This window comes from Dermacentor andersoni, chromosome 1, assembly GCF_023375885.2.
Source record: "Dermacentor andersoni chromosome 1, qqDerAnde1_hic_scaffold, whole genome shotgun sequence".
Classification (NCBI taxonomy): Eukaryota; Metazoa; Arthropoda; class Arachnida; order Ixodida; family Ixodidae; genus Dermacentor; species Dermacentor andersoni.
In genome coordinates, this window is record NC_092814.1 from 355,690,790 (window position 1) to 355,834,968 (window position 144,179).

Below are 144,179 nucleotides of genomic sequence, written 5' to 3' on the forward strand. Positions count from 1 at the left end.
AGTGAAGCTCGCACGCAGCTCAGTTGGCGTCGAGAGGCTTATCACGTCTGCACAGACTTCTCTCCCACACAAGTCGTCGCTCTTGATCTCTTGGAGCTTGAAAAAGCGATACCTTGCGGCCTTCGTCCGTGCGAGCGTACCCAGTCTTGCACCCAGGCGCATAGCAGTGATTTAAACGCAGCTTTTTTCCCCTTTGAGTAATAAAATTGCAGGACGCTTAAGCTTCGCCTTCAAGAATGGAACGCGACAGCGTTCCCGTCGACCCGCCAAGGGGTGTAAGACAATGCGCTACGGCGCAGCGATCACTTATGAGGCGCCCCGCATCGGACTTTGCACCCACCAATCACGCGGTGAGCGCCGAGCAACGCAGCGTTCGGCGCGGCAACGAAACGTTCGCCTGAGCAAGCGGAACGAACCAAAGAACTCGGTATCTCGGAGGGAGAAACGATCTACGCGAGCCAAACGTCGTGATCGGCACGGACAGCCGGGCCGCGACGCGCCATGAAGGCCGACGCGATCATGGGGCTGACGCCTCGATGGGATCATCGTCTATCTCGCTTGGGAGCACCACGCATACGCATGACTCCTCGGAAGCAGCTCGGCACACATCGCAGGGGATGCTTTCCCACCAGACGCGCTAAGGCGCAGCGATCACGTCAGAGGCGTGATCGCATCGACTGCATCGACTGCATCGACTGTACACGCTTCTATTTGCCTTTAAGAAGATCGGTACGCTTGACGATTATTTTTATGGCTGCAATGCGGCGAAAGGGCAGCGTCTGCTTAGCCATGTAAGTGACGCTTAGCAGGTAATTGGAAACGACATCGTATGTGCCGCCGGAAAAATCGTCAGCACATACATACGGCACATACGAGCTAAAGTCATTTTTGCAATTTCTCGCAATAGGTTTGCTACAAATGCGTGTTGTCTCTGATGGCGACAACGGACTTCCATCGACACTGTGCGGAAATAAACAAAATATATCGCTGCATAGCACAAGTACGACATGCGCACACAACTTAGTACGTCCCCTACATTATGGAATAGAGGCAACAATGTAGACAGCTTGGCCATATTTTAACTGTGCTCAAGAGCCGGAAGTTGAAAGTATTAGTAATCATTCCTGCTTCAGCAATGCCGGCGCGACCAAGACGCGGGCGTGTATCGTCCAGTAACTCGATCGATCGGTGCAGTGGTGATGCGGGAATGAACTCCGCTCATGTTCAATGCATCGTGCACATATTCAACTTCTCGGCACGCGTGAACTTCGGCCACTGCTAGCGCATACAACAGAAGTGGTTTCCATTCTTGGGCAGCGCACACACAAACGAAACACGAGAAAGAAGACAAGACAAGCGGTCGTCGAACAATTGAAAGTTTTTATATGAATAAAAGGATTATGTACCGAGTAATTATTAAAATCATGTGGGTTACATATAAAAACCGTCATACACTCACGAGTTAGCAATGAACGAGCTCGCTTCGTTTGCCAGTTGTTAACTTCGCTCGGCGCACCGCAGTAATCCATGTCTGTCGTCTGCTTTTTTCGTACCATTTTTTTGTGAATCGGCAGAATTTCACTGATGGCATCAACCCTTTCGTGTTTACATTGCTGTCGTGAGAGTTAACAACACAATAATAATTTCCGGTCATCCAAAGAGGCGCCGTCGCAAACAAGAGACGTTTCGCGCGCAGCGCGAACTGAACGCGGGCGCGATCGTGAAGGGAAGCGGCGGCGGAAACCTACACCCGTTGGAGACGAAATCGTTCCGCCAGGGGAGAAACGAGCGCTGGCGTCTAGGATGAAACTTGGCGTGCGGTCGTCCATACACCGCAGTATAACTGTCTACGGCACGTTTCTAAGGCAACACCACATTCACAAGAGGCGCTTTTGTAACGCTGTGAGTAATCGAACTCGTGGCTGAGTGTGGTGTGATAAGAACCATGTAGGCTAGTCACTTTGTCCAAAGTACTTAGCCAATCAGGAGGATCACTCTGTGCACAGAAAAATTCGCGTATATATAACACACTAGTTGTTTTTTATGGCCATGTAATATTCACATTGTATTTTCTTTTGCCAAGCCGGTAATAAAAAAATAAAAACTCGTGGCTGAGTGGTAGCGCATCCGTCTCACACTCCGGAGACCATGGTTCCGATCTTGGTTCCGGAGACCACGGTTCGGAGATCACTCCGGAGACCATATTAGTGCGTCCGGCATTCCGGCAAGGGCGGGCGGTTTGCCGGATGAGCAGGGGCCTAAACATGAGCGTCCAGGTTGGTGGCGCCAGCTGGTGGTGCAAAGTTCAACCACTTAAACACAGAACCAATTACTATATTCTTCTTAGCTGCTGGTGTAAATTTTCGACAGTGGCGTAATCGCGTTCATTAAGACGCCGCTGCCGAAAATGTGCACCAGCAGCGAAGCAGAATATAGTATTTAGCTCTGTGTTTGTCTGGTTGGGCTCTACGCCATCAGGCGGCTGCACCGCTCCGGCCGCTCACGTTTACATCCCCCGACTATGTCGCAATACGCCCAAACCACCCCCGTTTGCCGGAATAGCGGACACGCTAAAAGGTTCTGTGGGCTTGCCCACAGGTCACGCGCACTCAGAAACACGGCACCCACCCTACACTCACCGTTACCGCTGCTGACCATTGGGAGGATATGCCGCTCAGCAGCGACCCGGAAGATCAGCTCTGGGTCGTCCGGAGGATGGCCGCGGATGCCGCTAGACTACAAAAGGCTGGCCGCCGACTAAGGAAGGGGGCGAGAGGGGCTGTCTGCCGCCTCTCTGACCGCCTTTGACCCCATCAAGCACTCAATAAAAGTTGTTCCTACCTCTCAAATTATTGACAATGGTCGACACTGAAGAGAGTGTATGCATATTTGTGGAACATGACGCCTGAAGAGCAGTTTAATCGGCTCGATCTCATGTCCCTTCACCAGGCACCAGCCATCGTCGACGAAGTTGTCTCCGTGTTTACGGGGAAGCCCCGGCGAATGAAAATCGCGGTGTGCATGAAATATCCGAACCTGAGATAAAACGACAGAAAAGGAGCTGTAATAGATCCGTGCCGTTATCACGGTCATGCTGTTAAAAGCACGTAGGTTGGAGACGGCTTGGCGTAGTAGAGTCATCACACCATCTTCTCACTGAATAATCTTAGGTCTCGTAAACCTGCAAGCGTATGCGTATATGTTTGCAGATTTAGAAGGTATAAGCGATGCGGCAACATGCGTTCCGCATCGCTTAATAAAGGATGTATAGCTGAGTTTGGACCCTCATCAATGGCTCTCATTGCATCCTGTTGCTGCATCTTTGGCCAACCTGTATGGTGCGTTAAAAACGAATCTCTAAACAGAAAGACGGACCACAGCTGTATATGATTATCTATTCCATGCTTGATGCTCCTTCACAATTTGCTTACCTATATGCAGGGTGTTCCTTTTTTTTTTTTTAGAAAATGCAGATCTTCTATAAAAACGCTACGACCGTGAGACGCCGGCCTGCCGTCTTCGCACACGAGCTCAATCCGCCGAGGCGGAAGTACCTTGCCGCTGCTTAAGTTACTCTGAAAAATCTAATTATCAAAAATTCGTTATCTACCTTTTTATGAGCTGAGGTTGCAGAACATGATTTTTTTTAAATTCTAGTAGGGCACTTCAGGAGGGTGGCGATGCGGGGTTCAGAAGGAGGGTATTGGCTGCCCTCCCTCACCGCCCTTTTACGGCCTTCCTTGCATACACGTACTGACACGTACTACTGGCAACTCCAGAATCCGTTACTTGTGCTCACAACAGTGCCCAAATAAACAAATATGGCTACGATGTCTAGGCTCACGGCGGCTCTTTCGCTTGGTGCTGCGCTCGCGTGTTTCTCGTTCGTGTCGTCGAATCGAGGTGTTTCGTCGTAGCCGAAAGGGTCCTTGCTGCCGACCACCTTGTGGTGATCGATCTCAAGGATTTCAGCGACGAAACCGCGGAAATAGTTGCGCTGTGCGTGCAAACGTCCGGCCTGCCCAGTGAGCCGCACCAGACTTTCCTTTTAAAGAGCGTTCAAGCCTTTTAAAGCCTTCCAAGCTAGCCTGAGGTCAACGGGCAGAGCCATTTTTGCCTATCAGGGAGGGCTAATCACCGATTTCGAATAAAAACAGATTGGAATAGTTTTTCGTTACACCGGCCATGCATTGCTGACTTTCTCCCACAATGACACGCATATTGATGTGCAGCAAAAGTATTCCAACATGCCTGTTTTTTTCATATTCGGGCTTGTGCGCGGCGGGATCACGACTGTTTGCAAAGTACGAAGCATTAAGCGCGTGGCCGTGATAGGAGGTCCTCTTTCGCTTCAAGCTTGAACCTGGATCGGCTGTTTCTCGGCGCGGATGGCACTGGTGGCGAGCGTTTACTCGGGGTCGCGAATATCAGCGTTCCCTGAGCCTTTTAGAGGCTAGAGCGTACTTCAATTAGAGCGCGTCCACACATTGACAAAGTTTGGGTGCCGCTGCCGGAAGTGTGGTTTGCGGGAGCCCATACCTGGATATACCTGCACGCTATTTCCATTCACGGATGACACGATTAGCGAGACCTTGAGCCAATCACCGCACATCGTTCGCTTTGTTGTAGCCGCATTCCACTTCGATTATGCATCTCACTGCGTAGATGATGCGCATCGGTGTTGCAAGAAACGAGTTCTCCGGCAAACGCGTACAGGCGTATCGATTCCCTTGTAGGTGTGAGCTCTAGTCGTGCGAATAGGATGTGTCCTCATCGCACGCTCTGTTTGCAGCAATATGGTAGTGCGACTGCTTGCTACGCCACTCACGAAGCATCTAGCTGATGGGCTTTCACTAGGGTGAAAACAGTAACACAAGCGACTGTGCAGTTTTTTACCGTGAACCTCTCGCATGCTGGCTCATTAAAAGGTCAGCGTTTTTCACTCAGTCTGGCTGTTTTATTTTCTAAAGAAGTAAGCTCATGGGGTTCGGTGCCCTATAGCTGCACTGAGTTTATACGACGGACACTCTAGTGGGATGCTCGGAATTAAATTCAACCACCTGCATCTCTCTACAACACGCACGTTAAAAAAGAATAAAAAATACGCCGACCTCTTTGTGTCCCCTGAGAGATGGTATTAGTAGTAATCCAAGAATAATCGCTTGAAAGAGATTATAATTAGTGACTTCTCGTACTTCACCTTTACATGCTGCCTTCCTGCTTGTACGGACATGTAACAAAATGCTATCGAAAGCCACTGCATTCAGGGTTGTTGCATACAACATTAACACAGCGACCAGCTTAGCCAATTACTGCATTGCGTAATTATACACTATACAGGTTAAACTTGGCCCGCCATGGGTTTAAAAGCCATGGTTACGGGTTTGAACAATGCAGCGGAAGCCACGTTGCGAAGCTTTCGGTGAACAAGGACCACTCGTAGTCAAAATTAATCCGGGGTCTTCCACAGTACAGCGCCCCGTAATGGAGCGAGAATTAAACCCAATTGCATTACTTGTGGTGGCATATGAGGCGAATATTATAGTATTTGTTATGTTTCTTAATTCTTAATGAAATGAATTTGTAGTGTTATTAAACAAAACCGATCCAACTATTTACCTGTCTCGAATGAAGTGTACCGCCGCGTGCTTGGCGTCATCGCATTTCGTTCCCCTGAGGCAGCATTTAAAGTATAATGAGATAATTTTCGTTTGCGTAAAGTCTACTGCTGTATTGGATAGCCGTCTACGCGGTAAGCTATGGAGCCTCAATTGCCCTTAATTTGCTAAGTTCAAAAATGTCCGCCAAGTGCAGCGCGGCTTCGGACACGAAGGAGACTCACACCACACGACATCAAGACCCGCTGTGGTGGTCTCGCAGCATCAGATACCACTGTCGTCTACACACACTGCGGTCATGCTGCCAAAAGCCGAGTCCATTAAACACTCAACCGGGCCAGAGGGGACGCGCTTGAGTGCGCGTTTTGAACGGGTTGTTCAAAACGGGTGTTCAATGTGCTGCAATTAATTCTTTGTGGCACATTCGATAAATTGAGGCTTCTTACCGTAACTATGGCGTCAACAGCTACCTAAATAAAGCGCACACCCACACAAAAAGAATAAATAAAAGCGGCACGCAAGCTTTTCGTGTCAGTTCTCCTTTATAGTAGCTCGAAAGTGAGTCTGTTGTGTGCGTATACGTGTGCTTTCCGTTACGTCATTGAAGCCAGTTCGCATCCTCGTCCTCAGCTTCACCAACCTCTTATGACAAAGTTTGCCCACCTCTGCAGGTTTTCTTATTCTCATTGTGCTACACGTGACCTTGTGCTGTGATCCCGTGCAGGGATCACATGGCCGGCTGTGACCATTTGTCTATGCTTTCTCTTTATCTCTTATCTTTCTACGTCACCGTCATCCTTCCCCCAGAGTAGGGTAGCAAACCTGATTTTCTGTTCTGGTTAACTTCCCTAGCACTTTCTTTTGTCTTTCTCTCAGCCAACTCTGCCATTGGGAATCGAACTGAACTAACGCGAAACCGTGGCCTCCGTGATCGCAAAGACGCGCTGGTGCACTCTCGGAGGCCACGCCACGAGCGTAACATGCGCGCCTGGCAGTTCGCGCGTGGTTTTGCGCACCGCGCAGGTTCGTGAGAGTAGTGGCAACGGCGCATATGCACTTCCTATAGGCCACAACAGTCAGCATCCCATTGCGGGCGAATACGAAGTCGTGCGCATTGTGAAGATGGCGGTGCCCGCTATGAGAGACTCCTGCTGTCACACGCTGTAAGTTGATAGCAGAAGGGATCGCTGAATTCTGCCGATTCGTTCTTTTTTTTTTTCTTTTTGCATACATTCACTCATAGGAAGCATCTTAATATGGATTCGGGCCTAATACAACTACCATGTTTATTCGGTTTGCCCACCTTTCATGGGATACGGTGCCCAATCATTAGTGCAAAGACTGCTCAAATCTAGCGGTCTTCGAATAGTGAAATTTCTCAATCGAATAGAATACAATTGTTCGAGAAAAAAAAAACAACCGCCGAATATCTTATCAAATATAGAATGTTTTCTCATTTATAAACAAAGTGAAACGTAACCTTCGCGAGGAGTCTGGTTGAAAAGAAAAGAGAAAAAAATTATGCTGACTTAGGTTATTTCATACATTCAATGCCGTTCGCAACTCGACAAATGGTCAACTGATGAGCTTGTAAGTGATAAACAACTGCTTTCAGTTACGTGGTGCGCCATGAGAACGAGAGTAATGAAACAAGGGAATCGCATGCCATCAGATGCACGTAGAGTGTTGTGTTTGGGGAGGCAAAGGAGTGGGATGTACAGCACCAAAAGTTGTGTTAAAGGGTGCAAACTTGGTGAGGCTGGCCAAAGAATAGATTGATTTGACTAAATTGAGACAGAAGATTCGTATATGGGCTGCCTAAAAAAAAGAAATCATTATTGCATGACTAACATTATTGAGCATCCTGCCCCGGGCGTTCGCTCAGAAACTGGCGTCACCAGCTGTGCAACAACCGCGGCTCTCCTTGGTAAAATAATTCGAGATAGTCCTCACTCACACGAGTTACTCCCTATGTATGGACCCACAGGCAGCTCAACAATTGCTCAGTGTGGCCGGCGGTGCATCGTCTGCTACAGCGCGGCGAATCATGGAAAGCAAATCTTCCTGTTGAGGATACGTATCCAATAAGGCATTACTACGCTGTTCTGAAAGAAAACTTGGCATCAGTTGTTTTGTTAGATTTTCTAGAGTTCAGCCGACAATGCCCACTCTCAAGTGTGTGCGTGTGTATCTATCTGTCTGCCTCTCTCTCCCTGTGTGTGTGTGTGCGCGCGCACACACACACACACACACACACACACACAACAAAACTTGGAGTCAGGTATTAGATTTTCGAGAGCTCAGCAGACAGTGCCCGCTCTCAAGAGTGTGTGTGTGTGTGTGCGCGCGTGTGTGCGAGGGGAGGGGGCAAATGACATACTTTTCCCCCTGCACTTATGAGAGGGGCGGAGCAAATGCTCCCCTTACCCCGCCTGCACCGGCAAATACGCCTGGTCCGCCCCTATTCGGACATGAAGAAACATATCCGCAGAGACTGAAGTCGGCACACGGGATACCTTTTGCACAAAAATATGCGTAGGTTACCCAAATTGGACCTTCAGAAGCTGTAGGGGCCAAGCACGCGTACCCCACGAAAAATAAAAATAAAGCCCTCCGTGAGACTGAATGTTCAACGGGAGAGCTGTTTGCTAAAAATTGACATTTCACATTCAAACTACACATCACAAATGAACGTTGCTTAAAAAACGAAATCGGTGTTCTTCCTAATCTTCACGAGCGTATGTGTTGTTCAAATACATCTGTAACGCAGGATCTTTTCCTAAATCATATTCTACACAGGGCGCCCGTTGGTCGTGTTGTTTTTCGCACCGCTGCCACACGGCTGCCCTGCAATGGTCCTTGTCACTACAGCGTGACAATATTGAAACGAAAAAGGAGAAACGAACGAAGAGAAAAATTGGTCCGGAAGCAGTTTCTTTCGCATACTTTCGCTTTATTTGAGTGCTTTACGCACGTGTGCCTATATTAATAGCTGCTTGCACTAGGAGATGATGCAGGTGCTTGCATAGATGAGCAACAAGAACAACAAGAACAACAATGGATGAATCATGAGCTATGGCGTCAAGCTACAAGCATTCACGGTGATGAAAAGCATAGCTGGAAGTTCTCAACAAAATAAGTTCCAAATGTAGTTGGCAAAGTAAAAACAAAAACAGACAACTCCTACGTTTATACAGGAACAACACTCGCAAAAAATTGTGTGTGTGTGTGATCTTGCCTCAAAGATACTCCGTATGATAATATTCTTGATGCGAAAGCATCAAATGGCCCTTTGAGCGAGACCTCTAGCAGCGAAACGGCACCTAAATTCGCATTGGCTGAGCCGCCACGTCACGTACACGCCTCGACAGAGCAGAGCGGAAGAAAGGGGACACCTGCTGATGCGCTGGCGCGACGGGAGAGGGCATCGACGCGACGCCACGTCACCCTCGCTCTCGGAAGCATGTGTTATCCGCGCACTCCTCATACGCGCAAGCTCTCGCCTGCGTTCTAACTTCGTCTCGGTAACCACAGTAAAAATTATTGCATAAAAAAGCTGAACAAATTTGAAACGAGTGAGTGGCGGTAGTGAGTTTCGAACCCACGACCCCACGCTCAGAAGCCGAGTGTCTCACTCAATAGGCTAAACAAGCGCCACCTAACTAGCAGGCCTGCGCAGTCTGATTCATGACGTCTTGCTCCGTGGCCTGTCATTTCCATTGCCAAGCCCGGCGTGAGGAAAGCGGTAACGTCAAAATCACCGTGGCTTGCACTCTTAAGAAAGTTCATACCTTTTGGGGCTTATCTTGTTCCACAAAAACAATCGTCATCTGCCTTGCTTGCGTTTCCTTTCTTGAAAACTCAGCACTCGCTACTTTCCTGTCTAGAGTGCAATGTCACGCTGATAACGCGCATGCCGTTCATGGCTCGGAAGTGCTGGGCTCGCAGCATTAAAGAAAGAAATGCAGGCAACGCAGATAACGATTATTGTTGCGGGACAAGATAAGCCCCAAAGGGTGCAAACATTTTTAGGAGTGTACTCGGGACCACGCATTCGATTCTATGGCAGTCGGGGAAGGTACCAAAGCGCCACGGATCGAAGTGCGTGGGCCTTGTGCTATCTAGGAGGCGTTGACCAAACGTCTCAACACGCTCGCTTGCCCGCGAGGAGTTCGTAACTCGAAGGACCGTTCAGCGGCGTTCAAATGGACATAAATGCTTTAGCATTTACAACATGTCAGAAGTGCTTAGGTGTCCTCGGATTTTTGTTTTGTTTTTACCGCGGACGCAGTACCTTTCCCCATGCAAGTAGAACATTTCCGTAAGCGACATGATATGTAAAAAAAAAAACTTAAGTACATCAGGTCATTTAAGATTACACAGGCAATAAGCATCGAAATGGGAGCAACCGCTCAATATATTTAAATATATTTGTGAAACGTAACTTTGTACTACACTTTGAACACTCAGTAAGGTCGCGACAAGACTCGCACTTTCTCATATACAATGGCTCTTCATTCAGGAGGTAACTTGCTTTAAAGGTAAGCTGTCACTACACCTTTCTGAGAGACGCAGTGCCTTGACATTTGTCGCACCGTTCAATTAGACGGTATATTTGTTTTGATTTTACTCCAGTGACATTATTAAGACCTACAATCGTGTTTGCTGCACACAGGTGTATTCACTCACGTGCTCGGTCTTTGCAGAGCGTTTAGTAACAGTTACCTCGTTTGGTGAGGTTTTATCATTCCGTACGTCTTTAAAGGAAACCTCAGAGAGAATCGCGAACACACAAACACACTCAATGCCCATTCGAAACAAAAATGAAACAACTCTTGCGTCATGTAAAATGACAGCGTCAATACGTCCATTGTGTGGAACAACTTTTTCCACGACCTAAAACGACTGTTGATGAGCTCAAGTCTCAGCTGCTTGACGAACGCACACACCATGGCGAGGCGAAGGTAGAGCTTCGCCGTGCATCTTCGTGTTACTCTCGGGAGGATGACAATTTTCCTTTTTCTGACAAGGCGAAGGTGCCACAATAACACTTGAAGGCTGGACGAGGCCCAGGGTCCGACACTTGACACAGAGATGCGTTACCATAGACAAACGAAATAAATCCTGGAGCAGTTGGCCCTTGCACCAGACAAAATCATGCTACAGCGACAGTTAACAAAGCCGCGGTAGATCAAGTTGAAGCAATGTTCTCTGCCAAAGAAAACCATGTATAAGTAACCAGAAGTCCTCTTGCCTGGATGCGACATCACTAAATGGAGGGCCACGTACTCCTTTGAAACACCACCATTTTGATTTGCGTTGGAATCAAGCGCTCGCTTGTGGCTGTCTCCGCACATAAACACACTAGCGTTCCGCCCACAAGCATTCATTTGGTTGAGGCAGCAGCTGTCACAGTGGTCGTTTCCGTGTAACGCAGCCGCTAGGCCAAGCTCCATTATGGTCCACACGCGAATAACGCAGACTGCAGCGCCGCTCGTGTCGACAGCGTTCACGAGAATTGCACAGCGTGGCGCTAGCCAGAATGTTCACCTGTCGATCACGGGGCCTACGATGCGCGTATCACAGTGAATGGCCCCGGTGCGTGCTCCAGTGCTTGCGCTGGCGCCATACGTCGGTGTCGAGGCGCTGGTTTGTGTGACCGGAGACCCGTCTCATTTCCTGTTCAGCAGCACTCTCTCCAGCCCGATGATGGGCGCCTCGAAGACGAGGCTCAAGACTAGGGAAGCCATGTACGTTAGGACGATGTTTCCTATGGCGAAGTAGATCTGCAAAGGTAAAAAGCAAAGGCAAAACGTTATTGGTGTGCATAGGCCTCATGTTCAACGATCAATGAAATTGAGCCGACTTTAAAGGGACACTAAAGTGAAAAAGGATTTCTTCTGCATCAGTGAATTACCTTTCTACAACACTAAAAACACCACTGTTACAACGATAAGACGTATGGTAAGCCAGAAAAAGTGCAAGAACGAAATACGGGTGGCGACGCCTACTTAAGTTCCCGCACCTGGTGGCTGTGACGTCATGGATTTTTATGGCATCTTCTAGGGCCTACTATTATATATAGCGGTACAGAATGACTACATTGTGTTCTAAAGGAACCAAATATTAAACATGGCAAGTTCCGGGAACCTTTACTCAGCCAACGCGGCCCAAATGCGAAAACATAATTTGGAATCCCTGACGTCACGCTGACGTACCGGCGCTGGGGTTTCGGCGCGAAATTCACATACTGATACTTGGACCTTCACTTTCTCATCTATTTTCACTTATTTCTCATTTATTTTTCTTATTTCTCATCTATTTTCATCTATTTTCACTTTCCCAACTATTTTCTTGAAACGACTGCCTGCAGGGTTCTGAAACAATGCTTCGTTAGTCTAAACTGATTTATTGTTTCGCTTTAGTGTCCCTTTAATAAAAGAGTTCGAGATGAATAGAGAAAGCGAAGCTGTTCCTTTTTTTTTTTTCTTGCATTTTAGCCTAGGACTAGAAGTTAGGGACGTCAACAATTAGCGCCCTCCATAGCAACGGCGAGTGGAAACAGACGGAGTTTCTATGAGAAAGCGTCGCTTCTCGCGAATGGGCCTCGTGCGCTGACAACGAGGGCGTTACCGATGATAATGAGTTATTGGCATCCCCTTTGAAACGGGGCAGTGACAAACAGTCACCTGGCCTGCTTGAGTTAATTCAGGTATGCTATACATGCTTTTCATTCTCACACTTTTGTATATATCTCCTTAATCTCTTTTATCTTGCCTAAACTTCTCTACCTACCCTCTACCTCCATCCATCTTTTTCTACCTTGCCCTGTCGTTCTATATTTACCTGCTCTACCTTCCGCCCCTTGTCGACAAGCGCCACCTGTCAGGCAAGGTGTGGCCATTGCGGATCTTCTGTGCACAGCATTTTTTAACACAGCGTATTCGTATTACTATCGCGGTGCCAACTTTATGCGGCGCTAGCTGATTTGCACGGCGTTTATTTAAATGTCCTGCGCGGATTCGCTAGCAGACGAAAGGGTGCAGGCTGGCAGTGGCTCGTTTGGCCCCACTAATATTGCCCTGCTACGTTGAAATCGCCTGGTAAACGTTTCATACGTACAGGGCACGCTTGTGCGGATTAGTTGGTAATCTGCACGCTGATGACCGCGTTCGCAACTCGTGAAAACCAACACATTTTGCTATTCGTCGCTCTCACACATGTTGCGAAACTGCGCGAGGCGCATCAGCAGTATAGGCTGCCCGTACATGCCCCTGCAATGCTAGATGTGCCCGTAGCACCATCTTCCTCCTCTTTCTAAGGCTTGGCGATTAGTCGATAAGCATTTGGTGCAGTCTATTTGTTCCCTATTTGGAACTACTATATTGGTACTAGAAAACAGCAGTCCCTGTTATCGCTTAGAACGACAGAAAGTTGAGCTAGTTTGTAAGGATTAATTATGCAAAAAAGAGGTGAGGCGTGCAGACAGGACGCAAAAGTAAAAAAGTGGACAACACGAACGCCGGCGTTCGTGTTGTCCACTTCTCTACTCTTGTGTCCTGTCTGCACGCCTCACCTCTTTCTTGCATAATGAATCCTGTTATCGCTTTAGAAAAATGAGGCAAGTGAATCTAAAAACCTTTTCTGCACGAAATTACGTCGTGTACGTTTCATCGCAAAAGTGCATTGCGTACCATAAACATGTTTGTTTGCCGGCAGCCTCACGAAATAATGGTGAAAATAGCGTGTTCCAAGTGGCAGCAAAACACAAGCACAAAAAGGAAACATCTCTTCTTATTTTTTGTTAGCACCACCTTCTTCCCAGTGCCAATATAATTTCCAATGTGACGCACTAAATGTGTCAGGTACCGTGCATAACTTATCAAACGCGTAGACGCTGTCCATGAAGATTGCGAGAGAAAAAAAAAAGGAATGTTAGAAAAGCACCCAGAAAGTTTAGATGGGATAATGGACGTCACCATCACAAAAGAGGCAATAAATTGTAGAGACGCTTGCATGACTGGCGCCCATCAATGGAAATGTATAAGCCGGAAAGCTCGTATCCAGCGTTATATACCGTACAACTTCTGCATTTAGTATTCTTACGGCTGTTTTCGTGCGTTCTTTGCGACACCCGTAGCCGCAACAGCACAGAGAAGTCCTTTTCTTGATCGCGCACTAGACTTTTCACTTCCAGGCGCCAGCTAAATAAACACTTCGTGACTGGGCGCCTGGAACATACGCTTTGTGCAGCACATGGCGCAATATGTCGAGCTCGAAACAACAGTGCACGAGACCCTTAGCTTGTCATAGAGGCCATCATTCAAAGATGTCCACAGGCAGTAGAACAAACGTGCATAGCCCCTCCCCTCCCCCCCCACCCCCAGACCCACACACATTTCAAGAGAGCAGCACTGTTTCCCGTTGCTGAAAACACGTTCCGAAAGGCGTGCCATGTTTGAAGTACGGGAGTCTGTGGAAACAGTGGGGGGGAGGGGGGGTTCGGAGGCAATCTTGTGCAGCCACAAAAATGAATCGCGATGATACTATGATATCGATTAGACTGTTCTAGTGGCTTTGTACCAACTTCAAGGGCGCCGCTTTCAGCTCGCCGTAATCTCGAATCTCGAAATGACCAAAAATGTCCCAGAATTGATATTTCTATTTTCATACCAAAGTCACGAAATTAAGTGCAATATAATATATATAAGGCTGCCAGTGAGCCAATGGGTTCGGTTTGGATCGACCATGGGTCCCAGCAGTGCCGGGGGGTCACAGTAGTAAACCGATCAAATGCCCTTAATTTCTGGGCATCAGCTTACTTCGACGCTCGAATGAATTCATTGTTTTTTTTTTTTTTTTTGTCAAGTCGAATGCAATTCCAATGGGAACGGCAGTTACTGAAATAGACGTTAATGGATCATTTGTGTTATTTTTTCCTTTTACTACAAGCGATTTAAGGAATACTAAAATGTAACACTAAATCAGCTTAAGTCGCTAAAGTATTACTTCAAAACCATTTATTGACATGAGGTTAATTAGTACCGAATAAAAAATGAAAGCCAAGCCTCTCTTTATTGAATTTATGATGAAACCGCAGCGCCAGCAAACCAGTGTTACGTCATCGATTTTAAAATACGTTCTCGGATTTGGACCTTTCTGATCCATAAAAAGTTGTCGAAATCCTTTAATTTGGGCCTATGGTTTCTTTCAAATTTTGTACAGCCTTTCTTTACCGGTAAAAAAAAACTACACCTGGATGTAGACGCTGTGAAAACGCATTACATCACAGCAAACTGGTTTCTGTGTTTTCAGAGCTGCCGCCACCCGTTTTTCGGTTTGGCATCTTTTTACGGCTTACCACGCTTACTCTCCTGGGTAAGAGCGACCATTCTGCTATTGCATAAACGCAATTCACTAATAACAGGCCAAGTTAATATGCCTTTTTATTATTCCTTCAAGTTCAACAGTGGCACCAGTCTTTAATGCCCTGTACTTGGACGCACAAAACCGAGAGCCTTTTGATACACTGTATCACTCAAGTTTACCAGTGGTGCAAGACGTTTCTTATCTCACCATTGAGCGGCAATGCGTAAATAATTTCTTTTTCTGTTGGTGCAGAGTTTAACAAGGCTGTTTTTTATTATTTATGTTGCGAATGGTTCCCGTCGATATAGACAGTGTTTCGTACTACTGGCAACAAGTATCGTCGCGATTACAATAAGGGAACAGCGTTTTGTTCCGCCGAAAGACAATGACGAAATGATACCCAGTGGGCTTTCTTGCTTTGATATTAGCGAGGCCACTCACGCAACAAGTCACTTGGACGGCGCACTGGGCAGCAAGAAGTATTTAGAGAGAAGCTGATCAAGCAATGTTTTGGGGGCGCATCTCCCGTAATCATGCGTGCTTTCATTTTGGGATATTTATCTTCACCATCTCTCTCAGTCATGTCGAGAGCTAGTTTGGCGACGGTACAAAAAAGCGAACGGATGACAAAGAAGTACAGGAAGAAGTGAGACGTTGAACTTTATAAATTAGGTGCATCGAACCGTAGCCGCGTTGCCGTCGTTGGTGACGTAGTGGTGACGCAGTTCGTCGTGAAAGCGGCCTGTTGAGCTACGGCGGCTACTGCCCCTCCGTCATCTTTTATGTATATTTACGTTTACGTGCGCTTGAACCTGGCAGTCTTGGCCACAGTCGCTCGCGTACAAGGAGGCGGATGTGAAGCCTCCATTAAATCGCAGGCACCACGTAGTACGTAGCCTTAGGTGTGAGAAATTTGTCAGTGTGCTACAGAATACACTGGCGTCCCTGTTAGCAATGTGTCGAAAGCGTCCCGAAGGATCTTGTCCGGAACACCAATGCATTTTTTTTCTCAAAATTTGTGGACGGGATATCTCGAATGCCGTGCTAGTAGTATTTCGAGTTCTGCTAAGCAGATCTGGCTCCCACAGACGGCTTCAATTTCGCTATTTTAACCTGTGCCCGAAAGTGATTAAGCAATAAGTAACAGATTAACAGGGCGATTTGTCGTGCAAGTTACGTCCACCACCTCAGTTAATTTAACCGTCGTTAAAAATTCCGATAAAGTTTTCGATAAACCTCACATTCTTAAATAAGAAAAAAATTCGGGAACTTGTTACCCCTGTGGCTTGTTCATTGGCCAGTTTTGGTCAACTTATTACGCGGTTAAACTCTACCCCCATGCTTGCCCTGGCCTCGATCGTTCACTGTCACCTTCCTAAAGTTCTTACTAAATTTGACTCCTCTAGGTTCCTGTCATTATTGTAGCGCACAACATGTGAGGACGCCGACGCCTTGATGCACAACATACGAGGGCTTATATGCGAGTTACCTGCTCCTATAATCACGTACAAGTAATGCCGGCGGTTTAATGGGTGTTCTATCTCCGCCGGCACGACCATGAGTCACGAGTGGTGACTCATGGCCGTGCGCTAGGTTCATTAATACATATATATGTAAATGCCCACGAAAGTGGGCTGGGAATAGACATCGCAGTAGCTCAATTGGCAGAGCATAACGTACGCGTCATGCAGATGTTGTGGGTTCGGCTTCCACCGATCGCCAAGTGTAACCCGCCTAATTAGTAAAAAAGAAATACTGCTTACACGAAATCTGCGACCCTCACGATTGTGGAAAACACTTGATTTAAAACCTTCCCATGAAGCACTAGGTAATCCTCTGTGTAATCTCTTCTTCAGAGACCGAGCTTTCTTTGCAAGTATCCACGTTTACAGGAAAAAGACTTATAACCCTTAGGCGCGATGAATTGGGCTGATGATATACTACTCACCAGCAGGTACGAAGAGTAGTCGAAGCTCTCTTCCCTCGAGCCGTAAAAGATGACCATCAGCACCGGGTGAATGATGTACGCGCAGAAGGTTAACCGGCTCAGGGGCACCAGGGCTTTCCACGAGAGAATTTTGCTCACCACACCTGCGCAAAACACGGCAGCGACGTTTCGCTCTAATCACTAAAAAATTAGGAACGCCTTGTTATGCTAGTGGTGAGCGATCTGCTTGCCCTGAAACAGTTTTCATCGAAGTTGAGAAATGCATTTGAAGTAAAATAAACAGTTTCAGAAATACATTTCAGCAAAAAAAGTAATTCAATGCGTTCGCTAAAAGCGGGGCTATCGGCAATCAAAAATCACTTTTGATCCCCTTCGCGGTGATACCGTTCCTCCTTGAATGCCTTGTAACGCGAAGGCTACGGCAGAACGGGGCGTGGCCACAACGCTCCGCCTACTGAACGACACCGTGGCACGCAGTCCGAATTTCATTTTTGGAAGTTCGCGTAGACGCCCCTGCTTCCGATTTCGGCGCCTGCAACGGGTCCCACTCGGAGGCTCACGGTTTGAGTTCACTGCGTCTCGTCCCTTTGCTTTTTTTCTGCAGTGTATATCGACGCGCGGCTCCGTTTTTTTTTCGCACCGAGTGGCAAGTCGCCCATTTCATTTCGCAGTTATTTCGACGGCAATCGCACACTATCCGAGGGTCGAACATCGCCTTTATGTTTGCTCCTGCGGCAGCGCCCGCATCGAGCAAGCAATGGATGCCGCTCTCCGGACTCGCGTTGGAAGGAGTCCTAGCGCAACGAGCTTTGATCATTATGGCGACACACCTCCAAGGTGGGCCATTCGGGAAGCACGCGACCTGTTCCACTCGGATGTTGGCATTCGGGCCAGCTCACCACGATAGCAGCCACATCTAAGGTGCGACTTTTTCTCTCGACAGAGCCGCATCTCTCCGTCCTCAACCACCGAAGCGGAGAGATGTGGGTCTTAAATTTCTAAAATATTAATTGTTTTAGAGGTATGCCGCTGAAAACTTGTACATATATGTAATGTTATGTCCTTATTTTGAATATGAGAGGCATTTCTGTTTATCTCTCTTGGATCTAATTTTCTGAAAGCTCCCTTTTGTTATTTTATGCACAGATTTCCAAAATATCTATTCCATAGATTTTCCTAAAGAGATTTTCCTAGAACAGTTGCGAGACCTCAAAGTTAAGCACCATAAAAACACTCTTTGGTGTTTCTACTTCAAAACCTTGCAACTCATGTTCCAGGTAAGGCAGAACAATGAAGTTCGTCTTACGGCCTTCCTTGAATCATTCAGAAGCTATTGAAACCCTATTTAATAAAATTGCAGAAACTGATATTTTTTTCAAATTCTTGCAAAAAATTACTTAATGTAAACTCCCATAAAATTAGAACCAGAGGAGATGAACAAAAATGGACTGCGTATTCAAAATAAGCACATGACATTACACATTTGAACAAATTTTCAGTATCATATCTCAAAGAATAAAATATTTTTTGCGTATACACCCACTTCCCCGCTTAAAGAATTAATGCTTTGTCTACGCTTTTATTTTTTTCATAGCCGCATTGCGCCAGTACCCTCGTTAGCGCATAAACTGTCCAGGTTTGTGACACTTGACTGGAAATGAGCGTCAATCGTTGGCTCGAAATCCGCGTGGGTACCTGACAAAGAGTGCATCGCGGATTATTGTAGCCATTCCTGGCAGGCGGTACGCAGTAACTGTTCAACGCACGAGCTCTTATAATTTAGGATTAGTGCTGAGCACTCACCATGAAAAACAGGGCTATCACTTGGCGAAGTAGCTACGGCCTCACACTGTGAAAAAAGACAGCTGAAGTGCCGAGTCGAGTCTGCAGGTTAGATAGTACTCGAGTATATATATAGTTTGAGGCTAACTGCAAACAATGGCCTGACTCCTAAGGGATATTCCTGCAAATGTTATTATCGGCATGGTTGAAAATATGATACGCAAGAAAAGGACGTCATCAAAACGCCGAAAATTTAACAGGCTACCCAGAGATGCTGCTTCCGCGTAATCCCGAAAACCACATTCGCAAAGTATTTTTGTTAGTAGCGTATTCTTTGCCACTGAAGCAGTCGGAGAGACTTGTATTCCTATGAGCCACCCTGATGTAGCAGGGTTCAGTTGCTACAGCTCAGAGCCCGCCGCTGTGAAGCGTCTTACCTCCATAGCCGGCGACGGAGGCAAAGATGATCCACGCGAGGCCGAGAGCCCAGATGGAGCGAGCGAAGCCTCCGTAGACGGCCGCCCAAGCGACGGAGGGCTTCGACTCGCCGGTGTTGGCGGGCCACATGGCGTACAGCACGCCCAGCATCATGAACGCGCAGGCCGTCCACCCCAGCCACACGTAGCGCTGCGAACACCGGACGTTCCTTCAGTTGACTCTACAGGTACGCATCGGGTGTGTTCCAATTTGTTCCAGCAAGCAAAGCTGTCTAACCTGACGCCTTAGAAGAGAGCTTCTTCTCTGCACCAGTCTACGTATTGGAACACGAACACGCCTAGACATCGTCGGCCACCTGGCGTCCGATTTCTGACGCAAAGGTAAACCGTAAAAGTTATGTAATTTTTTTTTTCAGAAGACTCAATAAAACTGCAAAAAAAAAGTTATTTCACTCACTTTTCATTTGATACTATGGTGCTCCCCAATCTGCGCCATTGAAGACGACATAACAGTTAGGCAGTTTGACGACTCGCGCCCATATCACTTTCCTAAACACGCACTTTCCCTCTAGCCTAAACAGCACTCCCACTTACAGTTGCACACGCCAGTGACGTTTACGGGCATTCAATACAATGGTTAGTCTTGGCTTATGCTAAAAGCACGCTGCTTTCCGCACGCCTTCCGCACGTCTGCGGATGTGCGGAAAACAGCATGTGTCGCACACAGGTGCACCTCTGTGCGACATGTGCAGTTTTTCGCACACCTTCAGACGTGCTTAAGGCGGGCGAAAGGCGCGCGAATCGCCGTGCGGATTGAGCGTGTCACCCCTAACCGAGCGCGCTAGGCCCGACTCCCATTCAGCTGCTCCCCATAACAGCACTCGTCTGTGTCATCTGCTCGCTGGACAGCAAGGTAGCCTACACCGTTGCCGACTTGATGCTGTTAGCTCGTAGCTGCCGACTTTGTCGCTTAGGTCAGGATTGGAACAGAACAGTCCGGCGAAGACGGCAAAATAGTGGTCTAAGCAGAGATTTGGAACACACCCAAAGAAGAAGCACGAGAGATTTGGTACAGGGTGGTACACTTATGACGGTGCTGCTTCGGTACAGGTGGTAACTTCAGCTCATTGACTTCTCTCTCTCTCTCAGTCTTTTTTTTTCTTTGTCGGTATAATAAAACATCTTTTCACAGAACTCGGCCAGAATATGGAGCAATTTGACACCGTGAATGTAGTACGTGATCACCCCGCCCGGTTAGTCAATGCGGCTTGTGATGCAGTGTAATTCAATGGTAATAATTGTTTTACTATACCCGGACCTCGGACTATACATAGCTCGGTTGTTGAGTACAAGTGAACATCCCCGACACATCCCCGAAAATAAGAAAAAATTCTTATTGACGAAAGGAATAACGTAGTGTACAAGAACAAAAAAGTGGTATAGTGACGAAATATGAGAAGCAGGGCCTGTCATAGCCAAACTACAAATAGGCCAGACGACGATGAGAAAGAAAACGAATTACACAAGTGACACAGACGTAAATTATTCAACAGTGGTCGAACACGGTATGTCCCTGGAGCCAACATTTCAACAAGTCCACTAGTCGAACCGTTTGCTCCGGAGACATCCCCTGTTAGACGAATAGCTATTGGTTACTTCAAGTCTCCATCTTCCCGTGAACCTCTGCCTTGAACAGGTATACATTAATTGCGTCACCACGCGATGGGTGACAAAAAAGAAAAAGAAAAAAGGCAGCAATGGCAGGGGCAAGTATAGTCATCTCGACAGAAAATGCGAATTAGACGCAAGCAGCCACTTCATAGTAGCATGTTGGCGTGGGCTACGCGGTTAAATTCTAAAACCAGCGCAAAAGGCACGGACGAGCAAGAAGACGACACCAGCGTCTTCTTCTTCCTTGTCTGTTTTCTGCGCTGTTTTCGGTAGGGAGCATCTTGTGCCTCCATCGGTAATGCTAGCTTGCGTTAACTACCTCAAAATGACGAACAGCGAACAGTGTGTATGTGTACGTGTGTGATGCGTGTGTGAAAGGTTCTTTATCAAATTTGCAAAAACTGTTTTCGTTGACAAGTCTCGTAGTCGTCACTACATATACCCACCTTTCGGATGATGCTTGACCCCTGCGTGCGGTGAAGAGCGTAACCGGTTGCCATGCCGACAAGGAATGGACCAATACGGCAGTACGGCTTGACGTACACGTAGCCCATAAAGTCGTTCATCTTATCCAGGGGCCTAAAAAGACAACAACGCCGCCATCTGTAGATTTTACGTGCCTGCGTCTACTCTGTAAATATGCGAAAATATTTCAAAGCAGCTACATAACTAGATGCTGGCTTCGATGTAGATAAAATACTTCGGGGTGATGCCGACCACGTGGAATGAAAACAAAAAGATATCGTACGATAAACAAAAGAAATGATTGCAGTGTGTAAAATGAGATGCCACTACTTGCCGTCAAACAATGATTCTGAACGGAAGCAATAACCACAATGTTGCTCAGCTCATTTTACATATAAGTGGTCATTAAACTGCGCTAGGAATAGGAAGAAATGAAATTACTGCTAGCCGCACTGTACGTAGTTGCCTAGCTCAAGCGGCTGACACTTAACGCCGGCCAGCAAAGAAGGAGGGGGTTATGCTACTAAAAGGACCGGCAGAGACAGCTGAAAGGGTAGAGGAGGAGATGAGAAAAGTTATTTACATTCTCATACAAAGCTCATGGTCAGCTATGAATGTTCAGAATAGTTCACATTTATGTTTCGGCTGAGAAGTTCAACCGATCGTTTCACATAAGAATATACACCTGCTCCAGTTTCCATAGAAGTGTGCTGTGTGCGTCTATAAAACAAAATTTGAACGTGGAATTTCACCCCTGACGGCATTGTGTCCAAAGAAAGAATACATTATCGAAACTGTTTCTTCTAAAAGACATTGTCCTTCAAATATTGTCGCCGCAAAAGCATACGTACGTTATGTCCGACATGTACGGGGCTGCTGGATAGTCGTAGATGGCAGTGTAGACAGCTGTGAAGCTCGTCGTTCCCAGCAGCAGCACAGCGATCAGCAACAGACCCAGTCTTGGCTTCCTACAACATGAAAGGCGTATAGCTTTGTATAACATCGGCCCGTGCAATAAGCAACAGCACAGCAGACTACCGAGCTATAGCCGGAGCAAGTCCCAAAACTTCGCGATGTGCTGCGCACACCTGACCCACTTCTGCGTCATGACATCGCGACTCCTGGGAAGCGAGGCCGAAACTAGTTCGCCGAAAAGATGTTATAAAAAATTGTTTTGGTCACTCTGAGGCTTGCCAGTGTATTTGTGCAGGTACAGGACCTTTATTTAACGCAAGAAATGAGTCGAAAACGTCACGTCGGTACTCCTTGTTGTGAAGTCGAGGGTCCGAGCGGCCAAGAAGGTTCCATGGCTGGTGCCGTGACAGGTGCCATGGTTCACGGAGCACACTCTACGTCAAAGTCGTTATATGTCCGAGCACTACCTTCAACACTCCAGCTCCACTTTTTAAGCAGTTCATTTCCCCATTTCGCTTGTCGAGGGAATTCAATGTCCACCTTGTCGGCCAATTCAAACTGTCGCATATATATATAGGCTGCAAAATCTCCCCCCCCCCCCCCCATGGTGTCGCACCAACCCACCGAACTCCGCCTCTGGTGCTCAACCTTCGACCCACCCTCGATGCCATGAAGATGTAATTTCATGTGAAACGGGGTCGACGCTGTTCCCACGAAGTCGACAGCGTAGGCACTTCGCAGAAATTAGTAGGCTCTCTGTAACGGCCCGCTGGTAGCGATTTTCGCCTTGACTGTCACTACACCGCTTCCAAAGAATGCGGCGGTTGTGGTCGCGTTGAAGGGAGGCTATGTCTTCCCGCCAACAGTCGGCGCCGGGCCCCGTCGTAGTCAAGGCGGGTGCTCGCACGGGAAACACACAAAGAACGACGTTGCCGTTTAGAGACGCATATGGCCGATGACCCACTGCAGTTTGGGGCCCCAGAACTCGTCTCGTTTGTCAGCTCTGGGTCATCGAACAGACGAAGATGTGACACATAATCACTTGTCAATTAACGGCAGGTGGCGCTGGTTTCCTCGCCAGCTTCATGGCGTCAAGAAGACGATGAAACGAGGATGGCATTCCATAGCTGCACGCTCGCCGGTGAAGCGCATTTTGTCCAGAAGGACCGCCAGGCGCAACAATCTTTAAAAAAATTAAGCGAACAGACACGCAAGAGAACCTGTGGCGGACTGAAAATGTTGCGAATAGATTGTGATGTTCTGAGAAGGTCACCATCTTAGTGTGTTGATTGGCTGAAAAAATACTCGTAAGTAGCGTCACAGGTAAGGTGTTTTCGTCATAGACATTGTGACGCTGTATGACGTTTCCATAAGCCGGCATACGCTAAGATTTGCTGCCATAATTCGGGGCGGGTGCGATGAGACAGGCGCATAAACAATGAGCAGTCATACAATATAGAGGCCGAGAGGCTAATGCATCGGTCGCAATTCCGATGTTGTTTCGTGCCGCAAATTTCTTTTGTCCAGAACTCATGCTCACAGCGTTTGAATCGCTCTTGGGAGGTGTCGCCCATTTGTGTTTTAAGCAATTATATTCATTAAAAAAAACGCGTTTCCAAAATAATAATGGTTCAGCGTTGAAATCGTATTGCGACTTTTTACACTCGCAACATTATAGAAGCTAAGGCTGCCAGTGACATATTATTTACAATAAAAAGTGCCATGAGGCGGCGCCTTGGAAGTTTCATTATGCCAGGCGCGACTAAGCAGCGGAATGAACAAGTGGCGACGATACCGGCAATTTCATCGTGGAAGCGGCCGCTTGCGGCGTACTCATCGCTATCAATTATGTTCGGCCACTTCTCATCAGGGTGAGTCCATGGCAAGCCATTCTCGTGGGGTAACCATAAAGGCCAAACTACACGTACATTTGCCGGCGCGCGAAAGCTCTCGCCCGCGCGCCTTGCCTTTGCCGCGCCTCAAGAGGAATGGTGGTTTGAACCTGCAAGCCGCGTTCAGCGTGCGCCCACTTGGCTCGCTATTTTCGCCTTGGTTGAGATCGCTTCGTATTTTATTGCGGTCGCAGTCACATGGACACTCCAGGCGCATTTCTGCCGTCGCCGTCGAAGTTGCCGTGATGCTCCGTATAAAATCCAAGCACGATAACAGCGCCGCGCGCCGTATGCTTCATATGCGAGTGAAACTTGCGAGGGTCAACCGACGGTCGCGGCTGAATATCGCGCGCGCAAGAGAGGAAAGTAGGGAAGAAGCGCGCCGGTCTTCCGGGAGGGGAGGGACGGGGCGGGGGCATTATAAACTCCGCCGGCCGGCTGTTGCGTACGGCGCGGACGCGCGGGCGCCTTATTTTCACAGCGATCGGCGATGTGGACAAAGTGCGCCAGTGCTGGTAGCTTCCTATGTGGTGTGCTTTCGACGCTTGGTTCGCTTTGAAGCGAGAGGCAGCACGAAGGTCGATTCGCTCGCTGCTGCTGCCACGCTTCATCACACCAGCGTTTTGACAGCGAGTTTCCGAGGCCATCGAGTAAAATGTGTTCATGTTTACATGTGCGCGCGTGACACTGTGCTCGTTAATTTAGTTAGTAAGAGAATGTATACAAGTTTATACGGCCGATAAAACTACCATCCATACTTCGTATAAGTGTTTACTAATTGTATAAGTGTAACTAATTTGCCATCGCAATCGATGCTTCGCCTTCCGGGCGAAACTGCGGCTTTTTTCTGAGGCAGCCAAACACCGATATTTGTCTGGAGAAGATATCTGTGCTCGTGCCGCGCTTCGACGCGTATACGATCTGCCTCGCACCATCTGTGCACGCGTAGGCGCGCGGGCGCGAGCTTTCGCGCGTCAGCAAGCTTATACGTGTAGTTTGCCTTACCGCGAACGTTGAACGCGCGCTTTCTCCGTCTGGTCGGCCGCTTGTATAGTGCCTCAAGACTGTGCATGATGACAATTATGATGTTGACTTATTGGCATCCTCTTTGAAACGAGGGGATGACAAACAGTTACCTAGCCTGCTTGATTTAATCAGCTATACTGCACTTTTTTTTTTCATTATAGCATTTTTGCACAAATCTCCATAGTTTTTTTTTCTATCTCAACATTCTGTCTACCTTGTACCGCTACCTATGACTGTAACGGATCCGGTCGCATCAGTCTCTTCCCTGCTTTTTTTTTCACCAATACGTTAAATGTATCTCGCTTATCTCGACTGCTGACCGGTTGATGCTTCCGTCCACTTTAAATCCAAGCGCTTCTGGAAGGCGTACGTTACCTACGGGTCTCACTGGGTGAATCTCTTCACATTCTATTATAGATGCGCTGAATGGTCTCCAGATTTTTGCTGCAGTATACGCATGCCTCATCTTGTTGCGAATATTTGCTACATCAGCGCAATTGGGCTGGCGCCTTGCTATGGCGACTCATTCCGCTTTTAGGATTGACGAATCCTTTTTCGTGTGGCCACTGACTAGTACGCAGCAGACGAAGCATTTTCATTTCTTGCATTTTAAGCTAATGGCTTAATATATTAATGAAGAGTAAAGCTCTTGCTTGGTCAACAGCGTGAGGGTCGCTGCTTCAGTGGCAGTTTAAGACAAAACGATAAGATTGCGTCACGTTAAGCAAGCGACTTGCGACTCATGAGCTCATGTTCACCCATGGTGCCATGATGGTCGCATCATATCCAGAGAAAAATATCGGAATGCACTGAATAGAGCCCGCCGGGTAGACAGCCGCACGAAGACTGCTTTATTGACGTCCGTGTCCTATCCTACATTTCCGTGGCTGCCACCTTTCCTATACCGGGTTGTTTGGCAGCGCATGCGCAGAAGCAAGTTAGTCTAAAACCAGCTGCACCTATGGTTTAAGGCATTCACGCACGCCAAAGCACACCGCTCCCGCGTTATAGACAAGTATACTGCGACTTGTACTACTTCAATTATGTGCAATTTCGTTGTCTGTCAAAAAAAAAAAAAAAAAATCGAACAATGGAATGCACATAAACCAGAGCAAAGTAATTGCGTTTTCCAGACATAGTAACGACCTGCGGGGCATTTGGAAGTACGAAATTAACGTTAATTTTTTTTTGTCAGTCTATACTAACCGCCGGGGAAAGGCAGCTTTTGCACGTAACTCCGTTGTCCGTTTTGTTTTCTTTCTTTACTTTGCTTCATAAGATAAATGTAGACGTACTGCGGAGCAAAGCATGAGCGTGGATGCGACCCTGGCCTAACTGCAACTGATAGACCATGGTAATGTTAGATCCTACAAGCAAGATCGGTAGCGTATCTTGGGCCAAGTGTTGGATTAACATCTTTTCCTAAGACTATAGGTATATTTTGCATCGAAAATAACTTCTGTAGCTTTCAATCTCTGTGGTGACACGCTTCTAACTTTGCCTTGAATGCTTCAGTGCAAGTTCTGAAGCGCTCGACCCGGCACTTGTGCACAGGAAGCGTCACGCGAAGCGCTGCATGGTATTTCCACGACTTGCATAAGCGATGCGCGATTCACGTGGAGTGTAATATTCTTCCACGGGTCATTTACGTAAACGAAAGCCGTGCAGTGGTGTAGTCATGTCTTACCTGTAGAGAGCGACGATTATGGCCGGCGATATGAAGTAAAATTGGAAGTCCACAGCCGAGTACCAGGTGTGGTTGAGGCACTGAAAGAATTGACACGAACGAAGAAATGTAGTTAGTGTAAATTGGAATGCCTGATGGGCTGGCGATTGCAGCAAGGGTCACCTAAATAAGTACGAGAAATTCATTTGATTTTCTTCACGTGTGCGCACATTTCTCAGAGAATACGCGTTCATGACGACTACGATAAACAACAAGTGATTTCGAACAGCCACAGCATGATTGGATCTAAGAAGCCTCTTGCGAGCTTATGGAAATGTTAACAGAACGCAACGAACTTCGCTCAGGTATACGGTACCTATTGATCTATATATGTTTATATTGAAGTATGTAGGAACGTCTAGCGCAGACTTGGCAGCACAGAGTACCGCGAAGACACTCGAAGACATGGAAAAACCCGCGGCGCTGCGCATTGCCATTCCGCCGCGCCTCCGAGCAGTGGATAGCGCCGCCTGAGAAAATTGCAGTAGAAACCTGCACGCTACACGCACCGTGAATCCTCTGCGTCCTTTCCCATATCCTGAACGGCAACGCCCAGTAATAGGAACGTGTGCCTCAGTGGGATACACACATTGCTGTTGTCCTTAGTTCACTCCGTCAAACTTGTCCGTATACTCAAAGAGAAATGTGATTTGTTCAGGTGTCTGGCCAGTCTCAAGCAGAGGGTGTGAGCGCTCAGAAAAGCTGTTGATGAGGTGCAGACATCGTGCAAGCCATTAGTCGTTCTTCCAGCGTGCTCACAGCCATCGGTGCGCTGTACTGACATTTTTTGTCCAAGTGCCGGTGTTACGCGTCCTCTCTTGTTCCTTGCGAATAATGAAGTCTGTCCTCTGCCTGCTTTCGCTTAGCAGGAGTCCTATCAATGTTTCCTCAGCGCCAACCGATTGTGACAAACACTGTCACTGCAATTTCTTCCCCGAGGCTTAGCGTTCCTGGAGCATTTTTTCAGTCTTGATCACGAAGATATATTCTTTCTTTGCAAAGAGTCCGAGGGTTTTCTTCTAATGACTCGCGCTCTGTCCGCGGCAACATTTCTTGCACCCTGAGTATGCGCACACTATAGTGTTTCGGGAGAAATATTCGGCGTCTTTCTTTCCTGGGCTGCCTTCGTTCATATGCTGGTCCCACAGAAGAACAACCAAGGTGCTTTACGCGGGCAGCAGACAAGGATAACAACGCAATGGAGGTGGATGGTTGCCTTTCGTGTTGAGGAACTGCGCTTAGGAAAAATCCTGAACCTAGTCACAGGATACAAAGAAGATAAAACACGACGAGCACATACAATCAAATCTCTGAGTGCAACTATATGTATATATAGGGAGACGGGAGACAGAGCAGACTAGAAAATCCCTGACAACTTGTTTCTTGGCGTCTTCGCTTGGCTTCGTATTTTTAACACATAGCTGAACAAACTCACTCTTGTCGATTTCTTGCCGTTTTTGCCTCAAAACATCCCTGTCGTCCACGGTTGAGCCGGTTTCACTTGGTTGTTGTTGTGGTTGCCTATCGAACATGTGGCTACTACCCACTATGTGGGATTGGTTTCGTTTCCCACTGATATAGACATTTCGCAGCTTCTTTATCTGCCTCAGTAGTGACCATCTGCATAGTGACCATAGTGACCATCTGCAGGCATAGGAATGAATTTGTCAGGTTTGACCTTTCTACCAGTACAAGAAACTCTCAGTAACTACTACGGACAGCCCATTATTCGTACAATGGAACTTATCCCGGAATGGACCACACTTCTCGCGGGACTGTTCAAAGCCTCACCAACAACATGACTTTCATCAACGTTCCTGCGCATTTTGCCAAGGTGACGGGCCTGACACGAAAGCTCCATCAAAAAGGGACTTACCATATCCGCCACGATACGACTGCTTTTCACCTTCAAGCTCAATAAAAAAGGCCCCACGATGCACACCAAACTCATACAAAATGTTCTTACCCGCCTCTAATCCAAGAAAGAAGCACGACGTATTAAACGTGATGACTTGCTCCCAATGAGAGCTGTTAAAGGGACGCGGTTTTGTGACCTTCAACAGCGTATGCTTGGAGCTCGAACTAGGTTGACCATCGGAGAGGGTTCGTCAGGGAAGACGAGGTGATGTAAAAACAAATAACAGAAGTTTAATACATCGTTACGGGTAATCGGTTTCCTCGAAGAAAAAAAAATACAAAAACGTTCAGCGTACATGCACCTGCACGCAAGGGCAGAGAATATGTGTCCACACGTGGCGGCTCGCTGGCTTTTCTATACCCTCCACCATCCGGGCAACCTCATTCTCTCTTGCTCCCGGGTAGAGGGCCTTGTCAGGACACGTCAGGTCAACCTACACAGAGGGTCATGCGAGGGACACCACTCCTTCGCGTAGAGGGGGTGAACGTAGGACAGAGGGGGAGTAAGATTTGCACATTCTGCGCATAATGCCGTCGCACACACCTGACGGGCAAGTATTTTCATGTTGACGAGCGTGACGATTAGGCACGCCGTGTCCCAAGCATTTGGCATCTGTTCCACTCATTGCCGCACAAAGTGAACAGTAACATAGCCTAGAGGTATCAATGTAGCCTAAAGTTCTTGCAGCATCAATGTGCCAGTGAGGCCGATCTCTGCCGTTGGCGATGCGCATGTCGCATTAAGGTGAAAGCGTTGCTGCGACCACACTGAGGCAGGCCTCTGCAACTTCCACTTTGCGCCCGAGCCAGGACGTTGTGGGAAGCTTTCCTTGCGGAGTTGATAACGGGTTGTGTAAGGCCCAACCGATTCTCCAAAGCGGCTCATGAGGATCGAGGCAAGCACGACATCCACACCAAGAGTTTCTGCGTCTTCAAGTGACGACGCATATGCAACTGGGTCCAACGACACCGGATAGATTTCATGCGCAGTTTCCTCTTCCCGTAAACTTTCTCTGCGCGGAGACAAATAGCGAGTAGATTATATTCTGTGTCATCGGTGGTTCAGATTGAATTATGAAATAGATTACCGCATTTTTTTTTCGTCTTCAATCCAACCGAACTTCATACATCTTAATTGAACACGAACGTGATGAACACTTCGACTAATTCCACGTTGGTTCCACGATTAGTTTCATCATAGTAACTTGACGTGGTAGACACGAAATCTCAGATTTTTTCGGAAACCAAGGCACGCCGTCTGAAAGTGCCGAGCCCACTCTGGTGTTGCCATAGGGCAATGCATGGTACAATTCTCAAATCCAAACTGTATGTCTAGACCGCCAAGTTATTTCTGTCTTTATTTTTCATTAACATTTTAACTCATTTTTCTTCCAACTCCATAATCTGTATATTTAGTCCACGAGTGTTCGTTCCCTACAAATATCTCAAATTGTGGAAACAATTGGTCACTTGGTAAACGACAATCGGGTCGTATTCGGTTACATAGGAATGCACCCACACAAGGCTCTACGCTCAACAATTGTTTGAATTAAATACTGGTGGCGAGCTTCTTTTATTTTTCATTCCATTATTGCGACACCGTGATGAATGCAACTATTAAGCAAGCACTTTTAAAGAGTCCCTCTGAATTCAGTTGCAGGAAGTTTTCATAGTGAGAAGACCAATTTTACCAGCCATTCGTATTATGCATGAAATATAGAGCAGTTTGCGCAATTCGCTATGCCAACAGCCGCAATTTTTCTACGCTTCCAAAGCAATTATAGAAGACAATGCTGTCAAAGTGCATCTGGCGCTTGTTTTTGTGCCGCGTACCATGTTCGTCCGGTGAATGAAGTTTTGCAGGTACATGGCGTTGACCCACCAGTTGGCCTTGCAGGTCAGGTCGTAGGTGGCGATGGACTCCTTCCAGCGCGGTCCATCGCCGCAGTACGGCAAAAGCACGGCGCAGAAGGCGATCACCGTCATCATCAGTGGCGTCATCCTGCAAAGACGCGTGCACGCTACGGTACACTCACTCATGTCCTGGACAGCATCCTGCACACAGCCAGTACTTCTTTCGTTTTAGCAGAAAACGCCCCATATAGGCGGCCCTCAAAAGCGTCGTTAACCGTCACCGATCCTTGAAGGGCCCTTCACCAGGTCTGGCCATATTGAGCTGACAAGCGCAGTGCATAGAATGCGCGCTAACGACCGTGTCTGCTAAGTATGACGTCGCTACGCGCCGCGGAAAGAGCTAAACTTGCAAACCAAACGCCGTTTGCCCTTCTCCTCGCTGACGCCGCTCTCCCTGCTGGACAGGTCACGTGTATACGCGCAAGTGCGCCCACGTACATGTATGTGCTGTGACGTCGCTCACAGTGACACGTCACTTCCAGAATTATTCACGGCAGCATCTCTTATTTGTATAATCTGTTGCCTCAATGGACGAACTAAAGCTTAGTGAAATAATAAAACACACAAACCTAATGTCTGCGTGTTTTTCTTTTACTTCGTACTGTAGCAAGAGAGATGTGCCTCCGTTTCGTCTGCTTGTTCCCACGTCGTTCAGTCGCGCACACGGACACCGAAATTATGTCATTTTCTACAGTGTTCCAGCGCGCGATCATGCTCTATGATCCGCTTGTATGCCTCAGTGTTCGTGTAGCACTGACTTATACCGTTAATCAGGTGTCCTCGTGCACAGCGCGCGAAATCGTGCGCTGTGCACGATTTATGTTATGTTGCTATGTTATGTTATGTTGGCTGGTGACGCTCGCTTCCTGAAATCATGGGTTCGCGGCACTGAACTATATCTATCTCGGCTATTAATGAACCAATTTGAAATATTCTTGCTGTAGAACGCCCCCTAGAGGGCACGCAACAACTTCCAGCGTATACCCGAAAGTTTCTATGTGGCCTGGTGAGAGGCCCTTTATGTGACCCGCTAGGCCGTACACAAAAGACTCATGTCTGAAAAACCGCTTATATGTGCACTGCCAGCGTCAGTATAGTAAGCGTCATCAGTAATTGACGATAGTAAGCGTCATTACTTTAGAACTTTTCTCGTGGATAGACGGCGCTCTAATGAGCGGGATTTGACTGATTGTAGCATCCATATAACGCGCAAGCGAGCTTACCGTGTCTCATGAACTCAGCAGCCATGCAGTGTGAAGTGTAGTACGCCGACGTCAAGCACCAATAATGTGGTGCTGCTCCAATAATTTCATCGTACTACTTTGCCGTGGACAAAATGAATGCTCCTATAGCTTACACCTCGTGTTCGTTGTATGCTTCATTCAATAGCCAGAGTGCATGAAAAAAAAAAGTCGGCTCATTGCCTGAGCGAGCACACTCTTGTTTCGCTAGAAACGAAAGCGAATGACACGTCTCCCGCAGCGCACGTTACCCCTTACTCTAAGCTCTGTCTCTCTTTCCACGCCTTCGTTGTGCCATTTGGGCACAGGGCGCAGTTGGCGGGATTATATTTACTGTTTAGAATGTGGGATTCTCATACCTAAACTGAGTTCAGCCACTTCCGCGAAAGTGTATTCTCCTGGCCAGGGCCCGTATTCACAAAAAGCACCTAGGCTAAAATTGTTTGTCAGAGAAAATTCCAGCCAATCCCGATTTTAGATGTAGTATTAGCGAAGCCGGCCAGCCAATGTGTGGCAAAGAACACTTACGAACAGCGAGCTTTGTAAATTCAGCCGCTTTGTCTGCGGTAACAACGAGAGAGAGAGAGAGAGAGAGAGAGAGAGAGAGATGAAGAAGAAAGGCAAGGAGGTTAACCATTTACTAGTCTCTGGTTTGCTACCCTACACTGGGGTTTGGAGATAGGGGTTAGAAAGAGGACAGAGAAGAAAGGGATAAAAAAAATGCACACACAGAGATACACAGACGAAGGGCGTTCTAGTTAGAGACGTTCACAAAGGTTGGTAGATCAGAAGAAGCGCAGTAGGCGGTAAAAACAAAGCCGATCACCTTCTACGTGATGTAAAAGGACCATGTGCAGTCATTCAATCAATAGGCCGGACTCGTTGAGTGAGTATTGATAAATGCACGAAGAGGTGAAAGAACATATAAACGGAGCGCCGAGGAACGTAACCATTATGACTTGTATCAGGAAATGATCAGAGGTCACGTTCACAAAGATCTTTTTTCGTAAGTGCTGTTTGCCATTGGCCCACTGGCAGCCCTAATATCTCTAACAGCCCGATCGGCTGGTATACGTAGGTGTTGTGTCATTCAGATGCGCTTAAAATATTTACATGACACTCAGATCAGCAAACACTTTGCGAAATGTTACACTAAGGTGAGAAAAGGTGACTAGAGAACTGCGCATTGTTTCGGAGAGTGACAAGAGATGACAATAGATATGGCTAAGGCTGTCTGATGGTCCTTGCCCATGTCCATGCATTTCGAGGGATGATTTTTCTTTTTGCTCGCATTATTCATGGATTGGCCCATGTTTGTCTATAGTGTAAAATTTATGAGTTTGTCATAGTTCAACTTACCTCCAGTACCTGTGGAGGTAGAAGAAATACCAGCGATTAGTTCCACCATTTGACGCCAACTGCTTTAATGTCACGTAGACAACCAGAAGGCCGCTGTAAATTGCAAATAAAGAAGAAAACACTTCGTTAAAAAAATACCAATTAAGCCTAAATGGCTTGATAATACAATATTTTCATTTGAAGTATGGACACGCCCTAACTACCTAATCGAAAGAAATAGCTCAACCCGCACAAAGCACGCAACATTAGGTAAGCATGGGTGACAAGAAAAAAAAAAGAAAAGAAAAGAAAGCAACAACGAATAACCTCGCTCTCGAGCACTGTCACGAGGTCACAGCTTATAACAGCGATCGCTAGGATAACTCCATGATTACCGCTTCAACGGCCAGTCACGCACTGCATTAATATAAAACAAGCTTTGTGAATATAGGCCGCGAATAAATACACCGCGAAACCCTGTTTAAAGTATTCTTTTCACGGGTGGATCACTATGTCAGCGACCATTTATTTTTGACGTTGTAGAATTAGCCACATACTTATTTAAACCTCATCAAGCAACAAACAAATGCGTGCAATCTGCTTCCCCATAAACTCTGTGAACTTTTTCATAGCCAGTTGCACATGGCATCAGAAAGTTTTAGCTTGCCTATTCCTGCTTATGGAAGACTGAAACACGGGATGGCAGCAGCACTGGTAGCCGTAACGAGTATAGGAACGTTCTTTTTTTGTGTGTGTGCTACATGGAGCGTGGTGACTCAAAGAGAGAAAAAAAAATTATTTGTGTTATTGTTGCTACAGGAGCCTATGCATCATCAGTTAAGTATGACACTGTAATTGCAATTGTATGTACGTTCGACTAGTTCTATACCATGCTCCAACTCGGTCTGCAGCGATACGGAGCCCTTTTAAAGATTGCAGCCAGTTAAATACTGACCCAGCCGAACGTTCCAGCTACTGCCAGAGCAATGAGCGTAGCCACGTGATCTAAACGTGATCGTGTTTCTGTCGGATCTCGGTCGCGCTCGCAGCTCGAGTGTGAGAGAGAGCCTTCGCGCGCTCTGACGAATGAACCAGCCAAATGTAAACCGCACCCCAAGAGAACCCTACGGAGCGCTCGAAAGCGACCAGTCGAATGTACCTTTAGCTTTGTGCCCTCCGCTTGAACTGAAGAGTCACAAGATGGCGCTTCTAGTGCCAAACATCTTCGACATTCCGTGAACGCTAATAGCTCATGGACACGCTGAAACTCTCTACGGCCACAGACAAACAAGCTGCCGAGTCCGCGGGACGCAAGCTTGCTTCCCGGCAGTCGCATTACGATAGGCGCGAAATGCAAAACGCCCTTGCGGTTGGATTTAGGTGCGCGCTAAAGAACCACGGGTGGTCGTAGTTCATCTGGAGCCCTCCACTAAATACTTCGGTGTTTCTCATAGCTCCCGTGAATGTGCCGCTTTGAGACATCGAACCACAAACAATACACTCTACAGTGCACGGAAAGTTGTCGCTTTGAAAATTTTTCTATTTCAAACGTTAGGCGAAATTATGGTTTCGATTTTTTATGCTTTGCTTCGCTAAGAGGTTGTGAAAGGAGCAAATCTTGAGCTAGAGATTTTGAGCGCGTTCCATTTCGCCGCGAAATATTCCGAGTCTTCTCTACGACGTGCGGTGTTTTTTCTTCACGCGATTATCTTCGTGACGAGCTCAGTTAAGTCGTTTTATTCTGTCTGCTTCATGCAGTGAATGCTCCTCGAAACTCTTATCGCCAGAAAAAAAAAATGTTTCGCGCTTGCCCATGGCTTACCTTATGAAGAAAAACGTATCCACAGTCACGGTGCCATTGGCAAGGCCTTGAGTTATGATGTCCTTGTGGATGACTAGCAGGTCGTCCATATTCCCTGAAGAGAAATAACCACAAGCTCCGTGTCAAGTGTGGCTAGTGCACCACTTTGACCGCGCAATGCACATTTCCCGAGCCCTCACTGAAAGTGGTCAACGTTAAGTTTGGACATACCAGAGAGAACTAAATGATAACTAAACCAGAGAGAGTTTGGGAGTATGTGCGGAGGTGATAGAAAAAGGTGGCGTGCGCTTACGATAGGTGACCCACTGCTTGGAAAAGGAGAACGAGTGACCCAAGATGATCCAGGCCATGCTGAAGAAACGGAGCCCGTGGATAACCTGGATGAACTCCTTCGTTCCGCTCGTGTTGAAGATCTTGGCCCCATTCTCGAGCACGGAGAACGCGAGAACTACGCGGCTGAAGGTGGTGCCTGTAAGCGAGGGAGGCAAAACATGCAAATATATTAGGAGGCAAAAAAAAACAAACAAAAAAAACAAGGAGATTTTTTTGTCGTTTGTTTGTTCGATCCATCGATCGATATACATGTCGATGATTCACTGATTGAATGAATGCAGGCTTTTGAAAACGGCAAGAAGTGCAACGTTTGCTTGTTTGTTGTTGCCAAAAAGGAAAAGGTGAGGATATATGACGCGGAGTTTGTAACCGTCTCATTTGTCGGTGGACACCTGTACTGTCCCGTGGCCAAGGAAAGATGACAGCGGAGGAGAGAAAAGAGAGAAACACGACAGTAAAATATAGATACAAATGTTAAATAGGACTAATAAAGGAACTAACGTATGAAAGCTACATACATATCATACAGGGTGCCCCAACTATCATGCACCAAGATGTACAAATGTGCAAACACAGCTTAATGTTGTTTGCCGTGGCTTGGAGATACTCAGATTATTTTTCACATTCCACCTAATTACACAATTAGTCTTAATTATTTACTCAACTTCTCAAATATTATAACTGTATTAAAAGCGTCAATGAGAAAATTGCAGAGCAACATGAAAAACGCCCGATACAGCTTTCTGTTGCTCAATACGTGGTTTCTTCGAGCGCGTAAGAAGTCCGCGAATACGCACAGAGTGCCTCGAGCGGCCAGTCGCGCGGAAATTTTGCGTATATCAATATTGCAATATATATGAAGCGACGCAATTAATAAAAACGACGTTTCTGAGACGTTTAGTATTACGCGCAATATTGGCCTATGCAGCGCTATTCCTTGACATTTACAGCGCCTCTAAGTTGTACGCATCAACAGAACAGCCATCGAAGGAACCGCTGTACGCAGAGGTATGGTGTTATGTGATGCTCGCGTATGCGGACGGTTTTACGAGCTAGATCCGGCTATTGAACAATTTGCATTTGTTGCTATAATATGCCCCAACAATTCATAACGAGAATGTCGGTATGCGTGCTGGCCGTGACTGTTGATCGTAACTTTTGATTGTGAGTGAGATCTTGACTGTTGCGATATGTGACGTACCGCGAGATCGGTGCTCTCAACTCAGCCTACTAATGCGCAATTGCTTGTGTGAAATTTCGGAAACGCGCTTCCTCGACCGCACACCTCGGAAACCTCAGTCAGTAGCCAATGTCTTCAATAGACAAGTCCCCTTTTCAAAACTTTGGCTCCGGGCTGAAGCTTGCATTGTTCACCCAGTATTATTACACCAGAAGGGCACCTGAATAGTGACGCATTCAACGCACTTCTGAGAACCAATTTTCTGCATCAGAACTACTGCTTTTATCAAGTCTACTAGTAGTGAAGCGAAAAATGCACAAAAATAGCTAATTCTTTTTTTTTCTTTTTCACGTTACATGTACTGCTCCAAAAAGCAAAATGCTAAGAACATTTTTAAGTCAAAAAGAAAAGAAAAGCTGGCAGAACATGTTTAAGCTATAGCCTTGCTTCTAACGCGAGTGCTACTTTTTTTACAGAGGCTGAAAACCACGACCACGCCGCTGCACTTTGCACGGGATGTGGGTCACGTGACACGATCTACGTACAACTCCCAGCAGGCGACAGAAGTGCCAAATTCCTCGACGTAAAGCGTTTCCTACCGCCGTCCCCCATGGATCCTCCGCTGACGAGGCCTTCATTGGAAGCCATTGTGGTGTCCACGCTTCGAGAGGACGAAGGCTTCTTGTGGGACGAGCGAAAGGACCGCGCCACGTCATAAGCCGTGCCCACGAACGCCATGGCAACGAACAGCAGGAGGACACACCTGCAACACAGGCGGACATGCACAATCGAATGAGTCTCTGCTGAGAAGAGCGCCTGTACATGGGCCACGCGCCACGCCAGCATCTGCGAGATTTCGCTTAAGCTCGAACCGAATCTCGTAGCACCTTCGAGTGCTTGCTTAATCATGTAATAATGTTCAAACACAACTCCACATCAAAAAAACGTTCCAGGACACCTAAGCACTTCTTACGGGTTGTGAATGCGAAAGCATTAATGCCCAATTGAACGCCGCTAAGCGGCCCTTCGTGCCTTGCGCTGCGAGTAGTGTACCACAGAGGTATGTGGTGCTCGAGCCAGCAAGCAGCAGCAGCCTGCGGTGCTCACGCCGCATGCCGCCGAAGGAGATACCGAGGAAGCAGCCTCGTTGGGGGTGATAGGTGCCGAACGCGCGCCGGCTTCCGAGAGCGAGGGTGACGTGGCGTCGTGGCAATGCCCTCTCCCCTCAGGCAACGCCTGGCATCCTAGCGAATCAGCAGGTGTTCCCTTTCGCCTGCTCTGCTAATAATAATATGTTTATTGTTTAATGTACAGACACATTTTAGGGCCTGCGAAAGCCAGTCGGGCCAATGACGCCGGAATTTGGCAGGGTCAGTTGAAAGCGGCAGAAAGCTGGGGGCTCGCGAGTCGAGAAATGAATGTCTACGCGACAGAGAAACATCCCCTGATTGTACCTGCTCGCAAATACGTCAACTAGATGCGAAGCCAAGATGAAATCTTAAGAGCCCTTCATTGGGCACTTCTAACGAGTTCGTAAATCGTACATTTGTGTCTTATAATACTTCGCAGCTCATGCTGCGAGGCATGATAACGAATGAAAACATATACGGGGTGTTTAAGCGACGAATGTCTCACACTATATATACACAAATACGTAAATGATAGTGGATAGAAAATGTCAATTCTAGCTGGTCAAGAACACTGGTGAACATCGAAATTTGTTCGATTGCCCGCCGTGATGGCGTAGTGGCTGTGGCGTAGCGCTGCGAGGTCCAGGGGCGCGGGATCGAATCCTGGGCTGCGGCGGCCGCATTTCGATAGGGGCGAAATGCAAAAATGCCCGTGTACCGTGCATTGGGTGCACGTACGCAGAACCCATGGTGGTCAAAATTGATCCCGAGTCCCACACCTACAGCGTGCCTCGTAATCGTATCTTGGTTTTGTCACGTAACACCCCAGAATATAATTTCTTCAAATTTATTCGACATTCACTGGCAATTTCACTAAAGTGAGCAAAGTGAAGAAGCAACAGGTTTATTAAAAATTAAATTCGTGTAAAAAAATGATCTGATTATGAGGTGCGCGGCAGTGGGTGGGGAACTCGCGATTACTTTTGACAACCTGCAGGGGGATTCTTTATGCGTGCATCTAAATATAAGTGCACGAGCGCTTTTGCATTACGCCCCTACTGAAATGCGGCTGGGATCGAACCCGCAGCCTCGTGCTCAGCAGCACAAATCCATGGCCACTGGGTATTCTCGGCGGTTTCTTCCGTCCGAATCACCTCGGAACACGTAAAAAAAAAATCCCTAACGTCTCGACATTTTAAACACGGTTAAAGACAGGGGCGGGCGATTGATATTCCAGGAAAACATTTAACTTCGAGATATGGGGTTATTCGATCATGCGCGCTCTGCTCGGTACTTCGCTGCATTTGTTCACAGTGAGCGTCAGAAGCCCCAAAAATAACGGGTATAAAACGGGAGTCACCTTTCATTGGTTTGTTCCTACTTTCGTAAGTTTCTTTTTTTTTTATGAATTCTTACCGTCCGTACATACAGAGGTTCGTTCGTTCGTTCGTTCAAATGTGCATATCGTACAAGGAGCGCAGCCAGAAAGCAAACCGCAGGAGCTAACAATCGAGTGCCTCTTACCAAATACTGAAACATCTGAAGCAGCGCATGCGGTTGATATCGGGCAACCCCGTAGACAAAAGCCGTTGCGTGAACCAAAAACTTCATAGTAATGACAATTACTCAGATGTGCAGCTGCAGAAAGTTTCCTTACGTGACTGAAAGAGCTGGAACGTTGGAAACGTAGGGCTCCTGGCTAGGCGAGCAGGCTGTAGAGGTCGCGTTTACGCCTCGGTCAAATGCCTGAACGACTGAAAAAAAAAGGAAGGAGAGTTACAGCCCACTATCTCTTTCGAGATTTTACGATTCATCAATAGATTGCGCTACACATTGAGGACATCGTTTCTCTGTCCATCTGAACTTCTGCTGAGCTAAAGAGTGTGTACCGGCTAAGAAATGGCCCTGCAGAACATTTAGCCGCAACGGAATGCATTCACAAAGTGTGTGTTCTGCATCGACGGCTATCATGAAACAAGCTATACTCGCGGCAAGCGAAAGTTAAACACATGCATTGTTTTATTTATCATTTACCGTCCCCAGAGACCCGTTTAGGGCGATTCCAGGTCGCTGCCAGGGTAGCGTCCAGTGAACGCGTCCAATGACCAATGACCTTCACGTGACCTTGTGGAAGCCTCGTGACCCATCCGACAGCTGGACAAGCTTCACAAATTGTGGTGAGCCCCTAATTCTTATATTAATCAATTAATTAAGTAATAAATAAATAAATAAATATATAAATAAAAGCTATACTTTCGGCTACCTTTCGAGAATGAAGTGATCGAGTGCTGATAAGCGTTAACCTTTACATAAATACATATCGTCACAGGTTTTGAGAACGTGTATTTCTCGAAACTGGTGTTAAGCAAGTTATTTCTGCTAAATGCCTGTGACTTCATCACTGGTCGGCTGCAGTTCCGAATTTCAGACACGCACTTTAGATTGTTCAATTACAAAGCTAACTAGTAAATTTTGTAAATTAGCGAATATCAATATGCCGTTCCCCTTGCAAGTACTATTTGCTCATTCAAATAATGCAGTTGGTGTGACAGAAATGTAATTTCCCTCACAGGATATATTTATTAAGTCAGTTTCCATATCAACCCGGAACAGTTAGTTTGCTGTGGCCTCTTCCATAGCGCCGCTGTAGCAGTTTCGGTCGTAAGGGTCCCCACATATTACGTATGTATTGCTATCATGGTGCTCATTATCCAGGAGGTGACACTTACACTCGGCGGCCAGCTCTGTGATCTCCTTCTCTCCGCAGGTGGACGGTACGCAGAGTCCGAACCGCATGCTATTGCCGTGAAGCTCATTCCACAGGTACTCTGGAAATCCCTGCGCGCGAAAGAAAATATCCCACTTTTGTGACGATGGCGACGGAAAGGCATAAACATGAAAAGAAGTGAAGGCGCCCAGGCACGAACCGCTTCTGTCTGCGCGGAGCTCACTTACGCTTCAATTCGGGCACAATATTGGTGTCCGGCATTAAGTTTTGTAGCAAAATTGACAATTGCAATGGACGGCATTCTTCTTATTTTTTTTTTTTTTTTTTGGGGGGGGGGGGGTTCTTCGTTTGTACGACTTCAGGGCGGCGCGATTGCGGCCGTCAGAAGCCGTCAGTGAACCTAGTTGTTGACAGGGATTATGTCAAGAAAGGCTGGAACAAATAAAAGCTCGAAATATGAGGCTTTTAGAGCATAAGTCATCACAATATCGGCACCTACTCGTCACAGCTGTTTCGCTTCGACCAGGGCCCGCAATATAGGTTCACGCTGACCCGAGCAAAAACCCTGGATGCATTTTTGGGGGGCATTTAAGGGCCGACTTACGCTCAATACGCACGGCCTTCCGCGCACCTTCCGCACGCGTGCGCAGGTGCGGAAAACTGCACATGTCGCACACAGATGCACAAATTTCGGCTTACACTGCGTCGCCAAAAGCAGTGCAAACCGAAACTTCTGCACCTGTGTGCAATATGTGCCACTTTCCGCACTACCGCACGCGTGCGGAGGCCGTGCAGATTAAGTGCAAGTCGGCCTTAACGCTGCATTGCTAACGTCGGGTTCCTCGCTTTAATGACAGCCTTCACCGCGCACAATGCGATCGTGTGGAATGGGCACCGAAATAGGGTTCTTGGCAGCTGTCGAAACGCCATCAGTGAACGCGGGTAACTACTGAAGCTGCAAGCTACTAAACAACCGCTACTTTCACGTGCAACTATGCCAGTCTTAATAAGCCTATTGATGGATTAACTAGAAAACGCCACGTGAAACAGACGCTTCAAGGTGTGTTGGCTCTGTGCCTTCTCATACAGCAAAGCTATCGTTTTCAAGAATAATGAAAGTATAGAGCGGGAGTGAATTCTTCAAATATGGTCACATGCTGTCAGATACCTTTCCCGTCACAAGTTACGCAAATTTCATGCATAATAAAAAAAAAATCTTCGTGAGGCCGAAATGTTTATTATAGTGCTTCTTAGCGAGATCCTGCTTCTCGTGCCTCATAAGTTAACATTACCTGCGTGTAAACATTCCAGCGTCATAAAACGTGCAGAAATACGTTACATTTGCCTAGATGCTCCTGTATTTTTTTATTTTTTTTTGCGCTACCGAGGTACTCATTCTGACCTTCTCACTGCTCACAACTACTGAATGGAATTTTTTTAGTGTAGCATTAAATTTATTACAGCCACACGTCGTATGCCGATCACAAGCTACTGCATAGGCGTATCAGGATGTTTCTACTGTTCGTTTCTCCCTTAGATGCATAAAAAAATTACGAACCATTCTACTCTGCGGATCGAGGTGGATGACCAGCGAAGCGGTTTAGCACACGACGAAGAGGTGACACAGGATTTTGAACAAAGGTACGAACTTGTTTACCGTGGCTTTTATATGCATTCGCGTGGACGACGGGTCTGCCACCCCGAGAAGCAGGGAGAAACTAGACGCGCGTGACGTTTCGACGGGACCGCCCCCACTGGCAAGCGGAAGGAAAGGAAAGTAGGTACGCAAGCGCTTGGAACGCCGACAACGAGAGGGTATGGATGACGTGGGTGAAAGTGTAGTACATGTTCTTACCATCTTAATATCTGATACGGGTTCTATTTGGACCCAAGATATTAAACTTATTTTTGCAAGCTGGCGGAGTGCTTGAAACCTGCTTCACCTCCACCACGGGTGGGTATTGCACTATCTCAGGGATCGACCCACGGTTTTTTTCACACGCAGAAAAAACATGCACGGAACCCTAGCCATAACCAGCTTCTTTGTATAATGTTTTGTCACATAAAGAGTTGTCCAGAGGGAAGCTTCATGTTCGAGATGGTACAGAAACCACCCTTAAAGCAAGCTGCACCTAAAGCGCCCAGCTATTAGAAGAAGCCGAACCTCGTTGAAGAAGAAGATGGAAAGATTGCGCTGCCAGCTCTCGCTGGCACACAGACCAAGTCTCCTTGAAAGAAGGCGGAAAGTCAAAGGCAGCAAACTTGAAAAAGGACAGAAAAATGGCAGTAGAAGAGGGTGAAGGAGACAAGGAGTAGGAAAGGGATTGTGCGGAGATACTGCTATAAATGTGGGTAATAAAGGAAGCCTGAGGCCAGTCTAGACGAGAAAAGAAGTACAAGAGGGCAGAAGGAAAAGCCCCACTAATGCCATCTAACAGCAGCAACCAAGAAACGCCGAACGAATGTTACTGCGGTTTCTTACGCCATCCTTAAGGAAACTTTCGTATGCGCAGGCTGGTCAATGAACTTCTTGGGAAAGAATTGACACACGTAACTCTTTTAGTTATTTATGTATTCGAAAGGCTCACGCAATAGTAAGCGCCGATTGCGTGCAGATGTTTATTGCAGATAGAAGAACACTCGGATGTGGCAATTCTGAGACGAATTCGGTAGCCTAAACCTTCCAAATTTTAAGCTCTGTTTTCATGCTGGGTATGAACAGTCATGTCATTAAATTTATTTGTCATCATCATACACGTGTTGACTTCACGACGCTGACAACGAACTGTCGCGGACGTTGACCCGCCTCTGACTGCTTCCCTCTGTTCCAGCTACCAAGTGCCTGTCAGTACAGCAGTTAGTAGCCGGAACGCTCGTTCAGGGCTTGTTCTATGGTATTTGTGTATCTGTGTGTCCCTGTATCAGTCGCGCTGTTTGAGTACAGTTCTGAAGATGAACCAACTAGCATTCACCGAGATGTTGCCAAGACAAGCTGTTTATAGAGAAAAAGATGAAATAATAATTACGGCGTATAAGCGCCAAAGCTTCAGGAGTAAAAAAAAAATTGTAAGTTGGCTCTTGATAGATCGATACATGCTTTCTTTTATTTTTATTTATGCAGATAACGGTGTATTTCGTGGATATACGTAGATTGTGCTGTTCGGCAGCAAGGCCATGCGGTTCAACGTGAGGTACTACAGTTCGCCAAGTAGTAGCTACTGGTAAGATCTCGACCGGGTGGGTGGGTCTTCACTGCAAGAATCAGGAGACTGCGACAAAGGCGGGCACTGTGATGATGAAAAACAGAATAATGTATTAGCTTTAGTGGTATAAGGTTGACTCTATCGAGTCTCGAACGGCTCTGCCTAACACGGTGGTCAGGACGGCCTTAAATAAACCCCTCGCGTGCAGTCGTTACAATCGGTGGAGAGGTCGGTTCCGAAAGGGTCATTCACTTCTCGTGGTCTTGTAATAGTCGAAGCCTGTTTGGGGTTGCGCCCATGGAGGTGTCAGTGCCTGCGTGTTCAGCGCAGTCTTGTGTCCGCTCGTGAAGTTGTGAAGTCGACGGCCTCCGCCCATTCATGTCCTGCTGGTTACCCGTGTCAGCTCAGGGCGTGGCAGGGGCCACAGGGGCGACGCTTTCTCGGGGATGAGGGCAATTACGTCGACAGGGGGAAAGCGAGCTGGAACGTGTCCCACATTTGAGAGGTCGAATTCCAAGACGATGACAATACTACGTTTACATGAACCCGGTAACGTCGCGCCGAGTTGGCCTGCAGGGTTGGAAACCGGTCGTCGGGTTCGTGTAAGCGCAAGCGGGTAGGGGCCAGGGGAGCGTCGAGGCGAGTTCAGTCATCCGGCCTTCAAGGGGCGAGGTGACTCGCCCAACCCGTTCGGGTGACTGGCCCAAGATGTGTGTTAAACACGGTCGGGTTAGGGTCGGTCAGCTCGTCTTTTGACCCGACCTGTGCTCGCGTCGAGTTCGTGTATAAACGAAGCGTATCCCCGAGGAAACTAATCGCGCCCTGGGCCAGTTACCGAAGCTCAAAGCTAGCGAACGACGTAGCGTATACACAAACAGAGAGAAGAGGGACTTCGTATTATTTTATTGTGTTGGTCGTGCATTTAGCTGGTTTTATGCAGTTACTTGGACTAAGACGCACCTTGGGCGGCCACCGCTGGGCGTTTGCGAAGCTGACGGTGGCCAGGCAGTAGGTGCTGGTGAAGGGCGGCACTTGTGACTCGTTGGAGGTAGCCGTGCGGCGTCCTGGCTGCAGCGCCGCGATGCACTCCGAGTAGTAGCCCAGGAAGGTCAGGCCTCCGGTCAGCACACCACTCTCGGGTTTGGCCGTACTGTCGAACACTGCAAGTGCGCAGAACAAGTGCTTAGAGCTCGAACAGCCCACTCTTCACTAGCTTTCTTTCCTTTTTTCTACACGAGTCTTTGGAAAGGCGGGACAGTCTCATAAAACACCACCGTACTTAGTAAGATGCAAACGAGCGCTTCGTTGTTGCCAAGGCGATATAGCCAGGCAAATGAAGTATACCATAACGCATTCAGACAGATGGGCTTTCAAAAAGGGCGTTTCTGACCATACCCGACTCATTTATGTTTCAACACTGAATTATTTCTTGTTTGCTTTTCTTCGGGTAAAACAAAACCCACATTTGGATGAGCGGGCGTGGCTTTGTCTTGATTAACACAGCGCAGACACACGGATTAAAAAGAAAGAAGCCTGTCCCATTTGTTATATCTTTCTAATGCGTGTTTATCTTTGCGTTGTGTTAAGTTTCTTTAGGTAGTTTGGCAAACCAACACATGGCGGTCACTTCAAAACCCCTAAAAAGCCCTAATGGCGTCAAAAATGAAAACTAAAGAGGCCGCCATCAGCGACATCCTAGATTGAGAGAAAGAAATTTGGTTGGAGGCGTTAGCTCACAGCTAGACACCTGGCTTGTTGCTCCAGACGTAAAGAAAGAAAAATAAAACGAAAAAAAGCAAATAATAATGATGATGATAATAATAATAATAATAATAATAATAATAATAATAATAACAGTAATAATGTAAATATAAATATGGAAAATGCAAGATGCCGCCACTATAGCCTTCGCATCTTCGAAGCGCCGTCATATCCAAGAATGAAAATATTCAGCGGCCAACAGTTAGTTTAAAGTAAGGTTTTAAAATAGTTCGGGATGCGAGTACGACTTCTAAATGTGTCAAGGCCGTCACATTGCGTACACTAAGGAAGCATGATTCGTCTGGCCTTATGGTAAGCACCTAAATGGTCTCGTGGCTAGAAGCAAAAGGAAGGAAAAGTGGGGGCAAGCAGCGAAGCGTTCTAGAATACTAAAAAGGCCGCTCTTCACCTTAGACGGACTGCGCGACGTTAACCCGCTTATCCCAGACAACTGTAATGTCGGTGCACATTGTCCATGGAAAATCGGAGCGGCTCAGTAGTACAAGGTTCAATATCCGACTGCGCCAAATTCAGAACAGAACAAGTGACCAGGGCGACAAGGCGACCATTACTCTTTATTTCTGTTCCCAAAAGCCTCACACTTCTTCGTCTTCAGGAGCACGTTCTTCGCTTCTTCTTCTTCGACTAGGCTACAAGTAATACAGAAGGCAAAACAAAGACATGGCTAACAATGCACAAACGCACACACACGCGCACAAGAAGGACGCACAAAGAGACACACACTGAGAGTAAGTGAGAAAGAAAACAAGGAAAGGTGGAGAAGTTAACCAGACGGTTGGCTACCCTGTGCGAGGGACGGGGGATGAGGGACTGAAAGAAAGAAAGTAAGTTCACACCCACAATAGCAGATACAGGCTGTCTGTAAGCGTCTTCGCCCTTCTCTTCGACCGTTTGTACACTCGGTGCGTACCTTACAGTCTGCGCTCCTGCAGTGCTCTCTCTATCTCCCTTTCTTTATCCCTCTTTTTGTTTCTCTCTCACTGCAGGGTAACAAACCAGACATCCGTCTGGCTAACCTCTCTGCTGTTTCTTGCTTCACTTTCATACAGCGCCCCTAAGCCAGTGCTTGCGCATCATCATCAGCCTATTTTATGTCCGCTGCAGGACGAAGGCCTCTCCCTGCGACCACCAATCACCTTTTCGTGCGCCAAGCGATTCCAACTTGAGCTTGCAAATTTCCTAGTTTCATCGCCCCACCTTGTTTTATGCCTTCCTCGACTGTGCTTCCCTTCTTTTGGCACCCATTCTGTAACTCTAACCGTCCACCAGCCATCTAACCTACGCATTACATGGCCTTTCCAGCTAGATTTTTTGTTCTCCTAATGTCAATTAGAATATTGCTATCCCATTTGCTCTCTGATCCACACCGCCCTCCTAACGTTACGCCTAACCTTCTTCGTTCCATCGCCTCCTTAGGCGGTCCTTAACTTGTTCTCGAGATTCTTTGTCAACTTCCAAGCTTCTGTCCCATATGTTAGCACCGGTAAAATGCATTGATCGCACACTTTTCTTTTCATTGATAGTGGTAAGCTCCCAGCCAGGATCTGGCAATGTATGCCGTATGCACACCAACCCATTTTTATTGTTCTGTAAGTTTCCTTCTCATGAACAGGGTCGCCGTGAGTAATTGACCAAGATAAACGTACTCCTTCACAGACTCTAGAGGCTGACTGGAAATTCCGAACGCTTGTTCCCTTGCCAGGCTATCGAGCATTATCTTTGTCTTCTGCATATTAATCATCAACCCCACTCTTATACTCTCTCTGTTAAGGTCCTCAATCATTTGTTGTAACTCGTCCCCAATGTTGCTGAACAGGAGAATGTATTCTGCAAACCGATGGTTGCTGAGATATTCGCCCTTGATCCTCACTCCTAAGCCTTCCCAGTTTAATAGCTTGAATACTTCTCCCAAGCATGCAGTGAATAGAATTGGAGAGATTGTGTCTCCTTGCCTGACCTCTTTATAGCTATTTAAGTATAAGTGGAGAATCAAGGTAGCCGTGGAATGTTTGTAGATATTTTCCAAGGTATTCACGTATGCCCCATGTACTCCTTCATTACGCAATGCCTCTTTGACTTCCGGTTTCTCTACTCAATCAAATGCCTTTTCATATTCTGCGAAAGCCATATAGAGAGGTTGATTGTACTCTGCAGATTTCTCGATTACTTGATTGATGACATGGATGTAATTCATTGTAGAGTACCCCGCTTACGCAAAGCGACACCAAAGTGAAAATACTAGAATTAACATGACGCGTGCATTCGCGCGAGGTCACCGGTTCTCACGTTTTATAATGCGGCCCCATAGGGCACCGTCATGAGGTGTGGTCGCGGCGCCCGCTACAGTTCTATATACGCGCTGTCTTTCTTTTCGCCCTTCTCGCTTTCTTTTTCTCGCGTCTCACAAACTGCTCCACTGCGCGCAACGCTCGGTAGAGCGCGCGTAAGTCAGGAATGCGCGGTTACAATGAAAGAAGCGACGCTTCTTGCCGGTGCACATTGCCTGTCAGCAGGACAGACCGGCGGCCGAGGAACGGGCCATCCATTTGTAGTGACCCCCACGAAGCTTTCATTTTCTCCTCTTTTGCCTTTCACCGCGCATTCTTTTTTTTTTCTTTCTTTTTTTTTTACGTGCATTCCGGGTGGGCTCTTCCCACAGGAGCTCCTGCTGAACCCCAGTAGTGGCCACACCAAACACCGCGCGAGCTCCTCAATGGTTCTCAAACTCGGGTCACCCGGAGGTCTTCGACCGGTGTGGTTTGTACGTCGGCTCGCTTCCCGGTATTCCCGCATCGAAGCGTCCATGCGAGCCTCCCGCAGACGCTGTCATCCCCTGCGATTCATGCAGCGGGGGAGGAATGCCGAGACGGTTAGGGAAAAAATGAAAAGGAACAAAGCGGCCGAGACCGACGAGCGGAGTGCGGAACGAAACTGTTCTGGATCGAAAAAAGAAATGAAATGGCGAGACGAATGAAAAAGAAGGAAAAGAAACAAGATCAAATCAATTTTTGCATGGGTTGTTTACGTTGTCTACGAACCTGCGGGACACGTTTTCCCCAACCTTAACGCTTTTTCTCTTTTATTTATTTTTTCTCTATGTCAAAAAGGCGCCACGTCGCCAGGGCGTACTGTGCAGTAAACGAGAAGAGAAAAAAAAAAGTAGAGGGGAGGGGGAAAGAAAGGGAGGCGTCCTCCATCGGGGGAAGAATGAAGGAAGGTGAAAGAAGCCGCAACGTCCCTTCTGAATGGCGCTGCACCCCCGCGGCCCAGGCTGCTCACCACAAACCCACGCTATGCGTGCGTGCGCGTAAACAGGGTATCCCGCACTACTCCTTGTGCGCCTCCCCCTTGTGCGCCTCGTTGGTAACGCTCGCATGCCGACTGCGAGCGGCAGCGCTCTTTCAGGGGATGACGCTCGGCCGTTCGAGTGACCGAGAGAGCACTGAAAAGCAGGGATCTGTGTTGACGCTGTTTGGTCGCCGGCCAGCCACTTGCGTGTTCCCGTGTCCCTCCCTCGCTTCGAAAACACGCACGCACACACGCACAAACACGCAGGCACGCACACACAGTACTTGCCTTTATGTACATTATAGGCAGTGGCGTAGCCAGAAATTTCGTTCGGGGGGGGGGGGGGGGGGGGTCACTTTGCAGCTCGGCCTTCTCCTTATAGAAATAGTCGAGGGATCAAATACGTCAAACAATAATAAGAACTGCGTTGCCATTTCCAAAGGTGCTGCGAACGAATTCAAGACAAGTATGCATTTTTTCGTAAAAGAATATACTCGTATGTCTCAAAATTGTGCCCGAAATAACTGATATCAATGCTTCCATGTTTTCTGTTATTTAATAACTGAAGCAAATGTCACACGAATTTCAGAACTATATCAGTCTGAAACCAGCAAAGCAGTGCATGCCGCTGATATGAAAAATGTAAAGGCCATGAAATGTACTAGTTGAGGATAAATTTTTTAATGAACATTTGTTAGCCTCCCGGCCTTTCTCTCACTTGCATCTCTCTCTCTCTCTTTCTCTGTCTCTCTCTCTCAAGAGCTTTGTTTACATTTTTGTACATATGCAACGACCAGGGCAAAATCTCAATGACGCTGTCCTTTGTTAGAATGTATTGCGCAGGAGCAGCTGTCACCGCTTGTGTATTGCGAGTAATTGCTCCGAAATTATAGTCGCAACAGAAAGCAAATATAAAAAGCAGTAGTTGTGAAAAATATACGAGGGCGAGTCAAATGAAAGTGATCCAATACGAATATATGACAAACGGGGTACTTTATTTAAAAGTAGTCTCTGAGCATTTAGACATTTGTCCCACTGACTAAGGAGTCGCGTAATTCCCGTTTCATAAAACTCCTTGGGTTGCTGCTTCAAAAATCTGTCACTGACTCTACTGATCGTCCGACACGAATCTGGTTCCCTTGAGCTGTTTTTTCAAATGCTCCCAAATGTGGAAGTCGCGAGGCGACAGGTCTAGGCTGTATGGCGGATGTTTCAGCGTTCCCCACTTGAACTTTGCCAGTTTTGTATCAACCACATCAGCGACGTGGGAACGGGCAATGTTGTGGAGCAGGATGATCCCATTGCTCAATTTCCCACGTCGTTTGTTCTTGATTGCGACACGCAGCCGATCCGACGTTTCACAATATCGGAAACGATTGATAGTCTCTCCAGGTTTAGCAAATTTGATCAATAATGGCCCCTGACGATCGAAAGAAAAGTCAACAACACCTTCCCGGCAGAAACGATGGTCTTTGCTTTCCTTCGGAATGGTGTATTCAAATGTTTCCACTGTAAGCTTTGCCGTAGTGTTTCAGGCAGCAGCGGCACCATGATTCGTCCTCGGTCACAATTGCAGACAAAAAGTCGTCACCCTCATCGTGATACCGGATTAGATGAGTCAAGGCAGCGCCGAACTTCTCCGCCTTCTGGCGGTGGTTCAGAATCTTGGGCATTCATTGCGCACACAAGAGCCGATAACAGAGATGTTAATGAATTAAGGTGTGAACTGAACCGTGCCTTATGTTCACACGCTCTGCCAGTACATCGATGCTTATCCTCCGTTCTTGTCTAATCAGCTTTTGCAACTGTGTTGGGGGTGTTTGCACGGTGGCTTTGGCCCGGCCATGGATCGTCTTTGCAACTTTCACGACCTTCTTTGAACCGTTTGCTCCAACGCTTCACAGTGGCCAATGAAATGAAATGTTCATGGCACACGGCAGCCATACGGTAACTGACCCTAAAGCGGGAGACACATGGTGCGATTTTGGGTGCGATCGGTCGTACGACCATTCGCATCGGCAGCCGCACTCAACGACTTCACAAGGCTTCAACGGCCCTTTCAACATACCTAAGAAGGCAAGGCCTGCAGAGCTTTCCCCTGAGAAATGTGCACTCGTTGCCTTTACTCGCAAAGTCATGGCCCCGTATGCTTTGCGGATTAATGACCAAACTGTACGACACAGACGAACGCACTGCTTTCTTGGCGTCATCATTGATAGGGACTTGTCTTGGAGCCCTCACGTCTCGTAGATGACAAAGCGTTTGGCCGCCATCGTGGACCCTCTTGCATTTCTCGGCGGGAAGTCCTGAGGCGCAACAGTACCATCAACGTTGCAACTATATAAAGCGCTGTTTCTGCGCTTCCTGCGGTGCAGTTTACCTGTACTAGGAAATACTTGCACTACAAAAAATATCCGCAAACTTCAGAGTGTGAAAACACAAGCATTCAGAACTTGTCTCGGTCTCCCCAAAACTACCTCATCGATTGCGACAGTGCCCATTGCTGGGAACACTCCTTTTACAGTCTATATAAATACAGATGTCCTGAGAGTACACATCCGACACCTGACTCCGATTCCCTCACACCATCTTGCTTGCTTGCCAGCAAAGAGGCCACATTCTACTTTTGCCAAAAGCGTTGTAAGACATCAGTCCTACTTGCCATCAAAATTTACGCCCGCTGAACAACTAGTGTCAGATGAACAACGATGAACAACTAGCCTCAGAATTTCGACATATGTATCATCGCAGCCATGACAAGGGACACAACATAATCTTTCAATGGCTTCCAGGACATTGCAGCATCAGCGGGAATGACCACGTCGACGAAGCCGCCCAATCTGCACATGAAAGTGGTCAACGTGTCTTGATTCCGCTTTCGCGAACAGACGCTGTGGCTGGGCTGTGACTGATGTCCCGTGAATGTACTTTGCCTCTGTGGGACCCGAACGCTTTCACCATGTGTCGTTTGCGTTCGTTGTCTTCGGAAATGCGAATGCACCTACCGCCTGGGTTACCACGACGTGAACAGACCATGCTGTACCGTCTGTGGCTATAGCGTTGCATTTACGAACTCGTATGCTTTCCTAATTGGAATGGCCAACAGCCCCACGTGCGCCACATGCAACATCGATGAGACGCTCGCTCATATTATCTGCGTCTGCCCGCGATATAGTGCTCAGAGACAAGTGCATGCTGTGCAGAGTACTGGACCAGTTGGACAATCGTCCACTATCAGAACTGAAAGCTTTAGGTCAGTACTCCCACAGAACATCCACACTAAAGGCCTTACTCGCGTTATTAAAGTTCCTGCGGTCTGCGGGGCTTCACGATAGACTGTAAGAACGCCGCCCCCTACCGCTCTGTAGTGTACGCCGTTTCGTCGTGCTCGTCTCTGTTTCGTTCTATCTTCCTCTTCCGCTCTCTTTCTCTTTTTATCCCCCCTTCACCCTTCCCCCCGTGCAGGGTAGCCAACCGGAACTGCCTCTGGTTAACCTCCCTGCCTTTCTGTGCATCATTTTCTCTCTCTCTCTAGTTGTATGCTCCGATATACGACTTTAAGAAAGTCAATGCACCTTTGGAGTCAAATGTTTATAACAACATTAAATCCACAAAGTTCCGGAATTGAAAATCGAAAGCACGACTTGGGAGATGTCAATGCACCTTTTGCATCAAAATGTTACGAGAACTTTATACCCATAAAGTTTCAGAATTGAAATCCAAGCGCTCCGTAGATTCCGCGGCCTCCGCGAGATGCCGAGACGAGCCCGCTCGCCAACAAAACGCCCTTGAAACTTTGTGCTCGGTGGGGCGCTTTGCGTTACGATATGTGACTCCCGATGCATGGGCGTTGCCGCGAAATACAGCCCGATTTCGCAATGTTCGCGCTGAGAGGTCTTCTCGAGCATGAAAAGCACATTCTAGACAAACTCCAGCATGATTTCTGGCGCGGGGGTTGTTTTGGTCGGTGGTGCATGACAGCATGAAAACATTTCGGGGGGGGGGGGGGGGGGCTGAAGCCCCATAAGTTCCCCCCCCCCACCTAGCTGCGCCCCTGATTATAGGCAAGTCAACACGTCAACCGTTCGAGTCCCCATGCAGGAGGAATCCGGGACAAGTTTTATCTAGGCAACCCCTACAGTAGCACCGACGAACGAACAGCAGGACCCCGGGCGAGAAGTGAGGGCACGAATTTCGGATGGCCAAATTTAACCAGTTGAAGCTTAAGCGAAACGTCATGCTGAGTTTTAGCGGAACTATGCGACGTAGCATCGCAAAAAAGCAGCAGGTTTCTGCCGGCATGATAACTGAATTTAAATATGTCCCTAGAATTTTAGAGAATTAGAAAATTAGCGAAAAATTAGAGAATTTTAGTGCGTCCGGCATTGCGGGCGGTTTGCCGGATGAGCGGGGGCATAAACGTGAGCGGCAAGATTGGTGGCGCCAGCTGGTGGTGCAGTGCTCAACCACATAAACACAGAGCCAATTACTATATTCTCCTTAGCTGCTGGTGTAAATTTTCGACGGCAGCGTAATCGTGTTCATAATTACACCGCTGCCGAAAATTTGCACCAGCAGCTAAGAAGAATATAGTAATTGGCTCCGTGTTTAGGTGGTTGAGCTTTGCACCACCAGCTGGCGCCACCAATCTGGACGATCGCGTTTACGCCCCGGTTCATCCGGCAAACCGCCCGCGCTTGCCGGAATACCGGAAGCACTAAAGTTTTCTATTGACCTATACTGCTCAAGTTGAGCATCGGATTATTTAAAACATCAAATACCGGCATGCTAAGAATCAGGATATAGTACCACGGATGCAATGGACACCAAGCTGTCAGCATAACTGCCTTAAGAACGGTTGAAAAGTAGACACAGCATAGCTCGTAGAGTAATTGTTTTTTTTTTTTTAATAATTGGAAGGAAATGAAAGCAAGGAAAATTACTGCCGACCGCACTGCAACTGTCTAGCTGCATCTGCTGGCACTTGAACGGTGGTCAGCACTGGACGTGGGATAGAGGGGGAGGGGAAAGGGAGACAGGACAGACTAGGATAAAGGAAACTATTTACATAATGTGCAGCGACTCTATAAATAAATAAATAAATAAATCCGGAAATTATGTTCTTGAAACTACACCGCCTAGCTAGTGAAGGCGCAACGTTAAAACTCGTCTACCTTAGCACAGGCGGGAGGGGTGGAGGGGGGGGGGGATAAGAAAAATTGCGTCACACGCCGATCGTGCCTTTCGGCAGCGGGAAGGTGTCGGCGCTTTGTATAGTCTCACTCCATTCTGCCCAATGTACGCAACGTTTTTTCTCCGAAGACTTTCGTGAATACGTCTCATCAGTTACCGCGTGGGGCAGCAAAGCGGCCGCAATCGTGGTTAACCTCCGTGACCTACCCTCACTTTCACATGTTGCGCGCTTCCAATATTTCTTTACCCACCGCCCGTTGCCGGGTTAACTGATTCTGCATGCAACACAACCACTGCAGAAACCACGGACCAGACGAGCGTCGAATATGTGGTTATGAATTGGTTAAGGCCGCATGCCAGGTAAGTAGACAAAAAAAAAACTGCGTAGAAATGTGGACAAAGTGCTGTGCTCGCGGGCTGTAGGGAACAGCGGCCGTGGAATCGTTCGTGCTATCGACGAAAAAAAAAGTGATAAATGAGGGAAACAAAGATATGGCCAAAGTGAGAATAAGGCAGTGGCGCAGCTATACGGCCTGCCTTTGGAGTCAGAAGCAGAGTGCAGCTGACGCGCGCACGTCTTCGCGTTCGCAGTGACGTAGGCGATTTCGATGCAGAAGGCAAATTATGCCTGAGGGGCTCTTGGCAAGTTTTACGTCAAGCTCCGAAAAAAAAAAAGGAGACCTTTAAAGCGTTTATCCGGCTGTATTACTTCAAAGAAACAATCAGTCCTCGAAGGTCTGCCAACTGCAAGGTAATGGAAATTTGACCAAGTTGGTGACTATTTCTGATAGACCAGGGCAGATACGCGAGGGTAAAAGAGGGAGATATGCACGCAACTACGACTTCCGAACTGCATGAAGTTCACACTCCAATACTTCTTTTTTTACGAATAAGCGAGGTCACGGAACGACGCACTGCGTCAATGCATTCGTGAGAATGTGCAGTCGCTCTTTCTCTTTATTTAGAATTTTACTTCGCACCAAAGCCTCAGAACAACCAAAAGCCTCGAAAGAGAAAGAGAGAAAAGGAAGGCAGGGATGTTAACCAGTCAAGAGTCCGGTTGGCTACTCTGCGCTGGGGGAAGGGATGAAGGGTAATAGAAAGAAGGGAGATAAATAGAGAAGCGAGCAAACAATCTCATCTACCATTCCCACTGCAGCTTAAGAGCAATGAAAGCGTAATGTGTCGAGGTACATTTATCCGGGGTGAATGCGTCAAGTACTTCTGAGGCCAGCGTCCGTTTTGAAGCGCCGCCCTTTCAAAATTACCCGCGAAATACGGTGAATTTCAGAGCGGTTGATAGGCTTGTACAATACATGACCTGACGGAAATATTTTGAAGCGTAGAAGAAGAGAGATATATACGAAAAGGAAGGAAAGACAGGGGGCTTAGCCAGTGTAAGCGGCATAAGACAGGCAGGAGTATAACCTTCACAATCAGAAGCGAAAAGGAATGCAAGCTGCGGTGCCGACTTGCATACGAGCAGATGCTGATTTTAAAAGAGCTGCTCGATATGTCAGTTTGGCTAATATTCTGGCATGCACGTTACTCGAAATTTTAAGCGACAGTTATGCTCCACGCGGTGATGACACAAACAGCCCATGTACCCTCAGACACGCACAGACATACACAGTGACAGCTATTCACAAATTCTCGTCAATGCCCGCAGAGCCCATAGAAAAACCAGTGGCCGAACTCCCGAAGCTTTCTATTCGTAAGTGCCTTTTGGCATTATATAGCTAGTCACATTTTCTAATAATCTGTCCAACGTCTCGACGGTTGGGTGGCAACTTCGGTAAATAGCAGCACTTTCGCAGCGTGCCACACGCGGGTGGTACTTCCCCACGGGCCGAGAATGCCCTCCAGCTTTAAATGGAAGACGCGGCGCAAGAGTTGTGCGGTCTTCTGACAAGTAACAGCAGTCAGCCACAAAACGCATATTGCCGGTCGCGCGCAAACGCTGCCCAAAGCCATATGCTCCCACACAACTCCATACTTTTGTTCTAGCATTTTAAATGATCCATCAACGGTTGGGCAGCACCACCAAATGCAGCATAACAACACTGTCGTGCCTATTCGGCTTCCAGAGTGGCATTCTTTCTAAGAAGTTGCGCCAATGCCGTGGCACAGGGGGCAGGCGGCAAATTAAGCGAGCAAACGCGTGGAAATGCTCGTCCTTTCGGAGGAAGCGCAAATTCACCAGCATTCAAAGCCCGTAAAAAAAAAAAACAATGCAAGAGGCCGATAAGAATCTGACAATTCGTTCATGTCCCCCCGAGGTCAGACACTATAGATTTAAAGCCTTCGCCGTTTGTCAGCTGCTCTTTTTTTTTTTTTTTCGAAATCCGGCGCTTGGTATTCCCGACGCATACGTGGGAGTCAATCGCGTCTTTTCGACGAAAAAAAGAAATACAGCGCGATCGAGGATCGTGACTTATAACACAAGTGAAAAGCGAGAAAGCTCTGCCATGACGTGTCGGATAGTTGAGGAATGCTGAAAATGTCGAACGATGGCGGAACAAAAAAAGAAAAGAAAAGAAAACAGTGGGACCTTGAGGAATCAAGAGAGAAGGGGTGAAGGGCCGCCTTCGCACGAGTTTGGAAAGATCAGGCACACCCAATTTATGCCCTGGTGGCTCCGAGTGTGAGTTTGCGTGGCAGACATTTCGGGCTATTTACGACGCGAAAACAAGCGTTTGTATTGAAGGAGAAGGTTAAACAACGAGCCATAAACAAGCGAGGAACAAACACCTTTCCACCGCATACTGCGATGGCGCTTTGCTCTTCGTGAGGACAGCAGTGTAACCTCGCCAGACTAAGGCCGTATATTGCGATGCACAGAAGCTCTTCGTCAAGAACGGTGAACCGCTATATAGGTGAAAATCACCTGTGACGACGGCTGCACGCACACAGGCACAGAGTGCGTAAGTTTGACGCACTCTCCGAGCCAGCCATGCCTGTGAATATTCTACGGAATGCTTACGCGTTATTTTTACTGCTTCGAGGATGTTTATACGAAGTAAATGTACGACAGAGAGTGCTTGTAAATAAACATTCGTGAGATTTATGTTCTTGTCGTCCTTTTCCAACTTTCTTTTTTGCATTTATCAGAGACAGCGGATCGCGAACACACAAACGTCTGCAATTCGCCTGTTCCCAGCTTAGGCCGGTACGAATTCTTCCAAACTTTGAGAGAGAGAGAGAGAGAGAGAGAGAGAGAGAGGGGGGGGCAGGGAGCTTAACCAGACGCACGTCCGGTTCGCTACCCTACACTGGGGGAGAGGGGATATATGCACGAAACTTGAGATAGGGGAGGTAGATAAAGAACTCTATAGTTTTGTGCACACTTGCGCGTGCGCGCCAAGTCCATGAATGGTCGCAGAGGCCTGTCGAATTCAAGTATGCTGCAGTAATGCTGTCGCGACTTTCGGCTCCAACGACGCGCACGTCTAAAGATCGCCGAACGCCGTCTCGAATCCAAGCGGTTTAACCCTGTCTGGAGATGCACGTGCTGGACGTCTTACCGGGAACAAAGGCGCCCTTAGAGCCGCACATAGGCGTGCCACCCAGCGAGGAACGATCGAGTAAGTACTTAAAGGCCACGAAAATCTTGAAAATTTTCTCGATTTCCAACGCGCATCGAGTGTACTTAATTTTGGGCCGGTGCAAAAAAATAAAAATAAATATTAATCATAATAATAATAATAATAACACAGGAGGGCGTAATGTGGCTTGCTTTAATTTTCGCAGCTTCTTTTGCATAATGTGCAGAATAGACCTTAGAGGAATTTTTTTTAAAATCACCTGCGCCAGATAGCATATTTCTAGCCCTTGAGCTGAATCATTCAAACAAGCGGACATCACTTGCACAAGAAATCGAAACACATAATTGACTAATGAATAAAAATGCACTAATTACCGTCTGAATTCATTCCTGTACGCTACATACTTCAATGTACGAATTGTAGCTGATTAGCTTGCATTGCATAACCACTTGGAATAAATTTTAATGACTGCGCGGGTTGCGAGATATGCGCTATCCAACTTGCAGTAAAAATGTACTGTTGCACTTACTTTTCTAGCAAAATGGTTCTTTTTATGCATTAAAAACAAAAGTTACTGGAACGCCCATTTATTCCGTCGCACACATTGGGAATGAATATATCGAAATTGGTACGTCATCATGAAAATTCATTCTAAGTGGATAGGCCTTGCAAGCTCACCGGCTACAATTGGTAAATTGCAATATGTACCGCAAAGTAAATAATTAATAAGTTAATTTATGAATTTTCATTGTTTAGTTGAACATGTGTTTCAATTTCTCATGCAAGTAACGTGCGCCTCCATGAATAGTCCAGCTCAAGGACTAGAAATGTGCTGTCTACCGTTGGCGACTTTGAGAAATTTTGTAAAGCCTAAAAATGAGAACCATTCCACTCTGTGAAGATGGAATGGCGGCGAAAGCTGACGACAGTCAAAGTTATCAAACGAAAGGCAAAGCCCTTTCGCTGCCGTTACCATCTTCACAGAGCGGAATCGTTGTCTTTTTTTTTATTGTGCCAATCTGTGGTCGTTGTGGCGATATAGGTGCGCACACCCACACTGGCATATCACCTCTCTTATTAAATGTATCCGTCACGTAAGACAATGAATGGCTCACGCCCCCCTTAATCAATGGCTCATACCCCCGTAGACGCGGACTCCCAATTACGACGACAGAAGTGAATTCTGCGCTGGAATGATGAGCGGCAACGGAGCCAGCTGTGGAAGAAGACGGCGACGACGAATGCGCGAGCAGTGGCACGCGCAAACGCGATAGTACTAGCGCGTTTGCGCGGTTGGCGTAGAAAGTTTGCAAGTCCTTTCTGAAAAATTTGTACGAAACATGTTTTTTTTTCTTCAAAACCATCTGTTCTTACCCGTGTGCCAGGGACCTCTTTGCGTCCCACGTGTGACAAGAATAGTTCATGGGCGCGTTACAGGTTCCCGAGCCCTAAGGGGTATGTGCCGTTGAGCTTGGACCCTTTCTGCACCATCACCAGGATCTTCCGGACGCCGAAAAAAACTAGGGAAGATTAGTCTTATGGAGCTTCCGCTGTAAAATTATCACATCGCATGTACACTCTGCTAGAAACGCTTACACGCAGCGCGATTTGCGAAAAAGCTGAACTTATGGGAAGCCTGGGCGCATATAGCCTCGTATGTAAAGTTTCGATATGCAGTAGTTCCGATAGAGGTATAAATAAATAAGAAGCGGAAGTCCACATTTGTCGTGGAACACCTGTCCCGTAAACTTTAGTGCTCTATATACCGTGCAATGCAGGCATCCGCGTATAAGGTTGTTCGGGGATTGTGCACGTTCAGCGCGCTGAACGTAAGTAGAATTTAAACTCCATGTCTTTCTGGCTGGCCGGGCGCTGAACTCGACAGTTCAGGTCATCGTCACGAGACTCTTCGCGGGCTCACTCGCAGCCACGCAACGCGATCAATCGCTTTGACATAGCGTCCGTTATCGAGCGGGCACTTCGCGAGGTCCTCACCTCGCTGCTCACGTCGCCGTGACGGACGGAGAGAGAGAGAGAGAGAGAGTAATATAGGAAGGCAGGGATGTTAACCAGTCAATAGTCTGGTTGGCTACCCTACGCTGGGGGAAGGGGAAGCGAGAGAAGGGAGAGAGAAGGTGTAGATACGTGTACGGGCAGCACTACAGTTAAAGACGCTCGCGCAAACCAGAAGTTCTGAGATAGCATAAAAGTGCCTTCACTGCCTTCTGATCCGATGATCGGTCGGGACAGTGCTCTAGTAACGTCTGTTCACTCGGAGGACGATCATCTAATTTCCTCAATGTGTTCGACAAAGATTGTCTTTGTGCTTGAAATTGAGGACAATGGCACAATAAGTGTTCGATGTTCTCCTCGCATCCGCAAACATCACATGCAGGACTATCAGCCATTCCAATAAGTGCTGAGTAGGCATTCGTGAAGGCAACTGCAAGCCATAACCGACACAAAAGAGACGCTTCACGTCGGTGTAGACCGGCTGGAGGTCCGAGTTGAAGTGACGGGTTTAGTCTGTGCAGTCTTGTGCACTTTGTATGCGTGGTGTTCCACTCTGCTAAGCAGATCGTGCGTACTAAAATGCCAAGTTGTCTCGCGGCGTCGGTCCTTGAGAGAGGAATGGGGACGCAGCGGTCTTCTTGGTTTGATGTCCGAGCCGCCTTATCGGCGTCATCATTTCCTATGATACCGCAATGACCTGGTATCCACTGGAAATAGATATCATGGCCTTTTTCTCTTAAGTGATGGATAAGTTCCACGATTTCGCACGTGAGCTGATCGTGAGCTGCATGTCGGAGAAATGACTGCACACATTGCAAGGCCGGCCTTGCAGACAGAGTGCACAAAGTACGACAGTAAGCTGATCAATGAAAAACACCGCTGAAGAGTCCCTTGACATCGCAACGACGCAATTGTCGCAATGAATGCGCGTGCTCGCCACACAGTTGTCAGACTGCGCAGCTGCGTGCGCTACGCTAGAATCGGTCAGGAAAACCGTATGCGCGCGTTCGGCGCCATTTTCGCTCAGGCAAATTCGCAACGAGAGTGGTTCCGTTAAACCTAAAGTGCGCAATAATTGAACCCACGGTCGTCCTGTACCTGAGCGGATGTACACGTTCCGTTGAACTGGAAGTTCCGTTTAGGCGAGTTTCGCTGAACTGCAGTTCAGTGTATATGTATACGCATAATATGAAAAGAGGAGGGAGCATCCTTAAAACATAAAACCGTCCGCCGAAGCGCACAGGTGCGCGACACTGTTGTTTCTATCTGCGAGTGTATACCAGTGCATACCGGCAAAAAGTATGGACCCTTTTTATGCTTACAAACAGGCTTCCCAGAAGACTTCCGGTTAACCCCTCTGGAACAACACAAGTTACAATTGCCTATTAGTTTACAGAACCCTGCAGCTGGCATCAGTATTGCTTTAAAGTTGGAATGTTCGACAAGTGAATTTTATTGTTCAGTGCAACAAAAGAAGCCCATACATGAGATCGACGCATGGCGCACTTTCTTTATACGTATATCTGAACACATGAAGAGTATGTGCCGACAGTAAAAGTATGCGACAAAATACGTCCATTTTCTTGGCTAACTTGACCGTCAGCAGTGCATGACCGGAAGTTTTCTGGGGTCATGAATGCCCTGCTGCCACAGCGTGGACAAAAAGGATCTATAACAGCGCCCTCACTATTCATGGCGGTGAAACCGTCATACCGCGCTGTCACAGTGGTAGCTTGCCGTATGTGTCGGGCGAGGGTAAAAGTAACAGTGACCGCATTTTGAACTGTTCGCGCGACTGAAGAGGCGTGCACCGGCTGAATGCGATGCCAAGCCGGATGCTCAACAAGCTTGCTCGACAGCGAGTGACGCGATGAGGCCACGAGAATTACCGTCCGTGCTATTTTCATGTGGACACGGTTGCGGCGAGTCCAATGATTCGCTATATTTGTTGAAACACTCGGCACTCTCAGCCTAAAGTGCCTGTACATTTTTTTTTTCTTCTGTATTTTTTTACGCCAGAATGTCAGGCGGCGAACGCAAATCAGCTGCGCGAATGTCGTCACCAGAGCGTTTTAGCATATCGCTATTCGCACTGGCAATGTTCCACCTGCGCAAGCATAGTTTTATCGCGCATGCGCACTTGGCTCGTATCGGCGGGCGCACGCATGGCGGTAGCAGATCGCGCCTACGGTAAAACTTGTCTTGGCGTGCGTACGTAACTCGTGCGCTATTCGCCACGTGCCGTTTGCAGCGCGCGCGTGTCAGGTGCCACGCAGAGTGAGCGACTGGTCTGTGTATGCCTCGCTTGGGCCGCGCTTGGCGTCCCCCGCGTACCTCTGTGTGGGCGTGGCTGGCCTCTCTTTGTCTTTGCGCGCGGCGCGGCGCAGAAGGCGCTCCATCAGGACGCTGGCACGTCGCCCGCCATTGTGGCCTGCCGCACGCGCCAGGAGGCTGGCCAAGGCGCACGCGTGGCGTGAGGATCCACGCGACGCACTGCACACGGCACCGGAGAGGTCTTCGGCGCGCTGTGCTCTTGTTTACACCGCTGCGGCTATTTGGACTCGGCTCAAACAAAAGTGTTGGGCCGCTCGTTTCTCGCTGTTCTGTGTCGAGAGCTTTTCTGCGAGCTAATTCCGCGGCTCTTCGCTCGTCGTTTAATTTCCTAGAACGATTTTCTTTCTTTCTTTTTCTTTTGCGCATACTAGTGAACGGCGTCACTCTCAGCGGTTAATACCGGCTCTTTTAGTGAGTCGCTTCATCATTCTTGTAGAAAGAGTGAAGCAGAGAAAAGGAGGCTATTTCTGCGGCGACGCATCATTCACGTCCCGGAATTCGTCCGAAAATGCGCGAGAATCACTAAATGATTATTTTGCCATTTACTAAGATCGCCTAAACAGCCCTTCCTTCCTAGTTAGATTCGAACACATATTGTAGAGAAACGATTATATAAGCAAGCGAAAGACGCGGAGTGAGACCTGAGGATGTATCTCTGGTTGGCTACCCCGTCACGTGTTTCAAGGTGCTGCATTCAATTAAGCTACTCGGTACTAAAGGCATGCGTACCTTAGTAAGCATTCTTTGGGAGACGGTCGCCAGTTTCAAATATCAGCCCCTAAAACTTGCTTCGAAGGTCATTGGTATACTCCGAGTACAGGTAGCGTGCCGACCGAAGAAATATTCGGCGCACGAAAGTCGCGACAAATTTCAACTTCCTCCCGACTTCATCAGTCGACCTGAAAGATACGCGAGCGCTGGGGACGTCGCAGCGCACCTTGACTCGAGAGCGCGGGCGCATCGGCTGTGAAAAGTCAGTTGCGCTTACTTGCCCGCGGCACCGAAATCCGTTGCGGTTACTTTTGTACCACAGCGCGCAAGAAAGTATCTCGGGGAAAATAATAAATTTAGCGCCAATGCACCTCGCCCTAAGTTTGGGGAGCTGATATTGCCACGCGTTCTATAGGAGGAGGAAAAGAAGAAAGGGAAGGTGGGGAGGTGTACCAGACGCAGGTCCGGTGTGCTACCCTACGCAGGGGGAAGGGCGTTAAGGAATGAAACGTGCGCTATGTGAGAACAACCCCCACCGGGGTGGCTCAGTGGCAATGGCGTTCCGCTGGCGATGTCTCGGGTTCGATTCCCGGCCACAGCGATCGCATTTAGATGGGCTTGAAATGCATGCAGAAACGCTGGTATTACGCGTATATTTCGGGCGCACATTCGAAGGACCTCCCACTAATACGGCATTCCGCCACACTGTACCAGTTTGAGGACGTTAAACCCCCCAATCCCTCAAGACAGCACGAAGGGCGCCCATCAAGAAGACGCATGTGCAGGCTGTGCGTTCGAGCAGCGGCATCAGACGTCGCGTCACGCGCGGGCCTCAGACAGGCACCGAGCCTCGACCGAGTTTCGCCGAAACGCGCGTGTTTTCGTGGCTGCTTGGCGCTTTTTTTTTTTTCACCGCCGGGCCGGGTTCGAAGCTCGCAAACACTGGCGAGCTGCTGCGCGACGAGATGTATGGCCTCGGCAGCGCTTTGAAACAATCGGCCGCCCGCTATGTTCCAGGGAAAAGAAGAGGACGCCGGCAGAGGTGAGCGAGTCGATCAACCGCGTGACGGGTGCATAGGCGCACGCACGCCTGCTGCCAAGAAGAAAAAAAATTAAGGCCCTGCACGTGGACGAGAATAACGCCGGGAAAATAGCGCCACTTTTGCGCTACTGTCACACATTCGGCAAGTGAAACGTTCGGCCGAGTGAACGCATTGTTACTTACTACTGATCGCTTTTTTTTTTATCGCGACAACAGCTATATACGGACACCCCAAGTTAATATTAGCCGTCGGCGTCGCCGTGAGCTTCCGCATATACTAGGTGTATGTATGTTATGCGTGATGCCGGGCCATATCACATGCGGGTTATACTGCGACACCATTCTATCACTAAAGTTGCTCATACCAGGTCCCAAATTCTTGACAAAATTATTCATCAGAATTTTGAGAATGGTAACCCACAAACAAATGTCATGAAACAAAACAGTCACAGCACGTGCCTTTTATCTTAAATCTCAGAATTAAACAGAGCTCAAACATGAAAATGATATAATTTTATTGCTGTGGCTGTGTCCTACCTCCGGTATCGGACCAGGAAAGAGGCTTATAACATACCCGATACGACACAGTGGTGGTAAACTCGCCAAGAAAGACCTTGGTTTTCATTAACAAACATAAATGAAATTGTCCGATGGCCGGATCCAAATCGACGACCCTTATCACAATAGCTCGTTTTTACTTAGCTTACGTTTACTTCAATTCATACTGCCGCTACAGCTACGAGTCTTACACTTAGTGTAGTATTCTACCATGTTGCTGTCGCATTCATTGCTTCCTCCTAATGGCGAAAGTGTGATATTTTTTAATCATCCTTTGCTTATACCCCTACCCGCAATGCTGAACCTGGGTTGGTCTCAACGTTTGTGCCTTGTCATCCAAGGCCTTCCCTGCGTCTCATTAAATGCTAAAAGAAAAAAGAAAAAACGCCACGTCAGGGCCTTTTAGATGGCGCCGCAATGCGGTCTGATGTAAATGCTTTAGTCACGTATGCACACGCACTTTGCGTGACGGGGCAACGCGACATCGCAAAATGCTGCTTGTGTGTGATACCGATGATGATGATGACCCTGATGAAGCTATGATCGTCATGGCAATGCTCAAAATTAATGGCATAGACGAGCCTTTATTGAAGTGCTTTCGCACTGGCATTGAGAGTCATTGATAGATGGATGCTAGTGATAATTTCTAGTTAGTTAGTTAGTTAGTTAGTTAGTTAGTTAGTTAGTTAGTTAGTTAGTTAGTTAGTTAGTTAGTTAGTTAGTTAGTTAGTTAGTTAGTTAGTTAGTTAGTTAGTTAGTTAGTTAGTCAGTCAACGTTGGCGGTGTCCCCGGCGTACTTGTGAGATGGTATCGACACATTGAAGACTCCATTCGCAGCTCCGGCCGCGTGTGGCCTGGCATGCGTGTGACTTTCTGGCAGACTTTTTGGTAGGTGTATGCAAGGTTAAATGGGGTCCAACTTGAGAGATTGGATGTTCTACACCTCCGGCTACCCTATTTCGTTTACACGGAAAATGTGAACATGCTCCTTTGACTTAGCCTCTGGCGCTGGCTGGACCCTTCTCGCGGAGCAGTTTGCTCTGGCGTCGCGCCGTGAACTGCCTGAGCGAAAGCGCACGAATACGAAACCACCACCGCTTCTGCGCTGCTGCAGAGCGATCCGCTGTTGGAAATGCAATTGGGTGTCTGCAAACGCACTGTTCGCCATTCATGCTGTGAAATGTGGAATGACAAGGGGGAAGACGTACGCAGTATTTGGCTGCAACAAATAGCGACTGGCATGAAATGAATTTGTGTGACCAAGTCAACGGACCTCTGCTACATAACGACTGGGCTGCATGTGCTGTCAGCCATTACGGCTTCCCTCACGGCTTTCCTCGATGATGAAAAAGGTCACTCATCCGCCATCGTTGTATCGCTAGCTTTCAAAGAAGCTACATCAACCGCGAAACACCAGCAAGAGTTAGTACAGCTCGTTACACAGTGGCAAAGGGAGTAGCGCCGCTTCCTGGCATATAATAAGTTTGTCGCACGTTCCTACACACATCCGCACCAACTCACACGCCAAACTTATGCCAATTCTATCCCCAACGTATCACAAATAAGTAAATGGGCGGACTCTTGAATCAATGCGCCGAAGCATGGGTGACGGCCACAAGGACAGCGCACGAATGTTCGAAGCTGAACTATTCGTGACAGTCCATAAAGCAAGTCAGTCATTAGCGTTATTACATCTTTGTTTCGAGCTACTACAAAGTACAGAAGAGCCTACGTTCCAAGTCTTGTGCGCAGCAAGAATACATCTATCGCAACTGAGTACAGCTGCGAGCGATTAGGCAGAAAATAAACAATCCGTAGTGACCGAACCAAGGAACTTTACCGAGTCAAAAACATGACAGCCGCTGCTTCCAGTTGTTTGCCAAGTAATCAACGAAGATCAAAACACACCGATCTTGACCTAATTCATAAGCGGAAAAGTTTGGACAGCTTGGAATACATTTCTAGCCCCGCTTCTAGTACAAGCACCATATACGCGTAGTGCGCGCCGATGGACGCGCCACTGGTGGCGGCCTTGCGCAGAACACACGGGAGAGGAGCCAGCCGCGTGCCGCAGTTTGTTGTGTTGTTGACGGTGCTTCTCTGTCTTATTCACGTGTTCAGAGCAAAATGGGCCACGCCCTTCGCATGTCAGGGGTGGCCAAAGCTTCAAGGAATGTCGAAGAAGAATTTTTGCCGGGTGGGGGGCTCAAATACCGGCGAAAACGTGCCGGCGATACGGTTTTGATCATTCCCCGCAAAGCCTCACCAGTGGGAGCAACGGTAGCAATGGATCGTCGCTTCGGTGGGAAATTTCTTGTTCTCATCCTTTCCTTTGTAGCGCCGGTGTTTTTTTTTCACTCGATCATAGCTAGACACGTAAGCGACGAAGTTCGTCTGCAGTGCAACATGCGGTTTAAAGGCATTTCGCTAAAGGTCGGAATGCCGTTTGCCGCTTATACTGTTTTCCGCTTCTTTACCGCGTTGGGCTAGCTAGGCAGCACGACTGCACGAGAGCATTGTGTTGTATGTTAAAGCTACTGAAATTTGCAAGAACTGAAATTGTTGGTTTTATGTGGCCCGGTAAATCCTCGCACCAGCTGTCGCGCACTTCATGTTCTCACATCTATTTTATGCGTAGCTTCGCACATGTTTAACTGTTGCTCGTTGCTTCATGCATAACTCTTGTTGATTCTTTTGAGTTGCCAGGTTTTCACCCTGCCTCGTTTGTAAAGGGTACAAATCACGCTGTGTCTTATCGGATGAACCAAGCAAGTGGTTCTTTAACAGCTTTATTCTTTTCGCCCGAGGGCATCTTAGATATTGTGATTTTTTGGGAAATGTGTTTAGAAAATAGGTAGTTCAGGGGGGGGGGGGGGAATTGCTAATAGTTGCTGCATATGTTATTTTTGTTCCATTTTTCGCTGAAAGGTTTGCGTCACGTTTGGGAAGTCGTCACACCTCCGATGCTGTCTGAGGAGACTTAACACGCTGACTGAATTGTTTATTTCACAACGTAGTCCCTTCTTGCATGTGGATTTTGTACTCAACCGAATTCTTTCTTATTATGCTTACGCCGCAGAGGACTAAACCCGGCCTTGCCACCAGCGCTCGTCTACTTTGACTGGCGCTGCCCTGCCTTTAAGTATATCATGTGGCACCTCTCTCTAGTAACGTTAAAAAAAAGTACTGAAACGTTAGTCAGACATTAGCTATGTACGTTTCGAACCAGCTCCCTTGGGGAATTTAAAATTGCAAAGACTGTAGCGGGAACGGCAGTTCATCGGCGTATGCAGCAGAATTGCATCGGCGGTACAGCGCTAACACGCGCTTCTATTTAGCCGTGGGTTTGGCGATTTCGTTGACTAGTGTACGCGTCTCCATCAATAAATTCGTAATTACTCTTCTTGACGCGACTTTGACTGCACTTATTCGGCGATGTCACACGTATTCATCGGCAGAAAAATCACAACGGGATATGCATACATCGCACCGTGCGGATTTGTTTGATATAAGTCTGCACTAACGACGGGTGCTTATTATTGAGGTATAGAAGCGGCATTACGGCAAGGGTATAATCTAAGAACGATCGAGACATCGCATTACTCAACAAAATTTATCGGCTAGTTAATATGACCTCCGCTTCATGCAAATGGGGTTCATGGCGTTTGTCTACGGGACGCACCATGTTGTCTGCGGTATGTGCACCATGTTGTCCCAAACACCGGTAACATCGTGTTCATACCCGTTCCCACAGAGGTCAGCTTCTTCCCTACAGCTGTCACCACAGAAGCAGCAGCCTGGCACCCGAACAAATGAGAAATCGCAGCCGCGAACTTCCGCCATCCTTGATACAAAGGGTTGTCGTCTGCTACTGCTCCCGCGCATACTGTTGGAAGCGCCCGCTAGGTGGCTATCAGTGGCGCCTCTATAGGCGGTGCACGAGGCGTATACGCTGCTCGCGCCGTTTAGACAAGGCGTAATAAGCTCAGAAAATACATCATACCCTCCGAAGCTGTGGCCAAAGTTTTGTGTTGTCCACACCATCACTGTCTACGATACCCGCCGAAACAGAGGTTTGCTGAGCCGCGCCGGGGTGTCATGCACATTCATTGTAAACACGGACGCCACGGAGGCAAGCAATGGACGCGTCACCACGTGATCAAACATGGCGGCGCCCATAGGATCGCAACTTCTGCTGTTCGGCAGTGCACCCGGCATCGCGTGTATACTTTCGAAATTCCGCAGAACGGCGTCACAGTCCTTTTCCCGCGTCAAGTTTAGCCCTTTTGTTGCATCTAATGTCCTCTAAGATATCACGAACGTGAGTACCGTTTCGAAGGTATAAGTACTTTTTCGTTACAGTGAAAATAAAAAAAGATTTAGATAACTATACTTATTTTCAAATAATAATAATAATAATAATATTAATAATAATAATAATAATAATAATAATAAGACGAAGAAGAAGAAGCAAAAGAAGACGACGACGAAAAGAATAGACTGTAAAAAATGAAGAGGCGTCATAGGTTCTAATAATATAGAGCCGAATGAGCTAAATAGAGTAAATGAGCACCACTTAGCGTCAAGTATACATTGCAACACACAGAGACAGAAGGTGAGGACAAGTTGTGCCACAAGCTCTACTATGCATCGACGTCGTACACTGCAGTTCTGAGCACGTACACCGGAGGCACTAAACGTCATTCAGAGCGGCGAGTGCGTGTAACTTGGTCGACGCTTTGCCGAATGCTGGCTGGCGTCTCAACTAACAGAAAGGCAGTGTCCTCCATTATCGCTTCTGCGTAATGCGAAAGCGACAGCTGTATGTATCTATGAATTCGCCGATGCCAGGAATTGAGACGACGCACCAGGAAATTGTCTTCGACTTTCACACCGGTTGCTTCACGGTAAGTGCATCACCAGTGTGCTATATGACTTTGGTGTGCCAAATTACTATCATCATGTTCTATTACGCGGAGATACGACGCGCGACCCAGCGCTGCACTGGCCCCGAAGGTGTGGCCTAGGAGATGAGAAGAGGCATCCTTCACCTGTCTTGCCGGCGCCGCTCTGTCTCGGTGACACGTTTCGATTTGTCATTCTCAACCGTCCTCGACGTCGAGCTCGGGACCTTATGCTATAGGGAGAGCCAACGCAAACGCCGCTCAGTGTAGCAACCAATCTCCCCACGCTCAAGCGGATCGTCTAATGTCATTTACGAAGGTTACAAACCATGTCATTTAATAACCCAGTCAAGCTACATGCTGTTGAGCCACAATCTTTTTCGGCCGAGTGTAAATTCTGCGGGCAGAAAGCAGATTTGTACCATATGGTATGGGCCTGCCAGGCTAATTGTGCCTTAGAAACTATAAATGAGCCAACGTGGGAAGGATGGGAGGCAGCCCTGTCCAGCTCAACCCTCAAGGACCAGCGAGCCCTCGTGGAAAGAGCTAGGGCGGCGGCCTTAGCCAACGGAATTCCGGAATAAGAATCCGACCACCCTTCTCCTAACTCCCCTCTCCTTTTTTTTTCTTGAAATACAACGTTTTCATCATCATCTTCTCGGTCGATCACTTTCGGAGACATTTTCACTACTACGTGGCGTGTTGTCCCGGCGTGATGCCTTGTTGGAGCGACGGGCATTCTGCCCACTGGCCTAGCCAATAAACTATCACTGAAAGTAACTATCTTCGAGCGATATCTCGATCTGAGCGAGTTTGTCTATCAACGACAACAACGCAACACAAATGATCGCACCTTGCAGTTTCCAGGAATACGATCTTACTATGCCAAATGATTGCTGTTCCAGCAAACGGTTTTCCCAGCTGCGTTTTTCACATTGCTCGGATTTTTCATGGGAAATGCAATGCCATTTCGCCGCAGGGGGTTGAATTATAAAGCCTTTTCATTCGTGCGTGCTCTTTGCCATTGGCCGGACGCCTTTCAGAACGTGCAATTGAAGCAGCTCTGGGGAAAGATCCCTTGCCCTGTATTATAAAACAACCTTGTCCCGGATAGTCACTTCCTTCTCATCTTCATCGTCGCGCGCTGGCACATGGACCTGAATGCCCGCTAATTGTGCATTCTGTATAGTGTCAATATTTCAGTCATAAGCAAAGCTCTGTGTGGTATGATGCCTAGCTCGTTGCAAACGACAAGGGCATGCTTAACAAACCTCGATTCAACACTCCACTTGTCACCGCGACACATGACAAAAAAAGCAAAATTTTAGCAGAATATTATTAGGGCCATACAGTGGTGATCTGCCAAAAATTTCCACAGTACCCGTTAATACTTGTTATACGTGTTATATCCTGCGTTCAGCTAAGGGCACTGACTTCTGCAAAGCTATATATACGCAACTGTTCAGCGACACAGGTGTTGTCGTTACAACCCGTGACAACGTCAATCACGCTGCCGCAACCAAGCGCTGCCCAACGGCCCAATTCATTCGCATGGCGCTATTTTACTTGGGTCTATTGCCAGAAGATTCAGTGGTCCCTGACGCCACCACGAGGGACAGTGACCGACCTCGCCTAGGTGAACAGGTGGTGCCGAGACCGGGCAAGTGCCTACAACTCGGAATCATTCAAAAAACGAAGAGAGTTACGACTCCGCACGCCGCCAGCGAGGTCACGGGCCGGCGACTGTCTTTCACACCGCCAAAGAGATTACGCGAGGTGGGACGCAGACGCCAACAGCGAGAAGCAAAGCACCCAAGTGTTTGGCCTCCCGGCCAATAAAAGAAAAGAAAACAGTCTGATCGGCGCACCCTCGCGGCTGTTACGCGCCGACCCGCAGGTGACAATTAGCAAAACAAACAATAAGTGAACCGGCGCGGGGCGAGGAGGAAGCACGTGCGGAAGCCCCACGATCTTGCACGTAAGAAGGTCCATTAAACGCTGCAGCAGCCGGGAGGCCATCGGCGGTCTGTTTACGCGACCGTTGACGCCCGCCCGTGGTCGTCTGGCTCCCGGCGGCGGCGAGCACGGCAGAACAGATGCTCTCGCGGCGGCGCCCTGGAGGGGGAAGTGGGGGGAGGGCACGGACGGGCTTCATTTCCGCGTCACCTAGTTTCGGCGGATTCCTGGGGCGAGTCTGCCGGGAGCGCGGTGGCATCTCTGATCGCACCTGCGCGAGCGGACGGGCGCCGCCGCCGGCAGGATGCGACAGCAGGACGCGCGGATCGGCTGTCAGTGCGCGCGAGCGAGGTCATCGCTCCTCCTCTTCGCCGAGAGTTGTTGCGCGCACACCTTCTTGATGGTGTCCCTCAAAAGTTGAATAACCTTGCCGCCTCCCTGCGGGGTATCTCCCCCCCTCCCGGCCAATTCCGTCGCTTGTGGCGATCATGGCCCGTCTGCGTGTCCCTCACTTCTGTTGCTTTCATATCACCGCAGAGAGTCGGTCACGCGCTGTTGATATCGCCGCTGCCCTTTCTGCATGGCACGTGTGAGTGCGTTCCTAGAGGTGCCCCAAATGCCAGCTGGCACGCGCCGGATGCCCTGGGTGAAACACGGGGCCCCTCCTGAGCACAAGTACACTTGTCCACCTGCTCCATCGACCGCCGAGGACGGGACTGCAAAACTCAGGCCGACGCCCTCTTATATTCGCCGGCGACTGACCTACATGTTAATGGTTTATGTTAGTGATTGCGCGGTGCCTACGATCCACCCGCTTATCTTCAGTCTGCGTCGCTCCATTTTGTCTTTGCTCCTAGTTTTTTTTTTTTTTCGGCAAAGGAGAGGGGCGGAGTTTGTATCCCTAGAGCTCACCAATAAATTAGGCGGTGCGAACAAGCGACGTGTTTCCGGCCCTGCGTCGGCGCCCACCATTTCACGCCGCTCGATAACCACGCCACCTGTACCGCGGCCTCGTGTTTTCCCATTCACTCTGCAGCTACATCGCGGACGCATTCATGCCGAGCAAAACGACGCTGCGACTTTGGGAGATGTCGAGTCCGAAAACAAGTCGGAAATTCTCCTTCCGTCGTTGGCGTTCTCGGCTCCACGCCCTTCTGCCGGGATATCCACCTTGAATCTTGTGCAGAAACATATAATTAAATAGACCGACGGAAGGCTAATTAAAAGCCACCGGTTTAAGCTGACGACGGCGCGCAAATGGAAAGTTCGCTCATCAAACGAACACCGCCCATTCCTACCACGCGAGGACTGCGCGTCGGAGGACGAAGTTATCGAAATGCCAGAAGCACGGTTCTCCGCCAGTGTCCACCTCGCTACACATTGCTACCTGCTGCTCCGACAGTGACCCACAGCCGCATCGGGGCAATGCCGGTGCGTGAACAGCCAGCGCACATTGCGGGGAAGCCAGCTTGCGGACGAACTGCTCCGGCGGAACCCTGTCGTCCACATGCCGAGGAATCGCGCGTGGCCGATAAGAGGCAGCGCGGGCACCGGCGGCGCACGCCGGCGGCTACAGCAGCCACGCCAGGGCCGTTGCATTTATCGTCACGTTCTCGGAACACACTGGCCTGCTACGAGGCGCGCCACGGAGGCGCTGTACGTTGTTCCAGATCGAGGTCGGCCGTTGAACTTTCGTCCAAGCGCGGCTGATACAGGCGGCCCGGGCGCGTGCTGCGAAGTCGGTTGGCGCCCCGTCGGTCAGAACGGCGGCGACCCTTTCCCCGGAGTAGCGGTCGCAGCTGCGGCGGCGCGCCGACAATGGCCGGCTTCCCGACACCCGCGGGTCAGCGACAGCGGGCGCAGTAGGGACAAGGCCGCGCGTACGACCATGACGAGACCGGTGACACGTAGGCCGCGCACCTCGGCGACACTTCCTAGCCGCGCTCGCCCGCCGATGCACTGCGGAAGCTCCTTTTCTTGCGGTACAATTCGGCGCGCTTGCGATGACAAAGCGGCGCCAAGGGACTCAGAAGTGCACTCGAACGAGAGTGAAGTGAGAAAGAGAGAGAGAGAGACATCGTGCGCGCACAAAGACAGCCGACGTGTCGCTTCGGGTGCACTTTTGCGGTGCAAATGGAGAGTTTTAGAATAGGGGCCCCAAAAGTTTGGGGCCCAAAAGAGCTTTGCGGGTGTTAGCGTTGGGGCGCACGGAAGTTTTAGAATAGGGCTTTGCGCTTGCGGCGTCACTGCGGCGTCAAAGAAAGGCTATCATAAATAACTAAATAAAATGTACCATTTTATGATGAGAAGAGTAATTTTGACTTTCGTGTTTTCGCGTTTAATTACAATTTAGAGGTTATTCTATTAGCAGCAAGCAATTAGTTCCACTTAATTTTGAGTAACCGACTTTACGTGCCTTCACCAGCCAAGCTAAGCCGTGTCATGCCTACGAGCCATGAAATCGAATCAGGAATCAGCGGCGTCTAATGAATCAATCTTCATAATACGCGCTAGTTGAGAGTAGGCGATAACCGTAGTCACCTCTCCTAGCTTGCGAACTCGATTCGCGTTACCATAAATCGAGCCCAGTTTGGTGCTTGGTTAGGGCCGTCGCTTCGATGGGTGCCGCCATGTCTGATGACGCAAAGCTTTTGATGCAGCTTTCGGGGCACCCGCTAAATCAGTGAAATAGCGTTCCCGACGCAAAACCCAAACGCAGTTTGCGTCTCGCGCATGCGTAGTGGCTTCGACGATATTTCTTTGGAACAACAAACGTTTGGGGCCCCTATTCTAAAACTCTCTATTATGCGTTCGGAGCGTTTTTGCGACGCTTGGAAGGCGAAATGCCTTCGGTGAATGCCCAACAAGCGACGAGAAGGGCCAGGACTTTGAGAAATTGGAAGGTCCGAGCTGAGGCGGACTCCTCCACAAATCTGTCTGATGATGATGAACATGATGTCTCGTACTTTCCCGCTCTCTATCTCTCTCCTGCTCGCAGTATTCCAGACACAAGCCCCTACATTTGCAACCACTAGGTTTTTTTTTACCTCATTGTGCTCATTGTTCTCCTTCGCTCCACCTGCGCTCATTATCTCAATCCCAACACAAACGCCCATTGATAACGCAGAGCAGTTGAGCAAGTCAGGTATAGCGCGTATACCCTTTCTCTTCTTAATTAAGTTGTCGCGTTGTCACTTACAACACGTAGGAAAAGTTTTAATTGAGCTTGTATTTCCTCATTCTGTTTCTTTCTGAGAACAGACCTTAGAGTTTGCCTTAAGGCCAGAGCCACTTTACATGTGTGTTCTTTATTCCAAGGGAACACCCCCGTGTATCCCGGAAGTGCGATCGAAGATAACGGTGCGCGAGTGCAAGGAAGAAAGAGCAAGAAGAGACCATGCAGATGTCGTCGCCAGGCTAGCAACAAGATTTCTCAGCAAAAAAATCAAGCGCATAAAAAACAACGACGGGTTACAACTACAAGAAGATTCAATCAAGCCCTTGTATGCCTCCTTGTCGCGGTAGCCGCCATTGTTTTTTATGCACTTGATTTTTTTTTTTCACCAAAGTGGGCTATACGTTGTGCGTGGCGGAATCGCGCGACATTATAAAGGCCGCCACGGTGGCGCCGCGCGGTGGCTTCCATTGTCGCTTTGGTCTGTATCGAACAATCGCGCTGACACAGCTGCGAACAATCACTTTATCTCCGCGCTGGCTGCGTACCGATAGCGTGACGCCCCTCCAGAGAGTATGGCCGCGACAGAACTTCCCACGCTTATCCAAAAAAAAAAGAACACGACGAGGAACTTGCGTCGGCCGCCAGTATGTCATAAGGTGATTATTCGAGAGTCCTGAGGGACGCAATGGCCACCGTCATGCGAAGCTTAGCGCGGGCGGGGTTTCGTTTACGCGATTAACCCTCAACTCAATTCAGAACGCTAAAAGGACACTAAAGGAGGCAACACCAAAACAGTTTAGAGTGCTAAAATGCTCTTTGAAAACCATCCTTGCATTCATGCGGCGTGAAAAAGCTGATGACTGCGGGACAAAATGCAGGCGAAACTTCCCTTTCGAATTTCCCGCTAGAACATCAGCGCCGTTTAATCAGCTTGACATCGCGGATACCGAATGTGGTTTCTTGCATTGGGGCCGTTTTGGACGAAGGAAGAGCACTCGAAATTGGCTAGACGTAGCACTTCTTGCCTTTCGAATGTAATATAGCGTTTCTTTAGCGATAAGCGATTCCGAGTGGATGCTACCAAATTTATGACGTCATGTCGAGCTGGTGCAGAAGCCTTCAGAGCGAGGGGGTGGGAATGACGGGTTTTGCTGGGTGCAGAAAGAGTTATGTATGGACTAGGATCTCAAGAAAATTTACGGTTTATGAAGGAATAAAGGAACTTCAGGCGTATTAGTTTTCGCCTCGTTTGAAGGGTGTAAAAACCATTTGTCCGCAGTAATTCAGTTATAGACTCTTCTCGGCCGTATTTGGAAAAAAATAAAACGTATGGCTCTTCTCTGTATCCTTTCAAGGACGTTAATGTTGATTTTGGCAAACGGGTCCCAAATAACGCACGAATATTCCAATTTGGGCCGAATAAAAGTGGTGTATATAGGCTAATGATTTTACTTCATGGGATGCATGCTTAAGGTTATGGCGAAGTAGACATAGCTTTCTGAAAGCAGAAGAGGCGGCAGCAGCAATGTGGCTTTTGCAATCTAGGTTGTTAGTAATTGTAATCCCAAGATACTTGTACTCGCTCTCTACGGCCAAGGGGTCTTGGCCAATAAAGTAAGAAAACTTCAGGGGTAGTTCTTTGTTTGTTATACGTAGAAGCACAGATTTATCACAGTTAAGTTTCATTCCCCACTTGTTGCTCCACTCAAGAATGTTGTTTAAGGCTGAAGAGATAGTTTATCATTAATTGTATTAATATCATTAAAAATGATACAATCGTCTGCAAACAGACGAATATTGACAGGGGCCTCTATTACATCAACTATGTTGTTACAATAAATAAAAAATAGTAATGGGCCAAGCACGCTGCCTTGAGGCACGCCAGAGATTACTGAAAGAGAGTCGGACTGCTGCCCATCAATCACTACGTACTGTTTTCGACGCGTTATGTAAGCAGAAACCCAGGACAGGATGAAACCAAAATATCTCATCTAGTTGGCCAGCCTTGTCAAGGACAGAAGCAGACGAGTAAATGACTGTGCTTCATTGGTTGACTCTCGAGAGCCCCTTCTTGAAGCCATGTTGGAAAGGAGATAAAATGTTACGCTCGTTTAAGAGATCACTCATGTAGTCAGCAACAATGTGCTCATTTAATTTAAACACACACACACACATGTATGTACGTATATATATATATATATATATATATATATATATATATATATATATATATATATATATATATATATATATATATATATATATATATATATATACACGCAACATTGCCGCGCGACTGGGTGCTCGAGAACCCGCCGTGGTTGCTCAGTGACCATGGTGTTGGGCTGCTGAGCACGAGGACTCGGGATCGAATCCCGGCCACGGCGGCCGCATTTCGATGGGGGCGAAAGCGAAAACACCCGTGTACTTAGGTTTAGGTGCACGTTAAAGAACCCCAGGTGGTCGAAATTTCCGGAGTGCTTCACTACGGCGTGCCTCATAATGAGAAAGTGGTTTTGGCACGTAAAACCCCATAATTTAATTTAATTTTGGGCGCACGAGGGACTTTACCTGTATTCGCAGGATTCTTTCACGCTCGGAAAAACACTTATGTAGCACGTATCGAGCAATAGAAAGCTGTATCCGGAGTTTTTCATGTTGCTCTGTAGTTTTCTCGCTGACAGTTTTTATCTGAGTATAATAGTTTAGAAGTTCATTAATTAATTAATACTAATTGTATAATTACGTGGAATGCAAAAAGATATGAGTATCTCCAAGCGACGAGAAACAACATTACCTTGGTTCTGCCCAGCTACGTGGCATTCGCATATTTTTTAATATATATATATTTGGGCCGAATACCACAGCGCTAGCCACAAGCACAACGCGAGAGCCACTGAGGAATGTGTACAGGTATACGTACGTACGACACGTGTTTGAGTGTGAGAGTTTGCCTGTCGCAAGACGGTCGCCCCGTGCGTCTCTCAAATCTTGGCATTACCCCTGCCCCCGGTAAAAAAGTAGTTGGTATGCCACTGATCCGGTGGGACGTTTAGACGAGTAAAGAAGCACTGAGTGCCTGCGAGAACACGCGCATGCACAAAGCGGCCACGCAGTACGACCTCGACCGTTCAACTGCACAGTCCCTGCCAAACTCAAGTCCACAAAGCAGCTTCGTCGCTTCTCTACGGCTTGTCTCGTGAATAAAGTAACTGGTTACACGAAATGGGTTACTGAAGAAAAAAAAAAGTTACTGAATTACAGCGAACGTCAGCGAGTAGAACAAGCAATCGATCAATTAAAGAATGATACCAAGAAGCGTAATTGACTGCAACTAATTATATGTAATTCATTACATACAAGGTCCGCGTTTTTTTGTTCTTTCTTTTTGGTATGGCAGAACAGTAACTTACTAATACGGTTCAAGACGCTTGTAAGTGGCCGTTTTACGAGCGTGCATTTGGTTAGATCGCGCCCGTCCAGTTGCAGAATTCCATGCGCTGCAACTCTAGTGCCCGGGCAGGCTGCCGTAAGCGAAGTGCTCCCGCGCAGAGCGACCAGTGGCGCGTTTTGTTCGTCCGACGGGTTGCGCAACGCGTGCACGAGTCGAGGAGCTGCGGCTGCTTCGGCTGCCGTATTCTTCGGGAAAGCCGGCTGCACTTTCCACCGGGTCTTCTTTTTATTTTCCTTTTCCGCTCCACCATTGGCGGCCAGCCGTGCGTGCGGAATTTTCTCGCGCGACTTGGAAAGTCCCCATCACAAGTGCATATATATATATATATATATATATATATATATATATATATATATATATATGAAGCGTGCGAGTCTGCCGCGTGCGGATGCGCATCTGGGACCGTATACGCGTGCCAGGCAGAAATATGATCGGCTCCCTAAAGTGAACGCACAGATTCAGTATATATTGCCACCGAATACGGCTGAGACGTAGCGTGAAGGCACTGTAAACTACTTTTTTTTTTTTTTGCATGCGCGTGCGTGAGTAGATGTGTTCGTCCCGCGTCATATCGGCCTATTCCTTGCTTTTAATGTAGAAGCGCTGCAGCTATACTGAATACATTAGCGGTCAGTGGGCCGACGTTGCCGGTTCCTTAAGTGGTTACCTGAATTTCTAGAGAAGTATAATCATAAATAAACAGAGAAGGGTCGCTGGAAGTTTTCAGAATGCGCGTGCACGTGGGCGTGTGTGCGTAACCAGGTGAAGGAGGACACACCGGGCTCGTGCCCCCCGCAATCGCAATTCTTCCCCCCCCCTCTCGGAAATACATTTTTGGCTTCGCCACCATTAAGAGCCAACCACTCGTGCACACAGGCGCATGTGTGTCTAGAAAATTATGGAGTTTTAGGGTTAAGACGGCTGCGATTAATTTTAACGCCGCAGGTTTCTGTTTCGCTAACCTTGCCCCGAAACCACAGCGCTACCCACAAGCACAACGCGAGAGCCACTGAGGAATGTGTACAGGTATACGTACGTACGACACGTGTTTGAGTGTGAGAGTTTGCCTGTCGCAAGACGTTCGCCTCGTGCGTCTCTCAAATCTTGGCATTACCTAAAGCGGCAGGCATTCCATCTATGTTGCTTCGGGAACGCACAGCTTTGCCTTTAGACGACGTCCGAGCTTTTCTTTCACAACGGTTAAACGCTAGCGAAGGTCGTTCATCTGTGACAAAGTAAAAAAGAAGAAGAAGAAACACTATTTCAAGTGCCCAACATATGCGCGTCAGAAACTGTGCGATCCATGTGCTGATGCGTGGGAAGGCTAGCGCTCCTCCACGCGGTTTGAAGCTTGTCGGACGACTCGTTGGCAGTTGTTTGTCGCATCGGGTGACTTCTACGCGCACGCGCTTCGTTCTCCATTGCGACCTCTATGCATCGTAAAAAAGCTGGAGCGATGCCACCCTTGCCAAGTATTCCGCATCTTCTCCTCTATTAAAGATTGAAACAATTAAGCGAATCTAGGCACCTCGCTGGAAAAAGCACTCTTAATATATTAATCAACGCCCCTTTCTCTCTCCCGTGGAAGGTGGAACTCCCTTGTTGAGACATACTCACTCTCCGCATCGCTGTGTGCGGACGTTACACGAGCCTTCAATGCAGATCACGCACAGCATACAGAGGTCGCACCAATATAACGCCCTCCCAACGAAGGTAACGTAGCCAAAACACGATACTTATCACGCACGACAGAGATAACGTCAGGTCAAGCCTCTTTTGATGTCGTTGTCGCCTACTCGGAACTGTGGCGCGACTCTCGCGAGCGAAGCAATCAAGAAAAAAAAATGGAGTGCCTCCTTCTGGGGATTTTGTTGATTGGCATCGGAGCGTTGAAAGGCGGGCTCGTAACTTGAGTCTTCGCGGCTGACACACAAACAAAAAGACAGAGACGGGGACATAGTTGTGACAGTATAGCTCGTCTTTGGGAGACAGCAAACAGCTCGACGCTGTTTTTAGAACCTGCTTTTCTTTCATTCTCTCTCAACGTCACGATTAGATAGAAGCAATGTAGAGAAGCATATCTATCTGCCAGAGATGCTGCGAGCATCGGAACTACGGTACAGAAACGAAGTAAGACCTTAATACTCGCTGCAAGCATCACTGACAAAACACCGCGTTGTCAGCGGAAAAGATAGATCAGTCTACGCTTTCCCGGAAACGAACCCTCGCTTTTTTTTTTCTCGCAACACATGGCTGGAGTCAAGCACCGTGCGCGTGTCGGAAGCATTTCGTTTCTGACGGCTGTCCGTATTACCACGAGGTCAGTAACACGACATTACAAGCCTGGTTACAGCGCACTGTCTCCCCCTCCCTTTCACGTCACACGCTTGACGGCGCAACGACACGCGACACACGATGCCACTGTTTCTTTTAAGTAACGCATGGCCGCAATTGCGTTGCCCTTTTGATTCTTCGCTTACATAGGATTAACTGGAGATTGCCGATGGGCTCGAGAACAGCCGACAGTTTCTCCTAACAAGAGGAGCGACACCGGACGAGTGTAAGTATGTCGAGTTCATTCACTCGTTCCGGCGCTCCCATTTTTTTTTTTTCATCTTTCTTTGTCCCTCCTGAAGGAGGGAGGAGGGACATTGCCTGCACTCCTTTCTCCCTGCAATATCTTGCGCATGTTTCAAATTCTTTTCTATAGGTTTTTCTGCTTAGCCTTCTCGCGCAACGTGATCCCTCTTTTCTTTTTTTTCTTTTGTCGAAAAAAAAAAAAAAAAACAGACGACGAATTCGAACAACACACAGTGAATCCGTCCCCTCATCGTTACTGATACTTGTTGCCGTCGCTATCAAAAAAAAAAATTTATTCAGTCATTAAAGTCGATCGTCCACCTACAGCGAACTGAGTGCACCCGGCACCTTTCACTCTCAGTTTCTCGTCTGTCGACGGCCCCCGTTTCCTGCTCTGTTTACAAGTCACCAAAAAGGTGCGATTGTGATCCGTTCGCGCAGCGCAATATACGAAGTAGAGGTTTGGACGTAAACATCATATTCGCAAGTTCCGCCGCCTATACGTGGCGCGCAAGGCGACTCAATATGGCGTCAACAGAGAGTATAAGAAACCCCGAGCACGTGCGCATCCTTCACGTCAGCTCATATTTGGCTTAGCGCTTCAAGATGGCTCTACCTTTTTCGCAATCACTGTCGCTAAATGACATCATGCGCCACATAGACGCCTCAGAAACGCGGATACGCTGCCTCATTGAAGAGGTGACGAACGCCAAAAATATTATTTGTTGCGACTGGAAGGCCTGCAGCACACCGTTTGTCGCTGTGGAAGGACTTTGTCTGCCGGCGTCACGTGCCTGGCAGAAGCCGTACGAGCTGGAATTTAAGATCGGGAAGGTTCTATCAAGGAACGATAGCTTGTCTTTTATCCTATTCTTCGTGCTAATCGCGACGGCCCGCAAAGCCTGCCTTTCGCGCATTACCGTTTCGCGACAAAGAGTAACTTTACTGCTCTGTGCTGTTCTCAAGTTCCTTTCACAGATTGAGTTGTTATGAGGAGATACTTACGTTCGATAATTAAAGAAAATATGTCACTAAGGTTATCACAACTGCGACTTTTCAGACGTTCTTTTTTGTACGTCGCTGTGCTAGCGCATGCAGGTGTAAAGAAAGACATGCCGGCCGATTGTTTTATTTTTCGCTGGTACAGTTGTATTATCGTTCGAGTGACGAGGAGTCACGACAGAAGCTTGTTGCGCTCACGTCGCGAATTCGGTGCCTGCGTTTTATGCTCTACCAATCTTCTTCTGTAGCCGCAAAGCTTGGCCGCGCGTTGGCGCACGGGGTACAGCCCAGAACGTAAATACATGCGTTTCTGGCGTGACGATAGAACGGTGATCACAGTGCGGGTTGCTGCCGGTGAAACACGTTCAAGTACTACGCCCGGTCACGTAGATCTACTGTAGCATTTCTCTAGAGCTGCGGCAAAGTGCTACAAGCATGTCAGTTATTATGTTAAATGCTCGCGTTGCGCTGGCCACAAGTGCACAGCCCGAGGTTGGCCGCGCGGAGGACCCTGGGATACAGCGATAACGAAAACGTGCGTTTCTTGCTAAACGAGACCCCGCGGCAACCACACACTATGAGTCGACGCAGGCGGAGCCTCAGCAAATACTTCCGACGCTCGCCCACGTACTACATATGCTCGGCATCAAAGCCACGCCGTTGTTGGCGCTGCTGCAATACACAGTCGCAAGCTCTATTACTTCTAAATAAGGCATCGATTCTCCGTAGAAAAACGAATACAAGAATGCGCATAATCAAAGAACTTTCGTTTCCTTAACTACGCGGCTCCAGAAGAAATCCCTGTCGATGAAATGCGCAATTCGCAACTCGACAACCCATTCTTGTTTGCCGCATCTTTGGGGAGCGAATGGAAACTCACTTCACATGCCACAGCTATGTTGGTGCTTTGCGGCACGCAGCACATGCGATTGCTTTTGAATTTCATCTTGCACAAACGATGCGTAAAAAAAAAAAAAAAACGGATAATCAAGCTTACTGGCCGTCGCGGAGAAAGCAAGCAAATGCGCTACCACTGCGCCTGCGGTTACTCCGATACTCTTTGAAAAATGTTCGCCGATGGCCGCGGGGTGGCGGGACAGTCTACCGACAAACAGACGAGAGAGAACGAAGGAAGAAGACGTCGAGCACACAAATTCATTTGAAAAGTTTTGAAGTTTTCCGCCACAAAGCCTCGTCGACTCACAACATTGGAGCGGCAAGACGAAAAGCGCATCAAATTCCCTTGATCTGTCGTCGGTTTCTGCGTATCCTCCTACAAAAAAACCGTATGCACATACGCCCGGGCGCCCCCCCTCTTCTCCCCCAGGTCATCAACCCGAAGTTTTTGTCTACGGGGTGCGTCCAGCGGCTACAAAAGTGCATGACTCGAGCACTGTTCCCTCGCTCTCCCGGCGAGCGAGCGAACGAAGCATTAGTTCCGCGGCACTCCATGCTGGGTTCACTGGCAAACAGTCAGTAACCTGCGCTAGCCACTACGCGCCCTACGCCGAAGCCCGCGAAAGGGCAGGCGAACGCGGGAAGGCCGACAACACGTCCACTCACGCCGGCCTTCACACCACTTACCGAGCCTCGCTCTGAATGGGAGCATTGCACGACATTGCGAAATGGCGGGGCCCCAAAAGGCGAGTTCATCGGCCTGCTGTGCCATCGCATACTCTTCGAGGGACGGTTTAGGCCTTGTTGATGACGTCGATACATCAGCGCGTGTTCACAAAAGTAATAATAATAATAATAATAAAACAAAATAACTATGTTTCGAATACAACTGTTCGTAAGAGTTCATGCCAGTGGATCGTGATGCTAGGCATATTATTGGCGAAGGTGGCCGGCCAATGACCAGCACTTACGAAAGGAAAGCTTCGGGAATTCGGCCCACAAAGCTTCCCGTTTCTAGATTTCTGGATGAGCCCTCACTGCCTCACAGAATGCATGCAGCCCCCCACCATGGTGTTGGGCTGCTAAGCACGATGTCGCGGGATCGAATCCCGGCTACGGCGGCCGCATTTCGATGGGGACGAAATGTGAAAGCACCCGTCTACTTGGTGATTTAGGTGCACGTTAAAGGAACCCAGGTGGTCCAAATTTCCGGAGTCCCCCACTACGGCGTGCCTCATTATCAGATCGTGGTTTTGGCACGTGAAACCCCACAATTAAGTTAATCTTCAAAAGTCTGCGGTACAGTTAATATCACTGCTGAGCCCGTTTTACTCATGAAATTTCACTGTCAAGTGAAGTGAAACTTGACAATAAATAGTTGCAGCGAAGCAAGCAGTTCATTTCACTTCAATAAAGAATCAGGCTTTCACCATTCCACTATATTAGGCGAAGGAGAACGTATGACATTACGCGCTAATAATTTTATTTTTGTGGTTACCGGCTTATTTGGATAACAGGAAAAGTTTGAAGTGCAAATTTTTTGCAGCCTCGCGGAGGGACAGTGGCTGGCGGTTATGAGGGCGTTGGCGGGGCTTAGTCTATAGTGGCTATAGTCTAAGACTATAGCCACTATAGACGCCACTACAGCGACTATAGTGGCGTTTTTTTTTATTTAGCTCTGGGAGAATTACAGAGAAATATACATTTGCGGAACAATCACAGTTCTTTTGGATCCCTCGTTTACTGCTCTACCAAGTGAAGTGCGAAAACCGACTCGCATTCGTATTTGGGAAGTTGCGTAATGATGTGTGGCCACCAGTCCCGTACAACCGCGTAGAGCGCAGGACGCTGCGGTTCTAGACGTACTGCGCCCACCGCGGAAGGTTACAAAAACACAGCAGAGAAGTGGCTACGTCAGGCGGCTCGACTGATAACTGTAGAAGTGTCATTCCAAATACACAGAATTGTTCTCCACTTCTGGCAGCGTTTTCTCTACTTCCTTTTTAAATAGAAAGATGTTGATCCATAAATATTTTCATAAACAATGGTTAAATTTGTTAATTTTCACTTTTCCTTCCTGTTTGGCTGTTGCCTTGGCTTAATTTCTCAACTCCTTGCGACTCTTGTTTCCAGTTGCCAATTTTGCACAAAAAATGCTGTACACTTAGAGAAAAACTAGACGACGTAACTGGTGACAGTCACATTGCTTATGGGTTTAAGGGTTATTGCAGGGTTTGATGATGGAGGCTGTTTCGTATTATTTTAATTTGCACTTTATTTAACCCATATCGCGGGAACGTGATTCCGACGACCTGCCAGCGTCGCGGCGAGCCGCCACTCGAGAAAATAAGGAAGCAAAAGGAAAAGTTAAACTCAACTGGCGTTTTCCCTGGCTGCAACTCGTTCCGAGAGCATACAGACCATCTTACTACGAAATGAATCCCTTTCCTGGTCCCTGGATCACTAAGAAGAACGAAGCAACAGCCATGCACGTGACCGTTGAATAGATGGTGACAACTGAACGCATCTCGATATAATAGCGCGGGCACCGAATCGATGAGAAAACTGGCCTTCACACCCCAGGAGATGCCGATAAATATCGTCATCCAGAAGGAGTGAAAAGGACAGCAAAATAATGACCACCGAGTAGCTGCCAAGTCTCAACATTGAATGGGCGGCGCTTTAGGAATGTGTGCGAGGATTGGTGGCGTGGGCGGGGAGGGGGAGGGGGTGTGCCGCTTAATTTTTTCTTATTTATTTATTTTTTTTGGGGGGGGGGAGAGGCTGGGGTACGTGCCTGTTATGGATCGATATATTTATGGCGCTTTCCCACGCGCACGTGTAGTTTTTACCTTGGTGCCTGCCGCTTACCCAAAATACTGAACAATATTGTGGCTTTGATTCGCTTGCAGAAGAGCACAACCGGGGAAATACCGTGAAAATTCGCCTTAACAAAAGTTGCCGGGTATACCTGTCATCAGCGGCAAGTTATGTATGCTTCCGTCTTCTTTCTTCTCTTTCCTTATTTGCCTACTTCCCAGTTTAAAAAAAAAACGGTGAATTTACACTACGCTTTCGTGGACTTCATGGGCTCTTGGCTCCATGTGCTTGTTACAAAAAAAAAAAAAGTCAAGCCACTCGGTTTCCTTGATTATTCTCGATAGTATATATACAGTTCGACTTATTTACTTGACATCTTGCAGCCACAGTACTCCGTGGAATTGCCGCATCACGAGTTTGAATGATTAGATGATCACGCGTTAGTGAACCACTCCTCACGTCGCGCTTCATCGCAGTACAGTTATGCGTTAACAGCGTCGCCACGTGCCCGTGTTTCCCCGGTGACGCCTAGGCGGAGCGCGCGTCGCTCTGTATGCGCAAAGTCTCCACTCGTCTTGTTACACGACGACGGCGAATCGTGCTTTTCGTTTCTCAAGCGAAGCTTCCTTATAGCCAACCATCCCAGACCTTTTGCTGACCGCGCCTGCATGCTGACTTGCTGGACAGGCCGCGTGTACGTCGCGTGAACACGAGAGCGCGCGCGAGTTTCCGCTCGGTCAGAGACGCAGGAAAGAAAACGGGCGAATAAGCGAATAACCGTATACTACCACTGCGTTTTGCGTCGTTGCTTTCCTCTGCCGCACCACACCTTATGGCCATTCTCTGCACCGCAAACATCCCTGCGTCGACGTCCCGCATCGTGCGTTCGCAGGAGCTGCTGTGTGCGTTTCGGTGTAACTTGCGAACGGCGAAGGGCATAAACAATGCACGATATCAAAATATACACCGGTGCGATGCGTCAAGATTGCACGAAATTACACGTTGCACGGGATGGCAATAAAGGCATCTGTTCGCATGACATTTAGTTTTATAGCACTTCATTAGCCGCTTTAGGAAAGCTTAGCTTCGCATATAATTCCAATATGTGCATTCTGTCTGCATTAATAATCTGGTTTGTTTGAGACAGCGCCCATTTGTTTCAAGGTGATGTACCTTATAACGGAATCTATTGTGAAACGGAATGACTGCGCCCGTTCTCGCTTTGTTCAGGCTTGAAAGAAGAAAAAAAGGAACATTGAGACTGGATTTTCCTCTTCTATTTTTGCCGACATTGCGCGTGTTTCCTCATCTCGGCTCCTGCGAAGAAGGACGAAAAAAGAGCGAAGACGCGGAGAAGCGCTAAGGAGCTGGTGCATGCAATCGACACGGACCAATGCGGTCGGCGCGACTGCCCTTGAGAAAAGAAATGGCCGGGCGGTGCCTCGAACCAACTTCTCTGGCAACAGGTGAGCGAGAAAATGGTCGGTTGCCCAAGAAATTCCTGCGACTTTCTCGAGCAAGACTTGTACATAGGCACAGCGCTGCGACCGAGAGAGAGAGAGAGAGAGAGAGCGAGCAAGACACAGGCGTTGTTCATTTAGGATTGCACGCCGCGCGCCACGCTATGGAAATTTCGCAATTTGCAAACTACGGGTAATTTGCAAGCAAACTTGGACGCTTCGTTGTGACGCCTTTCTTTTTGTTCTTCCTTTCTTTTCGCTTTCCAGCTCGTGCTGTTGCTTGCGCGAATGTGAACTGCATGTTACGCCACGAACGTTCGGAGAGAACACGTACGTACTGGCGTGCGCTGAGGACGCACGGAGCATCGCACCGACGAAATTTCCTCGCGGTGAAAATGCCGCCTTACAATCGCTGTCCTAGCGGCACCGAAGGGGTTAAATATTCCAGTAGCTACTTTCCCATCGCGTGAATCTTTCCATGCGTGTTTCGATTACGTATTGCTCCTCGACGTGGCGGCATAAAGATAAAAAAGAAGAAAAAAGAAATACGAGCATGAAAAAAGTGCGCGGAGGACAAGTGATGAAACGAACTACATGTCATTAACATTCACCACGGCTTTTTCCTATATACAGTAGCGTCTCTCCGATTGATCCGATCTTTTTGCAGTACAGTCTTTGGCGCTGCAGAAGGAACTACAGCCACACCTACACGAATAAAATAAAATAAAAAAGCATAACAAATGCAAAAGTTCGCATTGAAACAATCAGGGCGTGGTATCCGCGCATATTGAGCATCAGGTCACTCTGGCTTCATTTTTGTATCGTGTTTTAGTGACTTTTGCAGCGCACGCACCTGCTTGATTATGAGCAACTTGATTATGATTGCGCAACTAACTAGACGCTAGAGCAATTACAGCTTCCTTGACGACTCCTGCATGACGGCGTCCACATGTATGCAGGCAAGCAAAGCATCGAACCAAACATTTCTTTCTCTCTCTCCGGGTCTCGTTCCCCTTCAGCGAAAATGGTTCAGTTGCCTTTCGACACCAAACGGATAAATAACGGTTCAAACCGGTTTGAACCGGTCTACGTTCGTTTGCATAGCCTAAGCTTAATTGCAGAAGAATGGTATACATTTGTTTTCTAACGATGCTCTTGAGCTGCATGCTGTGAAAAAGGGCGTGCTGTTAAAAAAAAAGGAAAGGTGACTTCCATTGTGGAAGCAGACCTCAAAAGCAATAGACTATTTACATCGCACCTTACTCCAGGTAAGTCATACACCATCGAGCCATCTCCTCATCTATCCTTCGAACCATATGTGTTCGCAGTCGGTGCATTTTGGTCGGTGCGAAATGTAAAAAAGTTCGTGCGCCTGTATTTAGGTGTGCGTTTAAAGAACCGCAGCTAGTCAAAATGCAAAAGGATGCTCGTGTACCGTGCACGATAAATAACCACAAGTGGCCAAAACAACCCCGAGCCACCCACTGTACTCATAATCAGATCTTGGTTTAATTTGGCCCGTAACACCCCAGAAAATTTAGATGTGCCGTCGAAATCCAAAATTCGGGCGAAGGATTCTTAACAGAAAAAAAAAAAAAAACTATGGGAGGACGTAAGCAATTCTTATGATGCGTAAATACGAGAGCATTACTTGTCGCTCAGTTTAGTGCGGCTGCGTTTTGTTTGCGAGTGTAATTTTGCTGCTTATCAGGTCGCAATAACGCGAGCCGACAAACAGGCCATATTGCGGTCTCTCAGCTTACTTTTCTTTGCGGAGTTCCAAATAAAGTAGTGTTTCACGCACATTGCGTCGAGTGTTCTTTCTCGATGTCACCCCTTTGCCGAGCTTAGACAGTATACCTTTCCCAGCGGCACCACGGCGTTGACACTGCATACATTTCTTCATCGGGTTCGTAGGCGAACTCCAGCTCATACTCTGGGGGGACTTCGTAGTCGTCGTCCGACGGGTGCCTGAAGCGCGCTGTATCTTAATCGTCGTCGTCGTCCGAGGGCTCCGGCGATGGCGCCTTCGAGCCTTGGGCAACGCGAAAGGCAGAGCGAGCGGCTGCAGCTCGCCGTGGCTCGCTCTCTCTGCCCGTCGGGTGATTACCCGACGGGCAGAGCCCCACCACGTGCACGTGCAGGCTAATAGAGTGTTTCAGTTGAGCGTGTTTACGCTCCGCTAAGCAGCTAAGCGGAGCGGAAGCGCGAATGCGCATGCGCCGTCCGCTTAGCCGTAAGCGGACTAGCGGAGCGAGGAACACGGTCCGCTGAGAAGCTGCCTGAGCGGAGTGTGCTGCGGAGCGCTTTGGCTAGCGTTGGCGTCAGAAAGAATTGGATTGGATGCAGAAAGCAAATGCTCTGGCTATCACGTGGCGTTCCCCATGACGGCGCTTTATATACCATTAGGTAAAATGGACCGGTAACTGATTACAAGCGCACGTCTAGATACTTCATGGAGAAATAACTTATATATACACTATATACGTTTTACTGTATAAAACTGATCAATAGGTGTTTTTATTTTCTTTCATTACCCTGAATTTGGCCAGAGGGCGCTGCAACTGCGGAAGGTCCGCTCCGCTCCGCTCCGCTCCGCTAAACCTATAACTGAAACGTGAAAATCGCCCGCCGCTCCGCTTTCGCTTAGCGGGGCCACTCGGAGCGGAGCGTACCGTAAAGACGCTCAACTAAAGGCCGGAATACATGGAGCGAATATGCGACGAATAGTCGGCGTTCGACGCCCGGCGGCGTACGCGCGACGCGCGGCGGCGGAGAAATCGTCGTTCGCCGCCGATCTAGCTGGCGCAGAAAAGTTCGTCGGGCGGCGACGATACCGGAAGCGGCAAACGAGCGGCGCCCCAAAGCGAGCCAATCAGGTCTCACTATCCGCCCCAACTTCCGGCTACGCTTCCCCGCTTGTCCGTGTATCCCGATCCCGCTCTATCGTTCACGCCGGTCTCCCGCTTTTCGTATTCATGGCATCCAAAGCGGCGCGGCTGGAATTTAAGAAGTTAATAACAGCCATGGTTAGACAAGCTCACGTGCGCTGCTTTCGGGTCTGCTTGCTTCGGCCGCGCGCGCGTTGAGCCACAGAACAGAACTAGGGTGGCTAACAGAACCGCGGAGTCGAAGGAGCCGAAAGTTGTTTACCCGCCCAGTGTTGCCACAACGCATAGCATCGCCGCTTTCTTTAAACTACATCGGCACATGAATGTCTCAAACACATAAAAAAGACTAGAAATCATTTCTAAACAAAATATTACGCGTTTTTAGAGTGTTCCGTAATTCAAAAGCGATAATAATTGTCGTTAAAGTTTTTTTTTTTTTGTCATGTGTTTCACGACAGCGCATTTGCCTCGTCTAGCCACACTGATAACAACGCAGCGACTCGCCGGCGGCGGCCGGCCTGTCTTCGCTCCATGTAGCGCAGCCCGACGAACATGCGGCGTTGCGCCGCGGCAGATTTTCTGCCGCCCGAACTTCGTCGTGAAAGTTCGCTCCATGTATTCTGGCCTTAAGACACTCTATTCATCACCGTCGCTCGTTGCAACCGCGGCGCAGTGGTTAGCGCACTCGGCTGCGGAGCGTTATAGCAGTGGCGGTGGTCCCGAAGACGGCACTTTATATACTATTAGGTAAAATGGACCGGTAACGGATTACAAGCGCACGTCTAGATACTTCATGGAGAAATAAGTTATATATCGCATGCTCACCGTGGCCTCTTTTCTTTTTTTTTTAGATGAAGACGTCGTAATTACACTTTCCTGCCACGGCTTTCTGATGACGGCGGGGTCGCACAACGAAGCCAAGTACTGCTCTCGCATTAAACGAGTGTGACACCGACGATGTTCTTCTTATTTTTCTAGGCTGTAGAAACTTGGCTGTTAGCTCGCAGGGGCATGTTTGGTAGCAGAAACGGTAGCACCTTCCCTCGTTCGGAGTCTCGTTCTTGCGGACTGACGGTACGTATACAATAACGGTTCTTTGATAATCACGGGTCCTGGTGAGGCGAGCGCACAAGTGCGTGTACCTACATTGTTGTGTGTGTCGTGTTTCCTTATCGGCGGCCCGCGCGGCGCTCTTAACCTTTCCCTTTTTTCGCACAAAGGCGTCTCTTATCGGGGCCCACCGGCGGCCGTAACTCGGTCGCCTTGCTTTGAAAGCGAGCATGTGTTCTCGAAGGAAGGTGACATCGGAGTGTGCCGACTTGGGACCGAGTTCTTTGTTTTTTTTCGTGGCACTATAAATGTACACTCTTCGAACATCCCTAACGTCCCTAATTAACTACGAAGTCAATAAAGACGAGGAAAAAGGCCCGCACTACAGGGCAGACATACGCTGCATTCATAGGCGTATAGTGACCGACCGCGCGTCCTTGGGACGTGGAAATCACGCGCTGTTATAACTAGTATCCGCGGCTAGCGTATCCGTACTCACGGCTCGTACCCCAAACCAGTCCATAAGGTTACGCTAAGGAGAAACACCTGGAAAGTTTAGCCGGGTATACAGTATTCCTTTAAAGCGCTATTTTCGGTCATTGAGTGGAAAAGCCCGAGTTATAGTGGTGGAGAAAATCGAGGTCCAGATGTTCTCGACTTTCGGGGTCAGACCGCCGCGCCGGTATGTCAACGTTGTGGATTACAAAACTTCATTATGTGTTCTTTTCTTTTTTCTCGTACATGCCTTGTTTTAGGCGGAGGAAAAGTACTCGAGTCTTTCTAGGTAGTATATCTCTGTGCGCATTAAAATTGCACTGCGAGCAAAATATTGCGATGACGCAATGATGTCAGGGCCTGGCGAGCTATAGTGAGGGCACTTCACGATGGCGTCGGCGCTTGCTGGTCCTTTGCTCTTTGCGTCTTTCCTGGCCTGACAAGGTCTCCTCTCACGGGAAGAGTGGCAACGCTCTTCCCGTGAGAGCCTTTGTTGTTGACAAACGTGACAAGTTTGTTGTGAGGCAACAAACTTGTCTGGCCGGCCAATGTCTTTAGCAATCACACGGATATTCATGGCGCGTTCGCGCCGTCACCGTCATGCTGTCACGGTATCGACGACGCAATGGGCGGCCCGCGCGTTTAGAAAGTATGCTGAGATGCGCAGTGCCTTTGGCTGCAGAGACGGCGAACCCAAACGGACGTACTGCAAGGCTCGCTCAATCGGCACAGCAGTACGGACCAGCCAGAGACACGTTCCACCTGCCAATGCTGGCACATGAGCGATGTGCATGCTACGCCGTGGTGAGCAGAATGTACGAGCGGAAAGGACACTACACGTCAAGCTAACGCCATGCAACGCTTCCAGCGGGAGTCGACAAACGCCAACGCTCTTTCGCCGATTTCGTATCGTGGTCCACCGAGGTGCGCGCCCGCGACTGCAACGCTGCCGCTGGCGTCGCGCCAGCGTTGTGAGACGCGTGGTATCTGCCAGGTTCTTGCAACGCAGGAACAGCTGTGTCGTGCGCTGCGTTGCGCCGTGTAACATTTGCGCATTGTTAGAGAACACCGTGCGGTTATCATCGAGCGCTATACGGTAAGTCTCGCTATCGTTTACCAATCCTGCGTCTTCGGGAAAAACGGCCAATTATTTTTGCAACTATCTGGCCGACGGTTGCCTGGCTATAGCGTTTCCAAGGAAGAGCGCCTCACGCGGGGTTCGTTTGCTTGGCGTAACCGCACGTTCATCTTTTGTATTCGCCGCATAACCCTGTAATGCTAGTCTTCATCCATCTTCGGCCGGGAGCGCTCCCAAATGGCAGAGCGTGCTGCCAACGACTGGATCAGCAAAACAGCAAGTTCAGCTCGCGTCCCGTCTATCCGCTGCTATACGAATAGCGCGTAGCGTCCGCTTCGCGCGAGGCTGTCAAAAAAAAGAATATCTTTGCCCCCCCCCGAGCCACTGTGCCGCGTCGGCCGCCACCTGACGGATGCAGCCGACGCTGCAGCGCTAATCAGCGCGCACGCGCAAACAGCGCAGCCCCCCAAAACGCACGTGTGTGTGCGGTGCCAAGTTGGGAAACAATGAGCGGCTCCCGCGTTTCGGGCCCACACCTGCGCGCGCGCGAGCCAACGGCGGGTCGCCGCGGAGGTCGCCAGGAGCACTCGCGGGGGTGTGGAGGGCTCGACCTTGAATGAAAGCAAACGCGCGGGCGCCATTCCAGATCGCAGACGTCACGCACCGCAGCGGCTCCCCGCTGCCGATAAGAAGAAGCGCTTCGCCGCGGATAAGGGCGCGTAAACAGGTCGCGTATCAATACGGCTCCGCCGTCAGCGATCGATGTTCGACAGGTGTGCCCTCGCGGACCGCTATCGGCGAAGGCGCACTGCCGAGAACAGCGAGTCGGGGCGCCAAACAATGCGTCGCCAGACCGAGGGCTGGCCGCCGAATGGAGACCACTCGCTGTCGGCTCGAAGCAACGGTGCGTGCGCGAACCGCGTAGCTCGCGCAAAAAAATAAAGAAAAGCATCACGCGTAGCCGCCGCCACTTATCTCGCTGCCGCTACACTTGTCACTCGCTGAGTACTCGCACGCTTCATGATGTGTACACGCACAGTTTCACGCTTGGACCTGGCACTAGCGTCAGGCTCGTTGACGGTGGCTGCATGGATGGGCAACTGTGTTGCAAAGCTTAATTCGTCGCGAGTTTTCTAGTCACCCTCAGATCGCCTATGTTTAGATATGTCACGACTGCGTTGAGGGACGTGAACGTGACAAGAAGTACGGTCTTGTGGAGCGGTCCTGGTGCGTTGCTTTTTTTTTTTTTTTTCAGCGCAGATGACTAGAATACAGCAGTAAGGCCTTACATGTGGTCAACGGCGGCATGAAGCTAACTAGCTGGCGATTTCATGAACAAGCGCGCTGGATAAGCGCTGCAGTGTAAAGAATAAAGGCAGAATATAAAATGAAACAGGGATTGTTCCGTTATCTTATTGCCGAGCCATTTATAATTTCCTGCGTGAAAAAAAAGATTGCCTTTTTAATATTTCGCTTTTTCCATGATTGATCTATTTCTCCTTCAATCAATTATAAATTTGGAAAATTGAAAGTGAAAATACAAATTTACAGTTGTAACACGAATAATATTATTATTCCAAATTTAGCTTGCTCATTTTTACGTCCCTGCTTTACGTATTTTATTAATAAGTTCGTGTTACTATTCCTATCTAAGCAAGGCTGACTACCTTATTGTACACTAGTTTACTTCATTTGTTATCGGTTTATGTCTCAATTCTGATGATTCATTTGTTTTCCTTTTTATTATTTATTTACTTATTTACTATTTTATTTCAATTTTTAATCATATTACCACCTGGTTCGTGGCCTATCCCCCACAGTGGGTTTGTGCCGTTGAGACTTCATCATCATCATCGTCGTCGTCGTCGTCATCCTTAACCCCGTTTCTCTCAATTTACAACTTTTCCAATAAAAACGGCACCTATATCCTCTGTAAGGCCTTCGCGACAACACCCGACTCAAGGAATCCTTTGTTAGCCAGGATAGAAACAGCATAAAGCCAGCGTACTATTTCTACGGTGACAACAGCGTCTCGATCTATAGCCTCTCTCCTGTGCAGACACGTGCACGAGTTGTCGTTGTTTACTCTTTACCCGCGTGTCAAAGGTGGCCGCTAAAGAACCGGATACACCAAAATTTGAGCTAAGGAACAAGTCTACCGCTAGACTCAATTCTATGTGGCAACAAAAATAACGGCTCCGTAGAATAAGAACAAAGGAACAGAAAATTCACACGCAGAGGTACACAAGATGCCGGTGTGCATAGCTAACGCACGAAGTTGAACGCTCGAACCTCGGCGGCACCATCGCCAACCTGCCAGATGCCTGCACGTGCTGCATGCATTGTAGCCACCCTGACACACACGAACAAACAGCTGGATGAGTCATTTTCTGCACTGCTCCCACAAGTGTAAGCCCCTCGTTCTCGTCAATGCTGACACGCGCGCAAAAGTGACGCGCGCGCACCAGCTGTGCGGTCAAAATGCACAGCACCTGCTACGCGAGCAATAGAGTGTTTTAGTTGAGCGCCTTTACGGTACGCTCCGCTCCGAGTCGCCCCGCTAAGTCACAGCGGAGCGGCGGGCGATTTTCACGTTTTAGTTACACGTTTAGAGTGGTGGAGCGGACGATGGATGGATGGTTGGATGTTATGAGTGTTCCCTTTGGAACGGGGCGGTGGGTTGCGCCACCAAGCTCTTGCTATTTCGTAGTTGAACTTAGCACCCTCTGACCAAATTCAGGGTAACTAAAGAAAAAAAAAACCTATTTATCACTTTCATAAAGTAAAACGTATATATATATATGACAAATGAGGACAAATGAAGCATATACAGTGCTAAAAGCAGGCACGTCCTGTGCTACCGGGGCTTAGCGGAGCGACGAGAACTAGGAGTCGGATTCCTGATTAATAAGAATATAGCTGGTAACATACAGGAATTCTATAGCATTAACGAGAGGGTGGCAGGTCTTGTTGTGAAACTTAATAAGAGGTACGAATTGAAGGTCGTACGGGTGTACGCCCCTACATCCAGTCATGATGACCAGGAAGTCGAAAGCTTCTATGAAGACGTGGAATCGGCGATGGGTAAAGTCAAAACAAAATACACTGTATTGATCGGCGACTTCAATGCCAAGGTAGGCAAGAAGCAGGCTGGAGACAAGGCAGTGGGGGAATATGGCATATGCGCTAGGAATAGCAGGGGACATTTATTAGTAGACTATGCAGAACAGAATAATATGCGGATAATGAATACCTTGTTCCACAAGCGGGATAGCCGAAAGTGGACGTGGAGGAGCCCTAATGACGAGACTAGAAATGAAATAGACTTTATACTCTGCGCTAACCCTGGCATCATACAAGATGTGGACTTGCTCGGCAAGGTGCGCTGCAGTGACCATAGTATGGTAAGAACTCGAATTAGCCTAGGCTAGAGGAGGGAACGGAAGAAACTGGTACATAAGAAGCCGATCAATGAGTTTCTTTTTATTTATTTATTTTCAAATACTGTTGGACGTCTTGGCCGTAACAGGGTGGGTACAGGAAGTTTGCACATGGCGAAAAAAATGTAAATGCCTTACAAACGTAAATAGGACATGAAGCAATGAATGTTGGAAATACAATGCAAAACAAATAACCAAATACAAATACAATATTTTGGCTAAGAAATTCATGTTTGTAACATTGTGACAGTGATATCGGAAGCAGCATAAAAGAAAGAATATTGTATGTATTTCTAGAATAGTGTGACGTTTGCACGACACTACTAAGATTTAATTTCATAAAAGGTTTTTAATGCGTTCCTCAGAGATTTTAATGCTACTCGACTGCAAAACAGACGCCGGCAAACTGTTCCATTCCTTAATCGTTCGCGGAAAAAATTAATAAGCTTACATGTCCAGATATGCTTTTGGAATTGAGAACATGTAATGATTGCTTGACCTGACGTTTCTAGCCTGCCTGGGGGCAAGATAGGGTGTGGTTTCAATATTGAAGTGGCCTTTTGATAACAAAAAAAGAAAAGTCTAGCCAACTTCCGCCGTTGAGCCAGTGGAGGCAAATCAAGCAACCGAAGCATTTCGGAAACAGAGTCAGTACGACAATGCCGGGAAAGAATGAACCTTGCAGATTTTCTCTCTATCTTCTCAATGCGGTTTATTAATTCTGATTGAAACGGATCCCAAATGACACTGGCATACTCTAACGTCGGTCTAATGTAAGTTAAATAAGCAAGTAGTTTGACGGGTGTGGTTGCTAGCATTAATTTTCTGCGAAGGAACCATAACTTTTTTTTCTGCAGCTCCACAAATTCTGTCTATGTGTGATTTCCAACTTAAGTCTTTCGAAAGTGTTAAACTTAGGTATTTTATCGTTTCAGCTTTGGTTAGAATTGTTGAGTTCATCTCATAATTACACTCAATAACATTCTTTGTTTTGTTTGTAACTCTGAGCATGACTGATTTAGATTCGTTAACTTTCATTTTACTTTTTGCAGCCCAGACTTCTACAGCTTTAAGGGCTCGACTAAGTGACGCCTGATCGTTTAGGTTATTGATTTCACGATATAATAAACAATCGTCTGCAAATAACCGGATGCTTATGTCGTTACTTATGTGATGAGCAATATCATTTATGTAAACTAGAAAAAGAAGTGGTCCTAAAACGGATCCCTGTGGAACGCCTGAGGTTATTTTTAATTGGTTAGATTTGTTACCATTTATTTCAACGTATTGTGTCCAATCTGTAAGATATGAGCGGATCCACATAACCATATCATAACTTACATTCATTTCCATCAGTTTATTAGTTAATTCGTTATGTACGACCAGATCGAAAGCATTCGAGTAATCAAAAAATATAGCATCGACCTGCTTTCTTTTGTTCAAGGAAGCTGAAAAATCGTTGATCGTTTCTATCAACTGTGTGACAGTCGAAAGGTGCTGTCGAAATCCGTGCTGGTTGGGGAAAAAAAACTTCATTTTCTTCAAGGCAGGTGTAGATTGACTTTGTTTTAACGAATAATTCAAAATGATCTCTAGATAGTGAGCTACCCATTCCGCATATCTGCGCAGAAAGGCATTTGGTATGCCGTCTGGACCTATAGATTTCTTATCGTTAATTTTAAGCGAAAGAGCTACAATGCCTTCATGCGAAACTTGAATATTAGGCATTGGTGATGTGTACGGGGATTCTAGCGAAAGGGGAGAAAGACCATTTGCAGAAATGTCAGTAAAGAGAGATTGAAAAAAATCATTAAAACATACTGCCATACGCGAGTTGTCCTACACAAGTTCGTCATTAGCGACAATGCCACTTGGACCTTCGTTATTATGCGACAAATGGCGCCAAAAACGGTGCGGATCGTGCTTCATAAAATTAGTTAATGTTAGCGGTAAGAGGTAAAATAAAGGACTTCCGGATCAAGCTAGTGGCTGAGGAGTTCTATAGAGATCTATACAGTACCAGTGGCACCCACGACGATAATAGAAGAAAGAATAGTCTAGAGGAATTTGAAATCCCACAAGTAACGCCGGAAGAAGTAAAGAACGCATTGGGAGCTATGCAAAGGGGGAAGGCAGCTGGGGTAGATCAGGTAACAGCAGATTTGTTGAAGTATGGTGGGAGCATTGTTCTAGAAAGACTGGCCACCCTATATACAGAATGCCTCATGACTTCGAGCGTACCGGAATCTTGGAAGAACGCTAACATAATCCTAATCCAAAAGAAAGGGGACGCCAAAGACTTGAAAAATTATAGACCGATCAGCTTACTGTCCGGTGCCTACAAAGTATTTACTAAGGTAATCGCAAATAGAATCAGGAACACCTTAGACTTCTGTCAACCAAAGGACCAGGCAGGATTCCGTAAAGGCTACTCAACAATAGACCATATTCACACTATCAATCAGGTGATAGAGAACTGTGCGGAATATAACCAACCCTTATATATAGCTTTCATTGATTACGAGAAAGCGTTTGATTCAGTCGAAACCTCAGCAGTCATGGAGGCATTACGGAATCAGGGTGTAAACGAGCCGTATGTAAAAATACTGAAAGATATCTATAGCGGCTCCACAGCCACCATAGTCCTCCATAAAGAAAGCAACAACATCCCAATAAAGAAAGGCGTCAGACAGGGAGATACGATCGCTCCAATGCTATTCACAGCTTGTTTACAGGAGGTATTCAGAGATCTGGAGCGGGAAGAATTGGGGATAAAAGTGGATGGAGAATACCTTAGTAACTTGCCATTCGCTGATGATATTGTCTTGCTTAGTAACTCAGGAGACCAATTGCAATGCACGCTCACTGACCTGGAGGGGCAAAGCAGAAGGGTGGGTCTAAAAATTAGTCTGCAGAAAACTAAAGTAATGTTTAACAGTCTCGGAAGAGAACAGCAGTTTACAATAGGTAGCGAGGCAATGGAAGTGGTAAGGGAATACATCTACTTAGGGCAGGTAGTGACCGCGAATCCGGATCATGAGACTGAAATAATCAGAAGAATAAGAATGGGCTGGGGTGCGTTTGGCAGGCATTCTCAAATCATCAACAGCAGGTTGTCACCGTCCCTCAAGAGAAAAATGTATAACATCTGTGTCTTACCAGTACTCACGTATGGGGCAGAAACCTGGAGGCTGACGAAAAGGGTTCTGCTTAAATTGAGGACGACGCAACGAGCTATGGAAAGAGGAATTATAGGTGTAACGTTAAGGGGTAAGAAAGGAGCAGACTGGGTGGGGGAACAAACGCCAGTTAATGACATCTTAGTTGAAATCAAGAAAAAGAAATGGGCATGGGCAGGACATGTAATGAGGAGGGAAGATAACCGATGGTCATTAAGGGTTACGGACTGGATTCCAAGGGAAGGGAAGCGTAGCAGGGGGCAGCAGAAAGTTAGGTGGGCGGATGACATTAAGAAGTTTGCAGAGACAACATGGACAAAATTAGTACATGGCCGGGGTAGTTGGAGAAGTATGGGAGAGGCCTTTGCCCTGCAGTGGGCGTAACCAGGCTTATGATGATGATGATGATTCTCAAAAATTCCAGGAACAACCTTGTCAAGAATGTAAGACATGGTATGAGCCACTTCAGTGACAGAATGGTGTGGCTATATAACCCGCATGTACCGCATGTCATATAGCAAGGCGTGGGATACACATATACCTTAATATATACGGAAATATTCGCTCACGGACAACTCCACCGACGCCTTCACCGGATCTTCTCCTACACGGAGCCCTTAACGCTTTCGAGTTAAAAGGGCTGCGCGCATTTATTTAACAATAATATGCATATTAGAAACCCTGCGATTTGAACACGGAATATAGGCATGCTTCAGTGAAGAACCCTGAAGCACGGAGTGCGTCGCGCTCGGTCGCCACTGTAAGCAGGGCCGGTATAATGTAGGGCCTCGTTTCCACTGTTCTATTCCTTTCTTAACAAGCAGACCATTCATGAGTGGCCGATGGCGATGGTAACATGGGCAGAGCTGCGCTCGGATCACTGGCGCAAAAATGAGAGGAATTCGAATATAATTGTTACGCTGCCCTGGACCGGTTCTCTTTGAGCTTGTCTCGAGGTTTCTGTGGTCAGACACCAAAGAAACCTACCCCTGGAAAAGCTCGTAAAAGCTACTTCCACGATTAAAGAAAATGTTATTTTCACAGTGCACGGTGACAGCTGTCGGCGTCCCTTCTATAATCGTGCTTCCGCGTGATCAGGGGACACAAACGCGATTATAGGAACGTCCCGACCATCACACGTGAATGCGAACAAGACCCCTCCTTAAAGGGACACTAAAGGCTACTATGAAGTCAAGTTAAAGTGATAAAGCAATGCTCTAGAACGTCTAAGACGTCAATATAATCGCGAACAGAGCTTTAGTAACCGAGAAATTGAGGTAAATGCATGACACGATTTGAGACCCCCAGCGACATTTCGGTACTATCCCGATGACGAAGGCACTCCTCATCATAAATTATGTCACTAGTACTCAACTACTCGTATTAAAAAGGCCATTTCATTAAGTTATAAGACGGAAGAAAATGCTACTTGTCTACTACTGTTCGATTTTAAGAAAAATAACATTTTGACGTTACCCTTCAGTAGTACGAGAGGTCGAAAGGTTTCGTTTTCGCTCGACTCTGCGCGCTCGACTCTGCGCCGCGCGCGCTTTAGAGTTTCAGTCGTTTCGTTATCGCGTCGTGCTGCGCTGGTTCTGCTGGCTCGCGAAACTTGCATTTGGAACAAGCAGCGAGAATGCCACGCCCATTTGATGTCGTGGGATGCGCGAACGGTTCGCGGAACTTGGCCAAGGGCAGTTGCAGCGGCGAATCCAACGTTACTTATCACCGTGTGCCAACGAGTGAACATCACCATTCGAAGTGGTTAAGTGCTGTACCTGCCAGAGCGCGTTGGCAAAGACCCTAAAAATCGCATAGTGTGCTCGCTGCACTTTCGTCCAGAGGATTACGAGTTCAACGTCGACTTACTGAAGTCGTGGGGAGTGCCTTTCAAAGCAGTGATTTCCCGTAGCGCTGTTCCGTCGGTCTTGCCTGCATTCTCCGAAGCGCTAGAGCAATTAGTAGGATCTTGATGAGGGCTAGTTGGTTCATACTTAGAACTGTGGTTAAACAGCGCGAAAACGACGAGGACACAAGGAAACAAATACCACAGACAAGCGCTGACTGCCAATTGGGAGTTTATTTGAAATTTACCGAAAGTCACCATGGTATAAATGTCCGGTGAATTTCAAATAAACTTCCAGTTGGCAGTCAGCGCTTGTCTGTGGTATTTGATTCCTTGTGTCTTCATCTTTTTCGCGCTGTTTAAGCTCAGTTCTACGCAAGAACAACTGCAGGGCGGCATTTGGCTTTCACGAAGGAAAAACTACAAATGTGCGAATATGTACAGCCATGACATACAGTTGCCGTCGTAGTAGTACACAACGACGCCGGCAGCGCGAGCTCTCAGCAGCAGGTCACGTTCATCAGTGCTTAAATCGCTGAAGTTGAGCCAAGCATCGTGAGCCAATGTGTCGTTGTCAGGGTCGTCCATTGCAACGAGCGTCAAAGTTGGCGTCATAAAATAAAGAACCAGCTTATCGTCGCGCGCTTTCCCTTCCGCTAGCCACCATAGTTCCGCTTTCGCACTGCTGTCGCCTCTGATTTGGCTCCATTTCTGGCCGCGCGTTTGCGTTTTTGACCAGAAAAGCCGTAGCGCCCTCTGCGGGCGCCGTTTTACTCACCGAAGGCGCGACGTAACTATGAGACCATGACGTCACCACTCCACAATCGGAGGGCGGGCGACTTGAACTGCGCTTGAGGTACGCGGACGCTTCAGAACGCATGTTCTCTTAAAATAAGTCTCTTCTTCGCATGAAACAAGCGTTTCGAGGTTTCTGGGATGGTATTTCAACAGTTCACGTTGACTTAATATTAACCTTTAGTGTCCCTTTAAGCATGCAGGCCGACTCGTTTCGTCGCTTACTCCACTCTAGGGCTCCCTGCAATGGTCAGGCGGCGCAGCGATCGGCTCAGCCGTCAGCGCCACCGTGTCAGTTGCGCGAAATATCGAGGCGGCCACTGCTACGGAGGCATGCTTTTGCAGCGCTCGTTTGAAACCTGTCGGACGTTCTAAATTACGGTTTTAAGGCAATCGAAAACATCGAGGCCCATTTTGGACCACCGACGCTTGAGAAAGGACGTTAAAGTTGCGACTACAACCGTGTATATCGTGTCAAAAAAGTAAACAGCACGGACATCATAGCGAGGTGCTTAAATTAAATTATGGTGTTTTAGGTGCCAAAGCCACGATTTGATTAGGAGGCACGCCGTGGTGGGGGACTCCGGAATAATTTGGACCGCATGGGCTTCATTAACCTGGACCTAAATTATTACACGGGTGTTTTGGTATTTCGACCCCATTTGAATACAGCCGTGGCCGGGATTTGATCCCGCGACGTCGTGCATAGCAGCCCAACACCATAGCCACTAAGCAACCACCGCAGGTCGCGAAGTATTTGTCACAACAAAGCAAGCTTGCTTACGATGTCGAACTCAAAGTGAGTTAACAAATCACTATTTTATGGCACCTAAGTGGGAAAACACGGCCATGTACGTCTTTCAGCTGTCATTTGTCGCGTCATTATTTGGAGTGTGTCTTGCACCTCACAATTGTAGAGGTATTGGCGAATTGGTAGGTAAGTGATTTTTTCTCCGGTAACAAAGTGCCTCGGGCATATTCTCGTATTGTCGTTCGGGTTCGAATGTGAGAGAGCATTACCGCTGAAGCATCATACAGAGCAATCAGCTGAAACAAAAGAATGTGAAAACTGGACAAATATGCGCTATAGCATGCGCGAGAGAAATGCTAATTTTCGAATACTAGACGTGTGCTGCTTTGTACTCCAACCTTAGTTCCGTTGTTCTAAGCGCAAGAAAACATCGGCACGAATGAGCTCGGTTCCAGTATACGCGTCTCGATCTTGGCGCAGGAAGAAGCACAGTGCGTGTAAAGCTCCAGCACGAAGCGCTTACGAAGCTAGATTTGACACGAAACAACCACTGCGCGTTTGTTTTCGAGCAAGACGAACTAAACAACTACCTAAACTGATTTACAACAGCGCGAATAAGTTCATGCGTTTTTATGCAGTTGACATTTTATTGTGTGTTTTGACAGATGCCGCTACTGGTTCTTTTTTATATTTTTTTCTTCTTGTTTTTTGCATTCACGTCTTAGTTCGTTTAAAAGAAATTCTCAACACCGACACGAACCGAACCGCGACGATCCACTTCAGCCGCCGGGTGGCTTCCCCGGGTTTTTAAGGGAAGCGGTACAATTTGATGCCGACAATCCCCTCCGCGGTTGTGACAATCCTTAACGCAACAGTATCTACGCTTGTTCTTTTTGTTCACACTTCTCACGGAGGAGCTGCTAAGAGGCCGCGGTGAAACCATTGGAAAACTGGAAAAGCTGGCTTTCAGGCGTGCCTGAGCGCACCACGGACAATGGTGAGATGACAGTGAGGGCCTACCCGCGGGTGCTCACCGCCGCTGCTAGGTGGCGCGACATGTACAGGCAAACTTCATTGCAGGGTGCCCATAGGGAGTCGACCGCTAGAAATCGCCAACCGCCGACGACCTTTCAAAAGTTTGCTTACAGCTGCCCCTATTGTTCCACGTTCCCCATGCACGAAATATACGCAGCAACGTGAGCGCGGCCCCTGCTTGGTGGCTTCCCAGTTCGAAGGACTCAAGGGCGTGTTCAGAAAAATGCTGGGTGAGTGCAGGGTGGGCGACGGTGTGTCGAATGGCCCCGTGTGGACGGCGGCCAGAGTTCATGCCAAAAGACGCATCGCCTCGCCGGCCTGCAGAAGGTGCGGCGACGCCGAGACCCTCGAGCACCTACTCTGCACCTGTCCTGCATTATCGCAGGAGCGCGCTCAAGTTTCTGCCACCTACCGACGGTACGGACTCCTGGCTACCTCAGACACGCACCTGCTCTTCCCGGCCCACTACCGCCTTCCAGCACGGGCACGCCTACTTGAATTTGTGTACACAAACGGGCTCCTAGATCGCCACTAGACTTCGACCTCCCACGCGCCTCTGCCTCACTTGCCGGCCATCGCCCCTGGATGATGCTGATGTATGCAGCCTGACACCTACTCTCCCTTTCCCCCTCTATCCCCTCATCTTTCCTCCCCTGCCCCCATCCCCAATACGTTGCGCCGTGCAGAATAAGCGTACTTTCCCTCACCCAAACCAGGAAGAAGAAGAAGAAGAAACCATGTGCGGATTCAAAGAGACATCTCGTGCAGCGTTCTCACTGGCGCTTTTTTGCTCGGCGGTGCCGTGACTGCACAGAGCGCGACAGTCGGCACAGGCGACGGCGGAAGGTGCACCACTCGCTCTCCAGACGTCACATCTTGTTCCCCGGCATGTAAGCGAGGAAGCTGTGGTTGTGCAGTTCCCAACACGCCGACCGCCTAATGTGCGGGTCGAGCCACGTGTTTCGCAAAATGACGAAAAAAAAGAGGAAAAAAACAACAATTATCGCATATATTTATAGAACAGAAGAGCGTTACACGAAGCGCCGAGGGGCCAAAAAGAAAGGAAAGAAAAATTTTAAAATAGATCAGTGCCTAAAAAAAAAAAAGGGGGGGGGGGCAGACATGGGACTGACGCGTGCATGGTATGCGCGACCAGAACCGAACTAGCGAAACCTTGGCGAAACTCTCTCAAGCGGCGTTGCATCTGTTGCGAGGCGCAACGCATACGTTCCGCCAGCAGCGTATACACGTGTACGCGCACACGCCGAAGTAGCAGCTGCAGCTTTCCGTTGCAGCAGTATATCAGAAACCTCAGCTATGGGATGGGCTCGCGTATTCACACACAAAAAAACTGTTATACGCTAGGATCGTTCGTAAGAGAGAATTCCAGCAAATCCTGATGCTGGGCATACTATTGGTGGAGGCGGTCGGCCGCCGACGAAGAACACTTACGAAGGAGCAGCTGTGTACTCTGCACCATCGGGGAAGGGGGGGGGGGGGGGGGCATGAACGGCTGAGTGCGCGCCGGTTGTTCACGGGAGAGAAAGCGAAGGAAGGTTTGCGAGCGGACATTGCGACGTCAGCGAAATTGCGTCGCTGTATACTATATGTATATATATATATATATATATATATATATACTGCATAAGGGAACAGCGGACTGTATGTTGCGACATGCATAAGTGCAACTATCGCTGAAAAGGCCTGGTCGGGAATACGGTGCCGCGGTAGCGCGATAACTCACAAATCGGGAATTTTCGCGAGTTGATACAGGGAGCTCCTCAATGGAATAAAAGACGGCAGCGGCGACCTTACATAGCCTGAACAAACGGAGAGAGCAGTTAGCTACGGGTGGCCTTGGCAATGCTGGATTTTAGCGCGTCTGGCACTGAATGGTCTGTAAAGTTGCGTAAGCGGGAATACGCGAACGCTCCATCACAAGCCACCACAACCAAGCTGAAAGGACTAAGTTGGCTACGGCGACAGACCAATGAGTGCAGTCGCCGTAATGTGCGGAATGCCTCCTGGATACAGGCCCAGGAGTCTAATTGATAAATCAATCGGCACTCAAGAGCGAGAAAACAAAGCGAGACCTAAGGGTTCGGTATTTACTAACAACCACGTGAAGCCAACACATTGAACCGAAGGAAAGCTACGAAAATTGGCTGTATTTCTTTATTTAATGAACTCAATAAATAATTAAATATGGGGCTGTAATTTGCGATAAACTCGATTTTAAAACATTAATGATGAAGCCTCACCGACTTACTTTCAATAACCTTTATTAAATAGGTTTTTGCATCGGTACATGACTGTAACACGTGTTTAACTCGCTGTATTTGCATGTTTTCTGTTCTTTTTAATATTTCTTACTGTTTTCCTTTTTTTTTTGCATTGTTTGCCCCGCCGAGTAGTGTGTCACCTGGTGGAAAGGGTTTTTGACGCTCTGTCAGCCACTATTTGCCTTTTCGTCAGTTACCTTGACAATTATGTTTTCGTTGTCTAAATAAACTTGAACTGAATTGAATGGAATGCAGAGCAAAATAACCTCGCAAGACATAATGCGGTTCTCCCGCCGAGAATGCCGCAAGCCGGCCATGACAACTTGATGCCATTTACGCTTTGGCCGTTCGGCGGTTTCTCAGAGAACGCTGTCACTTTTACGGAAACGATGGCATTCTATAAATGAACTAGCGAATTGTCCTTTCTGGCTCTTTCATCTGGTTGAAGTGCAAAGGTAACGGCGCGCGAGACTTGGCTCTTTTTTTGTTGTTGTTTCAGTGTTTATTTGTTCTCTTTCCTGCGACCCTAAGTCGGCGCGATGGAACAGATTCGCGAGCCTTCCAACGTGGTCTCGCTTTTCGCTCGCGCCGATCTCCCCCTGAGTTCTTATACCTAGCGCGAAACGCTGGCTTTCTGGCTTCATCAAAGCCAGAGAGCAGCACTTGCACGAGCCCGTTCTAATGGGTAAAGTCACATCAACATCATATAAGCATTACATCGCTGGGAATAACCCACATTTCCGTACAGGCAAAAAAAAAAGGGGGGGGGGGGGCATTTTGTTGGCCTAAATTGCGGTTGCCTTCGGATGGCCGCATATAATTTCAGAGGGCCCGTAATGCAATGCGATCAGAATTGCAAGGAGGCAAGACTAATGAGTTCTGCTTGAAAAGCCCCGAGTCGATCACACTCGTAATGCCCATCTCTGTGGGCAGTACAAACTGGCAACGCCGGGGTTGTCTGTCTTCTCGCGCGACATGTGCGACCGGCACGCCTTGTTGCAGTACATGTGAGGCAGTGTATATGCAACATAAAGACCACCTGCCATGCCACCCGCTTGCGAGCTTTATTGTAAGGGAGCAGGGGAAGTCTGAGCGCTGTTATCAGATAGCTTTAGCTTGACCTTCCTCACACGCTTACAACCATTTAGAGAATGCATGAATACCGGATAAGTAAACGCGAGAAGCCCGGCTATAGTGGTGGCGTCTTGAGGCGCTGTCTTTAAACAAAGCACACCGCGCTCCTATTGCATTGTCCGAGAATAGTCCATTTGCTGCTGCCGAAGAGCGTCTGCAGCAACATGTTCATTAAAAATACAGCACTGCTTTTTATTGCGCTTCGACGAGAACATTCACGCTACACGCCAACGTTTCTAAGACGTTGTGGTCGAACTTAACCCTACAATATGCCAATACTAGCGCTGCTGCTGTCGTCCACGCCACCATTGTTCCATCGTTTCGCAAGCCGCAACACGTCGGTATACGGACTGGCTAAGGCTTACTATGGCACCGTGACTTGCAGATTAAGCAGACGTCAAAGCAATAAAGGATGTACAGTACAGAAGTTACCCCAATTACTGCTAGGTGATTTGTAGGTTCTTTGTTACATTTATTATTTCTTTATACGGCCGCGTACACCTGGAAGATTATCCCGCAGTTTGGAAACTTTCCAAAATGGCGCCCACGTACGACATATAAGCAGGCGGGTCAACGTTATCGTCACGGCGTACGAAAGAAGGAGGCAACGCGCGTCAATCTCCTTTTCCATTCATCCGCAATGTATGCGGTTGGAACAAATCGGTCGGCGCCCGCTGGGACAACTGCGTCATTGCCATCGTATTTCCGGCGCGTGTTCGTGAAAGGACAATGCATATGTTACAAGAGTGCAATGAACTCATCACCCACACCGGGGGCGCGCGTGTATCGACGGACCTGACTGAAACGACGGACGAAGACTGCAACACTCGCGACTCGAGATATCGTCGGGCGAAATTTCCGCAGATTTCTCTCTGAAACGAAGCGAAGGGAAATCCGAATATGCAGGAGCAATGGGCGACCGTCGACTGACGCGCACAATTGACAACATCGCGAGGAACGCCATATTCGCCAGACGCCCATATTTAGGAATCACCCACTGCCGCCTTTAACAGACAAAAAATGAGTCAAAGTTGGGCAGATAGGCTTTTCGGCGACAATTTATTGCCGCGATACCCGTACCCCGTTCAAGGCTACTGCGATGACGTCACCGCAACCACGAACGAACCGGCCAAGCATGAACAGCCGAATGATCGGGCGAGCGCGAACAACACGTGCTGCGATGTAATGACGCAACCTGAACTGCTTCGATCAAACAAAAGTTGTATATAATAGAAAAAAGACCATGGGGCCAGTTGGTATGCATATCAGCTTTGACTGAAAACTGCGCATTGAAACGTGGGCAGAAGGAAAGCGCAGAAACGAACCAGAACGAGCGCTCTATCGTTTCTGTGCCTTCATTTTGTACGGGCTTCGTTACGTACTTTTCACTAGAAGCCGTAGGTTTTTGCTTATCGCGAGCAGTGCTCCACAAGAGTCCTTCCATGTTTTGGAAGGACTCTGGCTATACGAACGGCACTCCGTCACGGCATTGCAGTGAGGTCGCGCGGCAGCCATCTGCACGATTGACGCAGAACCTCCTTCGCATTATCATAATGCAAATTTGCGGCAGCTTTAAGTGCATACGACCGGAACACGTACTTATCGCGGCCTCGTCATCTTTTTCGTGGGACATGCATCGCCCTGTCGAGTTCCGTTTACGTATACATTTTGTCGCGCGCTGACTGCTATTCTCTAACGAACGAACATTATAGGCTCTGGTTATCAAGGAGAAAAGTACAGCAAGTCAGAGACGGGGAAAACAGAAAAAGACATTTTATATAAACTCGGAATAAATTACGGCCCTTAACTCTTTCGACACCAAGAGAGAGCCGGAGGGGGAAGTCACGTCGGCCCGGCAGCCGCCGTTTTTGCTCGACTCCTTGTATTACGCCGAGCGCAGCCAATCGCGGACGCTTATATATGGGTCGTCTCCTTTTCGCGCCACAGGCCTGCCACCGGCCCATGGTGTATGGCGCCGCGGTTAACAGGTCAAGGTTCGTAAAGCACCTCTACAAACCTTGGCAAGCACTCTGAACGCCGTCACGTCCACCAGACGAAACACCCGAAAAGATAGAATCCAGCACCAAAAAAGAAAGAGAGAAAAAGTCAAGCGGGAGAGTCGCGCCCCAGGGGTCCGCAAGCTCCTTGGTATGCGCATAGATACGCACGCAAGCCTACACATACGCAACCCCGTCTTTCCACAAACACGCGCGCTTAAGGAGCGCATCGGAAAAAAAAAAAAAAAATCTGAGTCAAGGACAGCCCTCGGCGAGAGAAAGAAATTACGGAGCGGGCCTCCCGGGCGCGCGTTTCCTCGTTGAGCGCCGCCGCCGCCGAGTTCCTTACGTATGCCGCTTTCCCTTTCGCAGTCATTGTTCTTGCTATTTTTGCTTCCTTCACGCTCGGCTTGCTAGATTATTTCCTAAGGTCGCCGAGCGTCGGAACGTCGTCGTCTGACGCGGTTTTTTTTTACCTCCTTCCACTCTTCCTGCTCCCAAGGAGGCACGCGCGGGTTGATGCGAGGCTGCATCGTCGGAACGGAGCCCGCGGCTCGAGAACAGCAGGACGCGCAGTCATCGGCGTCGCCTTACAAGCAAGATGTCGGTCGGAACGACCACCGGCAGTTCTTTCGAAGCAGTCGCAACGTTGTGAGTGCCGTTCCATTACGCTGAACAGCCTTAATGAGAAACGACGACGATATCTACGAAAGAAAGAGGGCTCCGCCGCTGACCGGCAGAGATGAACGCGAAACGAAGGGCAATTTTCTCGAGTCGCTCGGCAACTTCACCGGCCCCGACAGCTGAGACACTCCTCGACTGATGAGCACGGGGCAGCAGGTGTCGCGGTGGTCATACGGAAGAGGAATGAAAAGCCCTCTCTAGTACTCAACCCGTGGTAGTCGAATAGGTTCGGCTAGTTTCAATTTGTTAATCGAATCGTTTATGAACAATACCATACAGTGCGAGATGCAAAAATGGTTCACACATCAGCGCGGCTGAAACGCTGGCGTGGCACAGTATAGAGAATGATCAATGAAAAAGGAGTATTGGGACCTCAGCAGCAGAAATGTTGCGAGTTGCGCTCGAGTGTGTGAAACTACATTCTGAGGATCTCGCATGTACCCCGATAAGTGGCTGCGCGCTCACATATGCATCCCATCTCGTATCGTTGCTCACATTGCGCCAAGGCTAATGTATGTAAAATGCCCCTGCACTCGCATCTGCACTCATGAATTTAAATGTGCCTCTGCCCGCTCCGGGGCCTCGATGCATAACGCACGATGTATAGCCTACACCTCAAACACGACTACGTATTGTAGCAAGATTACCCTATCTGTTCGCAGCCGTCAAAGGCCGCAGCGCCTTCTCTATCGAGCCGAAGTAGGCGTCTCTACACAAAAGCAGCTCGTCAGCCGATGCAACGACCGGCCATGCGCGGGTCTAAAGTTGCACCGCGCGGCTGACATTACGTGGCGTGTGGCGGAGCGTGGGTCGCAGCCCCGGTGACCCACACTCCGCGACAGAAGGCGCTCTCGGAGTTCGCGCTTCACGCTGCGGCGTTTCGCGCAGCACTGGGTCGAGCAAACGCGGAAGAGACTCACTCTTGAGTGCCCACGGCGAGCCGTTCCTCAGGCGGTTCAGGTAGAAGAGCGTGTCGTTGCGGCAGCGGGCACCGATGCGACTCGCAGGAGAGTCCAGCACCTCTTGCAGCCGGTCCAGCAGCGCGTGGTTATCGGAGGCCCGAGCCACCGAAATATGGGCGGCGAGCGCCAGCAGGTGAACGAGCAGGCGAGTCCGCGGCGTCATCTCGCACTCTGTCACCGACCCCTTGTGGAGGCACCACTGTAGTCAGCCTGCGTTGGAGGTTGGTTTGCCATGTCAACGGTGGGCGACGTTTAGACTCATTACAACGACAACAACAACGACAAAAGAAGAAACAGAAGAAAAAGATACAAGAAAAAAGTAAGCCGTGGTTTCGGTCACGAAGCGCCAGAGTGGCGGTCCGTGATCCACTTGGTTTGCAAATGCAAATGAATAATTTTCATGCCCTTAAAGGAAGGCGGGAGCAGGATACGGCCAGGCAATGCCGGCATGATTTGGTCTATGCGCTACTCGGTAGGTCTACGTTTAGCCGAGAGGTTTTCAGACAGCCTTACGAGACTCGCGAAAAACGAAAGGGATAGAAATGCCAACTTCGCCCCCAGTGCAAACTCATCTTTTGCCGTGGACATATATACCTGTCTCTGTGGTGCACGCCGTCGATCTCTGGCCGAAGATCCGACGCGGGCCACTGGCCTCGGACAAACCGCGCCAATGCAACCGAGCGCCTGGTTTATAAAGTCCCGCGCTCGATGTCCTTGTGGAAGTTTCTGGCGGGTTGGTCAACTCCGACGTGGCTTTCACTCGACGGGGTCACTGGTCTCCGCGGATGTGTCCATCCAGCAAGGTGGCGCGGGGTCAAAGCACACGCTCGCTGAGGCGCCTTAGGCGGCTGCGATGGCTGCTTCCTCTTGTTTCACCTCTTCGCTCGCAGTTGACGCGCGCGCGCTGGACTGCACAAGTCGTGAAGAAGCGACGCGCCGTTCCCGGTTCGCCGAACGAGCCGCCGATTGTCAGCGTGCCAGCAGCGCGACGTCAAAGCGCGTTGCGAAACGTGCGTAGGCGGCGTCGTCGATCGCTGTTGTGACGACGGGAGGAGATCGCTCGGTCGACGCTCGGGCCGAGTGTACGCCGCACGTTCGTTGACGACCAGGGCTCTCTGTAGGTCACACTGCGCTCACAGATTGGACGCCGCCGTGGTTCAGGGCGCCCTGCGGACCGATCTCGAAGCCGTCTATTGCGCGACCTCGTGATGCGGTCACTGTAGCCGTGCAGGTGTCACTCGGACGTGTGCTTCGACGCAGGGACCGCCGCCGTTCCGTTCGGGGCTAGTCGCGGGTTCGCTCAAGTGACCTCCCGTGGGCTTTTGAGCAGGGGAGCAGTAGGAGGTGGCACCGCGCTTTTACACTTGGCTGCGGCAGGTGAACATCTTGCTGTGCGGGGGGGGGGGGGTGAGCGAGAAGGAACGTGGGCGGAGGAGAGGGAAGTAGGGAATATCCCGCCCGCGGTTGCTTCTGGCCGCCGTGCATGTGCGGGGGGGGAACAAGCGCCACCCACCACAAGTCGCGCCCGCTCTCACAACCGCCCTCCGATGCTCTTCTCCCGTCAGGGGCAACAAACAAACAAACAAATACTACTTAGAGTGAATGGGAGAGGGCTGATAAGAATTGAGTCCCGCGAAAAGAAAGGAAGAGAGCGCGACGTAGAAGTCACCCAGCGGGAATTCAATTGAGCTTCAAAGAGGGGAGGGGAGGTGGAGCAGGGAGTGAGAATAACAAAAAAAAAAAAAAATCGCGATTGAGGGGTGCAAAACGTAGCGAAGCGCGGACGCGCGCGCGCGCGTCACAGCGCCGGGGCGTTTGTTGGACTGAGTCAAATAATAGCCGAGGAAGCAGGCGAGATGCGACACGCAGGAAGATTGAAAGCAGGGAGGAGATCCGCCACAGAGAGAGAGAGAGAGGCTATCTCCTTCTCTGCGCTTGGCACCGCCCGTGTGTGTGATACTGCCTTGTATCGCACGTATACACCAGCGACGTAGCTCGCATGAATCGTTTTGCCGCTTTGTATTTTCTGCCTTTCTGGCGAGCACCCTCCCTTTCTTCCGTTCTCGCTCTACCACGTGACACACTGTCCCCGTGCCCTCCTCCCTAAGAGCAGCGCTGCCCCCTCGCCCAGCGTTGTCGTAGTACCGACGACCGCCGCTCGTTCCGCTCTCCGCGCGCAGCTGTATGCGCGCGCACCGCGCGAGTTTTTCACCGTTGTTGCAAACGTCCTTGTCGGAAAAGAAAAAAAAAAAATTCCCAGTCGATGCGAGAGGAGCAAACGCATGTGACTCAAGCAGTAGGAAGGCGGGGGAACGATCAACGCAAAAGCAACCAAACGGGCGCTCTTGAAAGTAGTCAGCGCCATTTGAAGGCTATCGCGCTAGCGTCGACCGATCTAGCCTCTCCCTGTTTTTGGCTGTTCCATGCTACAACAATCACTCCCACGACAAACTCGCCACCTTTGCTCTTTATTTATAATACGGAAGAATACGTTGCGCGCAGTGCCATCACTGCCTGTTCCCTGAAGGGGAAAAAAAAATGAGACAGCGCCTTCCTCATACGGGAGTGACCGCAGCTTCAGGAATAGAAAAAAAAAAAAAACGTGAGCGAAGCTGGCATGATACCTCCCTTTCCTCGAAAGATGATTCTGGGCAGCGGCGCTGTCCTTGTTCTTGGTCGACGCTTGCGCGATAGCCTTTAAATCGCGCTGGACTGTAGGCTGCCGAAATTGGGGGAACCAGGGGCGGGCCGATAGCCGCGCTACCCTGACTCTACGTGTGCTGGTTTAATGACTTCTTCGTCACTTAACGAGGTGTGACACCCTGATGCTGGCTGACGACAGTGACGAGTGTCCAGTAGGTTCTTGGTCTTCAGTCACTTCACTGAGCAAGAACCACCACCAGCTGCTGCTGCTGCTTCTGCTGCGATATCTTCAAACCAGAGGCCCCATATCCGCCGGTAGTGCATAAAGTAGGTTTCTTGTATATAAGAGTGGGGTCGTACGCTTGTAGCACCTGGTAGAGCTCTTCGCTGCGATTAGTATCGGCATGGTACAGGAGCGATACAAAGTCAGTGCTATACGAGTATTCGTAAAGTCCAGGGCCCGTATTCACAAACAAGGTCTTACGCGCTAGAACAGCTCGTAAAAGCAGATATGAGCCAATCCTCATGTGAGGGCGGCCGGGGCAATCGCGAAGAGCACTTACGAAAAGCACTTTGCAGATTCGGGCCCAGCAGGTACTTGTAACTCTTCAGTTAGGAGTATTGGCTTCGGTGAATACTTGGTGCAGGTCTCATTCCAACGCACCAAACACAAGACCGACTTTATTAAAATCGAGTTTTGCATTATCATGGTGCCACAAAAAAAGATATTCGTCATTACTTTAGATGCGGAATGATTAGTTCCAGGATCTTAGGATAAGTCCGGAGCATTCCCCAACACTGAGGTAGAAAAATTTCGAGAAGATCTTCGTTTTCAAGCTTCTTTTTTTTTTGTTCAGGCAGGTCTTTCTAGGACGAAAGCCAGAAAGTCACACAATGTATTCGCGTGGTTGTGTCTGGACGCTTTCTTGTCGGCACGCAACCTTAATGTAATGCATGGAGTGTGCGGAAGCGGTTTTCACTCAAGACTCGCCTAGGCACGCTGTTTTAATGTGCCGGCGTTTCGCGTTACCGCGAAGACAATAAACGAACTCGAACGCGGAAAAAAATGGAGCCAGCGACGCGTGATCTGAATAGAGGATATAGCCACTTCGTCGAAGCGCATCGCAACTTAGGGCGAGAACGAAATGGTTAGAATTGTATGTCGTGCTTGCCTCGCTTACAAGCGTGTATGTACAACCGCCGCGGTGGCTTAGCGGTTGCGGTGTTGTGCTGGTAAGCGCGAGGTCGCGGGATCAAATGCAAAAAAAAAAAAAAAAAATGCGTCAGTGCATTGGGGGCACGTTGAAGAACCTTAGGTGGTCAAAACTAACCCGGAGTGTCCCCCCTGCGGTGTGCCTCATAATCACGCCCTGCCTTTGGCACGTAAAGCCCCACAATTGAATTTAGGAACGCATACATTGTTTTTTTTTTGTTTTTTCTGCTGCGTCTGCCGGCGATAGCGATCTGCTACAGCTTCCGAGTCTCTGAGCCGGCGCTTGCAGCCTTGATAAGGCGCCGGTGACATTCGAGCAGCGGAGGGGCCACAGCTCGCCACAGCAGTTCCAAGAAGGGGGTTAAATTCCAGAAAAAAAATAAAAGGAAGAAAAAGAAAATGGAACTCCGCATAGTTTCCAACATTTGTCTTTTGTTTTTCTTCCTGATACTCTTGTCTGTAAACATTCCACCGTCTGCCCGTTCTGCCTTGACGGAGCCACAGTTCACGGAAACTTCTCACCACTTTCGAGTAACGTGCCACACTTTGCTACAGAACCGTACTTCGTCGTGGCAATCCTCGTAGAAGCTAGCCGTCGAGTGACGTTTGCCTTTACGAAACTATAGCATGTAGGCAGACCAATGGTGGCAAATCCTACACACGTGTGGATGTGTGGGTAAAGGTGTCGTAAATAATGCTTTCGAATTCCGCGTCCTAGTCGGTGGGTAGCGTGATTGGTGCGGCAGCATTAAGCACTAAAGACTTTTTTTGAAGACAGCGGCATCGCTGGACGTTATTAGTGCTTTCATTGTTCTGTTCATTTCACTGTGACTCTATATATCCATCTGTTTGGGAATTATGTTATGTTGACTGCTCTGTTGTGACTGGATGTGCTAATATATTTACACGATGTATATACCACCCGCTGACTAGACAATGTGTTATTAGGCGACAGTATCGTTTGTACTTTTGAGACTTTCGACTACATAAGTGTGGAGACATTTGCCATGTATACTGTATGTACCCGCTGACCCGCTGACTAGAAGATGTGTTATTAGGCGACAGTATCGTTTCTACTTTTGAGACTTTCGACTACATAGGTGTGGAGACATCTGCCATAGTCTTCCTGTGGAAACGTTGCTTTATAAGTCCTGGTGCTTGTGTGAAATGATTATTTGATATGTAACCGTGAACCCTGAATGATGTATGACGGAACCACCCAAGAGATAAGGAGTAGCCGGCGCCTTAAATTGCGCGCCAACATCTCCTTATATCATATCAATAAAAAAAAAGTATTTCTCGAGGCGTTCAGTAGGAAAGTCCTCGACAATCGCTCTTTCTCGGTAGTGTTTAATGGATTTAAGGTGGAGTGAGACTTTGAAACGTATTATGGAACAATTGAGATCAGAGAAATCATGGACTTGGTTGTGGTTCTTAAGTTATCCATACGGTGTAAGTTATAGTTGGGTAAATATAATGGTGAAATTCTTTAGAAAACTTATTTCAGCTTTTGTTGTTATCACTGTTGTGTTTTTAGAAATGTACCTTTTTCTTCAAATCTATTAATCGCAGAACTTTCGAATTAAGCAATAACGAGGATACTGGTATGCTACACATCTGGGAATAGAAATATGTATGTGCCTAAACAAATCAGAGCAAATATATTTTCTTTTATTTTGTCATAGCACAACTGCAACTACGACATACTTTTTATTTATTTACTAAACTACCTCTAGCTCGCGGCTATTAATTCTAACTCCAGGTTTGTATGGAATACTAGCTCAATTGTTCCCAAAATGTCATTCGCGTACAAGCAGCAGTTTTTTTTTTTTACAAAAACGTACAAAGATGTTTTAATACCACGACCTGAAAAGTATGCAAGTGGTGTCAAACTGCTTGACTTATCGAAACATCCCAGGAATAAAGTATATTTCGTTATCAGCGATTGCTGTAGCTCTTTTTCCCTGTTTATGTGGTCCTTTTTGCGCTAGTCTGCTTCGCCTTACCGTTCGAAGTCGCCTTTCCTTCTTTCTTTCTTTCTTTCTTTCTTCTTTTTTTTCTCTGCGAGTCCATCGATAGCGTGCACACAGAGACACACACACAGGAGCGATCCCTAGGTGCTTTAGCACGCTTGAACTGTAGCGGTTGGCATAAGACTTGCGTTTGAGTGTCGCATTCTCCCCATCAGCAACACCGAAAAAGGGCGAAAAATAGGTCCTCGATAGACACGAGGTACACACGGAAGGGCGCGCGCCACCACAAACAAAGCAAGAGCGCACGAGAGCTACCGAAACCTCCCTAATGACGGTCAGATGCATAACGTTGGAAAAAACAAAGCAAGTAGCCATACCGAACTCGAAACAAACACAAGAAATCCGGACTCGCTGACGGGGCACACCTATAGTCCAGTCGACGCGATAACTAAAACGAATCAAAAGAAGTATTTTAAAGGATCCGCATACCTAAATGTTATATATATATATATATATATATATATATATATATATATATATATATATATATATATATATATATTAAATCTAAAGAGATGGGGGGGGGGGGGGGGCGCTATCAGAGGAGCGCAATACAAAACTGATAGTTTAAAACAAGGTCCCAAAGCAACTCACGGGCTATGAGAGACGCGGTAGCGTTTGTGTTTGTACATGCGTGTGTCTGAGAGAGGGTGAGGGCGGGATTGTGGCGAGTGTTGAAACGGGACGGAGGGCGCTGCATTTATTTCGATCACCTGCAGTTGTTACGTGCACCTCGAGCCCAGCAGGGCAGTGCCATAACCAGTCAAAGCTGAGCAGAGGGGATAATCCGCCTTTTTTCACGGTGCGACGTCGCATGCGCCGTACGCTAGCGGATTAGTCGTGAAATGTTTTGGAAGGGTCGTGACAGCGGCGGCGCGGCCTGATCTCAATCAATCAATCAATCAATCAATCAATCAATCAATCAATCAATCAATCAATCAATCAATCAATCAATCAATCAATCAATCAATCAATCAATCAATCAATTCTTTATTTCCAACAACAGTTGGGGGTCCCCTAGGCGAAAAGCGGCAATAACACCACTTGAAAATGCCTAAACGCCAACGTACGGCGTTCTCGGGGGAAAGTCCTCCAGTCCGCCCCCTCCCCGCAAAAAAATATATCACCACAATGGTTACTGCACAAGTCGACGAGGCCAACCACAATGTGGGCTTCGCTTGTGGACTGCTTTAATTGTATTCGTCAAACAGGCTCCTTCAATCAGGTTGCACGGAGTCAGTCGCGTGAATCGTACTTCGCGTTTCCTCGGTGGCACTCTCCAGGTGACTGCGGTGTTGGGCTGCTAAGAACGAGGTCGCGGAATCGAATCGCAGCCATCGCGGTCGCATTTCGATGGGTGCGAAATGCGAAAACACCCGTGTGCTTAGATTTAGGTGCACGTTAAAGAACCCCAGGTGGTACAAATTATTGCCGAGTCCCCCACTACGGCATGCCTCATATGAGATCATGCTTTTGAAACGTAAAACCCCATAATTTAATTTTAATTTTCACTCTCCAGAAACGAAACTTTCAGCACGCATTCAATGCCTGTACCTTGCTGTGGGATGTCGTGTCATCGTATGGCATCGTGTGCATATCTATGGTAGCGCCCCTCTCGATCCGCGTTCACAAAAAGCATTTACAATAAAAGAATTGGTCGCAAGCGCAAATGAAAGCCCATTCTGATTCTGGACATACTATTAGCGATGGCGGCAAAACTTACGAACGAGAAACTTTGTTAATTCCGCCCCAAGAACCATATTTACATATTAATATATATATATATATATATATGGAGGTCCAACGCACTGTGTGAATTGATCTAAGCGAAGCTTTCTGTGCTGTTTACGTTCATTGGCGGTAGTTGGCGTTGATGTTGACGGCATCCGAGTCGCGACAAGTGATGTTAAATGCCACCTTGCCTGCACCACTTGTGTTTGTCCACGTAGTACACAGAACACAGAGAGACTTGTCATTCATGCACTCATTCCTTTGCTGAAGAGAGCCCAAATGAGCAATGCTTTCTGACGACGCATTTGCTTTCTCCCGTGTCATGTTAGGTGAACTGCCACGAGCGCAGGAGGGTTAGGCTAATCGCCCATTTCCTGACTGCGTTGGTACGAGATCCAGTTGTACCCATTCCCCGCCTCCTGTCTCTCTACTATCCTCTCTAACATTCTCCCTACCTTCTCCCTCGTTGCTGTGGCACGTGACCACGGAGGCAAGAGCGGTAGCTCCTGCAGTGCCTTTGCGGCGCGTGACACCTAATTGCTTCATCAAGAGGGTATTGTTGCGTGCCCCAGGGCACGCCGGAGGGCACGGTGGCCCTGCTCTATACGATTGTGGGAGTTCATAGTGTTTTTCTATTCTTTTTTAATTGTTTAACCTAAGTAGGACATTAGGCAGTATAACAGCAAGAGGTTGGGGGCGCAACCCACCGCCCCGTTCCAAAGGGGGCGCTCATAACATCCATCCATCCTTCCATCCAACCGGAGCGTCGTCTATCTCGTCTATCGCAGCCATGCCGTAAGCTCTCCTCCCCCCCCCCCCCCCCCCCCCCGACGCTAGACGACGTCAGCAAATTCTGTTCTGTGTCGTATGTCGTAGCGTAACAATAAAAGTTGTTGACGTCCGGGTCCCGCGTTGCCAGGCGACTTCAGTATCAAATAAATATATTGTAGCATAAGAACCTGTGTTTCTTGGGTTGATATCTTGTGTTTTCCAACCTTCGTACCTGCTGATTGAGATCATGTTACGCGCGAGGAGCGCGTGGTAGATTTTCGAGAACTTGGAAATTATTTGCGAATAATTCCGTCAATGCCTTCGTGCGGTAAGCACCCGCTGACCGTAAGGTACCATGCATATATGCCTGACAAGCCCTAGAAGTCAGTGTTGAGCTCAATTTATGCGTGAACACATTCCCTGCAACGTATCAACAGAGCGCAGCTGACTTTGTAACGAAGCCTGACGCTTCTTTGCTAAACTTGCATCACACCATTAAAAAAAGAAGAAAAAAAAACTGACCCCTATGCAAATATTTGAGTGTGGGCCTCTTGCCGATCAATTCGACCTTCTGTCGGAAAATGTACTGCAAGCAGTTATTGGAAGATGCCGCATATTTTCTATGACTGATAAGCGAGCCCTCGGCTGGCCACGGTAACGTCGGCTTTACGGGGAACTGCTTTCGCTTACCTCGTAGCAGTCGGGCATAGTTCGGCGAAGTGTGGAACGAAGAATAGTTGGTTGGTCACATCTTCGACCCTCTGTGCTGCACCCTCGTAGGTGTGGAAGGGATGCGCTTCGGCGCTGTCTACGTCCCCTTTGTACTCTACCAACTGAGGACCCCTCAGCATTTTCTAAAAAAACCAGTCAGGGTTCGACGACCGGCCTGTTTCGTGAAAGTCAAGTGTTATAGAAAAAAATGCCAGTCGGGTTTTCTCCCCCCTAAAGAACGTAGAAACCAATTAGGAACGGCTGCAAGTATGGCCACAGAGTGGGCTTGAAGGGGAACACCTATTGTGCCTGCAAGCTTTGCTGACAGCCTTGACATGTTTGAGAAGTTTGCCAAGACAGAGGTCGTTGAACTCTGGAAACCAGGCACAGCATACCAATGATTACAGGGGTCAGCGGCCTCTTTCAGATACCACGCGCCCAGCGTTTCGACCTGCTGCTCCTGGTGTTAATCTGCATATACCGATACAGCCTATCGCAGTGAAACATGACAGAATAATGACTTAATTTGGAGTGCAAGACTCGCATAGCAATGTAACACAGTGCCACTGTGCAAATAAACAAATAGTGGATCACGTGGATATCAAGGGTTCCGAAAAAAAAAAAAAAAAACGTCGCCGGAAGAAAGTCTCTGAAAATATGTCCCCATTTGCGATGCCGGAACAAACGTCCCCAGACGGGTGCCCTCAAATGTTCCTGTAAGAAGGATTGAAAGTGGGAAGCCTTCAATCCCCCCCCCCCCCTTCTTTCTCATTGCAAAAAAAAAAGAAAGAAAATTCGCGCAAACATTGTAGTTTGCAGAAAGCAAATACGCAAAAAATATATCTATATATTAGTTCCACGGCACAAAAGAAGAGTACACAGACGGGGCGCAATAATGACAAACCACCTCACCCAACCTTCGACCATATCTATATATGCTTCATTTCAGATACAATGCGGATGTCAGATACAACGTCATCTAGCTATCACACGAGCCTGAAACAACATACAGGGGGTGGCAGTTCAGTGCCTCTGCATTGCATCTGGCAGCGAGCAGAGCCTGAAACGCTGCATTCACCAACAGCGGAGAAAAATCTACCCACCGACCAAATCCTGTCAGCCTCAGGGACCTTGTTATTCAGGCATTTGGACTATGACTGCGGGAAACCATCCGGAGCGCTTCCTGTGCTAGGGTCATGGCCGAGAGATTGAAACCCAGCTACTTGTATTCGCCAGCACAACGCGCTTGAGAGAGAGTAAAACATCTTTATTAATAATATTTGAATGGCGAGGGCAGTGTGGGAGGAACCCTCTGTCCAGGGTCCCTAAGATGATTCCGGCGATGTTTCGAGCCCGTTGTATCACAGCTCGGAGGTCCGTCGCGGAGGGCATCGTCTCACAGCTCTTTGTTGCGTAGGGGGTAAAGGAGAGCGGGCAAGGGAGGAAAGAGGTTTGCAGTGCACTCAATCGTGACGTGTAAGATTGTGGGCGAGCTGCAAGAGCCAGGGCAACGATCTGAATAACAGTGTGGGCAGAATTTATTGAGAGAGACAAGATTTGGAAAAGTTGCGGTTTGTAACTGGCGTAATGCCACTGCTTCCTCTCGCGAGAAGGACGGCGGTAAAGCGGCGTGGGTGCGACGAATGCGTGTATAATGACGGTGTATGTCTTTGTAACGGAGCAAGGGATCCCCCCACTCTGAACCAGTCGCCTCACCACGCCGAGTCGCCCGGAGGGAAATTTCTCGTGCAACCGCATGTGCGCGTTCGTTACCCGGCAGCGAGGTATGACCAGGGGTCCAGAGTAAGTGGATGCGGGGAGGTGTGTTTGGTGTATTTTGCGGGATCTGTTTGAGAATTTGGTGCGCCGCTCTCGGCATGCCATGTCCTGATAGGAACGCCCGGCATGCCTGTTGCGAGTCCGTCAATATATACACTTCCTCAGGAACACGGATGGCGTATCGAATTGCAAGAGCAACACCGAGAATTTCTCCGTAAGCAACGCGCTTGAAGTTACGAGCCGAGTAACCGGAACTCCTGGAAGCGGAACAACCGGAAACGAAAACCCCGGAAACGGAAACTCCGGAAGCGGAACTGGTATGAGCGACGAATCAGGCAACAGCGCTGCACATCAAAGGTTGGCGCTACTTGGCAAAATCGACGGTGGTGCGTGGATGGAAGGGTTTTAGCCGAGAGCAGCACCTGGTTTATGGACGGAAACTTCGATCTCGCTCCCAAGGGATTTATGCAGGTAAACTTTATTCTTGTACCGCTAGGCGAAGGCGTTGTATCAGTTGTGTATGCCTTCATGACAAGGAAAAACAAAGAAGCCTGCGAAGATCTTTCAGCTGACTACGTAACCAGTCTGAACTCCTTGGACTGACTCTGTATCGGGATGTCATTACGTGCGACTTTGAAAGAGCGACCATGAACGCTGTCAAGGCAGTCTTTGACAAAAACATCCATATTGCAAAAACCAGCGTCTTCTAGTGCCTTCTAGTGTGAAGTTAGCGCGTTTTTTGACACTGGATTGCACTGGGGACGCTGTCGCTCGCTGGGACTCACTGGGACACCAGTGAGAACGTTGGATAAGAGCTGGGTCACACTGGACGAGACGCTAGTTCCACTGCCATGACGCTGGGGCACACTGGTTTGTGATGTAAAGGCGCTGGTTCTCGCTGCAGTTCGCTGGTTCGCCCTGGAAACTGCGCTGGTTGTGTTTGTGCCGCGCTCGTTCCAGTACGCAAAGGACGAGCGCTGCTGAATATTAAATGCTTTATACAATTTCATCGCTTGATACTAGTGTTGTGACTTCGACGGGGCGGCCGGACGGAGGACCTACGGCATGAGGCCTAAACGGCCGGGGCGCGCAGCGCCGCAATGAAGAGCCGGACTGCTCATGTCGGGGACCAGGCAAACAATGATTTTATTTCAGCGAGGGAAACGCAGCAGTCAACTTACAGCCTTTGGCGCTGAGTGGCACCCTGACGTAAACGATTTGAAACCGAAACTATAAGCCAACACAGGATACCACAGCTAGTCTCTTGCCCTAAATAACGTCTTTAAACTCTATTTCGTGTCGCAGCTTGGAAAAATGTTGCGTGAGCTGCCCTGTATATGCATGCACATTTGACACTAACGATCACTTTCGTTTTTTGCATTTTCCCTTTTGACTAGGCGGATATCTAAATTTTTGAACGAAACGACGCAAACGCAGGGGACGCCGCGTTTTTTTAGTAGTTTGCATGTAACATATGAGTGGGAGTTGCCGCCGTTGTCGCAGTGTTGTGGAGTGGACATGAAATCCAGAAGTCGTTCAGACATGCTCGAACGGACCCCGAGTTCGAAGCCTACCGCTGATTGATATTATCGCACCGATAACAAAGCTGAGGCGATTCGTGCGCTTCCATTTTCCCTATTGTACTAAAGAAAGGTTCTGACGCTCAAATACACACATTTTAGCTTTCGCCAGCTACCCGCGCCGAGATCGGTCGCCACCGACGCTCAGGCCTAGCGTATCCGCCGAGTCCGTCTGCACGCTATAGGCGCGTATGGGCTCAGGAATCAGCAAGTCTAACAAGGATAAACCACTCTATATTTCAGCTTTAGATCGGTGTTCCTAAATAAACCATTTTTTCCGTGTCTATACAGTGTCCACAGCACAAGAAGCGATGCGCGCCGATGTGACGCGTCATAAACACAGGTATATGTTGTCATGTTTGGGGTCGGGCATGAAATAGATGGTAGCTGGCCCATGCCGTCGTCCAATTTATCCACGCTGAGGACGTTGTTGAAGGGAAGGACTGCTTGTCATCGAGAACGAGGAATATGGGATATATTTACAGTATCTACATGGGGGGGGGGGAGAACGTTACAGTTCATCAGTCTAACATGACTGAAAGAGGAATGCACACTGAGGAGCCGCCAACGGCTCCTTAAATACACTCTGTCCTCCCTAGATCCCTAGGTGACGGAAAACGGCCGTTCGACCAAAGGGAGCGTTCAAGGTCATCGTTGTCGACCCGCCTTTGAGGGGGAGGGTTTACACACTCACTTCCGCACAGGTTTCACTGACCACACCAATGTGACAGGGTTTTCTCAGACATGGGTCTTGCCCCGAGCAGGCGTCTCTTCATTCCATTCACTCCGCAGACAATTGCCGCCGCGTCTGTCCGTGACTTCTAAGCCCGTGAGATGGCCGCAAAACATCTCCCAGGAGTTCCACCGCTTCAAAAAAGCCGTGACGGCCACGGCGAATCCACTAACAATACTTGGTCTGCCGACCGCGTTTAGTCATAAGAGAGTTTTAGAATTGGGGGCCCAAGTGGCTTGGGGACCCAAGAAAATTGCGCGCCACAAGTGCGCATGCGCAGAACCCAAGCCAGTCTTGGGTTCTTGCGTTCGCGTTAACCCAAGACCCAAAAATGGAAAACTAGCGTGGGCCCCCAAGCCGCCTTGGGCCGCCCTCGCGGGTGACAACGATGGCGTACAGCAGATGGTCGCAGACCAAACTTGCTGTACTTCGACTGATTTTTGCCATTTCATGCGGGTGAACTCGCAGTTTTTTTACAGTGCGTCACAAGAAAACACCAATTAAGAGCACTTGGCTTCGATTGGCTTTGCTTGGCTTAGAATTGCACACTTAATTCGTAATACTAACCGGTACTAACACAGTGATTACGTTTCTTAGATTTTATTGTTCGCTCCTCTTGCTCAAAAATGCATTCTGTTCGTTTTCACTTGTAAGAAAAGAGTTTTTTTTTTCTTTCAAACACCTTTTTATTTTCCACACTGCGGCCTCCCGAGCGCTCAACCCAACGCTGTCTGCATTCGACCCAATCCTCAAACTCTGCTGCTCCTCTAAACCCAAGAGCAACCGACGCAACGCCGCTTGGGGGCCCAGAGCTTTGCGCCCCCAATTCTGAAACTCTCTATAGCGGCGCCAAGCTGCGGCACATCGTTGTCCCTACAAAACGAGTCGCCGCATCAGGTGTGGAAGGGATCCAAGGCCGCTTCTGGGAAGCTCACCACCTCTGCAACTGCGGCTGGCTGGGAAAATTTTGTATGTCGATACCCTTGCAGGTCGTTCGTAACAATGTGCAGTCGCCGAAGGCTGCCAGCACTAGCCTGCGCTTCTCTGACGAATATACATGACTAGACAGACGTGTCGATTGAAACACATCACTGATCTAAGAAAACGTTGCATATCCCTTGCGTGAAGAACAAGAAACGGCTTTGGAAATGGGTAGTAACAGCCCATACAGCATCCCGGGTCGGCGGTGAATTTAGGACTTTTTTCGAAGTTAAAATACCAATCGCAAGTGAAAATCCATGTTGTGGCACTTATAAGCATACTACTGAATAAAGACAACAGCTTTTTCTTTCTGGTACAGGCGCGAGTTTTAGTTCCTGGGCGATAGCTCATCTATACCATGTCTGTGCGAGACGTATCTCTGTGAAACTAAAACTGCTTCTCGATCTTGACATGGCAAATTATCCATCTATGTCCATCTGCTGGCGTGGCGTATAGTGGTCAAGTACCGGGCTTGGGATTTGTAGGTCCGATTATGAAATACTGGTCGAATCATTTTTACTTTTTTTATTTCGCTAAATCGCTTTCTATTGCTTTCTATATCCTAAAAAAAAACATATGCGGTGGCCAGGCACCACGTATTTAACCCGCTGTAGCTGGTTTTCGCACCCGCAGCCATCGCCTACCAGTATGCCGCGCCTGTCCAGAGCCCCAGCATCCAGCGCGCGACACTGGGCCCATAATCCGGCGTGGCACTGGATACTGGATACTGGGTACTGCAATAGGGGGATTACGATAAAGGCGTGCTCCTTCCATCCGTGCCAAAGCACCTGGCGAAAAATTCAAGAGCTCGGGCTGACCAACCTTTATAGGCAAGATCAGGAGTTTCGAACTTTCATGGGAATGCTGGACGCCATCACTTTCCTGCCGCTTGTCGATGCACAAGATGGAATGACCGTATTGAAAGGTTTAATGCCAGAAACTGGCCGAGAAATACTAGAATATTTTGACGCAACATATGCTTCAGGTTCCTACAGGCGGTTAAACAGAGCTGAGAACATGTATTCGGCGGTGAACGCCTCCTACTTATCCCCCTGCGATTTGGAACGTCTACTCGGTCACTCTTGATGGAGGACAGAGGACGAACACTCATGCGGAAGCCTGGAACAGAAGGCTGGGAAGCATGGTGGGCCACAGCCGCCCAATAAGGTGTGGTAGGCCATTGACGCCTTGCGCTCGGAAGAAGCCACTGTGACAATGAAGATCGCCCAGTCTCGAGTTAATACACCCCCAAAGAAGAGGAACAAGTCAGCGCTCATGGCCATGCAGCAGCGTGTTCACATCCTATGTCAAGACTATACTGCTGGGACGACGTAAATTGAAGATTTCCTGAAGGCTATTGGACATACAATTCGGTTTTAACTTCGTTAAACCCCCGTAAGCCTAAGCCAAGTGACGAATAAGGAGTGCAGTTCTTTGTTAAGTGAGTTCGCACAGAATTTGTTTTTCTATTAATTTTTCACTTGGGGATTTTTTTGCCTAGAGAGCGACTTCTGAGGAGACGCATAATCTGGGGACACATATTCTGGGGACGTGTTTTCAGGGGACGGACCTTCCGGCGATACTTTTTCCTACGCCCGGATATCAATGACGGTTGCCATGTTCTAAAACCTCAATAAAAATCGATTCATCTTAATTGGTGCTAATTCAAACAACACCAACAAAAAATGGTAGAATGTTTCATTCAGGAAGCAATTCTGGGACATGGGTCCTGGCATAATTGTAGCACTGAATATCGTATGCGTTCTTTATTAGCTGGAACAAATTTTTCTTAAGATTCTTCAAGTAGGTTTCTTGAGAGATCATGAGACTAATCTCCTAGCTTTTCAAGTTTCTCGGCAGAAAGGCTTAGGGAGTGTCAGTGAATGCAATGTTAAAATTGTACAGGGCTCTTTGAGATACAGTTTGCCCGTATTCACCAACACTTGCAGGACAAATATTCGTGCTCTACAGGCTATTCAAGCTCGGGCTCTCAGAGTTTGTCTTGGTTTGCCTAAATGCGCATCAACAGTAGCGACTATTGCAATCGCCCGGGACCAGCCAATATAAGCACAGATTGGAGTGGAAGTGCTGAGAGTGCACATTAGGCATTTCGCCCGAGCCCATTCCATCATCTTGCAACACTACCGTCAGGAAGGCCGCAGGCATCATTTTATATTACAATTTCGGATTATTACACCCGCCTTCCATCAGGATTCACCCCCGAAACTAAGCCATCGATTCCTCCATGGTGTTCGGCTCGACGTGCAGTGCACCTCACTGTACCAGGAATCAGAAAAAAAAATCCGAGCTGTCATCGCCTGCTCTTAAAACACCGACTCTGCTCCTTTTGAACAGAGGTACGCCGACCACGTACATATTTATACACATGGATTAGCCATTCTCCAGTGTTCCTCTGGAGCCGTGGTTTTTGCCAGCGAGAACCATCGTCATCAGTTTCAAGACGTGTCACCCAACGACATCTACGGCTGAGGCACTTGCAGCTCTTCGCGCTGCACTTCGTCTCGTCAGCAAAGAGCAACCTCGAAGATGTTCCATATTCAGTTATTTGAAGGCAGTACTGCAGTCTTTACTATCAGCCCCGCGGCGCGGACCAAAGGAACAACTGGTATTCGAGATTACAGAAGTAATTCATACCTTGGCTGGGAAAGGACACCACAGGACGTTTCAGTGGCTTCTAAGTCACTGCGGCGTCATAGGTAAGGGGCACGTCAATAACACTGCTCCGTCGGCTCTTCAAGACGACAAAAAATAGTTGATACCGTTATCATGAACAGATGCCGTTAGCAAACTTTGAATGCTCAACAAGGATATCACGTTCTCCATGCGGAACACATGAAGTTTTCAAAGCAACCGACTGCACCACCTTCTCTCCGCCTTCGCATACCAGCGGGACACTGCCGACGCGAAGCTACCCTGCTTTGTCGAATATGGCTAGGAGTTGGCTTTAAGAATTACTTTGCTTTTCGAATCAGATGCGCCGACGACGCCTCGTGTGATGATTGTGGCAGCGAAGAGACTCTTCAACGCCTTGTCTGTGACTGTCCTCGCCACAATTTACAGAGACAATCGTTCTAAATCGAGATAGCGCGCTTGGGCCAAAAACCAGAGGACACAATTTGAGAATTCCGACATCACAAGAAATCGCAGCGGAGGGCGACGAGAGCTCTCTATTGCAGTTTTTAATGACAACAAAGTTGGACAACAGGCTGTAGCTTAAACTGATGTTTATACAAGTGCTACTGCGCTGTGCGGTGATCGTTTGCGGTGACAGTGACCGACTGCGATTGTGTATCTGTGTTCCCTTTCTTTCTCTCTCTCTCTACTTTTCTGTCACTCTAACTCCCTCTCCCCTCTCTCCCAAGCGTATTAGGACAGCAAACCGGATCTTCCCCTCTGGTTAACCTCCCTGCCTTTCCCCTTTCTTCTGTCTCTCTCTCCCTTGTTAAGATGTTATGTGCTAATGATGGTATGAACCGCCATTTAAATGACAGTTCGCACCATCTGAAAGAACTGCACCGACCATTTCTTGGACCATGCTGATTGTACACGTAGTTCAAAGAGAGAATGGTTTGCTACCCTAGTTGGTGAATAAGGAAAAGGGAGAATAAAAAGAGGAAAAAAGGAAGGAAAGATAAAGTCAAGTTCGCGATAAAAGTTACCAGCTTGATCAGTGATGCACTGGCGAAGAACAAGAAAGCAAAACACAACAGCGCTATTTCAACGTAAGGGTTGTTACAGGTTGTTGGGGTCTCGGTGCTGACGCCCGTTATTGCCAATGGGTCGCAAGCCCCAAGGGTAGCGTTGGCCTGGCGGCCTGGGGCACTGGAAGCATCCGAAGGTCCCGGCAAAGCAAGAGAAGACTGGTAACAGAACAACTTGTTTATTCTAACATAGCAAAAGAGCGGCCGGTCAGGTCGACCGAAGTGGAGAGACGGGAGAGCACGTAACTCAACAGTACAAATCGGAGCCTCTCTCCTGGCGTCCGGGGGCAGCTGCTCTTATACTCTCGGCGTCGCGGGCCAGAAGGAAGGTCACGGGATGAGCCCACGCGACGGCGGAGCATGAGCCCACGACGGCGCGCACGGTCGAGCCGAGAGACATGGTGAGCCGAGTGTAGTGACGCATCGCCAACCCGCCGACGGACAGACCTGCTGGCTCCTCACTTGGGGAGCTCCGCTCCCCGGCTGCCGCGCTTTGACAAGCGTGGGCACACACACACACACGCACATACGAAGACACGTGGCACTGAAACACGCCTGGACACGCTTGGCGGGGAGGCGTTGCGGCGGCGTCGAACGGGCCAAAATGTCTGCCGCTTTGAGCGAAGCCCCGGCGTCCGTTGTATCCGCGCCGGCATTACCGCGCGTTGTAGGCGAAACGTAACAGACCGCCCCGCCGGGGGAAGGAGATCCCGATGGTCAGGGGACTGCATCCGCTGTCCGGAGGGATGTCGCTCGATGATGCTCATAACCGAAGTCGGGCGTCCTTTGGCGTTTCTTGAGCGCAGCGCACCGAGAAGGCCTCGTTCTCACGTTCAGGTTCACACAGGACACTGCAAAGTGACTTCGGGAGAGTTGACATTTTTGTTCTCGTTTCCGGCAAGCGTTAGAACTACGCCGAAAGTCAACCGCTCAGTCAGCAAGCACGGCACAACCCTCACTAAGCCCTGCCAGGCTCTTTCCCCTTTTATACTGCTGCCTAGTTCCTTACAGTAGTTTAGCAGCACTCAGAACGCGTCCACAAATCGGAAAATTGCACTAGAAAGCACATCATCACTTTGAAACACTACACGAAAGCAATAGGTTAAAAATCCTGCCTCAGGAAGAAAAACATCAGTAACAAGCAATTTTGAGGCTGATTCCCACGTTAGGGGCTTCGACTTAAGCCATCGGCGTTACCGTTGAGACTCCCCTTTTTGTAACGCACCTCAAAGGAATATTGTTGCAAAGCGAGGCTCCAGCGCAGGAGGCGGCCATTTTTGGGAGAGATGGTCTGCAGCCATTGGAGAGGGCAGTGATCCGTTTCAATGATAAACCTCGAGCCAGCTAGGTAACATGACAATTTCTGAACGGCCCACACGATACACGCACACTCTTTCTCGGTGGCGCTGTACGCCTGCTCACGACTCGTCAGCTTACGACTAGCATACAGGACGGGGTGTTCTACTTCTCCATTTTCCCGTTGGCACAGTACAACGCCCATGCCTCGCTCACTAGCATCACACTGAACAACGAACCCTTTTGTGTAGTCGGGCGATCGTAGCACAGGCTGGCTTGTTAGGGCGCTCTTTAGGGCGCTAAAAGCTCTTTCCTTTGTCTCGTCCCAGACGACTGTTTGCGGCTCTGTCTTTCTTAGAGCATCCGTTAGGGGAGACGCGATATCAGAGTACCTGGGGATGTACCTCTGATAGTAGCCGGCGACACCTAAGAACGACCGAATATCGGTCTTCGTGCGCGGTTGCGGGAAGTCTCGCACAGCGGCCACCTTTATTTCAGAGGGGCGGCGACGACCCCGACCAATCACGTGTCCGAGGTAGACAACCTCGGCCTGTGCTAACTGGCACTTGGGAGCCTTGACTGTCAAGCCCGCATCGCGCAGGCGGGTTAGCACTGCCCGCAAGTGCGCCATATGCTCAGGCCAGGATGCGGAGAATATCGCTACGTCGTCTAGATACGGTAAAGCGAATTCTTGCTGTCCCCGCAACACTTTATCCATGAGGCTTGAAAAGCAGTATGGCGCGTTCTTCAAACCAAAACTCAAAACTTTAGGACGGAATGTCCCCATTGGTGAAATGAACGCCGCATACCTACTAGCCTTTTCTGTAAGTGGAACCTGCCAATAACCCCTGACAAGATCTAGGGTGGAAATAAACTGAGCGCTACTCACTCTCTCAAGGCGCTCCTCGATGTTAGGGATCGGATAAATTTGATCCTTAGTGATGGAATTAAGCCTGCGGTAGTCGACGCAAGGACGAGGTTCCTTGCCCGGTACCTCAACTAAAATCAAAGGGGAGGTATAATCACTCTCACCCGCTTCAATAACACCGAGCTGTAGCATTTTCTTTACCTCAGCCTCCATAATATCGCTCTGGCGGGGTGACACCCGGTACGCCTTGGATCGTACTGGCTCTGGGGAGGTAAGTTCTATGTCATGAGTAAGGACAGAAGTCCTACCAGGCCTCTCAGAGAACAGACCTTGAAACTCTTGTAAGAGCTGGTGTAGTTCGGTTTTCTGCTCAGGCGACAGCGATGCTTTACTTATTAAGTCACTAATGACTTGATCGGTGTCTTTCCTGTTCGTCACTGAGCCTAGTCCCGGAAGCTCGACCGGAAGCTCTTCGGGAACGTTTACCATCATGCACACCACTGCTTCCCGTTGCTTATAGGGTTTGAGCAGATTACAGTGGTAAACTTGCTGTGCTTTCCGCTTTCCTGGCAGACTCACCACGTAGTTAACGTCCGACAGTTTTTGAACAATCCGTGCTGGGCCCTCCCACTACACGTCGAGTTTGTTCTTTAGCGATGTGCGCAATATCATGACCTCATCGCCCACCTCAAAACGACGGGCCCTGGCTGTCCGATCATAATAAACCTTGGCCCTCTGCTGGGCCTCTGCCATTGCTTCACCTGACAACTCCTGTGCCCTTCTTAAGCGTTCGAGGAGCTTAAGCACGTACTCTACCACGACTGGGTCGTCGCCCCTGCCTTCCCATGATTCTCGAAGCATGCGAAGCGGAGATCGCAGCGAGCGACCGTACACCAGCTCAGCTGGCGAAAACCCCGTAGCCGCATGCGGCGCGGTCCTTAATGCAAACATCACTCCAGGCAGACACAGCTCCCAGTCAGTTTGATGTTCAAAACACAATGCTCTCAACACGCGCTTCATGACGGAGTGGAGTTTTTCAACGGAATTCGACTGGGGGTGGTGCACTGAGCTGTGTAACAGCCTTACCCCGCACCTTTCGAGAAAGGCTGTCGTCAAAGCGCTAGTAAACACTGTACCCTGATCTGACTGGATTTCTGCAGGAAAACCAACTCGCGCAAATATGGACAGTAGTGCATTGACTATCTCAACTGAGCTGAGTTCTTTAAGCGGCACTGCTTCAGGGAACTTTGTCGCTGGGCAGATCACAGTCAAAATGTGTCGGTACCCTGTGGCTGTTACCGGCAGAGGTCCCACTGTATCAATAACGAGCCGTCTAAAAGGCTCCGTAATGATAGGCACCAACTTCAACGGCGCCCTCGATTTGTCCCCTGGCTTGCCCACCCGCTGACAGGTGTCGCATGTCTTCACAAAGTGGTCTGCGTCCCGAAAACACCCTGGCCAATAGTACTCTTGCAAGAGACGGTCCTTAGTTTTCTTAACTCCTAGGTGTCCGGACCACGAACCCCCATGCGACAAGCGCAACAGATCCTGACGATAGCCTTGAGGCACGATCAGCTGATCGAACTCCACTCCCCTGCGGTCTAGATACTTCCGGTACAGGACCCCACCTCTTTCCACAAAGCGAGCATTTTTCTTGGCGATACCTTCCTTGACAATGCAGCGTATGTTTTCTAGGCTGTCATCCTTCTTTTGCTCGGCTATCAAAGCCGACCGGCTGACTTTTAGCAACCTGTTTAGTCCGTCTGACGTAGGCGCGATGAGCAAATCTGGAGACAGCTCTTCTAACCTTCCCGTGTCGGGATTTTCCTCTCCAGTATCTGGTGCCTTTAACGCTACAGGCTCAATTTTATTCAGTTCGGGCGTGCTCTGAATACCAGCTTGCTGCGCCTCTGACCCTTTTTCATCGTTCAACAACGTTGGCCCCGCAACTACCGCCTTTGCAGCGAGCTCCCGAACCTTCGATCTGGTTAAGGCCTGAACGCTAGCCTCACCAAACAAAAGCCCCTTCTCGCGCAGGAGGTGATCGGACCTGTTCGAAAATAAGTACGGGTACTGGGGGGGCAGCATAGATGACACTGCGGCCTCCGTCTCAAGTGCTCCGAAAGGTCCTTCAATAAGCACTTTTGCTACCGGCAGACACACGCTATGAGCTTCCACTGCTTGCTTGATCCATGCGCACTCGCCCGTGAACATATCGGGTTCTACGTAAGAGGGGTGAACTACATCCATTGTAGCTGCGGAATCGCGAAGCACTCGGCACTCTTTCCCGTTCACGAGGAGGTCTCGCATGTAAGGCTCGAGAAGCTTCATGTTCTCGTCAGTGCTGCATAAAGACAAAAACACGACTTTTGTTTTTGTTTCTGGACACTGCGCCGAAAAGTGACCCGGCTTCTGGCACGTATAACAAACGCGCGCTTGCCTCGTCTCGAACCGCTTTCTGCGTTCGGCTTCGGTTGCCGCCGTCTCCGTACGTTCGGTCGGACTGCTTTCACTCGTATCCGAACTACGTGTGTCCCCCTTTGCTCTCATGGGCGTGAACTTTGGCCTCTCAAACTTGGAGCCAAATTCACCCTTTTGACCGTCCTTAGCTCCGCGAGCCCGACGCGTCACAAACTCCTCGGCTAACTCAGCGGCTCTAGCCACCGTACTAACGTCTGGCCTATCCAAGACCCAGTACCGCACGTTCTCAGGTAACCGACTATAAAACTGTTCTAGCCCGAAACACTGCAGAACTTTCTCGTGGTCACCAAACGCTTTCTCTTCTTTGAGCCACTCCTGCATGTTTGACATAAGCCTGTACGCAAACTCTGTATATGACTCACTTTTGCCTTTCTCATTTTCCCGAAACTTCCGACGGAACGCCTCCGCTGACAGCCGGTACTTTTTTAGCAGACTCGATTTCACTTTGTCGAAATCCTCTGCCTCCTCTCTCTCCAAGCGAGCGACTACGTCGGCCGCCTCGCCGGGTAGCAAAGTGAGCAAGCGCTGTGGCCACGTTTCCCGAGAGAACCCCTGCTTCTCGCACGTTCGCTCAAAGTTAACCAGGAACAAACCAATGTCCTCTCCAAGCTTAAACGGCCGCATCAGGTCAGTCATTTTGAACAATACTCGTTCTCCTGCACCGTGTGCCTGACTTCCATTACGAGCGCGTTCCATCTCTACCTCGAGACGCTTCATTTCCAAAGCGTGTTCGCGCTCTTCTTTTTCTTTCTGTTCTTTTCGTTCACGCTCATCTTTCTCTTTCTGTTCTTTAAGTTCAAGCTCCCTCTCCTCAATGGTCTCAAGGCATTCCGACAGCTCGTCATCCTCAGCTTCTAACTCAAGAATAGCCCTTAGCAGTTCTGGTTTTCTGAGTTTGTCTGAGACATCCAGACCCAACTCTCTTGCAAGCTCCAGCAATATCGGTTTGCGCAACGACTTCAAATCCATGGCTGCTCTGAATGCTGCTTTCTCTACTGCCTACTATTGTCTTGCCGCAAACTAACCCGGCAGCAACGACAACTACAATTACCAGCTCTGTTTCTGACACTAACAAAAGCCTGGCAAAACTCAGAAGAAGAAAGTCCCGCACTCACCAAACCTCGCAGCCAAGACTTCAGCGCAGTCGTTCCGCTGCAGGCAACCAGTCATCACACAGGGCTCGTTGCACTGCTCCCGGATGGTCGTTGTGCTGCTCAGCATACATTCAACCGCATCTCTTCGCTGCTGGCCTCCGTTGTCGCGATCTCACCGCTGGCAACCAGTTGTTGGGGTCTCGGTGCTGACGCCCGTTATTGCCAATGGGTCGCAAGCCCCAAGGGTAGCGTTGGCCTGGCGGCCTGGGGCACTGGAAGCATCCGAAGGTCCCGGCAAAGCAAGAGAAGACTGGTAACAGAACAACTTGTTTATTCTAACATAGCAAAAGAGCGGCCGGTCAGGTCGACCGAAGTGGAGAGACGGGAGAGCACGTAACTCAACAGTACAAATCGGAGCCTCTCTCCTGGCGTCCGGGGGCAGCTGCTCTTATACTCTCGGCGTCGCGGGCCAGAAGGAAGGTCACGGGATGAGCCCACGCGACGGCGGAGCATGAGCCCACGACGGCGCGCACGGTCGAGCCGAGAGACATGGTGAGCCGAGTGTAGTGACGCATCGCCAACCCGCCGACGGACAGACCTGCTGGCTCCTCACTTGGGGAGCTCCGCTCCCCGGCTGCCGCGCTTTGACAAGCGTGGGCACACACACACACACGCACATACGAAGACACGTGGCACTGAAACACGCCTGGACACGCTTGGCGGGGAGGCGTTGCGGCGGCGTCGAACGGGCCAAAATGTCTGCCGCTTTGAGCGAAGCCCCGGCGTCCGTTGTATCCGCGCCGGCATTACCGCGCGTTGTAGGCGAAACGTAACAAGGTATTCGTAACGACTCTATATACACGTACGTTACGCACACACGAATTCAATCAATCAATGAACCAATGAATGAAAATGTTTAGTTCTTGATACACAAAATACATCCAGCGGGACCCTCAGCCGCCATGGCTATAAATATGGGCTTATGCATGATTTTCAGGCAAGGTACTGCGAGCTGAACATGGGTGGAGCAATTTGACGTCACACATAGTCAACTTCAGAGGCCCAATAAAGAGGCCTATGAATAAAATTAAAATATTGCCTGCTGTAGCTTCTATAAAGAGATGTATGTTTCGCCAAGAAATAACTCATTAATTGTAAGGGTGAGCCGTATTAGTATGCTCTCACATGTACGGTAATGTAGCTGTTCCATATTTCAGTTCCTGAATACTGAATCCTTATTTCATCGTATATATTGTAAACATTCAGGGGAGCTGCGAATGAGTCACGAAGTGATTTTGTTTGACGGCACTTGATAGACTCACACATTCCGTACCTGAGGCCATTTTTACAGTTAGGCGAAGGGTTCGGCTCCTGTCATCGTGTCACCTTGTCTAGCGCGGAAAGGATATATTATTATTATTATTATTATTATTATTAGTAGTAGTAGTAGTAGTAGTAGTAACGAAAACCAAGTGAGAATCAGTTGCTGGCAACTGTTTCTGAAAGCGGCACGAGGCCCAAGCTGCCTGAGAAGGAGTGGACACAGAGGTGGAGTCAAGCGTTGCGAAAGGCAACCACACTACTTCACCGCATCGTGTAGGAGCCAGGAGAATCTATAAAAATGCCATGTCACTTTGAAGGCCAGTATTACATCGGTACAAGTTTGAGAACTTCCCGGCTTTGTTCAACATATATAAAAAAAAAGATGGCCAGGCTTAGCTTGGTTAAGCCAAGAATGCGTTGCATATTGTGTTGGGGCCCAGCTTTTCCTCCGGCTGTTGTGACGTCACGTCACGTGGTTGCGCTAAAGGACTTTGTGATATGTACTATCTCCCTGCTAATGACCACCATCACATCGTCATGAGGATAAGACAATATTTGCACAAAAGTTTGATGCAAAGTACCTCCACTAGCTGCAATTGCCTATAGGATGTTTTGTTTTGGTGGCTGACGCTCCCTACAACTGTGCCACTACGACGTGTATCATCATCATCATCATCATTATTATTATTATTATTATTATTATTATTATTATTATTATTATTATTATTATTATTATTATTATCTCGGCTCCGCCTACCGCAGCCTCTTCATCTTGGATCGTCAGTGGGCCCCAGCGCGATCTCCATCGCGGGCCTTCGCTGGTGAAGATGTGGAGCATTTGCTTTGCAACTACAACCGGGTGAGTTCTGCTAACCGTTGGGACGAGGCGGTGAACCTACGCCCCGTTTCTTTTACCTCACGGGCATAGCGAAGACTTGGGTTTTCAACCACGAGACCGGCTTCACCGACTGGATGACTTTCAAACAGTAGCTCCGACACGTTTTTGGTACTCCGGCGGTTCGTTCCTCCCTTGCAAAGAAGACACTCGACACTCGCAAACAACAACTTGGCGAGTCCTATACCTCGTATATAGAGGTTGTGCTTGCTCTTTGTCGCCGCGTCAACGCTTCCATGACAGAATCAGACAGAGTACGCCATATACTTGAGGTCATCAGGACTATCACCTTCAATGCGTCGGCCATCAAGGACCCGGCTGCCGTCGCTGATATTGTAGCTACGTGCCAGCGCCTTGACGAACTCGAATGTGTATGATTTTTAATTAATTAATTATGAGGTTTTACGTGCCAAAACCACTTTATGATTATGAGGCACGCCATAGTGGAGGACTCCGGAAATTTCGACCACCTGGGGTTCTTTAACGTGCACCTAAATCTAGTGTACGATTTTTGACAGACACCACTGAAAACAACCCCACTGCCTGTACCTCGTTGCGCGCATTGGTCCGTGCGATCATGCGAGAAGAGCTGCAGTCTCTTGCCTTCTCGGCAGGTCCCATTCCTTCCCACGCCTCCGGTACCATTTTGCGTGACGTTGTCAAGGAGGAGTTGGCCTCCTTGGCGGGTACTGCGTATACGGATCCTCCCCGCCAACGTACGCGCACGTAGCCGCAGTTACCCCAGCCATCATTCCATCGATGCCCGCAAAACCGACGCCGGCTCACTTGGCTTCGATGTCTCCCAACGCACCTAACCAACCTTACTATCCGCCATGGCGTCCGACTCGACCTATCTGCTACTGCTGTGGATATCGTGGCCACATGGCACGTTTCTGTCCCAAGCGTCAGCAAGCCGAGCTTCGCGGATTTGACACATACGAAGGGGACGACTTCTCTGCTCGGGCCACTTTCTAGCGCCGTTCTCATGCACCCCATCCCGGCCGCTTTCCTTCGCCACCTGCAACGTTTGAGGCGGCTCCTAGCTGCCGTCCTGCCTAGACGCCGCTCGCCGTCACCGCTTCGTCGCTGTGCGTCGCCACTCCGACCAGCCTCTCAATTTGCCGGCCGTCGCCCGGGAAACTAAAGTATGCGGCTTTTGGAGGAAAAGCTGCATTGCACGAGAGGACGGAAATTTCTCCAGATCGACCGCATAATATGCTATCTGTTTTAGTAGGAGGAGTACACGTGGAAGCATTAATATACAGTGGTGCTAATTTGTCAATTATTCATTATGATTTGTGTTCGCGTCTACGGAAAGTTACCACTCCCTATGATGGACTATATATATACACTATACTCGCTCCTCAAGGGGACGCCATTCGACCTTCCGCCATGTGCACTGCTCGTGTCTGCATTGATGGACTTCTGCATTATGCACAATTAACAGTGCTAAGTTCGTGTGCCCAGCAGCTATTAGTATACGATTTTCTTTCTATGGTACCCGCTTCCAACCGCTGCCTGCAGCGTGTTCTCCACATGACCGACACAACCTATCCGCTTCACGCAGATGGCGCACCACTTCGCTTGCCGCTGCAGAGGACACCGAGCTACCTCCTAGCCATCAGCGCACAGTTGCAATCGCTTCAGGTGTCATTGACCATGGTGACGTGCTCGAACAACCATCTGCACGCCGTCTCAAAAGAGGAATAGCCTTCGCATCAGGGCTGGACCCGTTCTCCGCGTTAGTCTGAGCTACAAACGCAACATCCGAAAAAATATCATTCCGAATGTCACTACGTTGGCTTGCATCACTAAATCAGAGCCTCAGTCTGTTGTTTCCGTTGAAGTGGCTTCCTCTTAAACTCCTTTTGTTGGAGGTTCCACATATCCCTCTTCCCTTGCAGCTGCCATCAGTTTCGACCTGACCTCTTCTCAGTCACAGCAGTTGCTTGCTTTGCTGAAAAAGCATGAAGCTTCGTTTGACCCTTTCAGCTGCCATCAGTTGCGACCTGACCCCTTCTCAGTCAGAGCAGTTGCTTGCTTTGCTGCAAAAGTATGCAGCTTCGTTTGACGCGCAGTCCACTTCATTGGGACAGACTTCCACCGCCACGCATAGGATAGAGACAGATGACAGGTCTATCGTTCACCGTTGACCATATCGCGTATCTATAACCCAGCGGAAATTCATTGAAGAAAATGTCGACGACAAACTGCAATGGAAAATAATACGCGCGTCTTCTATTCCCTTGTCATCCCCCGTCGTTCTAGTTCGGAAAAAAGACGGCTCTGTGTGGTTTAGCGTAGATTACCGGGCACTCAACAAGATGATGCTGTATACCCTATGCCGCGAATAGACGATGCCTTGGATTCGCTGCAGAATGCTGAGTACTTCTTCAGCCTCGATCTGCGTTCGGGCTATTGGCAGATACCTATATGCACGAGAACGATAAAGAAAAAAAAAAAAACGTTTTTAACACCAGGTGGGCTATACGAGTTCAACATAAGGCCATTCGGCCTCTGCAATGCTCCGGCAACATTCGAACACATGAGTGACATCATTCTGCGTGGCCTGAAGTGGATGACTTGCTTGTGCAATCTGAACGATATCGTTTTCTCATGAACTTTCTCTCAACACCTGCAACGTCTGGACGAAGTTCTCACGTGCCTTGCCAACGCTGGGCTACAGCTGAACACGACAAAGTGCCATTTCGCCAACAAGACAATTAATTCGACCTTCCGCCATGTGCACTGCTCGTGTCTGCATTGATGGACTTCTGCATTATGTACAATTAACAGTGCTAAGTTCGTGTGCCCCGCAGCTATTAGTATATAGGTAACGTTCTGAGCAAGGACGGCTTTCGTCCTGATCCCGACGAGGTTTCAGCAGTTCTGCACTGCTTCCTTCGCCCCGAAAGAGCCAAAGACAGGCGAAGTTTGTTTGGCCTCACTTTATATTTTTGCCGATTCATACGAAACTTCGCCTCAATAGGTGCACCTTTGCACAAGTTACTCGGTTCTCATGTTTCCTTTCAGTGGTCTCCCGAATGCGAATCAGCGTTTACCCATCTGAAAAACGCCCTCACATCTGAACCAGTACTTCGCCATTTCGATGCAACCGCAACCACACTCCTGCATACGGGCGCTAGTGATCACGGCCTCGGTGGTATTCTCCTACAGCGTCTAGTCTAGTCTAGTCTACAGCGTCGGAGTGTCTAGCTGTCGTTTGGTCGGTACAGAAGTTCTGACCTTATCTTCAAGGCCGCCATTTTACCATCGTTAGGGACCACCATGCCTTATGTTGGCTTTCTTCGCTCAAGAACTTGTCTGGACGCCTTGGTCGCTGGATTATCCGTCTGCAAGAATACTTCAATATTATCTACCAGTGTGGTAAAAAGCACCAGGACGCCGATGCGCTTTCTCGCTGCCCACTTCCTACTGCGCCATGCAATGATTCCGCTACTATACCTTCGCGCCAAGCTTTCGGACGGTCCTTCCACACATGTGTTGTCCTTAACCGCTATTGACCAGATTCCTCCTGATGACCATGAACCGATCACATCTCACCAACTCGCTGACTCTTACTGTCGACGCATCATAGACCACCTTCGGGGAACTTTGCACACTCCCAACGCCCGCCTTCCCCGACATCTGATGCAATTCAAGCTCGACAACTGCGTCCTGTACCGCCATATCTATCACCTTTACGGTCAACGCTGGGTGTCTGTTCTGCCTCGCTATCTTCGCGCTCATGTTCTTCAGGCCTATCGCGACGACATGACTGCTGGTCACTCTGGTTTCCCCCCCAAAACAGCACGACCGCATCAAAGGTTGCTTCTACTGGCCTGGCTCAACCGCTAGTGTAGCGAGGTACGTAGCTTCCTGCTCCCTCTGTCAGCGCCGAAAGCTCCCTACATCAGCTCAAAGCGGGGAGCTGCGACCACTCCCGTGTTCGTCGGCACCATTTCTAAGTCGTTGGCACTGACCTGCACGGTCCCCTTCCCACGACTCTCACCGATAATCGAATGGATAGTGAGAGCCGTCGGCCACTTGATTCGTTACGCCGAAACAGCTTGCGTGGCGTCAGCTTCTGAAGTGGCTGTATTTATACTTGAAGCATTAATCCTGCGTCCCAGTGCTCCTCGTGTCATCCTGAGAGACCGTGGAAAGGCATTCCTTTCACAAATCGTAGACGAATTGCTCATAGCCTCCGGCACCACCCACAAGACAGCCTCCAGTATACCTGACTGAGCGCTTTCGTCGCACGCTCTCGAACATTCAACCAGACCACACAAATTCAGACGCAATTTTGACATTCGTGACTTTTGCGTATAATATCGCCGTACAAGGCACAACTGGTTACTCGCCATTCTATCTTGTCTATGGCCGCTCTTCTTTGCTTGACGTCACTTTCGTCTACGCCCCTGTCAGTCCAACTGCATCCTCTTGTGAACAATATATCTCCCGCCTCCTCCGTTGTCGCCAGCTCGTCCGCATCATCACTGAAGCAAGGCAACATGACCGCAAGTGCCTCTGTGGCGCATCTCATCGCGCAGTGTTCTTCCTCCCTGGAGATGAAGTGCTGCTCCGGATGCCAGTTCGCACTCCTGGCCAGTGCGAAAAGTCATTTTCGGTTCATAGACCCGTAAACAGCCTTGGAGCAGACTTCTCCCGTTATTTATCGCGTTCAACCTGTTGTTGTTCCAACTGACCGCCGCTGTCGCGCTGCGCACCCTGTCCACGTCTCTCGTATGAAGCCTTTCACAAGGCTTTCTCCGTCCCTTTAACTCGCGGCCTGGCTGGCCGCTCGCACGCGGGGGAAATTGGTGTGGGCATTTCTCAGGCACTTCTTCATCGTCTGCACATGATCATCATCACATCGGGTTCTTCGTCTTCATCGCTTGTGGGGAATCATCTTGAGGTTGATCTGTGCCTTGAGTGTCATCGGTCCGCCAAATTTTCGGTGCGTATTAAAGGCCGTGCTAACTGCTACATCACATTATTATTATTATTATTATTATTATTATTATTATTATTATTATTATTATTACCATCACTATTATGATTATAATTATTACTATTATTACAGTTCTTATTATTGCGATAGGAATTATGCGGACAGCCGAGGTGCCCCTAATATTTACACTAATTGTTATTTCACGGTATTCTTAAAAACGACATTTCACGAAATTATCGCAAGTGTTCGGCCTGTCACACGTTCACGTGCTTCCTTATTATCATTATACGTCACCTAGATGAGAACAGTGGTGAGTTAACAAAAAGAAAATCACGGTAAACCCTTGAAAACACCTCATTCAAGATTTTCTTTCAGCGTCAATGAGGTTTAAACCCTGAATAAAAAATGTTTAGCCTCATTTTCTTTCACCAACATTGAACTTCATTTTTTTTTTTTACTTCATGGCCGTGGCAGAATTTTCAGTTTCATAAAATCATGCAGGCTCTACAATCTCTATCTTTCGATTATCGCTTACCTATAAAATCTTGCCTTATTATACACTTTACTATAACCTACCCGATTCTTGGCCAATCCCTCAAAGTGGGTATACGTGCCAGTAGATTTCAAGTATCTACATCTTCAGACGTACACTCCATTTGGTGGGGACAACGGAAGAGTAAACGCATGGTTTGGTGTTTTCTGTGTAGGTAGTACATTCTAGAGGTATGATGGCATGCATCGTTTTGTCCTAACGTTATTGCAGCACAGAAATGCTTGTCAGTTCGTTCACCATGTTTCGAACGTTACGGGTTCACCGTCGAAAAAAAAAAGTTAATAAAATGAAGGCACAGCCGGGCAATGCAGTTCAAGGTTCGGCACCCGAGAATGTGCACCCGAGAACCTTAGCGTCAAGCAATAACTGGCCTCGTAACCTGCGCGCCAGTTTGTAAATCAACTTAAATAAAACTGCCTAAGAGGTTCCAATTCAATTCAATTGACGTAAGGTAACGTTTTTCTTTAATAACATGTGTAGTCGTCTCGTGCAAGCTAGAATGGACCGTGCATAAATAAAGCAAGTTTTGTAATTTAATGCCCCATAGGGGCGCAGAATTTTGAGGCAGTGATGAGTGACATGGAAGGATTTGAGAGTGGAGGGATCCGGATTAACTTTGATTACCCCGTTTGTTTCTTTAAGTTTACCAGACTAGTCGTTGTGTAATAAGCAACAAATTTTCCGAAAACAGAGCGTAGACCTTCGGAATGGAAGCTCCTGCGGTCTATACGAAGCTGGTAAACGTTAGCCGAGCATTACAATACGTGTGTGCGCCGCAAGTCTAGCTCACCTAGAAAAAAAAAAAATAAGAATGAAAAAAGAAAAAAAAGAAGACAAGGAACAATTATTAACAATTAACGAGATAAGCGTGGCACGACTTAAACCTGCGGAGTAACGTTAACGCGTGCGTATACCCGTCGTGCGGACGAATGTGGGCGCGCTGAGGATATGCAAAAAAAAAAGAAAATTATGTTTGTCTCAGTGGTCAGTCAAGGGCTTTGCGCGGCCTAACGTTCACATAGCGGAGCGGTCACTGGGTCGCCGAACCTGACGTCGACGTTCGGAGTCGGGTCGCCGCCCCCCCCCCCCCCAAAAAAAAAAAAAGTACATACCTATGGCGTAGTTCTCTGTTTTTGTAATCCTTTCCGCTCTTTGTGCTATTTTTTTTTTGTATCAATCCCCCCGGGCGCGCCCGCAAGCGTCGACTGCCGGCGTCAACTTCAGGGCCGACAGCGGTGGGCGCGTGCACATACGCGCGCCCCGCTAACTATACACGCTATCGAAACCCGCCGCGGCCAGCGCTGTGAAATGAATCGCTTATCCGGCGCTCGGCCAGGGTGCGTTTCGAAACGCTTGGCGCCGCAAATCAACAACCTTGCGCGCGTACGTCGCCCCGCGTACGCGAGCGTGCGCCTGTCAGCGCGGGTTTCCGCGACGTCTGCTGCGCGCTTCTAGTCGCGGCTTTCTTTCTTGCTTTGTTTCCTCTGAGCGCGCTTCCATTGAATGCACGCAACGCGCGCGAGCTGCTGATTTCACGTTCACGAGGACGTGTACAGTCACCGCGAGTGGAGCGATCGTTCACCTCAGAAGAGCGTATTTTTCCTTTTTGTGGACGTACACACAGTGCGGATATCTGCGCGTAAATTGCGAACGCATGCTTTCCGTTTTTATTTTGCAACAATTTTTTTTCTTTAAACTCGCCGCGCACAACCTGTAGGCGCAGGTCGGCGTCTGGCGCAGGTACACTTGCACAGGTGAGCAACCTCTCGAGGTCGATCGGCGTCGTTGTGGAATAAGCGCCATGGACTTTTTGCGCCGCATGTTTGACGTATTTTTCGAGGGAGGTCGGCGCGGCTGCTTGCGCCACTGGGGTCGACGACTGGATTCGAACGCGGCGCGCGTGCTTCTGGTTATGAAACGCACATCGGCCAACCGCGGTGAAGTTTTGTAAGCTCGAGAGGTTCTTTCGTTACCGTTGCAGCTACCGTCTATATCCAAGCACGCGTCGGCTATATGCCATCGATACAGAGGCTCGGCGCCGTGCCTTCGCAAGCCACAAGTCTGGCGCAGATTAAAGCAGCTATTTGTGAAGAGGCTTAGGGAAAAAAAGCGCCTCCTAAGGCCATATTTTGCAAGGACATTTTCCCCGAGATTCTAATGCGTCGAGTCTTGCGAGCCAATATTGCGAGCCAATATTGCGAGCCAACACCAAAGGGAGAGAGCGAGAGAGAGAGATGCAAAAGAAAGAGAGAGAAGAAGAAACAATACGGAAAATGAGAAGAATGGGTCTCAAACGCGGCCGCAAGTAATTCTACGCTGCTGAGCTTCTCCTATTCTGACTCTGAGCGGCGGTATCGCGCGACGTCTGTCCACGAGCAGCTGTAACACTTGCATAAAAATGTCGGCGTACAGAATAACCCCTAGTGAAATCAATGTTTCGCGTGCATGTATAGCTTATAGGGATGACTATATTCATTAAATTATGGGGTTTTACGTGCCAAAACCACTTTATGATCACGAGGCACGCAGTAGTGGGGGACTACGGAAATATGGACCACCTGGGGTTCTTTAACGTGCACCTAAATCTAAGTACACGGCTGTTTTCGCCCCCATCGAAATGCGGCCGCCATGGCCTGGATTCGATCCCGCGACCTCCGTGCTCAGCATTCCAACACTATAGCCACTAAGCAACCGCGGCGGGTACTATACAGATCGACCCATGTTGTCACATTGTTCCGTGCTCATAAACAAGTGTGCTTATTCTATTATTCCTACAACGCTGCAGCTGAGTACTCGAGCTATATTAGTAAGCATGCCAAGGTTGAAG

At 48.6% G+C, this 144,179-nt stretch overlaps 1 protein-coding gene and 1 pseudogene across 1 annotated transcript; one reads left to right on the plus strand and one right to left on the minus strand.

The window, feature by feature from the left end:
* Nucleotides 1–8,550: 8,550 nt before the first annotated feature.
* LOC126516769 (nose resistant to fluoxetine protein 6-like) lies at nucleotides 8,551–114,384 on the minus strand. Its single transcript, XM_050166874.3, has 16 exons — nucleotides 110,586–114,384; nucleotides 109,950–110,201; nucleotides 44,616–44,815; nucleotides 40,454–40,562; nucleotides 39,382–39,478; nucleotides 37,194–37,357; nucleotides 35,374–35,550; nucleotides 35,082–35,175; nucleotides 33,281–33,373; nucleotides 30,600–30,768; nucleotides 26,811–26,890; nucleotides 22,142–22,258; nucleotides 21,272–21,404; nucleotides 19,155–19,344; nucleotides 16,936–17,078; nucleotides 8,551–11,404 (listed from the first exon to the last, which is right to left on the minus strand). Exons 2-16 carry the CDS (start codon nucleotides 110,152–110,154, stop codon nucleotides 11,291–11,293), a joined length of 2,085 nt encoding a protein of 694 aa, XP_050022831.1. The 5' UTR covers nucleotides 110,155–110,201; nucleotides 110,586–114,384; the 3' UTR covers nucleotides 8,551–11,290.
* On the plus strand, nucleotides 42,270–42,444 carry LOC126516964 (U2 spliceosomal RNA; annotated as a pseudogene).
* Nucleotides 114,385–144,179: the final 29,795 nt, after the last annotated feature.

Coding starts and splice junctions, on each gene's coding strand:
- LOC126516769 (XM_050166874.3), bottom strand. CDS start 110,154: ATGACGCCGCGGACTCGCCTGCTCGTTCACCTGCTGGCGCTCGCCGCC. Junction 40,563..44,615: donor CCCAGCGGTGGCCGCCCAAG/GTGCGTCTTAGT, acceptor TTTCGCGCGCAG/GGATTTCCAGAGTACCTGTG. Junction 33,374..35,081: donor GATACGTTTTTCTTCATAAG/GTAAGCCATGGG, acceptor TGCAATTTACAG/CGGCCTTCTGGTTGTCTACG.